Source organism: Suricata suricatta, chromosome 6, assembly GCF_006229205.1.
Source record: "Suricata suricatta isolate VVHF042 chromosome 6, meerkat_22Aug2017_6uvM2_HiC, whole genome shotgun sequence".
NCBI classification, from domain to species: domain Eukaryota; kingdom Metazoa; phylum Chordata; class Mammalia; order Carnivora; family Herpestidae; genus Suricata; species Suricata suricatta.
In genome coordinates this window covers 118,470,241-118,576,868 of record NC_043705.1, presented here as the reverse complement: position 1 = coordinate 118,576,868, position 106,628 = coordinate 118,470,241, and the positions used below count along the sequence as shown (strand labels likewise).

The 106,628-nt window shown below is 44.6% G+C and overlaps 2 protein-coding genes across 4 annotated transcripts in view; one reads left to right on the top strand and one right to left on the bottom strand.

Moving 5' to 3' along the window:
• The first annotated feature begins 28,507 nt into the window (after positions 1-28,507).
• Positions 28,508-81,738, top strand: EGFLAM (EGF like, fibronectin type III and laminin G domains). Of its 3 annotated transcripts, XM_029941502.1 has the most exons (17): positions 28,508-28,581; positions 29,162-29,480; positions 30,201-30,301; positions 31,438-31,538; positions 33,513-33,657; positions 37,169-37,358; positions 44,529-44,654; positions 46,004-46,247; positions 49,270-49,381; positions 53,782-53,898; positions 56,308-56,488; positions 62,080-62,103; positions 65,069-65,147; positions 68,775-68,918; positions 75,002-75,085; positions 79,477-79,580; positions 80,548-81,738. In XM_029941502.1, exons 1-17 carry the CDS (start codon positions 28,519-28,521, stop codon positions 80,700-80,702), a joined length of 2,289 nt encoding a protein of 762 aa, XP_029797362.1. In that variant the 5' UTR covers positions 28,508-28,518; the 3' UTR covers positions 80,703-81,738. The 3 variants fall into 3 exon arrangements, with proteins under 3 accessions (XP_029797362.1, XP_029797364.1, XP_029797363.1); XM_029941504.1 differs by lacking the exons at positions 28,508-28,581; positions 29,162-29,480; positions 30,201-30,301; ... (7 more) ...; positions 56,308-56,488; positions 62,080-62,103 and adding an exon at positions 57,342-57,365; XM_029941503.1 differs by lacking the exons at positions 28,508-28,581; positions 29,162-29,480; positions 30,201-30,301; ... (7 more) ...; positions 56,308-56,488; positions 62,080-62,103 and adding an exon at positions 64,582-64,666.
• A 15,863-nt stretch (positions 81,739-97,601) lies between these two features.
• LIFR (LIF receptor subunit alpha) overlaps positions 97,602-106,628 on the bottom strand; it is a 44,434-nt gene continuing 35,407 nt past the window's right edge. Inside the window, 5 exon segments of the mRNA XM_029940980.1 lie at positions 97,602-99,039; positions 99,423-99,501; positions 101,316-101,409; positions 102,327-102,488; positions 106,209-106,451. Coding sequence (XP_029796840.1) covers positions 98,416-99,039; positions 99,423-99,501; positions 101,316-101,409; positions 102,327-102,488; positions 106,209-106,451 — 1,202 coding nt within the window. The 3' untranslated portion in view covers positions 97,602-98,415.

Sequence of the window (106,628 nt, the reverse complement as noted above, 5' to 3'; positions counted from 1 at the left end):
TTTAAGCTGCAGCACTGATCCGGTCTTGCAGTTTCTGATAATTATTTTCCCATTTGTGAATTAAGTGAATTCACAAATTCACATGCTAAGGCATGTGAAATTGCCTCACAGACATGTGACATTTCATTACACTTGGTGTCCAATATGAAATAAGACGGCATCACGGCAAAATAATTGTGTTAGGGGAGAAGGCTGATTCAGTGAAAACTCCCAATTATGAAATATTCTTAAATGAATAAAAAGTAATTCTTTCTCACATGTATACAGTTATTCAACTCAGGAAAATAGAAATAGAATTGATTGGATGATTGGTTTCATGAATACTTGAGAATGTGCTGTGATTGGTATTTCAGTTTTTTTCTCATGATTGCTTCAAATACTTCAGGGAGCCCTGTATTCTGCCGCATTCGCACTTCTTATGTTGCTATTAGTTTAGATTATTAGTTTCCCAAGCTAATTTTTCCATATATAAAATTACCTAATTACTAAGTAGCACTTATCTGAATTATAATAAATTCTCAATCCCAGAGCGACCACTGTGAAAACCGCCTGTCCGCCAGTGCAGCTGCACTGAGCATATTACCCAGGAAACCGCCAGTTTTCAAGGAAACCCTAGGATGGAGGAACCATATCCCTTTGAATAGATTTTTCAAAATCGAGTCTTTGAAAGATTACAGGTTTTGGCCAAGAATACGAATTGTCAAGGCAGGATTTGAACTCAGGCTTAGCTGACTGCAAAGTTACTTTCCTGAGCAAGATTCAAGAGGAGGGAGGTTCTTATTCTTCGAATGCAAAGTAGCATGAGAACGGCATGGTTAGTGGTTAAATAAAATACTGGGAATAGTCCTTCTAGAATCTTTGGACTAAGGAAGTTTGCTAGCACAGAACAAACTGATAGAATTTTTTTTCTTTTTAAAACACCAAAATGGGAATAAAACGTCCATGGGGGCCTGAAATTCAACTGGTCCTCATCAGCATTTACAGCACACACGGCCCTTCTGATTGGTTGGACCCAGCCAAGCCCTGAAGACTGCCCTGAAGGGGTTGGTGAGACCAGTGTTTGTGCCCACTGGACATTCCCAGCCCTCCTTGCTCCTCCTCCTCCTCGTCACCTCAAGGTCCATCCCAGATGGATGTCCTCTTGGTGTGGTACCTTCTTTGCTTCCTGAACGGCGAACTATAGAACAGAGTGCTTGCATTGACTACCAAAGTACAGAGTGCCCAGTGGGAATCCTTAGATCCTACCCTGGACTCCACCATAGGCTGGGCCCCTCTGTTGCTTAATTTAGGCCTGTGCCCACCCCCATTCATAAGGACAGCTAACACCTCATCTCTACTGACAAAGCATTGACTTCCTCTGAACCTATTCATGCCAGACCCTAATAGCTTCATGCTTAATGGGACAGTGGGACGATCTCAGGTGCCAGTGTGTGTCCTTAATGAACACCAGGGCCCTGTATTTCCCTTCTTACACCCGAGTCAGGAAGAGCAAGGATTTGATGGCTTCACTGGAGTGTTGCCAGCTGCGCCCCACTTCCACATCTTACCTCAGCTCCAGTTACAAGTAGCACAGGAGGAAGATATTAAAGTGTTTCCATGTCCAGGTCCTCTAAGGAGAAACAATCATTTCAGTGACCTTGAATAACAAGAATACTACCCTGGATTTATCTCCATCCTCTCACTGGTGACTTTCCGTACATGTCAGTCCCTCTACTGTTCCCCTGAGGAATACAAAGACAAAGGTCACGGTCTGCCACTCCCTAAAATTTTTCTTTCTTCAGGTAATACAGCAACACTATAATTTCCCTATTGTTCCATGGCATTCTTTTTTTCCTGTGATTGATCTCATTAATTAGCCAGTCAGAACAGGGGGCTCCTTGGAACCTCAAAGACACAAGTACACATGTGTGGCTTTGTGGGACATGTGTTCACCCCACCTGGTGGCCACTTATTTCCTGAGATCCACGCTTAGCTTGGTTAACGATTGAAGGAGTAAAAGAAGGCATGAACTAGAAATAATAAATGTAGTAGAAGGAAAAAGCCAACTTTTAAAATTTTTTTCCCAAAGACAAATGAAATAAAATGAAAACTCACATGTTTGACCAACTCTAGGGTTATATAAATTTCCCTGAGAATGGAACTTGGTCCTCCCACCCTGAACCATTTAATTTCTCATGGTCTTTCTTCGCTATTTAGGCAGAGGAAGAACCAGTAAGTTCTTGACTGAAGTAGACTTGGTATAGGCAGGGCAGTCTCAACACAGGGCGCCATTTTGTTCCTCACCAAAGTCATTTTGCTCTTTCCTGCCTCAGGGCATTTGCACCTACTGTTTCCTCTGCCTAGAACTCTCTTTTCCAGGTCTTTCCATGACCACCGCCAGCACTCCCATAGCTCAGATGTCACTTCCTTAGACAGGCTTCACGGACCTTCCCTCTCAGCTACCTCAGCCCCATTCCTGCTTTGATTTCTCCAGAGCACGTTCACTGCCTGAAACTATTTTATTATCTGTATCTCTCCTCCAGAATAAGCTTTCTTGCTCAACGTTGTGTTCCCAACACCCTGTACAAAGTCAGTGGTCAATAAATATTTGTTGAGTACGTGAATGACTGAATGTGAATTAAGACAAGAGCCCGTGGGAAGACATCAGTCCATGTGGTTCACAGGAAAAGTCCAACTCCAGCACTGCAATGTGTCACAAAAACTGAAAAGTGAAGAGGGAGGGAGGGAGGAGGAGGGAAGAAAGAAAGCAAAACTTGGGGTTTAAGTTTAAGTTCAAGGCAATAAGAATGGAGAAGAGGCCTTTGAGAGAGATTCCAGTGATCCAAAGAACACAGTTTGCTAAGAAGGGGTTGAGGAACAGAGAGATATTTTCTTTTCTTTTCTTTTTCTTTGTTTTTTTTGATGTTTGTTTACTTTTTTGAGAAAGGGAGAGAGAGAGGGAGAGAATGAGCAGGGGAGGGGCAGAGAGAGAGGGAGACACAGAATCTGAAGCAGGCTCCAGGCTCTGAGCTGTCAACACAGAGCCTGCCATGAGTCTTGAACTCAGGAACTGTGAGATCATGAGCTGAAGTCAGACGCTTAACAGAATGAGCCACCCATGCACCCTAGGGAGAGACATGTTCTAACTAAGCCTGTGTTCACTCCTATGTTCTTTCTTGACCATTAGAATAAGCTTTAACATTTCTATGCTAAATTTGAGTCCTTTTTTCCTTTGGTTCTAGTAAGTCTAATTATGGTATTAGCTCTTCAGAGATTGCATAGAAAGATGTGAGATGTTCAGTCTGGGTTTGGCTTTCACTAGGTTCTTCCCCCCACAGTCCATTTTCTCCAGCAGTTGGGAAAGTACTCTCTTCTACTGAGCTGAGACAACACACCCAGGCCTAGATCAATCAAATTTCTATAGTAGATCTGATTTCATGATGTTCCCCAACCCCCAGCTCCCACCTTTCTTCTCTCCACCTTCCTGCTTACTCAGGCATTGCAGCTGCTGTTGGTTGTGTATCTGTTTATACCTTTATCATGTGAATGTCTATGAGTCAATCTGATTTGGCTCAGGTTTGCTCTGAGATTTGGGCTTATGCCTTTTTTTTTTTAATGTTTATTTTTAAGAGAGAGAGAGTGTGTGTGTGTGTGAGCAGAGTAGGGGCAGAGAGAGAGGGAGACTTAGAATCTGAAAGAGGATCCAGGCTCTGAGCTTTCAGCACAGAGCCAGACGCAGGGCTCAAACTCATGGACTGTGAGATCATGACCTGAGCTGGAGTCAGATGCTTAACCAACTGAGCCACTCAAGTGCCATGGGCCCTTGTCTTTAATTGCCCAATGGTCTCCCCAGAGACGTGCTTAGCATGCTAGGGTTCCTTGGTATATGGTCACATACCTGGGGAGTCTACAAAATAGATTTCCTTTATCCCCAGTCACTAGCAAGGGCTCCTGTTTGGTAGAAATGCCTTGAATTAGGAAAGTAAGTGGGATAGAAGGTAGTGGCAGGCACTAGGGATGGGTAAGAAACAGGCAGGGATTGGAAGCAGTTTCTCTCCAAATCTCCATCACTTACATGTACAACTCACTGCCTGTTTTGGTCAGTTCCTATGAAAAGGCCACACCAATCCTTGGAAGCTCCTCACTGCCTCCAAAAACTGTACCGTAAGATGGAGCAGAACCTGTCAGGCATGCCTGGGTCAGAGTACCAGAGAACTGTTCTCCTAGTACCTCGCTAGGAGAATTCTGGAAAGTCACTTAAACTCTCTGGGCCTCAATGTCCTCTTCTCTAAAATGGATATGATAATGTCTGTGGTAGGTAATATTTTTTACTTCTCAAGATTATTTTGAGGAAACACATGTAAAACCGAGATTATGGCATCTACCCCCTTTTCAAGACAAAGGGGATGTTGGTATGTGTTTCCGCCACGCATGATTACTGACCGGACGATTGCTAACCTGTCTATTCCTTTTCCTTTGTGACTCCATGCCCTGAGTTCTGCTCCTGGGACTTGAGGACATTAGAAGGTCAGAATTCAGAAACAAAGGGTCAGGGGCAAAAACTGTCTTGACCAAAGTAGAAGAATGGAAGAGACTCAAAGAGTCAGGTCAAGTAGATTCATTAAGATGGGTTGGGTTGGTTGATTGGTTTTAAAGGACTGCAGATTTAAAAGACATAATTAAAACTATAAGGGACAGGGCGCCTGGGTGACTCAGTCGGTTAAGCATCCAGCTTCGGCTCAGGTCATGATCTCACAGTTTGTGGGTTCGAGCCCTGCGTCGGGCTCTGTGCTGACAGCTAGCTCAGAGCCTGGAGCCTGCTTCCGGTTCTGTGTCTCCCTCTCTCTCTGACCCTCCCCTATCACACTGTCTCTCTCTGTCTCTCAAAAATAAATAAAAAGCATTAAAAATTTAAAAAAACTATAAGGGACAATGAACTTTGCTTACAAAATGTCATCTCTCCCCACTCAAACACATCCTGAATTCAGGCAAAAAGAAAGACCTTGTGGTTATAATACTGGACCTCTCCTTTTGGCCTGCTTGTTTTTAAACTCTCCAAAGTTAACCAATTACTTAGACAGGGATCAGCATATTTTTATGTAAAGGGCAAGGCAGTAAATGTTTTAGGATTTTGGGGTTCACTTCTGCTGTTGTAACATGAGAGCATTCATAGACAATAAAAAATATGTGTGATTGTGTTCCAATAAAACTTTATCAATGGGGGCGCCTGGGTAGCTCAGTGGGTTAAGTGTCCGACCCTGGCTCAGGGCATGATCTCGTAGTTTGTGAGTTCAAGCCTGACACCAGGCTCTGTGTTGACAACTCAGAGCCTGGAGCCTGTTTTGGATTCTGTGTCTCCCTCTCTCCACCCCTCCCCTACTCACGTTCTGTCTCTGTCTCTCTGTCTTCCTGTCTGTCTCTCTCTCTCTCTCAAATATAAATAAACATTAAAAAAATTTTATCCATGGACATGGGAAATTGAATTTCATATCATTTTCATGTGTTACAAAATATTTTTTAAACTTTTTTTTCAACCCTTTAACAAAGTAAAAAACACTTATGTGCTATTAAAAAGGATTAAGGAAGATAATTTATGTGATACAGGCAAGCTTTAACACTTCAAGAAGTGAGCTGTCTCCATTCTCAAGGGTCCAGAGAACTGCAAAATGGAGTAGGAGGCAGGAAGCGTTTGCAGGATAAAGAAGGAGGAGCAGGAAGAGAAAAATGGAGAATGAATAAGGAGGAAGGGGAAAAGTATAGAGTGCAGATTTGGCATGGTGTTTGGCATTGGCTGGCTGGATGTACTGCATTTCTGGTTAAGAGGAGCATTTATAAGGACATGAAAGACACCCGGGTTTCTGTTTACCGATGTGGCCGCATGGCAGAAATGACTCCATCCTGGGCTTAGACATTTATTGCCTCAGTATAAAAACAAGCAGTTCTGGGCGCCCGGGTAGCTCAGTCAGTGAAGTGTTCAACTTCGGCTCAGGTCATGATCTTACGATTGGTGAGTTCGAGCCCTGCGTGGCGCTCTGTGCTGCCAGCTCAGAGCCTGGAGCCTGCTTCAGATTCTGTCTCTATCTCTCTGCACCTCCCTGCTCACTCTCTCTCTCTCTGTCTCTCAAAAATAAGTAAACACTAAAAAAAATTAGAAGATAAAAACAGGCAGCTGAACCAAATTTGGCCAGTGGGACATAATCAGCTGACCTCTGTGGTATATTTCTGGGGTTCCCCCCCTCAGATTTTAAAGGGTCATCCTGAAAAATTTGGGCATTTTCCCTGTAGCAATTTTGTCGAACTTGGGTGGAATCATTTAGTGCTTGCTGATGACATTGTCTCCTTGAGGGAAATCCCTGCAATTTAATGTTCACATGAAAAGTCTGAAACAAATAAGGGCCCCCAAAGCCTGCAGCCTCAGTGACAGGTGTGAGCCGCTCTCCGGGGACAAAGAGAAAGCTGTTCTGCAGGGCATTACTTCCGGAGCTTGGGGTAGGCTTGTAAATTGGTGAGCTTCGTGTGGATTTGTAAATCTTTAGAATGTAAAATGGGGGGGAAAAGGGAGCAGGAGAAAGAACAAATCATTGGTTTCCCTCATAGCCTAGATAAAAATGCATTTTAAGTGTGCGGTTTGTGCATAAACATAACTTCAAACGTGATTTTACATTCAGGTGCCCTCCACGCAATCGCTCTATTGATTTGCTAATGCCTCGATGCATGTAAATCTGAGTAGCGCTCATATGCACAACTTTATTGGTTCTAAAGGGAATGATTCACTTTGCTGTTTAAATACCTGCTACCTATTAATTGTTCTTCTGAGGCCTGGGTACAGCTTACATTACCATACATTTCCTTATAATCACCACGAGACACTTTAACCCCCCTGGCTAGCTAAGGAAGAAAGACTAAAATAAAGGATAAGAAAATATATTCCCAAGAATAGGAACTCATGGTGCTCTAGTTTCTTTCTTTCTTTTTTTAACGTTTATTTATTATTGAGAGACAGAGCATGAGCAGGGGAGGGGCAGAGAGAGGGGGAGACACAGAATCCTAAGCAGGCTCCAAGCTCCAAGCAGCCAGACCCCGGCACGGGGCTTGAACTCCCAAATGGGGAGATCATGACCTGAACTGAAGTTGGACGCTTAACCGACTGAGCCACCAGGCGCCCCTCATGGTGGGTGCTCTAGTCTCAGCAGTGGCATCTGTTCAGTGGGTCAGCTGCTATGTAGCAGTCACACTGTGAGCAACCATGTGCTGTCTATGGTGCTCTGGCCCCAGTGAATTGTGAAACATTAATAGATGGAAGTCCTTTGCAAGTGTTCTTCCCTAGTTTTCCTTTTGTTTCCTTCTATTTCCTTATCACTCGCTTTGTTCTTTCTTTTATATTCATTATTTCATGGTCAGTCTTTTCTATTCTGTCCTTCGGAGCACTTCTTGCTTTGACACAATTCTCCACTGGGATGGTCTCTTAGCATCTAAGTCCCTGAATCACTTAGGTCCTTTGATGAGAGAGTTGGACCACAGTGGTGGTTTAGGACCGAGAGGGGGCACCTGAAATCAGCCTGATGCAGTGACAGACATGTGGGAGGGGACACAGTGCATGCTGGCTGCATCTGCAGGTCTCTTCTGATGATAGAACCAAATGTGAAACAAATATGTGCAAGTAAGAAACAACCACAAGAGAAAAGATGACTTTTCTAATGATCTCGGGGGTCACCAGGCCCCTAGCAGGAAACAGGGGTGCATACAGTTGGTTAATTTGAAGTGAATTTAGTGAAGGAATTTTTTGAAAAAGTTTGGGGGGCTGTAAGGAAACCTAAAGGAAGCAATTGTCAGCATCTGGAGACAGACAGGGAGAGCCATCAGAAGAGCAGTGACCTTCGGACATGTGTCCCGTGACAACCTAGTGAGATGGAAGTTGGAGAACAAAGACGCTGACTCCGTTCCTCCCTCCTTCCGCTCCCCTGCTGATGCTCCAAAGGTGAGATCCCAGCTGGAGCCTCACAGGTCAGCCTCCCCGGCCCAGGGCAGACAGGAGAGGAGCAGAGGTGCGCGCTCCTGCTCGGAGACTGGGGGACGGGGGACAGGTGAATCACCAAAAGAACTAATAGTATCGTCTCGTATAATAAGAGATTGGTGCCTTTTACATGGATTCCAAAAATATGGACTGTGCTTTGGTCTTTCTCTTATTGATTGAGAACATGAACCTTATCTCATTCATCTTTGCCTTTTTAGCATTTTGCCTGGAACAAAGGAGGTAGTCAGGTCTCACAGCCAGACTTTTGTTGACTGCAAGTTTATAAACTTGCAGAGTGGGCAAGGACAGCGTCCTCATTTTGCACAGGAGGCAACTGAAGCCCAGAATGGCTCACCAGTCTCCTCAAGGCCACTTAGCTGCAGATCCTGGATAAGAGCACACTTTGGGGACAAACTTGTTTTTACCTTGGTTCTAAACTTTCTGGGATTTCTTTTTCCTAAAGAATCAGTTCCTCCAATTTATTATACAATATACCTATTTACTCTTTCAAACAAATATTCAGTGCCCACAATGGCCAGGCACTATTTCAGAGGCTGGGGATTCAGCAGTGAACAAATCACACAAAGCTTACATTCTCGTCAAGGCAGAACGTGAACAGGTCAATTAAAAACTGTAGATAGTATGTCCGATGGGGATAAGGGCTGTGGCGAAATATAAAACAGAGAAGGGGAAGGCGGTCAGAGAAAGCCTCTTGAAAAGGTAACATTTGAGTAAGAAGGATGGAGTGAACTTTCTGGATATATGTACCTGGACCAACAAATAGATTGATCTATTATCTATCGATCGATTGTTGGATCTACTATCTAATCTATCCGTTTATCCACCTGGGGGAAGAATGCTCCAGGAAAATTCTGAAACCCCAAAGCAGGTGCATCCTGGGGTTTTCAGGGAAGAACAAGGAGGCTGTGTGGCTGGGCTGGGGGTAAGTGGGGAAGCCTGGAAGGACATGAGGTAAGAAGGGGTAGGAAGTCATGGTAAAGATTGATTAGGACCTTGGAGGTCATTGGGTTTTGCTTTTTCTGGGAGGGAGATGGGAAGACTGGGAGTCCCCCTTTAGGCAGGTTCCAGTGAGCCCACTCTTACCTGCGTGTGAAAGGACCGTAGAGGGGCCAGTCAAGACAAGCCTTGCAACGATTCTGAAGCAGAAGTAGCTTTTTGTGTTGTCGTTAAGGTCACCCACACTTATTAGACAAAAACGTTGTAACAACATTAAATATGTAAAAAAATCAAAATGAAAATTATATCTAATCTCAGTATCTAGGCATAGCAACTATTAACATATTGGTATGTAATCTTCCAGGTATTTTAAAATCCAATACTGAAATCTTCAAACATATAATTTTTATGTGTAACAAAATGCTATACACATCTTTAAATATCAACAAATGTAGATCTGTATCATTAATTTTAATAACCGTAGAGTATTCCATTGTAAGGCTCTACTACATTTATTTAATTCTTTACTGATGGAAACTTAGGTTGTTTCACGGTAATATACAAACCTGGGCTTCCTGATTGTGTTCTCACTTAGCTCTCGGCTTGTTTACGTGTCTGTTTCCCCTTTTGCCGTTGCTGTAAAGCGCAGTGGGTCGGGACTGTTATCCCTTCCTTATATTTACTGATGGATTGACTAGTGTTACAGCCAATAGGTAATATGGATGGCATTTGAAACCTAAGACTCTCGTCTGTTTTTCTGACTAACAGTGAATATTTTGATAGGTAATGTACATAGTAAAGCACATTGTTCATACACACTTTTAATACAAAACTGTTTTTCAAAAGAAAAAAATCATCTGCCTTAAAGCTGAGGTCCCATGTTGGAATTTTTGTTTCCAGCTCTTTACCCTCACTTGGATGATGAACTAGATATATAGTGTTGCCGTCTTAATGGAACCCCAGTGCCTACCATATTTAAAACTGTAAATGTATGTCTGTCCTGGCCCAGTTCACTGTTGCTCCCATCAGTAGTCCTAGTCATGTGATCATAAAGGAATTCCAAAGGCCACGCACCTAAAGGATCACAACCGCTGGGGAATGACCAACAACTGCTCCTACGGAGGTAGCACGAAGACACCCCGCAGATGGTGGTAGTTCACAAGTCATCCAGCAGATGGCGATAGTTCACAGACTTTCAGAGCTGGAAGAGCCGTTAGACAGTTTGCCGTCCCCTGAAGTGGTTGAGATGTGGGCACCACAGAAAAGTTCCCTTCTGGGGCGCACGATTGACTTCTTCCATGGTTACCTCATTCCAACCAGAATGGGAGAGGGCAACTGCTTTTAGATTCTAGTATCTGCAGTTGAAAGAGAAGTCGCAAGCAGAAACTACAATCTTCATAAAGATCTGAGTCCTTAGTAACTTCCTGCTGATAATGGATGCTGAGTCCTCAAGGTACCAAGAACTGATAGAATGAGTTTCTAAAATAAAAGGTAGTAAAGGGCCGTCAAATTCAAAAAGAATTAGAACAATGAAAATTACAAGAGTGAAAGATAAGAAAAGCTATAAACAACTTGAGGTCAGGCCTTTTTTGATTTGGGTTTTGTTTTTTGCTTCATACATCACTACGTTAATCTGGAAAATGTCTTGAGGATGCTGGAGGAAGTAAAGAATTTAGTTTCTGAATATACAGTGATCATTTCACTTGGTTAAACATTCTTTTGCCAATCCATTTTTAAAGTATACATTTAATGCCTATAGTATACCAGGCAAATTCTGGGTGCTGGGGTCTAGCAGTCAATAAAATAGGTAATACCTGCCCTCTTTGAGCTTGTATGTGGGAGAGTCAGTCTCAGAAAGTAAGTAGATAATGAATTAAGTATTTATTATATTACGTAATTAATATGTCTTAAAAATGTTATCTATTTTTGAAAGAGAGAAAGCGTGAGAGCAGGGCAGGGACAGAGAGAGAAGGAGACAGAGAATCCCCAGATGTGGGGCTCGAACTCACAAATTGTAAGATCATGGCCTGAGCTAAAATCAAGAGTCAGGTACTCAACCAACTGAGCCACCCAGGTGCCCCAGTGATATGTCTTCAATGATGAGTGTTAAGAGGAAAAGGGAAAGAGTAAGAGGACATGGAGCATACTGGGACCTGCTGTTTGGGATGAGCTATCAAAAGAGATTTGAGCAGAGTCCCTCCATAGAGAGGGAGCAGCAGGTGCCAAGCTGCTGGGGTGATGACAGGCTCAGGATACCCTAGGGATAGTAAGGAGGCTCATTTAGCAGGGACGTGGTGAGTGAGAAGAATGATAGGCAGTGAGGTCAGAAAGGTAGCCAGAGTTCAGGGGTCAAACATTGTGGGTCCTGGTGAAGACTGGGTTTTATTCTAAGCTAGATGCAAAGCCCTTAAAGTGTTTTGAGCAGCAGAATGATGTGATCTGACCTACATTTTAAACAGGATCATTGTGGCCATGGTGTGGAAATCAACAGAGAGGAAGCAAAACCAACAGAGAGGCAATTCTATAGCTTTGAGGAAAATATACATGAAAACGAAAGGTAGAGAGCCAAATCAAATAGATGGAATTTTGAACTACCAAGTAGGTTAAAGACCTAGCCAAACTTCCACAGTTTTTTGATAAGGACCTGAAAAGTCACCAGATTAAGGGACTAATTCCAGGCCCCAGTTAGTGGCCATGGGTGTTAGGTTCATGGGACTTACGGCTAGTGCTCTTTCCCTGTCCTACCCCCCTCTCTGCTGCAAAGACCCCACTTGCATCCACTGTCAGGCCCTTCCGTGTGAGAGCAGAGTCACTTCTCACCACCTACACTTAATTTCCTGTATCTCCTGCATACTTGTAGCTTTTTTTTTTTTTTCAGAGCAAGGGGACTGTTGCTTTCGTGGTCCCAGTGGAAACTTTCCACATGAGTTTCTTGAGATGCTGCTTTTGTTGCAAGGCTCTACTTCTTTCAACTAGAAGTCCTGGGATTCCTTCTCCCTTCTCAGTGCTTCCAAGAACACCTCCTGACCCTGAACACTTGCTGTGCCCTGCTGCACACTGCGCTAGCCACATTCACGCAAACCCTGTGGGTAGACTGAAGACCGTGTGTGCGGTCAGAAGGTGGCCCATAGGGACCTGGTTGTGAACCTGATAGAGGTTAAGAAGCTTTGGGGGTCGGTACCCCCAGACCTTCTATTGCAGTAGGCTCCTGCTAGATCTTTGCATCAGATCTGTCTTATGCATTTCTTAAAGGCTGCCTGAATGCTCAGCATTATGTTTGGGCACCATAGAGTAGTAGTCCTCAATGAGTGTGTGTGTGTGTGTGTGTGTGTGTGTGTGTGTGTGTGTGTGTGAGATTTTGCTCCCTGGGGGCAGGTGGCAAAGTCTGCCGACATTATTAGCTGTTACAGTGGGGGACAGTGCAACCAGAATCTTGGTAGAAACCAGGGATCCTTGTAAGAATCCTACAGTGCACAGGACAGGCCTCCACAACACAGGGTGACCCATCCCAAAATGTTGATAGTGCTAAGGTTGAGAAACCCTACTGTAAGATAAAAATAAAATTAGAAAATCTAACTCTTGCTCAAAATAAAATGGCTATCAGACTGGAAAAATTAACCAGCACTCAAAACTATCAACTAGAGTGAAGGATTTCTCAGACTCTATTGGACTATCACCCACAGTAAGAATATGCAATTTGCATGGCAGCCCAACACACACAAACATATCTAAGAGTGTGTGTGTGTGTGTGTGTGCGTGCACGTGCATGCAAATGTCTCATAGGACAATCCTCCCCCACGCTAAATGCAACACTTTATATTTTTATACCATTTGGTTCCATTTAAAAGAATGTGGTCACACCCCCACTGAATTATTTTTTCCTGTTCACTAAATGTGTTTGAAATCTGCAGTTTGATTAATAGTGAATAAAATATGTAAGAAAATTGAACACAGTTTCATGTAAATACATAATAGCACTGAAGGACATGAAGTCAGGATATATTCTATATAGAAGTCACCAAAAGGATCAGTCATTAATTTCACAATTAGTTATTTTTGCCAAACCTTTTTCAAAGAGATTTAAAACCATTATTGCCTTCCTGGGCTCCACGATCCAGTCCAGTGAGCGGACTATCCCATAATGACCTGCATAGTGATACGCAGGATACAGAACACACTTGGCAGCTCAGAGGACGAACAGTGATTGACTTTGTGGATCAAGAAATGGGGGGGGGGGGATGGTGAAGGTTCCCTAGTCAGGTGACATTAGGGATGGCTGAGTGAGATTTCTCCAAAGTGACAGGGGATGCGGAACAAGAGAATCCAGGTAGAAGGTTTTCTGGGGTGGGTGTTGAGGGAGGTCTTGGAATATGTCCATGAGGCCAAAAGATATAGGGGCACAAAGGCAGAACGTGGAAATCCACTCTGGACCCCTGCACTGGGCCAATGTAAAACCATGCCCATTAACAAGTTACTCTCTTAGTCTTCCTGTTCCCAGGATAAATGCCACACTCCTTAGCCTGACATTCACAACCTTTCATAACCTAACCCCGGCTCACTTTTCTTGCCTTGTTGCTCCTGGCAGTAATAGCGTGAGCCCTCCCCCCTTCCCCTGCTCCCGCCCCGGTGTCCCAGCTGTACCCACTCTTCCCAGAAGCCTGTGTTCTCCCACATCCTCCTCTTTTCTTGTTCAGCAAATTCCAGCTAGATGATAATTTCTCACGGTGTGGATTTCAAACATGGAAAATGGAAGTTTCTCCATAGAAAGCATTGTGATGGTTCCATTTGTTATTCAACCAGTGAATTCTCAGAATTAGCATTTCATGATTTTCTCCCTGATGGAGAATGGTTTGTGATGCTTCGGTGCTTGGCAACCCTCAGCTGAGCTGAGCTCCTGGCTTCTCCTTTCTCTGTGTCTTGGTTTAATCAATATGCCAATATCTATTTGAAAGTGAGAACAAATTACTCTTGTTTCCATTTATTTTGAAAAAAGTTTCTTGGGCACAACTGGGTCCATGACCCAGGGAGAGTTTAGCCTGCTCCTGTCACAGACTCTCTGTCTGGTTTTCAATCAACGGTTAGAGAAGATTGTGGGTCAGAATAAGGACGTAGGCCAGACCCCCTTCCCTGACTTCAGACTGGCTCCACTCCTGGGACGATAGTCACAACGTAGGAGTTGTTTTCCTCATGGCAGCATACCGTGGGGCCCTCCCTAGCTTAGGTCTTATGGCCAGTGGTCTCTTCTGTGGCTCATCTGTAAGGACTACGGTCTACTAGAACCATGCAAGCTCTTGGAATGTGAGTTCACTTAAGACATTTGAATGCGCTTTTAAACCACTCATTTTGCCAACACACAAAAATCATTTGAGGCAGTTTACATATACACCATACACACATACATTCACACACACTACAATTAGAAATAAATGTGGTAAGATGATCAGAAACCAAATCAGAAATACAAACATAAATTTATGAGATGAGACAGTCACAAAAGTCCTATGTGCCACCAAACTCTAAACCTATTAGCAAAGACAAAGCAAAGATCAAGGTTTTATAGAACTGTTGGTGCCTGACTGGAGGATGCAATTCAGTGAAAATATTTTTTTTTCTGGATGCAGCTGTAGGAAGAAATTAGCAAATGAGTCATTAAATAAAGAACATTGAGGGGTGCCTGGTGGTTCAGTGAGTTAAGTGTCTGACTATTTTGGCTCGGGTCATGATCTTATGGTGTGAGATTGAGCCCCGCATTGGGCTCTGCACTGACAGTGTGGAGCCTGCTTGGCATTCTCTCTCTCTCTCTGCCCCTCCCCTACTCATGTTCTCTCTCCCACTCTCTCTCTCTCTCTCTCTCTCTCAAAATAAATAAACTTAAAAAAATAATATTGAGCATTATAATACTGACCTGAATCATGATTCAATTGATGAAGAAAACTTTTCTTGCATAGTTAGATTCTTACTGATCCTCATTAAAATTGGGCTGTGGTTGAGTCATGGCATTTCTCTGGGGATCATCAAACTTCACAGAAGGAAAACCCTTAGAAAATTACAAGCATTGATGGTTAATATGGCTTCAGAATTATTCAGCAAATTCTCCATGTATATTTTAGAGACCAGCGCTGAATACAGACTGTTATTGAATACTGAAGATTTTCCTTTAAACTGCAGTTCAAAGGGATATTTCAAAGGTATCTTAATTCCTCTTAGTTCAGACAGTCTCTGTAGGTGGTGGAACTCCCTTTGCCTTCCTAACCTGTCTGCACGAGTCCAGTCCAGATAAGTCGCCTGTGAACTAGGGGTTTCAGCTCCAGGTTACCTCTTTACTTCCCCAATTTCTTGTCCACACAGAAATGACCACCCCGATTCCTTTCTTTCTGCCATAGAAATCTTGTCAGTTTGTGTCTAGGCGCAGGTCTTTTCATTTTAGCAGCAATATTAGCGCTTTCAAATCTTGGTGTCCTTTTTTTTTTCCAGCTCAGACAAGTTTTATTTTTATGTTTTTGATTCATGTTTCTGCTTCCATTATTCTGGTAAATACTAAAGAAATACCCATAATCCCTTGGTTTGGTGTTTGTCCTCTATATTCACATCCATATATATTATTTTCTCTCCTATTTTTTCATCCTTCTGGGAAAATTTCTCAGGTTCACCCCTCCCCCCCCCCACCTCCCACATCACTAATTCAAACTTCTACAGCATCAAGTTTGGTCTTTGCTGTCTTAGGTGTGGCTTTTCATTCTCTTAATAAAATTCTGCCTTTGTTACATTGCTTCCTTTTTCTTATGATCAATTTTAAGCATAGTGAAAAATGTAAGGAATACCTCTATATCCATGACCCAGCTCTGTCAGATCTGAATGGTTGCCATGTTTTCCTCAGTGTTACAAATATGAAACATCACAGATACAGAGGCAGTCGTACCCTGTCTCCAGTACCTTCCCAATACCATCCTCCTGTCTTCTTAGAGATATATTTGCATTGTGTTATGATTTCCCTACACGTTTAATCAGTATATTAACATGTATCCATTTATTTATAAACTATGTGGTATTGTTCTGAGTGTTTCTAACATTCCTTATAAACGCAATGACATGCAGGTACCCTGTGGTGGTGACCTTGTCTCCACAACATTATGTTTTTGACTCTCATGCAAGTTGAATTGTAAAGCTCCAGTTCATGCAACTTCACTGCTGTATAATCTCCCACCACATAAATACACTCTAGTTTATTTATCAATTATTTTTATTTTAGATATTTAAATTGTTCCCTTTTTTGCCATTAAAAACAATGTTGCACTGAGCAATTTCATATATGTTTCCTTGAGTGTGTGTAGAAGAGCTTCTCCTGAGTATGTGCTTACAAATGAAGTTGCTGAGTCGGGCATGTGTATCTCCAACTCTGTCACCTGGTAGAAAACTGGCCCTCAGGGTGTTTGCAGTTATCTCCACCCCATGGGCAGTGTGTCCAAAACCCTTCTTGCTGTAGATCCTTGCCAGTACTTGGGATTATCAGACGTTTAAATAGGGCCAATCTGATGGAGGTAAAATGATATGTTATTATTGTTTTGATTTCCACTTTCCCATTTCAAATGAAGTTAAGCATTTTATTACTTTATTAATCATCCTGTGAATTGACTGTTTATATGTTTTACCTTTCCTTATTTGTATATATGCCTACATATAATATATAGATATACATTAATTTATTTAGATACACTAATTATATACATAGTATGTGTATGTATATATATATATCTTTCCATAGTATGTATTGATAAGCATTAATATATACATTTAAATACTACCCCTTAATAATAATGTGTTGCAAATATCTTCTGCTAGTCTGTGACTTTTGACTTCACTTATAATATCAATTAATAGAATTCTTTTATTCAGTGCAGTTAAATATCTCAATTTTTCTTTTATGATTTATGCTGCCTGCAATTTTTAATTACTTCCTTTTTCCAATGTCATTAAGTAAAATTTTGTTTATCCTATAAATTTGAAAATTTTGCTTTTCATATTTAAGATCTCAATCTACCTGAAATTTACATTTAGGAACGGAGAAGGAGGAGCCTGACTTAATCCTTTTTCCATATCGATAACCAGTTGCCCCAGCACCAATTGTTGAGTCATTCATTAATCTTTTTCCCTTTTGATTTGTAATGGCATCTTTCCGATGTATCAGCTCCATACATTTGTGGATCTGTTTCTGAGTTCTGTAGTCTGTTTCTCTGTCTCTACCTCAACACCACACTGTCTTAATGTCTGCAGCCTTATAAAATTATGTTATCTGGAAGGTAATTCTATTTTACCTCATTCTTCTTCAGATTTGCTCTGTTTTTTTCTTGACTTTTACTCTTCAATATAAATTTTGGAATCAGTTTTTCAATTCCATGAAAAACTCTATTGAGATTTTAAAAATCAGAATTATGTTGTATTCTATATTGAATTCATAAATTGATTCAGGGCAAACTGTCATCTTTATGATATAGAATCATCATGTTCTATCTCATCCATTTATTTGGGTCTTTACAAAGTCTTTAAGTGAGTTTTGTCACAGTCTCCAATCTCTTCTATTTGGAAAGCTGTTTGAAATTAGTTTAATCTGTGGACCTTCCTTCCTTCCTTCCTTCCTTCATTCCTTCCTTCCTTCCTTCCTTCCCCTTCCTTCCTTCCTTTCTTGTAGTCACAGTTTTATTTCCTTGCACTTTTCCCATGTCCTTTTTAAAAAAATTTTTTTGAAAAGGTTTTATTTATTTTTGAGAGACATAGAAAGACAGGGCATGGGCAGGGGAGGTGCAGGGAGAGAGGGAGACACAGAATCCAAAGCAGGCGCCAGGCTCTGAGCTGTCAGCACAAAGTCCGATAAGGGACATGAACTCACTGAGCCACTCAGGTGCCCCGCCCATATGAATGTGTATGCTCATATTTTGATGTCTAGGGTTCTATATATGTACACTCGTTCAAGCTTTATAATATCATTGTTCAGATCATCTATATTGTCAGCTTGATCTATCAGTTACTGAGAGAGACATATTAAAATTTCCCACCGTATCTCCCTGTATCTCAATCTTTTCCTCAACGTATATGTGAGGTTGTAATATTAAGCACATAAAAGGTTAGGATCATCTTATATTCCTGGTGATTCCTTTAATCATTATTCAGCAACCATTTTTAACATTAACAATGCTGCTTCTTTTTCCCTGAAAGTTTATGTTGCCTAATAATAATGTAGTAATAATATAGATACACTAGCTTCCTTTTAGCTGTTGCTGGAAACATCTATTACCTCTTTTTTACTTTTGATCTCTCTGTGTCTTACATTGTAGGTACATTTTGGAAACAATATACAGCTTACCTTTTAAAAATCCAATCTGATAAGCTCTTCCTTTAATGGCAAGGTTTTTTTTTTTACAGTTATTATAACTGATAACATGTTTTATTTATTTCTACCATTTTATGTTGTGTTCTTTACTCTGTTTTGTTCTCTTTTGGTGATACGGGAGAATCTTCATCTTTGCTTCCTTCCTGTTTTCTATAGGATTGACTATATTTTCTTAGCCCCCCACTTTTCCCCCTTTATTGGGATGAATTATGCTTTCTTTTATTTACCATCCATAAATTGTTAACTTTCAAACTTTTATAGTCTCAAGTTAATCAGCATCTTTTACCCTCATAAACAATAAAAAGATCTTAGCAGCCTCAGTCTAAGTGAATTCTTTCTTGTTTTGCATGTTCTCTTTCAGTAGCTTTATTCTACCCCATAGCCACAGGCCTTTTCTTTTTTTTAAAGTAACACTTCTTTGGATTTATCCAAATGTTTACCAGTTTCTCTGCCCACTACTCTGCATCTTATCCTTTACTTCTTCTTCCGGAAGTATACTGTTCCATAAGTCCTTGAGGGTCTGTTAGTGACAAACTCTCTCTAACTTTCTGATTGAGTCTTTGTTTTATTGTTGGAAAACCATTTAATCCCATATAAAGTTTTGTGATGGTAATGATTCCTTTTGGCATTGTGTCTCAAATTGGAGAGGAGGGATGAGACGCTATCACCATCTCTGGTGATCTCTAAAACAGAACTGGGCCACAGTTGATGCCCAAATAGGAAGCCACTTTAAAGGACATAGGACATCCACAGGGACGGTGGTGCTCCCATGCACACGGCATCAGCCATCCTGCGCTGTGGCGGCGGGCTGTCTCCCTCCCCGCAGCACTGCAAGCCAAGATCAAGCTGCGGGTCCCGCCTTTCCCATCTCAGTCTCTGCTCAACCTCCTGGGTCCCAAGTGCACTTGTGAACGGAGCCTCGTTTTGTACTGGCCGATTGGAGATCACACTATATATATCATTTTGTGTTTGTTATCCCATCCCCTCTACAGGATCCCTCTTGCACTCTCAACTTTTCTACATCATTTTCATCAGCACACGTATGCCATACTCAGGAAAAGACTCCCTTAACCCCACAACTCTGCTTCTACCCTCTCATTTCTCTGCTTTCCTTCAAGCTAGAGTTACTGCGTTGTCTATATTCACTGTTACCCGCCCCCCCACTTTATTTTGGACCTCTATTCTCTGTTCAGCCAACTTCAACCTGCCTTTACCCACCCCCTGCTCATGCAGAGGACCAGTGACCTCCATTCTTCCAAACATAATGTTATCCCGTGAACACAGCACACACAGTGTTAAGTTGAAAGTAATTTTTAAAAATAATGAACATTTATAATACATCTGAATACTTTCTTAGGATAAACTTCTGGTAGAATTACAAAATTGAATAACTCAAATGCATGATGTATACTGCCAAATTATCCCCAAGAAAGAGAAAAGGAGAGAGGTAGAGAGGGGGAAGAAGAGGGAGATCTCACTTGGTAAGCCGTATCCTCCTGGCACTGCGGACAATAGTTTTCTGCCATCAGTAATTGACAGTTGCTACTAAAGTCCCAGTAAAAATGACTGGGTAGGCACAGAGCATTGGGATTAACCAGATTAAAATTGCAGTCTTTAAAAAAACCTTTATTTTGCATTTACCATGGGCAGAGTACACTGTAAGATTTGGTTCTTAGAGCAAACAGTCAGTCATTCACTCATTCTCTTTTCTAATGAATACATATCAAGTGCCTGCTGTATATATAACACTGAATTCTTCATGCCAGCCATTTCGGCTGGTTGGAAATGTTCTCGTTGCCCATGCTGAGTGAAATACGTCAGGCGGAGAAGGACAGATACCATATGTTTGCACTCATAGGTCTAACAGGAGAGACCTAACAGAGGACCATGGGGAGGGGAAGGGGGGAAAAAGAGGGAGAGGGAGGGAGGCAAATCATGAGAGACTCTTGAATACAGAAAACGAACTGAGAGCTGAAGGGGAAGGGGGAGGGGAGTGATGGTCATGGAGGAGGGCACTTGTGGGGAAGAGCACTGGGGGTTATATGGAAACCAACTTGACAGTAAACTATAAAAAAAAAAAAAGAAATGTTCTCATTGCCTGTCTACACAGTACACTCCCCTTTCCTCCCTGAGTACTTCGGTATCACCATAGAATGTTGTCAGTGAATTATAGTTCATTATTCTTTGAAGTTACAAAGCCTCCAAGTCTGAAACTTCTAGCGCAGCGTGATGAAAATATGGCCTTGGGTTTTCCTGCTGTGTTTGCAGCCACCTCTTACATTATGCTTTGTCTGTATCTCCTCCATCCGTGGGTAACAGAGAAGTAGGTGCCTAACATCTTGGTTTCTGGCCATTTGCTTAACTTCCCACAGCTCCATTATTTGTAGAAAGGAAGGCTCTGAAGGAGGAGGATGCAGTGGCTGGTTCTGGGCTGACTGGTTTTTGTTCTTCAAAAGACGATGCCCACAGGGGTCGTGCACAGCTGGTGCCTCCTCTGTGCGCATGTGCATAAGAATAAAGGAGTCAGGGGAGCTTTGAGGTGAGGGCTCTAGTGGTCATTCCGTGCAGGGGTATCATCCTGAGCTACAGTCAGATGGGAAATTCATGAAGCATGGGCAGAAAAGTGCAAACACATCTGCCTACGCTGGTACATAGAGCAGCCCTCTCCCAACATCCAACTCCTACCACTGTAGAAACATACCCTGGATTAATGATATCCTTTCAAATCGGAGGTAAACATTCAGGCAGATTTGGGGGGAAGAGGAAGGAGCAAGAGAAACCAGTCAGTGTCCTTGCAGACCCTCTGAGTCCTTGTGCTGCTGAGGCCGATGTTGAGCAGGCTAATTTTATACAGAACCAGAAGTCTCTCCCAGGGACCTTCAGGATCACCCGGGAGCTCTTGTGCCCCACCTCTCAGCATGCGCATGGTTGGTGGGTACATACATTTCCCAAGGAAAGAACTAATTGAGTCATTGGATCCACATCCATTTCAGTTAGGAATGCTTTGAAACTCCAGCCATCACAACCACCTTCACTGCCAAAGACAATATAGTAGACAGGGAAATTCTAACAGACTTTGATTCATACCTTACTGATCCAAACTACCTAGATGCAAAGGAGGCTCAGAAATATGACGTTTAGCTCCTATAGTATCTACAGAGAAGAGGTAAGGGAGGAAGGATTAAGGTTGAAATATCTGCCTTGCCCTCTGTTATGAAGCCCTCCTTTTGGTAGATTTTCACATGAGGCCCTCAGAGGGAGGCAGTCTGGATATGGTGGTCTTGGGCTCAGAGGTAGGTGCTGGTTCTGTCATTTCTGGCGAAGGTGGCAGGACTAACTTCATACAGCCCAGGCCAAAGTAACTTAATGCAGAAGAGCCACTTGAAAGACCAACTCCAGAAGGGAACAGGATGCGGATTATTTTCCAGGAAAGGTCTGTAGAATGATTTCTTTAAGATCCCAGAATTATCGATAGCTTTTAAACTCTTTATGTCCTCTTGTCCCTAGACTTTTGCTATTTAATAATCCAGATGAATGCTACTGTTATATATTTTTATTCTGCCTAAATTATTTCAGAAATTTACTCTTTTTGTTTCTTACACATTTTGTAAGTTTCTACAATGTGCCAGGGAGTGAGTGAGGTTTTGGAGTTATAGTAGAAACCAAAATGGACAGTATTGCCTCCTCGGTCTATTGGGAGAGTCACATTTGTGAAATCATTCTACAAATAAATATGTAATTATAAGTTAATAATGCTATAAAAGAAGACAGAACCATGGAAGTATATAGGAAGGGAACCTGACCTTATCTAGGGTACAGAGAAAACATCTCTAAGAAAGTGATTTTGAGCAGATATAAGAATTAAAAAGGCAAAAGATGGGCAGTGAGGGATGAGTTCCAAGCATAGGGAATAACCTGTCCAAAGACCCTGAGGCAGGAGAAAGCATGATGTGCCTCTGAAATGAAAGAAGAACCAATGCTCTTTCTGGGTGGAGCAGGATGAGAAGGAATAAACTGGTAAGGGATGAGGCTTCAACTAGAATAACAAAAAAGTCTGTGAAGCCACAAAGACCACAGGTCTGACCTTTCATTTTTCCATCCAACCAGCCAAATCTTAAATATTTGCACTGGAAGCGATGACCTAGTTTCTGTCCATGACACATTGCCTCATTGGGGACCCATTTCCTCCAATCATTCGTCTTTGGGTGAGTGTTAGGGTTTTGAGGTTGCCCAGTTAACAACACATTTCCCCTTTGTCCATTTTCTGAACCAACTGAGAAATAAGCAGATAAATTGCCATCCTGATTTCTGATAACGGCCAGGCAGAGAATGTAACAGGTACATTTGTCTAAGGTACGAAGTAGATTTGTGAACTCCCCTTTGACCAGAGAAGAGCCCACTTGAAGGAAAGTTTGCATTTGCAGGGAAGTCACACTTGCCTGGGTCACTTGCTTTCTGCTTTTCTAAGTTGAGGAAGAAGGTGGGAGGGACCAAATTTGCCCCCACCTCCTCCTGCCCTACCCCAAGTCCTCTGATAGATTAACTTCACTCAGTTCAGAAATGTGTACCAAATGTTTCCATCTGGCAACCAGGCTACTGTCTACTGTCGGGAGGAAAAGGGTTGGACAAGAATCTAACAGGATTTTGAGGAAATCTCTTTGCATGATTACAACTTCAGGAGTGGGGAAATAAGTATTCCTCTCTCATCCTTTGCCAAGAGCTGTTAAGAGAAGGAACTACAATAACCTGGTTCTTATGAACGAAGATGAATTCTGATAAATGATATCCTATCTTCTAGGAGGCATATAATATTGAACAGAAAGTCACAATCCCCAACGCATGTAACTTCTATGCTGAACTAACTTCTTTTTTTCCACATAAATTAAATTCCCCAGTTGTTTTTTTTTAAACCTTGCTAGGAGTAACAGATGCCAGCAATATGTCTAAATCAAAAGTGTAAACTTAAGGGTCACGGAATGTAAGTGCTAGAAAGGATTCTGTAAGTCATCAAATCTAATCCCGTTCCTTGCTTTATTAGAAATGGTGAGACCCGGAGAGATTAAGTGTCTTGTCCAAGGTCACAGAGTCATATGTGTCCCTCTCCTAATTATTTGGATTCTGTGACCAGGGGTATTTCCAACTGCACCATGTTGATACATCGGAGAAACTCACTATCAAAAGAACACTTGTGATGCTTTTATAAAAAATAAACATACATGTTTTTATTAAATAAGTCATCTCTTAACTTATTAACAGCAATTTGTATTTTGTATATTAGTTTTTCTTCCAGTGGAATAACCCTTGAACTTGTTTTATATTCAGTGAGTGGTTTGACTTTTCTGGTTCTAAATAAATTCTTCCTTTTTAATGTTCTCTTTTCCTAATTAACAACATGCCAAGTAGAAAGAAATAAGTTATGCACTTTAATTACAATAATCCCAGGCTACTGAGAGAATTCTTGTCACTATCTCGGATCGTGCATTCTGTGTTCACTTAGAAATGGCATTGGTAAAAACTTCATGTAAGCTGTGGATTTGAACTCCGAAGTGGTGAGGCCATCCATGAACAAGAGCAGAGAGCTTTACTCCAGCTTTCTTCCAGCCATGCAGTCCTCTTTTCCTTCCTATTAAAAATGGGAAATAACTATTAGCCTGGGTTATTATGAGGAACAGGGAATTCGACAAGTAGTAAAGGATAGTAGAAAGCAGCATCAGGAGCCCAGGATTCCAGATCAGCTCTGTCACCAATGTACTGTCTCTCTGGGCAAGTCATATGGACTCTATGAACCTCAGATTACTCTTCTGTAAAATGGACTTGTGCTGGCTGATCTCTAAAATCTTTCTATAAAAGTCAAAATTCCTTTGACTCTGAGACCTTGTAATTTCATATTCCTTTCCCTTTGTTTATTTCACACCCTTTATTTCCCCAAACTGCAAAGTAGCTTCTGACCTCAAAAAGGTATGTGATACCATGTCAAAACACAGTAATTTTTATAAATACCAAAGGATTTTATCCAATGAATAGTATATGCCTTATATTACTCATTAGAAAGAACAGAGGATCTGGAATGATTTCCATTCTCATTGTGGTACCATTTCAGAGCTGATGCAATACATCCATTGTCCTTTTCTCTAAGGAGTTGCCTTCAAGACAGACTTCCTACGTGGATTCAGAGGCAAGAGGAGACCTCAGCTACCTGCACCCATCCATCCTCAGTTTCTCGATGTTGTCCCAGCTGAAGTATCTTAGATACTTAGCACCAAAAAGTCTGCATGAGAGGGTGTTATAGATCTTGAACTAGGGGTTGTATGATCCAAGTCTGGCCCCAGATCATCTAATGAGATGAATGACTTTGATCCCAAGTCACTTGTCTTCTATGGCCTCAGTTTATATATTTATGAAATGGGAAGTTTGGACTGGATGGTGTCTTTCAACTTTAAACTTTTAGTCTGAATTGGGGAAAGGGCCAAAGATGGTGGCAGCTTAAGGGGAATATGTTTGGATGAGGGGCAAAGTCTCACCATGTAAGGATTCCTCTCCAGATAGTTTGTCATTTAAATAGGCATGGCCAGGCAGGCCAGGCCAGGACAGAGACAGAGTATAGAGCATTGTGGGAGTGTCTTCTGTACCTGGAGGGAGCTTTGATGAGTACGTGAAGTGGTACTTAAATGAAGAAAAGGGATAGCAAGAAGTCTAAAATTATGGTTCCTGCCTTGAGGGGTTCACAGCTGGGTTGGGGAACACAAGGGCAGCATTCCAGGGCCAGGAGTCCAGATGGTGGAAATACCATCTCAAATATATGCCTTTTATCAAGCTATGAAAGTTTATTCCAAGCTCATATTTAGGAGCACACATCCATGGGTGGAGAGCCCTGGCCAGGAGGAGATGGAGGAACATCCTAGAGGTCTTGGCAGTTCCGTCTTTTGTGGAATAACCATTTTTTCTCCAGAAGAGTCTGATGTTCTCTCTCTTTTTATTTTTTTATTTTAAAATGTTTTATTTATTTTTGATACAGAGAGAGACAGAGCATGAGAGGGGGAGGGGCAGAGAGAGAAGGAGACACAGAACTGGAATCAGGCTCCAGGCTCTGAGCTAGCTGTCAGCACAGAGCCTGACGCGGGGCTCGAACCCACGGACGTGAGATCTGACCTGAGCCGAAATCGGAGGCTTAACCAACTGAGCCACCCAGGCGCCCCTGATGTTCTCTTTTTAAAATATCACTTGATTTTAGCATTTTCATGATGTACATTCAGCTCTATCTCCACAGAATGAGTGCGGTTGGAAGGATAGGTAAGCTATGTGTAGGGAAAACGAGAGGAAAAAAAAGATGGCGATGTGGACAAAAAAAATTGCCAGTCTTGGGGTGAGACAACACAAGATATGTTAAGAAGACAATGGTAGACCAGTTTGACCATTAGGACTTTTAACAAGGGGAAAAAAAAGGCTGAAAACACAATTTGGAGTCAGATGATAAATAGTATGATGTAGTCAAAAGAGAGACCAAAGATAAATGCTAGCTCTGCCATTTATCACCAGCATGCCTTTGGGCAAGTTATTTAATCTTTCTGAGTTTATATCTCCACATGGTAAAATGGAGGTAATACTACCTCTACAGGACTTTTTGAGGATTAGTAGAAACAATGCATGAAACATTCCTGGCACAGTAAAAATGATCAAAAAATGTTGATTTTCCATTTCACAGGCTCTTTCCACCTCCACAGAGTCTTCTTCTCTTACAGGCAGCGACCAGACAGATCTGGCTTTGAGGCAGGCTCGGCCAGTTACAAGGTCTTTGACCTTCATCAAATCGTTTAACTTTTCTGAGCTTCAACTTACTTATCAACAAAGTGAAATGAACCATAATTACTTTGCAAAATTACTGTAGAGTTTAGAAATGTATTATGTTATGCACACCACAATACCTATGAATGGGGGGGGGCGGTATCTTTCAGTAAATCATGGCAATGGGGGAAAAGGAGGGAAAACAAGGAGTTATCATTGAGATCCTTGAATTCTCAACCAAGAACCTAGGACTTCTCTTATAGGTGGTGGTAGCCCTTGAAAGTTTTAATTTTTCAGATAGGGTATCACAAGATTAAATGAAGAGTATCTTGACTTTGATGAGCACAGCACAAGAATGGCAAGAATGTACACAGGGCGAGAGAACACCTTCCAGGTAGAAAAGCCAGCTTCCTGGAGATAAGACCCAGGTCTCTTTACATATATGCAGTATAGTACTTTTATTGTCAAATGGAATATTTCCTCTTTAACCTGACAGTTTTGAATATATGAGATAGATAGACATAGAAATGGAGAGTAAGGACCCAGAAATAGAGACAGAGTCACAGAGAGAGGTAGACAGATACAGAAAGACGAGAGAGGAAAGTGATGTTCAAGCTTGCTGGCTTTTTGCATGAAGACATCTGGCCCACAGCTGTGCTGGCTGGATGCAGGTGGCTTCAGAGAACTTGCATCCAGGTATAAACCCAGAATCAACAGGCTTGAATTTTCTGCTGACTTGTGGGTTATTTTAAATAAAACTGTGGAGAATTGATGTGAGGGTAGTGAGAACACCAGCTCCCCTGTGTCATCCCTCCTCCACCAAAATGTGCCCAAACCTGAGAACAGCTCCTTCCCTGCTCTCCGCTGCCCACCTGCCCACCACGCTCCCTCTCTTCCTGGTCCAGAGGAGATTTCTGGTCAGCAGTGCGCCTGACAGAGGCCTCCCACCGCCTCTTTCTGTCCTTTCTGTCATGTCCTTCTGTTTTCAATCTGCTTGCTATTTTTTGCCTAAAGGAGGGGGAGTTTGCTTTTGTGACAAAGGTGTTTGGCTTAGCTTATACTGAAAGCAGAATGGCTTTAAGTTCAGTTTATGTTTGTCCTGTCTTCTTCCCCTCCTGGTCCTCCCTTCCCTTCCCCTTCTCTTCTTTTCCTTTCCCTTCCCTTCCTAACCCAAAGGACAATGTCCTGTATTGTCTCCTAAGAGTGTTTCTCAGCCCACCTTCCAGGTCTGAAAGATCCCATTGTCCTGCCAAGATGGATGGAGATGGTGGCACTCAGGATAACCACGTGGGGCCTCTTTTTTCTGGGTGTAGCACTGTTTGCTCCAGCGCAACATCTCTTTGTTGTTTTAAAGAACTTGTAGTGAAGTATTTCATACATCAAGTTCATATAAAAGTAATAGGACTATTCACAGGTACTCAGCATCTGCCTTAAGGGAATAGACTATTAGAGAGCACGCAAAGACTTCTGTGTCTCACACCTCATTCCACATCCCTTCTCTAACTTCCCCCAGGTATTTTTGTCATCGTCTCACTTTTCTTGGAAGTTTAAACCATATATATATACACATATATATGTAAATATATACTTCTATGTAGAGAGAGAACTATATATATTTATCTTTAAATAATATATTAAATTTTGCTTGTTGAATTTTATATAAATGGCATCAAACTGAGTATGTTCTTTTGCAACTTGCATATTTTGCATGGAATAATGTGAGATTAAGCCATGTCGATACAGCAAATGCTCATTCATTTCTCCTGCTAGGTAGTATTCTATTCGATAGATACACTATAATTCACTTATTATTCTCTACTGACAGATATGTCGGATGTTACTTGCTGTTATAAATGGCAAATTTGAAGTGCTTTTTACTGTGATAAATTCTGATGCTAGGAATGTGTTTTGCACACCTCTGGTACACATGTGGGAGAGTTTCTCTGGATTTTGTAAGTTGGGGTGAGATTGCTGGGTCAAAAGGTAGAACGTTTTCTACTTATTTCCAAGTATTTTTGCAAAGTGGTTACACACATCTAACATCATGTATAAGAGTCCCTCTTGATCCCATCCTTGGTAATATTTTTTTTATTGCCCAGCTTTTACATTTTTGCCAATCTTGTCAGTATAAAATGGCAGCTCTTTTTGGTATTAATTAGCACTTCCTTAATACTGATGAGATGAAACACTTTCTATTTTTTAGTCATTGATACTTCTTCTTCCATGTTGAATTCTTTGTGTGTTTCCAGTACATCCCAATGCATTTGGTAGGGTGCTGTCTGTGGCTGAATCAGGATAGAAAGGGGAGGGAAGGCACATGTTGACAGCAGTGTGCTCCTTTCTCTGTGTAGGCCCCGAGGAAGCAGGAAGTGGCCGCTATGGACCCCGCTATACAACTGACATGGGAGTCAGTGAGGATGATGAGTTTGAAGATGACTTAGATTTGGATATTTCCTTTGAGGAGGTAACGAGAATCTCTGCTCCTAAAACCTGTGTGTTTTGGTTTGCTGCTGAGCAAGGCAATTGAGCTGTTAGAGCATGAACATTTTACTTAAAGCTTATTTAAGTGGGCCCATTTGCTCTTAATACATATTTATTTTCTTTATTAGACTCCTGGTGCTTATAAGTTAGTAGAAGTAGGTACCAAGCATACTAATGTTCTGTAGCCAGCCCCTGCCTGCTGACTGGCAAAAATGTATTTAGGTTTCCACCATGTAAAAACGTATAAAGTCAGATATTCGAAGGCTATGAAAAATTCTTTGACAAAGTGAGGCATCCTTATGATAGTATAATAATAAAAATCATGTAATACCAGCTCTACCACTGATTTTCTGCATTGTACAGAGCAAGGTACTTAAAATCCTTGAGCCTAAAGTTCTTATCCATAAACTGGGGTCAGTACTGTCTGTTGCATCTATATCCTAGAGTTTTGAGAAATAACAAAAGTGACTACGTTTTCATGTGTTAGACACCCCCGTAAATCAGGCTGTCTAAAACACTGTGCTCTGTGTTAATCCTGAATCCTTTCTCTTCTCTGGCTTTAGGTTAAACCACTTCCTGCTACCAAAGGAGGAAATAAGAAATTTTGGGGGGAATCCAAGATGGCACCCAGGTCAAACCCAAAGACCGCTTCTAGGCTTGTCCCCGCTACCCCAGCATCTCTCCCAACGACTACCGTGGCTCCCCAGCCCACCCCAGTGGAGAGAAAAGCGAAGAATGCTGTGGTTCTAATGCCGAGGCTCTTTGACATGTCTTGTGATGAAATGCTCTGCTCGGCTGACAGCTTTTGTGTCAATGACTACACGTGGGGGGGCTCCCGGTGCCACTGCAGCCTGGGCAGGGGCGGCGAGAGCTGCTCAGAAGGTAGGTGTTTGGTGGGGAGAAGAATGTGGTGGGGAGGCTGGCCCCATTGGGAGCCAGAGGGCAGTTTTGTGGTCCATGCATGGTTTCTTCTAGCCCTTTTCCTAACAGAAGCTCCCCGTTTCCATGTACTAGTGATTAAATTAGCTACACAGAAAAAAGGTAAGGAAACTTCTGTTGCTTCTGGCTGAACAGCAGCCCTGTGTCTATGTGTGCCACCCATATAGCACTTTTGAATTAATTAATTAGTTAGTTAATTAATTTAATTAGTTAGTTAGTTAATTTTGAATTATTTAATTTTTGAATTAATTAATTAGTTTGAATTCATCACCCTAAAGGCACCTTGGGAATGTGGACTTTACTTTGATCACATCTCTACTGAAAACATGCAGCTGAAGCATGTTGCATGAAGGTAATAACTGAGCCAACTGACATTTACACAAATGTACAGCTGGAAAACAGGTGTCAGTGGTCTTAAAACCATTGATTTCTTTTTAGGGTAGCAAGTTAACAATCTTCAGTTTCTCCCTAAGAATTTCAGAAGCTCTGAGTCCCCAAGAATGAGAATCATAAGTATAAAAAGTAGAGAAGGTAATAAGCTAGGTTTAATAGATTATTAGAGGTTTTCACTTAATAACATCCAGGCCATGGTGTATATTGATTTTTGCATTTGAAGAAGTGAGGAAATAACATTCCTTTATGTTGTCTTCTTTCTCTTTTTAGAGATTGTTATACAATATCCTCAGTTCTTTGGACATTCCTTTGTAACCTTTGAACCTCTGAAGAACTCCTATCAGGCATTTGAAATTACTCTTGAATTCAGGGTAAGAAAGATTAGTTGTTTGATGAATGTCTATCAGACGGACTGCTTAACACAGCATTGTGCTACATCAAATGGGATGGGGAAGGGGTGCAGGAAGCAGGGAGGTAAATAGCGAAGGTAAATATAATACAGGGCCTGTCCTTAAACCTGTTCACAGGGTAGTGAGAACAATGGGCACGTTCACACGTCCAAGGGGACTGGCTAGTGGAGGGTGGGTCCTGTATGCTACTGGACTATAGAAATGACTGGCCGGCCAGTGAGAATGTGTAGGTCCCAGCCCTGTTGCTCATAATTGTGACTCCTCACAGACCAGGATTTCAGTGGTATAATGCATTCCCCATTCCCAAACCCGTCTTAGAGCCCAAATGTCTGCCCTCAGTGCTATGGCTGTAGCCGAACGAAGAGGAGAGCTGCTATACAAAACCCTCGCACACAGTGAGGGCCCAGTGGATGCTCTCTGATCTGAATCAACTGCAAATCAGAATTCAGTCAGTGACTTCAGCTTAAATTCATCTTGTTGGGCATCTCAGACAAGGTTTGGAGATCTGGAAACAAGCCCCCTTGGAAGTCATGATTATAGGGTTGAGTGTGTTGAGTGTTGAGATCATCCAAAAGGTGATCTGTCTCAGGCTAGGGCAGCCCACATGGGTGAAAACCAAACTAGTCTATCAGTGGGGCCGATTTTATTGTCTTGTTCTCCTGACAGAAGGAAAGCAGCGAATTTGCATGCCTCTCCAGAGGGAGGGAAGTAAAAAGAGTGAAAACAAAAACAAATAGAATGCTCTTTGATGAAAATAGAATTTGATGGACACACAAACAGCCTCTCTGTGACTGTGGTCTCTGCACATATGGTTGTCCCAAGCCTCTGCTGGTGGACCCACAAAGTCAAGTGAAGAGCAGGTCAAATGCAGAGCCACCTTTCTCTAACCTCACTGCCATTTGTCACACTCTGTTTATATCCTTGCCTTTTTTTTTTTTTTTATTGGAAAGGAACTGAGAATTGGTACCTGGGAGTTAATTGGAGTCCATGCACTTGTCCCTTTGTAAATAGGACCACAGAGAATATGCTCATGTCTAATATTCATGAGTGTTTCCAGGTGGTGCTCATTGTTCGTGTGGCTTTTGTTTGAATGATAGGCAGAGGCAGAAGATGGCTTACTGCTCTACTGTGGGGAGAATGAGCACGGGAGGGGCGACTTCATGTCCCTGGCCATCATCCGACGCTCACTCCAATTCAGGTAACTCCCACCAAAACCCCACAGCTTTTTAAAGTGCCATCCTACCTTAAGGTTTTACATTTTTATAGCGTGAGTAAGAAAATACATGGAATGGATTCCTGCAGATAAAAGAACAGTATATATAAGATGAGCATGGAGCAAGTAATTAAATCGTGGCTTATCAGGATTGCCAAGTCACCCTTGGAACTTGAGTTTCAGAGCCCTGTAACCATCCATTCATTCAACAGGAAATGTTTCTTGAGCACCCACAGTGTACCAGGCACTGTTGTAGATCGTGTGAGTGCAACAGTGAGCCTAAGTGATCTAGTCCCTTTGCTCCGAGAGGTCTAGCGGATGTGATGGGAAGGAGGCTGAGATCTTCTCCCTGTCCCCTGTGGTAAGTAGGACTGACATCCATGGAGAGCAGAGCGGAGCCTACAACCTCCTGAGGGCTTTCAGAGGCTCAGAGCCCATCCCTGTCTTCCCCTCAGGCTGTGGCAGCCTGGTATTCTGCCTCTGCCCTGGTCATTTCTCTCTCAATGTACTTTGGAAGCCATCTTTGGTTTGTGTGTGGTTTTCTGGGGGCAGAGTGTTGTGAAGGTGTGAGTGTTTCAACCACCCTCATGGGGACACAGGCACCTATTTTAGAATGACCGGTGAGAATCAGCCTCATCCTTCTCTGTAGTTCACTGGTTAAGATCCTGAGGACACCATTCCTCCACTCCTTGACCCTCTGCCAAGTGACTGAACCTCTCTGAGCCTGCATTTCCTCCCAGGGCTCTTGTGAGGATTAAGTGAATTAATACATACAAGCACTTAGAGTAGTGCCTGACCTGTAGCAAGCACTCAGTAAGCATTAACCATTATTGTCTCTTGGGTATTTCAGCACAAAAATTACTTTGGGTAAAGCTGAAGAGGACCGACACATCCCACTTGGGGTAGACAGTGGTCCTCTAGCCTTTGTTAAATGCTTTGATTCACAGGAGTTTGACATTAGGACCAGGACCTGGGGCAGTGGTTCTCAATCTGGAGGATCTGATAGACTTCTAGTGGCACTGGCTGTGATTTGCTGGTGGCTGCTCTCCAACGGGGCAGCTGCTGCGGAGTGAGTCTGATATTCCAGCCCACCCCCAGAAAAACCTGCTCCTCAATGCCTCTCAACCCCAGTCCACTCCAGTGAGCATTGAGGAGACAAAGGGAAGCCATGAGAAGTGACTGCAATTAGTGCACGTCCTGAGAAGGACAATGTGGGTCATGTGTCCTTCCCCACCGGCCATCTCAGGACCCATGGGGAAGTGGCACGGTGGCTGCCTGGAAGTTGACTAGAAAGGGTCAAAACCATAGATGTAAGGCATAGTGACTAGTGGGCACTCTGAACCATGGGGAAGTTGGAAGAAAAAAAAACTAAAACAAGAATAAAGCAATCATCTGAGAACGTTCCCCATCTGCCTACGCCTCCCCCCAAAGTTGGGGTCTCCTATGGAAACTGCACCTGCGTTTGGGCACGGCTGAAAACAGATGGCGGTGCTGGCGGGCTTGCCAAAAATGAGTGTGAAGACTTGTTTTTTTGACATTTTAATAATATCGCTGAGCCTATCATTTGGGAGTTGGGGGAAGTCCCCAGAGAAATACCTGGAAGCAAAATGACTCAAATTCCAATTCTCTGCACTTTGGATCCACTTGAAGCATCTGGCAGTCACTGAGAAGGAGGGGGAGGATCATAGTTGCCCATGATCTTCGAAACTGCAGAGAAAATCAGGTTAAAGAAGGCCTCACATTTGAAAGGTCTGTGGGCAGATTAAAGATAACTAGATTGAGGCCAGCCCAGAAAGCAGGTGTCTCACTCTTTCCTGTAGAGATTTAAACAGTTCTTGATATTCACAAACATGACTGAACAGACTGACTCTCAGAGAAGCCCCAGAAGCGGTATCCAAGGGGTCTGAAAGCATAATGAGCTGGTTGATCAAAGAGCCTTTCTGTTTTTCCCTCCCACAGGTTTAATTGTGGAACTGGGGCTGCCATCATTGTAAGTGAAGCCAAAATCAAACTGGGGGGCTGGCACACGGTTACGCTCTACAGAGATGGGCTGAATGGGTTGCTGCAGCTGAACAATGGCACCCCGGTGACTGGCCAGTCCCAGGTGAGTGTGAGCCTCCCACCCGCCCACCGTGAGCCATGAGCATCCCAAGAGGGCCCTGCTGCAGAGCTCAGGCCAACTTAGCAGGATGCAAGCTCCAGGTGGGCTGGTTTTCAAGGCAAACCCATGCCACTGGGCTCTGAGATGCTCCTGCCTCTCAGTGCATCTTACCACTCGAGGTGGGCTTTCAGGACACACATCCATCCCTCATCTACTGAGGAGAAGACTTGAATTTGCAAACACCATTACTGTGGGGGCACAGACACATGCAGCTGTCACTGTGCCCAGGGACATGTTCTTCTTCCACAAGGACATCAAAGCCGGGGGTAGAAGAAGGCCTGTATTAGAAGAATAGAAGTCATTATTAGTGCCCAATGCAAAGCTTGCTTCTAAGGCAAGGGTGTTGCAATTCTGTGGCTTTAGCAAATAGTCCTGAAAGTTTCACTTGGTTCAATATGCAAGAGTGATCCTTTCATCTGCCATTTTGGGGGCTATGGTTATAGGAAGTAGTAAAACAATTTAACTATTAGGCTACTCAGTAAATCACCTACATAGTCACATATTTGCCATGCTCTGGGAAATTTCAGAACCATGTTTAGAATAAACAGTTTGGATTAGCAACCTGCCAAGGAACCGAGTCTGTAATTATAATCAGGCAGGTGTCTGTGTTTTCTCAGGGAAAATGTAGCAAGAAAGCCTTTGTGTGTAAGTGTAGAGCTTCCTCCCTGCCTGGACTTTCCACTAATTTTTACTGGCAAGATATATCATATAAAGGGCCATGCTTTGCTGATTCCTATTAACTTGGACCCCAATGGTTCCAAAGGAACAAGAATCAAAATATAGAGAATATGAATCCAGTGAGATCGCTTATGCATATATGCATGTACTTCTAAGGAAAAAAGGTAGGATAAATGAACTACAGAATCACATAAATCCCAGAACAATAGCCCTAATATGATTAAAATAAAGTTTGATAGAAATAAAGAAGCTTTGAACTTGGATCCAAAATAGTAATACTGGATATAGGATGGAGAAACTGTAATAAAAAGCAATACATGTGAAAATGTCTTATCTTTTGAAGCAAGGAATTTCAATAAAGGTTAATAAACAAAGCCATATGGTAAGAAGCTAAAGAAATTATAAGTTATATTAATAGAGGCATAGCATCTAGAAAAAGGGAGGTGATAATCATATTATATTCTAGAAGCCCTGTATATAGCTTACAATACTCTAATGGTAACTCTAATCCTCTAAGAAGATTCATTAAGCTCTGTGGTTATACTCTAAGAAGACCACATGGGTAGCTCAGTCAGCTGGGTGTCTGACTTCGGCTCAGGTCGTGATCTCGCAGTCCGTGGGTTTGAGCCCCGCATCAGGTTCTGTGCTGGCAGCTCAGAGCCTAGAGCCTGGAGCCTGTTTCGGATTCTGTGTCTCCCTCGCTCTCTCTGCCCCTCCCCCACCCATGCCTCTGTCTCTCTCTGTCTCAAAAATAAATAAACTACAAAAAATTAGAATTAAGAGGACCACAGACACATTGGAACGTATCTAAATGGTAGTCATTGAAACAGGAAACTGACCTGAAATCCCTAGAACAATTCATTGAAGGAGCAATGCTTAGTTTGGAGAAAAGAAGGTGAAAGTGTGGACGATAAAACTTATAATCAGAGAGAGAGTTTGAGGGAAGAGGACTTACTCCGTGGCCTTCCAGGGCTGCTGCTGAGTGTGAAAGCCTGAGGGAGTAACTTTACCCCACTTACACCAAAGTATACAGAAGTGCAACAGACTATCTCAGGAGATGGTTCCCTGTCCTGTCCTTGGGAGTGTTCAAAAAATAAGTTACCGGAGGTAGGGATAATACAAGGGCTCCAGAAGTCAATCTGAGCTTGGCTTATATGAGTTTTCAAATTCTTTTCCAATCCTATACTTTTAATGAATATAAGAATTGCAAGAAATGTACAGTTTTATGGTTACTCCGGGCAACGTTTGCCTCTCTACCCCCAGGACTTGCTAGCAAGCCGTATAAGCAGGACAGCAGCCGTGGAATGTTTAGTAACCTGTCTTGGGAGATAGTGACTCTGCCTTATTATATCAAGGTTTGCAAAGTTCTTCAGGATCTGTCTGGCTTCAGCCTGGTCCTAGGGAAGCTCTGTAAGTTATACCTCAGAGCGATCCCAGCCCAAAGCTAGGCAGCTGGACTTTCACGCTTTGGCACTGTGAAACACTGTTAGGTCTGTGTCGGGGGAAACATGAACTCTAGGGCACTTTGAATTCTCTGCGGAGTAGGCAAAGCAAGGCTTCAGAAACCCAAAGCAGCCCTCATCAGAGGAAGGTAAAGGTCAGCTATTAGCAGATGATTGCCTGGGATGTTGTAAGGGAGGCTCAGAGGAACTACCTGTACTTGATGTTCCAGAAAAGGAAAAAAGGACTGAATTGTCAGGCTTCTGCTACTGTCCTGAATCAGGGAACAGAGTGAATATGGATTTCAGGAGTGAATTCTGAAATAAGCCAACAGGCTTATTCAATTCATCTCACAAAAGTCGTATGCCCAGAGGCTGGCTGACAGTCCTTACAATTCACTGTAAGCACTTTAAAGCTGCCGACCTCATATTCAATACGCTGTTTATAAATGATTCTGATCTATTCATTAGAAAAGATAAAGTAATAATTAGATGTTCTATTTGTTGGCAACATTTCATTTGCCACATTTGGGGGACTTACATTCTAGACTTTATAAATCCTGGAAACATGCTTTCCCCAGCCCCCTTTAATCTGAATGAATGAGATATTTCTGCAATAATAAAAAAAGAAAGACCAAGGGAGCCTTAACTTGGTCCCACCTAATGCTCAGGTCTGTGTTTTGGAACCTCAAAACCTGCAATCCAGATTGTGGTTTTTTCTAAGATTAGAATGTCCCAACCTCACCGTAGTAACACACACACACACACACACACACACACACACACACACACACACATTGTATCCATGAGCAAATTTCAAAATATTTTGCAACCCAATCTGTGTGGCAATCCTCCCCCCCACCTCCATGCAATGTTTCTTGCAAGATATAGTACAAAGGTGTCTGGGGGAGGGAAGGTCAGCGTTAACCCATATATATACAAAATTGGCATTATCACCTTTTGAGACGCAGAATAGCCCTGTGATTCATCCAAGGTACACAGTAAGTTGGTGTCAGGACTGGAAAGACAAAGTTTTTGTTGGATGCCCGGCCCGGTACCCTCCTGTTGGGTTGCTCTTGGCTCTGACCTACCTTCCCTTCCCGTGTAGGCATTACAAAATCATCTCTTCTCGAAACACAGCCCTCTGAGGAGCTCACTGAGTTTCCTACGGTAACCAGGGGTTTAATTTTCCAGTAAGGCAGTGTTATAAACATAAACACAGATGGATGAAAGCAGTGGGGCTGTAAACTACGTCTTAACCATGTCCCTCATTAAAATCTGTTGTGTTTTGGCTCTTGATTTTGTTTAGTGAGCTACGGTTTTCTTCTTTCTTACAGGGCCAGTACAGTAAAATTACCTTCCGGACGCCCCTCTATCTGGGTGGGACTCCCAGCGCTTACTGGTTGGTCCGAGCAACAGGAACCAACAGAGGCTTTCAGGGCTGTGTGCAGTCGCTCACCGTGAATGGGAAGAGAATCGACATGAGGCCCTGGCCACTGGGGAAAGCACTCAGTGGGGCCGATGTGGGTAAGTGGTTGCCCAATGGACCAGGGTAGGGTGCTCTTGTGGGATTTCCTTTCTGGTGTGGGCCTGGAGGTGAGCAGCTTCATGGATTGCAACCCTAGGCAGCTGGCTAATGTAGAACTTTAGGAGGGAGGTGGGCCCAAGTGACAAGCTTGGTGCTTTGCAGACATAATGACCTGGGTCTGAATAGCAAGACACGGTAAACAATATGGTGCACCAAACCCTTGGCTGCCATTGGCTCTCGTCATGAAGCATGACATGGCCTCAGCCAACAAAGCAACAAACAGTTCAGCCCTTTCCCCCTCCCTCACTCACCCAGTCCAGTGGAAAAGCCAACACAATAATGTAAGAAGAGGTTTCATATGCTCTCTGCTTCCAAACAAAAAATTCTAATTCTTGACCACTATGTCCAACTTTCTCATATGCCCTCTCATTAACTTCTCACACTAGTTCTAGGAAGTAGAAATTGTTATTATACCTATTTTATACATGAAGAAACTAGGGCTTGTAAAAATCAGATCACTTCCCCAAACTAGCAGACAGAGCCAGGACTGATTTTTATTTTTCAGCAGTTTAAGGTTCACAAAAAAATTGAAGGGAAGGTACCCAGGTTCCCATATATCCCCAGCCCTCACACACACATAGCCTCTTCTATTACCAACACACCACCGAAGAGGTACCTTTGTTACATCTGACGAACTTAACTACCACTTCAGTATCACCCAAAGCCAAATGTATAACATATATCCATCATTATGGTGTTGTATGGAGTGTTTTCACTGTTCTAAAATTCCTCTGTATTCTGCTCTTTTATTCCTCTCCTCTCTCCCCACCCCCAACCTCTGGCAACCACTGATCTTTTTATATTCTGTATGATTTTGCCTTTTCCAGAATGTCATATAGTTGGAATCATATAGCATGGAGCTGTCTCAGATTGGCTTCTTTCAGTTAGTAACATGCATTCAAGTTTTATGCATGCCTTTTCACCGCTTGATGGCTCATTTCTTTTTAATGCTGGATGATATTCTGTTGTCTGTATGTCATGTACGAACGTTTATCATGCCTACTGAAGGGCACATGGTTACCTCCAAGTTTTTGACAATTGTGAATAAAGCTGCTATAAACAGTTCAGGTTTTTTGGATGGACATCAGTTTTTAACTTCTTTGGGTAAATACCAAGAAGGAGTGTGACTGTTGGATCACATAGTAAGAGTAAATTTTATGTGGTGAGAAAGTGCCAAACTGCCTTCCAGAGCAGCTTACCACTTTGCATTCCCACCTGGACTGTGTGAGAGTTCCTGTTGCTTTGTAATTTTGTCAGCGTTTGGTGTTGTCAGAGTTCAGATGCGAATAGATATGTCGTGGTATCTCCTGTTGTAAGTTGCATTTCCTTGATGACATATGACGTGGAGCGTCTTCTCATATACTTATTTGCTGTCTGGTATCTGTATGCCATCTTTGGTGAGGTGTTTGTTAAGGTCTTTAGCCCATTTTTTAATCAAGTTATTTTCTTGTGGTTGAGCTTTCGGAATTTTTTAATATTTTGGGCAACAGCCCTTTATCAGATGTGTCTCTTGCAAATATTCTCTCCTAGGTGTGGCTTGTCTTCTCTAACTAATGAAATCCAGCTTATTAGTTATTTCTTTCAAGGGTCATGCCTTTGGTATTGTCTCTAAAAAGCCATTGCCTTACCCGAGGTCATCTGGATTTTTGTCCACATTATCTTGTAGAAGTTTCATAGTTCTCCAGTTTCCATTTAGGGCTTTGATCTATTTGAGTTAATTTTTGTGAAGGGTGTAAGGTCTGTGTCTAGATTCAGCTTTTTGCCTGTGGTTGTCCAGTTGTTCCAGAACCATTTTTCTGAAAAGACTAGGATTGTCTTTAAAGCAATAAGGATGTGAATTCCATCATTGAAAGCAGATAGATAATTCCAAGGTTGGCTAATTCAGTGATCATTTTTAGCCTGGTAGGACTGCCGTACCCAATACCACAGAATAAGTGGTTTTAGTAACATTATTGTTTCATAGTTCTGGAAGTTGGAAATCCAAGCTGAAGGCACTGGGAGGTTTGGCTTCTCCTGAGGCCTCTCTCCTTGGCTTGCAGATGGCCATTCTTTCAGTGTCCTCAAAGGGCCCTGTGTCTGCGTCTATATCCCTGGTACCTCTCCCTTTTCTTATAAGGACGCTGGTCAGATTGGATTAGGTCCCACCCTTATGACTTCGCTTAACCTTAATTAGCTTCTCAAAGGCCTTATTTCCAAATGCAGTCACACTGGGAATTAGGGCTTCAACCTACAAATTTTTTAAGTAACTTCCTCCTAAGATGCTTTGTCTAGATGAGTTGGTGCTTTGCATATAGCAAACATGTAAAAATTTTCTGCTATTAATATTATTATTAATATTCTGGCTCCACCCAGTTGTTTTTTTCTCTCTTCCTTGAATGAATGGGGAAACAGCCTTGAAGGCCAGATCTGCAGTCTTGAGTTTGCATGACAACCCCTGACAGGTAGTTAAGACCTTGCAAAGTTGAGCAAGGACTGATTTCTGGCAGCATTTTAAATTCTCACGTTGTGCAAAACCAGTCTCTCCACTGAGCAGGTGGCATCAGGTGGGCCCACCTTGCTGGCTCTGCCCACCCCACCCCCCACCAGGCTGCTACTGGACTCTTGGATGTCTATGAGCCTTACGATGAACTTTAATGGCAGGCATCAGTCACATTGCCTTTTTTCATTTTTTTCCCCATTTTCCCCCCTGGGTTACTAGAACTGAGTTGGTTGTTCTTCCTCAACCTCCATACCTGCTTTACTTTGACTTAGTCCTCCAGAAATTCAAGCTCTTTCAAATTAAATACAGTGCCACCATGGGGAAGACTGAGCTCATACAAACAGCAGCGAATTTCTGGTGGAGATGCAGGCTTCCAGAAGAAGGTAATGACAGTAACAGAGTCACGGCTCCTTCATCTAGTGTCTCTAACTTGGCACTGCTATCTTCAACCACAGCTTTTTCTCTGCCCCCCTCCCCACCTCCACTAAACCTGCCTCCACTCTTTAAAGGGGCCTTTCATTACTCAAGCCTTCCTGCTTTATCACCTTCTTTAGGTAATTCCCAGCAATTGGACTCTCTCTAAACCCACATTCTGGAATGGTCAGCCATCTCAGCAGAATTTTACATTCTCTGGCCCAGGCTTTATTATTTCCACTCAGATTCTTAAACCTAAACCACCAGAACTCATTTTTTCCAATCCTGTCCTGGATCTCCACATCCCACTGGGTCGATGTGACAAGTTGGGAAACCAACTTCCCAAGTTATTTGAGACTCCAGAGGAGTGAGGTGGCTGTGGGTCTCACCGTGGCTTCTCACTGTTTCTCTCATGCTCTCCCTCAAGATACTTGTTTAAGGATCTGCTTAATGCTGGTCATGACACCAGGTTCTGGGGATAAAGTAATGACCTAGAAAGACAGGATCCTACCTCTGCCCTCATGAAGCTGCCACAGGAAAGACCAAACTAATCACACAAATCCATGGAAAATTACAATTTAGCATGTTACAAAGAAATGATGGTATAAGAATGGTGTATAATAAGGGGATTTTATGGGCTGGAGGTCCAGGAAACCATTCTGAGGATATAATGGGAAGTTGATATCTGAAGCATTTTTTTTAAGCATTTAAGAGAGGGAAGAACATCCCAGGCAGAGGAAATGGCTTGTCCCAGTGGGAGTATGAGGGGGAGGTGGGTACCATGATACAGTCTGTATTTTGAAAAGATCCTTCTGGCCATAGAAAGCTTATTGGAAGCAGTATTCAGGAGGTACATGTAAACCGCCGGGGAGGCAATGCTGACAATCCAGATCAGAGATAATGGCGGTGTGCTCTAGGCTGGCAGTGGTGGTTGGAGATGTGGACTGAGTTGACAGATCTTCAGTTGGGGAAATAGACTGGCTTCACCTACAGATTTGGGGACAAGGGGCAGGTGGTTGCTCACTGTCCATGTGCCCTTAATATATTCTACCCCATGATGTCCCTCTTTCTTTCCTCTCCTTGGAACCCTAATTTCTCTCCTGCCCTCCCCTCATTGTCTTGTATAAAGCTGGCATCCAGTAGGTTCAATGTCAATAAGAGTTATCTTATATACTGATGATGAGGTCCTGCCAGTGCTCCATGCCCATGACCTTGCAATCAACTTTCTTCCTCCCACTCTCAGAGTTGAAAGTTTTCCTCCTTTCTAAAACTAACCTATTTATCTCCACTCTGTGCCCATCCTTCCCTACATCCCTGGACTTTGCTGCCAGGATCATCATTTCAGTAGTAACCCAAAGGTTCTTAACCTTTTGGGTGTTGTGAACATCTCTGGCAGGTGGTGAAGCCTGTGGACTCTTTGAAAAATGATGTTTTTATCTTTTTTTAAGATTTTATTTTTAAGTAATCTCCCCATCCAACATGGGCCTCACATTTACAATCCCCGAGATCAAGAGTCACATGTTCCACTGACTGAGCCAACCAGATGTTTTTTAATAAATGATGTTTTTAAGTGTAGAGGATAATATCCATATTAGGAAACAATTACATTGAAATAAAGCTATACAATGTATTTTTAAATGTTTATTTATTTTGAGAGAGTGAGAGAGAGAGTGTGAACATGAATGGGGGAGGGGCAGAGAGAGAGGGAGAGAGAGAATCCAAAGCAGACTCTCACTGTCAGCTTGGAGCCTGACTCGGGGCCTGATCTCACAAACCATGAGATCATGACCTGAGCCAAAACAAAGAGTTAGACACCTAACTGACTGAGCTACCCAGAGGCCCTAAGCAATACAATATTTTTAAGTTCTTTATTATAGTAGTATCTGTGTCTCTTAGAAAGCATTAGCAAACAGGATTATTTAAGGGAGGGTGGAATAGCTTCCATGATTTCAGAATAGTAATTAGTATCAATGTATTTCAAGATATCCACAACCCCTTGCAGTGGGGCTGCTGCCTTCCGCTGCAGAGCTGCATTGCTTTCCTAACACTGCGTATGGTCGTGTCTTTACAAAACCCACAGCTTTCCTTCCCGGACTCCTCAGCAGTATGAACTCTGACTCCTCTCTGTGCTCCTGAGCTTCCCTGAACTGCCCGGAGTCCTCCGAGCCCTTTGGCCTGTTCTCCCTTTGTTTTCTCGTCTGGCCCCTCTCCTATCTGTGGTTCCTCTCTCAGGAAGCCCCTCTGTTCTTGGTGTCAGGGTCACCCCATGTTGCTGCTGCCCCCCCCACGTGCCCACCTATGCGGGGGACCCTTCCCCCCCATGGAGCTCAGCAGTGGATGTTTCCCCATCCGCTGAGCAACACCGGGTCCTCTGTGCCTCCGAAAAACCAGCTCCTGCTCACAGCCGTGCTCCTCATTCTACTCCTGCTGCTGTCCTTCCAGACCACCAGGCTAGGAACCCGGAGGCTTCTCTAGAGTCTGCCTCCACCTTCAGCCTCTAGAAGGGACTGGCTGTTTCTTCTTCCCCTGTGGCTTCACTCCCTGTCCATTTCCTCTGCTCCCACCTTGGCCAGCCCCACGTTCCCTCCCTGTGGGATGCCGTTCCTCTTTCCCACGCCACCGCTCCCGGGCCATCTTCCATACCGTTTCCCGCAGAAGCCTGCCGCAGGGCTGCTTTCATCAGTGTCCCCGCCCCACTCCTACCTCTTAAAGAATAGTCACAATGCTAATTTATGAAGTAATAAGTTTTCCATGTGTGTCTAGAATAACCCAAGAACCTTGTTTCTTCCTGTGGGAGCAGTTCTTCTCAGGGAAACAATCCCAGCCCGCCAAGACCCCTGGGGCACAGAGGCTATGAGAGTCTGGTTCTCGTGGATCCATGGCCATCTCTCCGTAGAGACTGGTGCTGGCCATGTTCTCAGGCAGTGGCTGCAGAGACCACCGGCCACTTCTGCCTGAACTTCCAGTGGCCTTGGCTGGAATTCGCTGAGGCCAGCCCACCTGGGCTGCAGCGACGAACCATCTGGAAGGACTTTAATTAAACTCTGTGCTCGGCTCCTGATGTCAGCCTGTTTGGCTGACTGCATACTATACCCAGCCCTGCTCACGCTCCCAGTGGGGCTTCATGGAAGAAAAGACTGATCAGCTCTACAAATGCAGAGGATGGATGAGAAAAGGATGGGGGAGGGGGTCAGTTTGCCTGCTGAGATGGCCAACGGAGCCTTTTCATCCCACCAGCGGTGGGCTTCCGGTTCCGGCAGGTGCATCCTTACAGCCTGCGGGGCTCAGGGCTAGGCGCCCCAAGGCTCAATCAGAGATGTGCTCTTTTGCCTCCACCTGGGAACAAGTGTTTTGCACTCACCTATGTCATTCTGGGCCAGATAATGGCCTGTCTGTCTAATTTATTTCTTATATACAAGGAGAAGAGGAGGACCAAACAAGCAGCAGAAAAGCAGAGCAGAAGTCCATTTGTTTCCATGTCATCTGATGTTCTTGACAATGACAAAATATACCCTATATGGGCCTCTCTGCTATGTGTTTGCTAAAGAGTATGGACCCATCTGGTGTTGAAGCTCTTGCCACTGTTTACTCCAGGCCACCGTCCTGTCTCCCATAAGATCTCAGTTTTGGAGGTAGAAATAGGGATTCTGGAAGGCACATGCTGAGGTATTATGGAGCACCCCCTCTCCCAACCCCTTCCTGCCCCAGACAGAGGAATGGACAGTTCAGGCCATGTAATAAGTTAGATGTAGCTTCAGTGCTTACCTTATTGCCTTTGAACTAACAAGTAGCACTTAAGGTAATTGGGGCCACACAAATTAGAATGCTTTTAACAGAAACACCATGTTGACATGGAAGGGATTGAAAAACACTCTTGTGGGAATAAGAGAGAGATGGATTAAAGCAGAAACAACTCATTCATCTTCATCAGTGGTCATAAAATTTTCCAAACAACTTATTATTTGATTTATTGTGTCCACCATGTTTTAAAGGTTCTTTGTGGCTCTTCATAAAGAACAGGCCAAAATCAAATTCAAATGAAGGGTACATTCCACTTACCCTGAAAGCTCTTTTGCAGCTGTGCGGAGGTACAAATTAACAGGAGTGGGAACTGAACGTGTATACTGAGAGCCATGCGCTGCTGGCACGGGCAGCCCCGGCACCTTGGACCAACTCATGTGACGAATCGGGTTTGTCCTTCCTGTTCTGTGTTCAGGGGAGTGCAGCAGCGGGCTCTGTGACGAAGCCGCGTGCATCAATGGCGGCACCTGCGCAGCAGTCAAAGCCGACTCCTACATTTGCCTTTGTCCCCTTGGCTTTAAAGGTCGACATTGTGAAGACGGTGAGAAAGAAGCAAGTTGACTGCACTTTGTGCTGTTTAATTCATGTTCATTTTTCATCATTGTGCTCTTTGCAAAGTTCCACAAATATTTATGGACTTAAAATTTATACATTGTTGGGGGAGATGGGAGAATCTTTTTTTAATCAAATTGGGGTATCTCTGAGTTTCAGAGTGTCAAAGCAACCAAAGATATGTTCATTTTAAGATGCCTCTGGGCCAGACTTTGGTGGGTTCCTTTTGGCCCTCAGATAACTTAGAAAAGCCTATATGTGTGTCTGGTCTGTATCAGACTGGATTCAGACCATTTGCAGCTCATGCCTCTCAGAATATCTGACAAGTTCAGAGAAAATGTTGGGAAGATATATGCAGAATCGCTAACAATGGGATGACACAAAAATAATCTGGCTTGTTTTTCTTGGTATTGTTCTAGTGAATGCTACCTCTCAATACTAAACCTGTCTCAGTACACATCTACACCAACATGGGTATATACACATGTAAACACATGTGCATATGCAAATACACATAAAATAATGGGAAATTTTAAAGATTTTAGCAAGTCATGAAGAGTTGGACATTTTTTTTTTTGAGAGACAGAGAGAGAGTGTATGTATGTGACTGTGGGAGGAGCAGAGGAAGAGAGAGAAAGAATCCCAAGCAGGTTCCATGCCCAGCACTGAGCCTGACATGAGGCTTGATCTCACCACAGTGAGATCATGACCTGAGCCAAAATCAAGAGTCAGATGCTTAACCAGTGAGCCACCCAGGTGCCCTGGGTTGAACATGTTTTAACTTTTCTACCATTGATTCAAATTTGGACCTAAGTCACCATCCCATGGGGGATTTTTTTTTTTTTAGCACTATATAATCTCAAATCTCGTATCACCTAGAAGAGGGCATCTGAGTTCTTGTAAGCCAAAGCTGTTACAGATCATCTCATATTTTGCAGCCTAACATACTAAAGATTGATCCTTGCTCACATCACATATCACTGCAGATCAGTGAGGGGCTTGTGGGGGGGGGGTGGCCTCTATGCCATGCAGTCATTCAGGGACACAGGCCCCTGCCTTCTAGTGGCTCTGCCAGGCCCTTAGAATCCTCCTCTGCTTCCTACATTCAGCTAGCAGGTGAGGGACAAGCGTGCACATGGAAGATGGTAGGAAGTTTTAGGGGTCAGATCTGGAGTGCCATTTAATACTCCCACCCACAATCCACTGACCAGAATTCAGTTACACTACCCAGTTAACTCAGGGAAGCTGGGAAATGTAGTTCAGCTCTGTACCCAGGAGGAAGGGAACATGGCTGGTTCTGCCACAGAAGGATTTCTAACAACACACTTCTTTCTTCAGCTTTCATCCTGACCATCCCTCAATTCAGAGAGTCCCTGAGATCCTATGCTGCAACACCCTGGCCTCTGGAGCCCCAGCATTACCTTTCCTTCATGGAGTTTGAGATCACATTTCGGCCAGACTCAGGTGACGGTGTCCTCCTCTACAGCTATGACACAGAGAGCAAAGACTTTTTGTCCATCAACATGGCAGGGGGCCACGTGGAGTTCCGCTTTGACTGTGGCTCTGGAACTGGTGTTCTCAGGTAAGAGCTGAGACCTTTAGGGGCCCCCTTTTCCCCAAAAAACTAAAGAGCAGTCACTTTGGAAAAAGATGGCTTTGTCCTAATAGCTTGCACTATTCCTGTCGTCCCTCCATGGCTCTCTTTTCTGAAACGTGTCCTGATATGACATTCTTCCTTATGGATCATTCTTATAACTGGCAAGTTTTCCTTTTCTCAAGTAACTGCCCAGCAGGTAGCGATTCTCTGCTTCAACCCCTGGTGGATGGGCTGCCTTCATCTTGCACAAGGCCATCAAGAAAAACTTGATAAATTGTAATTAATCAACTTATGCTCCAAGCATCATTTTGTGGGCACTCCGCAAATAGAGGATGACTGGGAAAGAAGTACTAACAGAAGTTGAATGGACAGAAATGTCCTTGGTGACCTCACTTTAATTTTTTACTGTCCTCCTGCACTGTTTCTTTGATGGTGACTAGATGTCTAGCACATCTCTTACCATTCTCCATATAAACAGTCTGACAGTGAATCTGCAAATCAGAGAGACTCATCCCTGACCAATCTGTTCAAGAAGGCTGTGCGATGAGTAGTTTCAATAGCATGACAGCGAACAAGTGCCTCTGATGTACTTGCTGGTATCTGCAGAAGTGGCCCTGGGTCATCAAACCTTTCCTCCTAGCTTGTACTATTCATTTACTTAGCAGATCACTTGTTCCCGTACAGCGTGTCTCTATTTTTACGATACCCTCGAATCCTGACAATGGTGGGTGCAGATGTTTCTTTTACTTGTTTATGTCTCCCTCTTCTCACTGTGATCCTTCCATGGTAGTTTTTACCCCCATGCCAGAGGCCTGCTAATCTAATGCAGACGTGCTCCTTGTTCTTATAGTCAGTGAATTCTCTTTTGAAACTCACTAAGATGTTTCCTTCAATGGTGCCCTGCAGCAGGAGATCTGAAGGTGGTGGTTGTTTTAAAGGAAATTTCGGGCTGCATTCAATCGTAATTTATACTGCTAGACTGTTATTTTTAGGAAGACGGTGGGAGAGTTGTTACAGCCATACACCGCCCTTAACTGCTGATCATTTTTCATGGCCAATGGGAAATGCTGGCTGCATTAGGTGTCAACAACTCTTAAAAAGGACAGTTCATTTGTGTCCTATGGCTGAATTCCTGCACGTCAGTGACACCTCCTGCCTTGGGCCATGGATAAACATTTTTGTGCCTCTGGTTATGCAAAAACATCCTACATCTTAAGACAACTTTGGTGGGTGTTTAATTGATTCAATTTACATATGATTATGCAAAACAGCCTAAGCAATTCACATAAAATTATTTGTCAAGTAGAGAAGGGAAGACACCTTGAATATCACCTTGTACTGTCAAGTGGCTTCCCCCCCCCCCGCCCCCCCATAAGGAATGACCAGAAAGGGGGAGGGGGAGGGTGGGGGCTCCTCAGCCCTCCAATTAGACAGATCGGCCCCCACAGCCCTCCTCCGTGGTGGCAGCTCCAGCTCTGGGGTCACAGACACATAGGACCTTAGTGTCCAGCATTTCTCTCTTTCATCCTTCTGTGCCTATTTTAGACAAGAGGTGTTATTAATTTTTTTAATGTAAGATATTGTTTCCCTGCCTGTCAGAAAAGTGCCTGGAAAAAGAATTCAGAGTATCAGGTGTAACGAAAAGGAGGCAAGGGCTCAGAGTGTCCCAGGGGCCGACCACCCCTGTCCTGTCCCCTCTCCAGGGTAACCTGACAACAGTGATTATTGTTGGTGTTTCAGGGGCCCTGTTGCAAGATGTTTATTCTGAAAACTATTTCCAAGACTTCCTGCTTGATTAAGAAAATTCAGTAAAAGCCAGAACCACAGGAAGTTGTGGAATTGGCCAAATCATTTTAACTTTAGGAAAAGGATAAGGTGGTCAAATTCATTATCAACTTGATTCAAAAATCGAGGCAATTGGAATGAGCTCGTGAAGGCTGTGATCGATACCACTGTGCCGGGGAAGGCAGGGTATTGACAGGGAATGACCTCCGCAGGACAAGAACACGACTCGGTGCTGTTACTTATTATGGAGATGGGGCTGCTTAAAGAGAGCCTCTGGGTTCTTTATTGCATATTGATTTAGCCAAGGTGATTAAATTCTAATTGCTAAGGACAAATCACAAAAGCATTTGCCAGAGCAAAAAATCAACTGAGGGGGTGGAGACCTTTCAATAATTGTGTCCATTGGTATTCCCGACAGTTTTCTGGTGATGATCCAGGACCAAAAAATAATTGGGAGGTTCAGTGAAGGCCAGGAACTAGACATCGTTACAAATACAAATGCAATAATTATACTCTTCGTGCATACCTCATTATCCAAAGTGATGTCCAAAATCCTTACCGAAATCATTTGAACTTCAAGCACTTTCATGTTGAATTAATTGAATTTTTACTTTGACTCCTTTTCACAATATCAGGCAACATGGGCTCTCCCCGCCCCCACACCCCGCCAGCATTTTGTTATGAGAACTTTTTAAACATGTAGAAAAGTTGAAAGAATTATACAGTTAACATCTTTATACCTCCCATCTGTCATCAATAATTAATATTTTGTTGTATTTGCTTTATCACATGTCTAACTACCCTTATGTCCATCCATCCATCCATCCATCCATCCTAATTTTTTATGCATTTCAAAGGATGCTGTAGCCAGCAGTACGCCACAGAATCTGTGTTTTACACTACAGTCCAGGTAACTTTCTCTTCTTCAAAGCTTGTGTGCAACTATGGTCACATTTCACCCTCCTGTCATCTCTCCTCCAGAACACCAGACTCATCTTACCTACATTTCAGGCTTGTAAGGAAGAAAATAAAATGATAATTGCAATGCTCCTACCATAAAGCAGTCCAATAAATGGACCGGGCGCTGCTGTGTTTACTCAGCAGGAGTGATTGTTTTCTGGTGATGGAATGAACGAGGTAGCTAAGGCGTCAGGGCAGCTCGAGGAACAGGACCCGCAGCATCACTAATGCTAACCCACGCTCAGCTTCCTTCCTTCAACAGGAGCGAAGACCCCCTCACCCTGGGCCACTGGCACGAGCTGCACGTATCACGCACAGCAAAGAACGGTATCTTACGAGTGGATAAGCAGAAGGTAGTGGAGGCAATGGCAGAGGTAAGAGGGACACATGTCAGTGTGAACCGGGTTACTGTCGTCTTCCTGTCCTGGAGAGAAAAGCAGCAGTGTAATGGTTAAGTACATGGACTCCTGGGCCAGGTTGCCTGGCTTCAAACCCAGGCTCCCCACTGAGCAAGTTACTTAACCTTTCTGTTCCTCAGCTGCAAATGGGGTAGGTAATACTAGCAGCAGTCTCACGGGCCGTTGCAAGGATTAGGTGAACGAATACAAGAACATCATTTAAGAAATCAGCGGCCACCCCCACCCCTACCGCCAATCCCTGCCTTTGTTTGAGTCACTGTATAATGTAGTAAGTCAGGACACACACTTGGAGGTCAGGCCAGTGTTGTGGGGGCCGTACATCTGACAAGAACACAGCTCTGATGCCAGGCTCCTGGATTCTAGATCTATCTCCATTACTTATCAGGAGTATGAACTCAGATGGGTCACTTGACCTTCATGTTTGTGTTTTCTCATCTATAAAGTGAGGATAATGGCAAACCTAATAGTGCCTACTTCATAGAGTTGTGCCAATTAGAATAACTCAATATGTAAAACACCACAGTACCTGGCATATGGTAAACACTGTATAGCTTTACTTATTCCTATTTGTTCATAGAGTGCTTCCTGACCTCAAGAGAATGGAATTTCTATCAAATTTATATGATTTTATTTCCAAGGTCATGTCCACAGAAAATAACATTAAAATATTTTTTAATGTTTATTTATTTTTGAGAGAGACAGAGACAGAGCATGAGCAGGAGAGGGGCAGAGAGAGAGAGAGAGAGACACAGAACCAGAAGCAGGCTCCGGACTCTGAACCATCAGCACAGAGCCCGACGTGGAGCCCGAACTCACGAACCATGAGATCGTGACCTGAGCCAAAGTCGGATGCTTAGCCGACTGAGCCACCCAGACAACCCAAGAAAATGACCATTTTAAGAAAAGAAAGGAAAGATTTGTATCAAATTATAACCTACTAGAATTCATTACACAGAAAAAATTTAGTCCCCTAAAACAGAGGGGACTTTAGCTTTTCCACTATTTTAATTCCCAACAGTCGTCATTCTGTGCATCGCCAGATTGAAAGAGGGTGTTAATGAATGTGGGTATTCTGATAAGAAAGTGGATTGGTAGAAAAAAGAAAAGAAATAAAAAGAGACTTTTGGTGAAGACAGAGGTAGTTGGTTGAAGAAGAGAGTAGAAGGAAGAACACATGTGTCCCGAGCCTCCTCGGGATGAGAAGAATCCCCAACTGGGTTCTGCTTCAAGAGGTGAGCACCCTTCAAACCAACAAAATTCTCTACATGTATTTGTGAAAAGAAGGAAGGAGAGAGAGAGGGAAGGAAGGAAAATATGAAGGCAGGAAGGAAGGCAAGAAGGCGGAAAGGAAGGAAAATAGATTAAGGGAAATGGATTTTAAAGGCAGAACAGGAGTCACTCCTGGTCTGATCCAGAAAATTCTAATGGCTGACTTTAGTTCAAGATCGAATTAGTAGCTCACAACTATAGACTTGACTATATGTTGACTTAATATACATTAAAAAAAGCATTGTATCTCTATAGGCATGTTAGAAACATTTGTAAAACAGGAGCGAAAGTTCAGAATGGATATTTGTAGATGGTAGGGTTAAGGCCTTTGATCACAAATAAGAAACTTTCAGGACACAGTATTTACTCTTGGGATCCTCCAGTGAAGAGATAACACAAAGTAAAAACCACACCTCAGAGCTTCCATTGCTATGATATCAGAGAACAAGAATTCAATCAATACGGTAGAAGCGGTGCTTCCCCATTGGCTTTTTGAATGGACCATTCCATTGAATGGGCTGGAGTCCTGCCCACCTGGAAAGCAATTTAAACATGTGGGTACAGGTGTAGCTGGTCTGTGTGTGTGAGAGGGTGTTTTGTTTTGGGTTTTTGAGTCAGCTCTGAGACCGGAGTGGGAAGGCCCCATGCTTGATCTCAGTGAGTTGAGCCTTAATCACATCTTCCCCCAGCAGGGGATTCTGCTTTCCACCCAGGCATGGGTGACTCTTTTGGCTAGAGAGCAATGGTATTACAAGGAGTGGCCTCAGAGCTTAGACACGGGTGGGATGAGAGAACACCTCTGGGGACTAACCCAGGACCTAGGCCCTCAGTGTCCACATGAAAGCCAAACCCTGAGTTGCTCAGCTGAGAAATACTAACAGCCAAGGGTTGAGTCTATGCCAGACTTAAGGATGGGATGTGCCTCTGAGGGTTCCAGAAAACCCTAGCCAGTGGCTTTGCTCAGGTTTTCCAACCACTTCCAGCTAGACAGAAGTGGCAGATCTAGACCAGGCCTCCTTTTGGTGGGGTCTGTTTGCTTTTCTCCTGCGGTTCCCTGTGGGTGCGGCAGCTGCAGCCCTGCCTCTTGTCAACAGGAGGGGGGGAGGGGGGAAGGGTGTGGGAGAGGGTTTTGGTGAGCAACCAAAAGGAACCAGCTCTGGCCCCATGAAACCAGGTCCTGTTCACTCAATACAACTGTAACTCAAAAAGGTTTTTCAAAACAGCCTGTTTCTCTGAAATCCCTCTGACCCTGCAACCTCGCTCCTTTCTACTTACTATCTTATATTAACTTTTAGAGAAGAGCTAAGACAGTGCTGGGGGCCTGGGGGCGTGTGGTGACAGCTCCCTCGGGGATCAGCATTCCATCCAGCCACTAGAATTCCTGAAAGTCCTCCTGCTTCTTTAATGAACACCGCCTCCCCCCCACCCCTGCCTAGTTAAATAAGAACACTGGAAGCTGCCCGAAGGTTACAGATGGAGGGCAACCTGTCTATATTCCACTCTAGACCTCCATGCGATTACCTGGCCGGACCTGGCCACTGTGAGCGCCTCCTGAGATCCTGCACCTTCCTCTCTGTTCTCGGTCTCTCCTCTATTCTGACCTGACCCCGAGTGCATTCTTCTCCCTCTGGCCAGTGATCTGCTTAAAACACAGACATAACTATTTTCTTTCTGCTTAAAACTCAATGCAAATGTCTATACATTCAGTATCTGGCCCCTCCTTGTCTCTGCCCTTATACCTATTATGTTCCCCTCAAGCCCTGACTTTGGCCAATTTCTACAATTCTGACTCTTCCTTGGCCACCTCCCCAACTATCTGTGTCTAGGGTAGGATACAGGCACCTCCACCTCCCCACCTCAAGTGCATCCAGGGTCCCCTGAGTAGTCCTTGCTGAGCTAATCCCACCTGCTCATTTACATGTCTGGATTCTGCCTCTGGAGGGAAGAAACCAGGTCTTCCTTCCTTCCTGTTGTTTGTCCAGCATTCAGTGCCTGGGACGCAGTAAATGCCCAGTAATATTCGTTAAATTAATGACTAAATGCTGCCACTATTTATATTTCTTTTTACTATAAATCAAAGGAAATGATGATTTATGTTAGAGTATTCATCAAAGAGATCTCAAATTTCAATTTATCTCTATTTGTTGTCTTAGGACATTTTAACATTTTGCTTACAGCTCATGCCTGAAGGAGTTTAGTTAATAATATGACACATACCTTGTTGTCTAGCCCACCTGTTAGAGTTTAAGCTGTTGAAATGGCTGGTAACAGGTCAAGGCTTTGGGGGTTGACCTGGGTAGTTTTCTGAGAATTCGGAAAACAGAAGAATTCCTCTACCCTTTGTAGTTGATAGCAAGGAAGGCCTCCCACCCACCATGCCTTCCTTTCCTCTTGGCCTAACGCGGTTTTATCTTTACCACTGCCTAGTATAACAATAGCTTTTAATCATCCAACTCTGGGCAAAGTGCTACATCAGTGGAATCTCCGCCTCCAAGAGAGGCTAGGCTGGTCCAAAGCAGGTCACAAACAGCTCCAAAAGGTCCACAGCTACAATAATGGCTTATTTCTCACTTCTATTACACGTCCATCAACGGGCAGTAGCAACTTGCATCTGACACCCAGGCTGCAGGGACAGGGAGAGATGGAGAGGGCACTGTGAGGCACCTTCTGGCTCTGAACGGCTCTGCCCAGAAGAGCTTCATTTCCCTTCTGTTCAGGTTTTATTGACTGAAGCAGGTTACCTGGCCCCACTGAAGGTCAGCAGGTTGAAGGGAATCTTCCTGCAGGGCGAAGGGGTCCTTCTGGAGAAGCGCTGAATACTGGTGGACAGTAATGCCATCCACCACATTCACCACGACACATCTGTGAGGTAGATATTATGGCCCCCCATTTACAGGTGATGAAAATGAGGCTCAGAGAGGTTAATTCATTTCCAAACATAAAAACAGGAGGTAAGGTAACAATGCAAAACAATGGGAAAGTGCAACCAACTTGTCGTGGTGGGTCCTAAGGGTATTGCTACCGCTTGGTAGTCTTTACTACCTCTTCTGAAGCTAGACCGTGTTTTGTGTTTAATCTGTTGGCAGGGAGGTTTTACACAGATTAAGTGCAACACAGACATCTTTATTGGCGGAGTCCCCAATTACGATGATGTGAAGAAGAACTCGGGCATCCTCAAGCCCTTTAGTGGGAGCATCCAGAAGGTACAGGCTTCCCTTTTGCATGTTTATTGTGTGACCTTGACTACAGCCGGTGGAATTGAGAACTGTGATCAGCAGAATCTGCTGCATCCAAAAAAGAAGCTTGGAGGAAGTTTTAACATTTTAAGGTTTTCTTTTTTAATGCTAACAGCATAGCTTTCCAACCCCATTTTCTTATAACGTCTGCTCCTGGGCCTACATCCAGCAGACATTCCACGAAAGCAACTCAATGAAGATGAATCTTTATAATAAGTCCGCCGAAGGTTCCAGGCATTGCTGGGGGAGGCAACGGGCCTCAGGTGGCTGCAGTTGCTTCTACCAAAGAGAAAGAGGCGAATAGAGTCTCAGAGCAACGCTTGGCTCTGTGCTTCTCTGAGGTTCCTTTGAAGTCTGCTCAAGTCAAGAGCCAACCCTCATTCCCACCTCTGCCCCCATTCCTACCCCTGCAATTCAGCAGGTGTTGTTCATCAGTCATGTAAAACAGAGATAAAGGAGTCCTTCCATAGAAGGTTCAGGAAAAAAAAAAAAGCTAGTAAAAGAGACAGGACATTGACCCCACACATATTTGTCTGTTAGTCCTTCTCTTGGGGCTGCCCATGACCTCTCCAGTTTCGATAATATGTTTTGTCTGTAAGAGAAATGTAGGCTGCCTCACCAAACCAGATTTCCAGGACCATCAAACATTGGGGAAAAAAAGCATTTGAAGAAAAGCATATTTGATTCCTGGGTATTAGCTTCCTCCTGTTTTCCTTTAGCAACCAGGGTGGGGTGTGGGCCATTGATCCTTTCTAGACATGGAGCAAGAAGCTAAAATGAAGGCAGGACAGTGAAAGAAAGCCCTATCATGATTTGCACATCTGGGCACTAAGAAGGGCCACTTGGGGCTGTGGGGCTGCGTCCTCCACCTCTTATATCCCAGTGTGGAGCACAGACAAGGGGTCCAGTCAATATTTGCCTACTCTCCCTTTGTTACTAAACTGTGACGTCAGCGACACCTCAGCTCAGCCCTTTGTCCCCCACCAGTGGGGTTGGCCATGTTTAATGTCTTTGAAATTCTTACTTAGAAAGCAATCTGAGATGCTATGAGGCCTCATCCCCCTCCAGACCCTTGTCAGGCTTTGCCCCTGCCCCCCATGGCACACACAACCCTTCCCTCCCCACTTCCCGGAAAGGCCACTGCCCCTCCCAGTGGCTGAGTCACTGGCTGTGCCATGTCCTGTAATGGACAGTAGCATCTTGGCTTGTCTCAAGAACGTATGACTGAGTTTCCACAGTCTTTCCCTTGAAGCATAGAAACAGGAATATTGTAGAAGGATTTTGGCTACTCTCTTGCAGCTTGTAAGAGTCAAGGCTGGGAAAAAGTGTTCTCCTAACTCTCCTGATACCCTCCAAAGACTAGACAGGCCTGGGGAATTATAGATTAGTGGCAGAAAGCACCATGGCTACCCTCTTAGGACCCCCTGGAGGGTGGGGGGTCTTTCAGAGAGGTGTTCTGTCTCCAGGTTCTGCAAAGCCTGCCTGACACCAAAACACCAGCACTCTCCCAGTTGAGGGCTGAAAACGTTGGGTCCATTTATTGGGGGCTGGGAAACTCACTAAGCTCTCCCTATAATTCATCATTTTCATTAGAACCCCACTGCAGGGAGGAAGGAGTGATGGCAAAGTGGCTGTCTTGTCCCAGTGAAGCTGTACAACAGTGCTAAGAAGGTGATCTCTGAGTTTCACTTTTTTATTTTAATAGTGGGCAAGGGGATATGGAGAAGGGAATTCAAGAGTGTCAGGGAGAGAAGATGGCAGGAGGGGATGGGACAATCTGGGAGACCCCACTGATGGAGCCGCAGACGACACGAGACCATTAGCCAGAAGAACACAGCAGTGCGGGGAGAAGGTTCCCTCAAGACCCACTGCCACCAGAAGGCGTCAGTCCCCCTCTGATTCCTGCCTGCATGACACTTTGTTCTGTATTCTTCCCTACTTGGCTTTATCACAGCACCTCTCCACCATGGCTCCATTTTAGAATCACCTGGAAAGCTTTTAAAAGTTACTGCTGACTGGATCTCGCCCTGGGAGACTCTGATTCCACTGATCTGGGTGAGACCTGTATTTCTTAAAGTTCCCCAGGCGATTCTAACAGGCAGCCAGAGAGAGCACCCTAATTTTGTATTTATTGGGACTTCTTTACGACCTCCTGGAATCTTCCAGGACCAGAGATGCTTTACTCTCTGCAGATTCTCCCAAGGGCCACAGAGCATCACTTCAGTTCCTGCATCACTTACCAGGAGATAAAAAACAAGAACTGGACATGGTCTCTTTTATGAGAGCTCCCTCACCACATGTGGTTGAAGTTAATGTGCTGAGGGCAGCTTTAGCTGAGTGCAGAGATGTTTTCTGTCTTTACCTTTTCTCCCGAAGATCATCCTGAATGACCGAACCATCCACGTGAAGCATGACTTTACGCAGGGCGTGAACGTGGAGAACACAGCCCACCCCTGCGTGGGGGCCCCCTGCGCGCACGGGGGCAGTTGCCGGCCCAGGAAAGACAGCTATGAGTGCGACTGTCCCCTGGGCTTCGAGGGGATCCACTGCCAGAAAGGTACATGGGGGGCGAGGGGGGGGGCCCAGCACTGCATGGAGGGGGGGCGGGCAGAGGGCTCCGACTTTCCCAGGAGGATCTGGCAACCCCAGGATGGCCATGCCCATGGTTTTTGTCGATGATTTCAGTAACGTATTTGATAGCATATGAGATGGTTAATTGTTCTATTAAACAAGAATTAAAATGCTGATTTTAAATGCCTGTGTAACAGTAGGTAAATTGTTTCTTCCCTGAGAATCCCCTCAGGGTCTAGCAACCAAAAGATTATGTCACAGTGTAGGGGGGTTTCCAGGACCCCTCCCCTCCCGAGCCACGCCAGAGCCTATCCTGATAGGTGAAGGCTTTTTAGGCTGGTAACTATTTTGACCCCTACCTGTGAATGCTCTAAAGCCTTCTCCATTTGGCTGAGAAATCACGCCAAATACAGAAAAATATAAATTCTAAATCACTTGTTCCAAACTAAAGTACAAATAACCTCTAAAGTGCTGTTTTTCATGCTATTTCCTTGGGGCCTCTGTTTCCTCATCTGTAAAATGGGAATAGCCATACAACAGTGTCTAACACAGGGGATTGTAATGTAGACTAAAGGAGGTGACGCACATTGCTGAGATGAACGCCTGGGCTGAGATTGTCACATCTGCCCTAGGGAGGCAGGGGCCAGGGACCTGGTGTCTGGAAGTTGGGCCACATGGATCTTCTTGTTTCCAACATCAGTGTGGCCTCACCTTCTGGGAACTAATGAAAAAAGGTAGACAGGCTGCAGGAACTAAGGCATGGAGCAGTCTAAGTGAAGGGATGTGCTCTTCCTCTTTCTATTTGTTTCCAGGTTCCTGATCTTTATCAGAATTACGGTGTAGGGGAAGACTGTAAGTTACAGGTAGATATTGCCGTATATGAAATGGTGGGAGTTGTTTTGCAACAGTCTTGGGAAATATGAATGCTAATTTTCTGGCCGGACGCCCAAGTAGTATTATATTTAAATGAATTCTGAAAACTGCATGGCAAATTATATGAAATATATTTATTAACATAGCTCACCCTAGTGATGAACCTCCAAGGAAAAGTAATTGATCCATTTCTGAAAGATACTGATTATAATTCTAACAAGCAAATCGTTGTGTAGCTAATAGCATGTACTTGCAGAGATTTAGTTCAAGCGTAGCCCATTCATTCGGAAAATTGAGTTTGGATTTTACACATTAGTATTTGAATTTCCTGGGTCTCCAATTTTACCACAGGCAATTCAAGTTTGCTCCTGCCTTCTGTGCTAACAGTAATGGTCAATATATAAAGTCCAGGCTTAAATAAACGTGCAGCTTTGAGAACGAAAGGGAGAAGGACGGGATAATTCGTGAACTTGTTAACCCTCCTTTCCTGCTGCAGAATATTACCCATCACAGACACAAAGTGCTCAAATTTATAACTTCACAACTATAGGTTCTGGTTCAGTGAGAAACAGATCTCACCAGAGTGAGGAGTCAGATCTCCGTGGAGGGCCTGGGCCCTCCAGGATCCATCCAAAGGAAGGGACCGCAGCTGGGGGGGACCCCTGGAGGCATTTAGGCCTCTTTTTCTGCAACATACTAGGCCAGAGTCAAGAGTAAAACCCAGGCAGACTTTGAGCTGCCCTTGTGTTGTCTCAATATTTCCTTATGCTCTGAAATAAAGATAGTGCCTCTGGCAGAATGGCAGCTGTTTCCAGCCCTAGGAAGGTTTATGTATGGAGAGCATGGCCTGGATCATGTCGTTTCTTCTCCCATTATATGACTTGAGAGGATTAATGGGGGTCCGGGCACAGGTTAGGGCTGTTGAAGACAATTTTCTCCAGGCCCCAGCCGGTCCACGGTGCTGTGTGGTTGCCATACAGACTCGTTGGGGTGAGTATCTAGTCCTGAGTAAGGACTGGAAAGAGAGGGGAGAGGGACGGGCAGCTACACTCTTCCCCAGAGACGTACAAGAACATTCTAAAAGTTTGGGTAGATTCTTAGTGGGGGAGACCAAGAGTCCTTAGAAGCCATCCTTGGCTGTCAGGATGAATCCTGATGGGTAGACAGGAGACAGTCTTGTCAAATCCAGCAGGGTGATCCATAACTTCATATACTAAAAATTTGGATTTTTCCCCCTCCCTGATAATGTTTCAAAAGCAAGAACCTATTCATAGTATCTCCTCCGGAAGTTAAGCCTGTCATTTTACATTGAGCGACATATTGCAGAATTCACCGGTGTCCGACCTCATTCAGTCCATACCACCTCCCTCAGGGATTTAGTTTTGGGGACCCTTGTGAGTCTAGTTTCCTCCAACCTGGCCAGGGCCTTTGTGGCAGGCAGGCGGTTCCCACAAGGACACTCTTTCGCACCACTTAGTGGCAAGGAGGGCTGGAGGCAGAAACTCACACAAATCCTGGAGTGGTTCTAGACACTCAGGCTGTCGTGGCGGTTTGGGAACCTCTCCCGATGCTCCTGCAGGGCTGAGCCCGGAGAGAAGTGGGCATCAGACTCCCGCTGAGCCCCTCACTGCTCCCAGGGCCCTGCATCCCATCCCACGAGCCTCTCCATCCCAACGCAGGGAACCCGCCAGGACAGGAGAAGCCAGAAGTTCTTTTCTTTTTTCCCAAATCATTTGTGTTTTATTTTATCAAACATTTTAAAATATATAATTTATTGTCAAGTTAGCTAACATACAGTGTATACAGTGTATTCTTGGCTTCGGGAGTAGATTCCCATGATTCATCACTTGCATACAATACCTAGTGCTTATGCCAACAAGTGCCTTCCTCAATGTCCCTCCCCCACTTCCCCCTCCCCCCATCAACCATCAGTTTGCTCTCTGTATTTAAGAGTCTCTTATGGTTTGCCTCCCTTTCCATTTATAACTTATTTTCTTCCCTTCCCCCATGGTCTTCTGTTAAGTTTCTCAAATTCCACCTGTGAGTGAGAACATGTGGTATCTGTCTTTCTCAAACTGACTTACTTCACTGAGCATAATACCCTCATCCAGTTCTCTCCAAGTAGCAAGATTTCATTCTTTTTCATTGCTGAGTAGTATTCCATTGTATATATGCCCCAGGAGTTCTAACTCCCAGCCTGCTTCTCACTTCAGGTGCCTATAAAAATCATAAGACCTGACTTCGGTGGTTCTCTCACCTTCCATCTGGGGGCTCTCGCTCTTAGGTGCCTCCTCCCACCTCAAATCTATACTTCCCATATAACACCCCAATACTGAGACCCCCCCTTCTCATTTCCCTAGAGGGGCGTCGCCAAGTCCTCCTTCCTCATATAACACACTCCCCATCCTTAGGGATTTCTTTTCTCTCTACTCATCCAAATGTACCCATCTTGTATCGAGTCCCTCAGAGTTCCTGTACCTAAGTAAGTGACCAGCAAGTCAAAGCAGAGGTTTACAAAGCTCATGTAAAAAATTCAGCCCTAAGAAATATTAATGCCTCTTTTAGCACACACACAGATAGGCAGACACACAGTCACACACACACACAGTGCGAGTGGGGTCCTGTGGTCAAACAGGCTTGGGTAGTCCCGAGCCACCACAGTTAAACAGCTCTCTCTTCTGTGGGACTTCTCGGCGCCTTGGCGATGATCTGAGTGTCCCAGACAAGGATACAGGATACAGCCTCTTCCTCCTGGGCTTCCCCCAGCCAAGGGCACACAGGCCACTTGGGAAAGGACTCAGCCCTGGTCCTCCCTTCCCGTCCCCGCGCCTTGGGCTCAGACCGTGCGGGACCCTGCAGGCCGCTAGATGGGGCTGTTTCTCTAGCAGGAGAGCTGCTCACACAGCTGACAGGGGAACCGGTTCGGTCACATATTTGTCAGGGAAGCACAGTCCCAAAAGATCAGATCTTGCCTCCTCATTACAAATCTACTACAAATGCAACATTTTGAACATTTTGTATTTAGCAACTTCACAGCATATTGCCAGGTCTGATTTAGATGATTTTGTTTTATTTTTGGTCCCAGTGTATGAAAAAATGGTAAATTTTTCAGTATATGTACTGAGTTCAGAAAACTCAGTATATAAAAACACAGATTAAGAAAACATATTAGGGGCACCTGGGTGGCTCAGTCGGTTAAGCGTCCAGCTTCGGCTCAGGTCATGGTCTCACGGTTTGTGGGTTCGAGCCTGCGTTGGGCTCTGTGCTGCCAGCTAGCTCAGAGCCTGGAGCCTGCTTCAGATTCTGTGTCTCCCTCTCTCTCTGACCCTCCCCTGCTCTTACTGTCTCTCTCTGTCTCTCAAAAATAAATAAAAAACATAAAAAAATCAAAGAAAAGAAAGAGAAAACGTATTAATTACACATACTACAGGGAATTTTTTTCCTTGGGATGTTGTATCATTTAAACAAGGGAAACATGGGGTGTGCAGCCTAGATGTTGATCTTGAGATAGTTGACGGCTGGTCATAAAGGAAAAGGTATTTCATTGTTGTTTATTCTGGCTACAGATTCTGCATCATGTAACCATGAATTCTGTACCAAGTAGAACCGTCCGGCAAAGGACGGTGCTGCCCTGTGGATGTGGGAGGTGCCATCCATCAGGAAGGTGTTGAGAAAGTCAGATTATCCCCCCCCACCCCCCTGCCCAGGTCCTTCCTCTGCTGTGGTCCTGAGAGAGCCAGCACTCCCGTCAAACTCTTTATAGTCTTTAGGGAATTTCAAGTCCCTCAAGTGGAAAATTCGCTTTGCCTGGCTTGGAGGCTGCTATTCACGGGGGCATTTGTGTGTGTGTGTGTGTGTGTCAGCAGATGGCACAAGCTTCTGGGTATAAATGTGAAGATGTGACAAAAATACTTTTCAACTAGTGCAGTTGCCGCAGGAAAAAAAAAGGCAATGTAGAAAAAATCAAATTAGGATACAATATCATCATGTTTACAATAAACCGCAAAGGGCCAGAAGGGGCCTAGATGGTCACTTTCAACTCTGATGTTTTAGTACGGAGTTAGTATTTATCCATATATCCTGCCTACAGTGAGTGTACCTTCACTGTTTTGTATTCAGCCCTGTCTTTTCTGGAGCGTCCCCTATCATTTATTTATCACAAAATAGGCAGGGCTCTGGGATCTCCCAAAGCAGGGGAGGGCTGGGGGGTGGGAATTGGGGTGAGACTCTTCCATTACAGAGAAAAGAGGCAGCTGGCTGGCTTACCATTCCTCTTTCACATGTAGCCTAGAGGCAAGAAAAGTAATAATCCTTGACAAGGTGAGTAACTCTTTAGCAAAGAGCATTTCTGCAGGTTTAGAATAAATGGGGATTGTTAGTGCAAGGTCAGAGGGGCCTCAGAAGTGTCCGACAACTTATTATACATCTCTTCTTTGTCGGCTGCCACCCCCACCCCCAGTGTTAAGTGGAGACTTTGGTAGGGAGGTGAGTGGGGTGACTTGGTGTCATCCTGCTGAAGAAGATCCCAGTGGTCCCTTTGGGATTCTTAGTCATGCTCCCCTAGGAGGGTGAGCTGGGCCCTCTGCAGGGCTTTCTGAGGGAAACAAGGCAGGTTTTCAGGGATCTGCAACCAAGAGACTTGGGATTTTTACAATGCCTGGAATTCTGACTTTCCCTGTTCTGTTCCATGCTGGCACCTGGCAGAGTGTGGGAACTACTGTCTCAATAGTAAGTACAGCACGTTCCACGAGACACCGGGAAGGCACTCTGGGTTCGTGCCAGGGAGGGTTCTGACGGCCACGGGCACAGTGCAGGCCAGCTACATGCAGAGGGTAACCGGGGTAAGTGGTGTGGGCCTCGGACACTCTACCAGGGTGGCGGGAATCCCCCCTCCAAAACCACCAGCCCTGAGAATGCACTTGTCTCCCGGCTGGATCTCAGGAGGACCCTGAGCGCCAGAGCTGGGGGCTTAGCAGGCAGCTGGATGGGGCTCACACAGACCCCTTTGAGGCTCTCCGTGTGCAGAGCTGAGGACACGTGACCGGCACATCCTGACCATTTCAAGGAGTCCAGGGAACGCTGGCTCTTGGCCACAGGCCCATGTCTGTGGCCAATAAACAGAGGGAAGGGCCCTGCCTGCCTCTCTCCCTGCGGGTGAGCCAAGCCCAGTGGGGGAGCCTTGGCTATGTTTAGCTCTGGGAACGACTCCTCCGTCAGCTTGGATATCCTCTCCTTCTGGGCACTTGTATCCGGAAAGCAGGGGCCTGCACCCCAGCTGTGAGCCGCCTTTTACCTCATCCACACTTGCCCACTCCTCTCCACTTTATTCTTCTGGGTCCTCCTCTCTCTGCCTGGCTCCCCCACCCCGATTTCTTTCCCACCCCCAGGCTACCATCCACCTGGCTCTCCTTTCTTTTCGCGCCTTCTCCCTTCCTGCCTTGTCTTCCTTTCTTCTTTCCCTTCTCTCTCCTTCTCCCCGTTCGTTTTACTATTCAACTCTTGCTATTTTGCACCCTACTCTCTTTCCCTCTAGTTCTCCTCCTTTTTTGCCCTCTCTTTCTCTTACCCACTTTAACCAGAAAGGAGACGGCCTGGTGGTGCGGCCAGAATTTTAAGGTACGGTAGCCCCCCACTTATCTGTGGGGGAACCGTTCCGAGACCCCCAGTGGAGGCCTGAAACCACACAGTACAGAATCCTATATACTGTATGGTTTTTTCCTGTACATACTTACCTACGGTAAAGTGTAGAGTCTGAATTAGGCACAGTAAGAGGTTAGCAATAAATAGTAAAGTACAACACGTACAACAACATACCTAATGAAAGTTAGGTGACTGTGGTCTCTCTCTAAATATCGTATTGGATTGTACTCACCCTTTTGATGCTGTGAAATGATAAAATGCCTCTGTGAGGAGAGTAAGGTGGATGACATACGCATGGTGGCCCAGCCTTCGGCTCCTACTGACTTCCTGGGAGTAGTCAGGAGGATCACGTCCCTCTGCACCACGGCCGACCACAAGTCACTCAGAGCATGGATGGCAGACCTATGAATACGTGGGGGCTACTGTACAAGAGCCTTTCTGGGTTCTAGTACGCCCTCTCGGCGGGCAGCTCCCCGTCCAGGGCTGTGCTGCGTCAGACGGCAATAGACCAATTTCTTCATAGTTCAGAAGTGATCTTTCGTTTCTCTTCCTTTGCTTTTCTTGGTTCCTTCCTTCCATCTGTTCTTCCTTTCTTCCCTCCATTCATCCTTCCTCCCCTCCTTCCTTCCTTTTTTTATTTGTATTTTTTATGAAAAGATATTGGGAACCTGCCAACAGTGGACCTTATATTGGGGCTTAGTGTCATTGAGTTTGAGGGTTTGCTGTTGTCTCTGTCTCCTTTCTCTCTCTCTCTCTCTGACTTTTCATGTTTAAGCAGTTATGCTTCAACTCTCCTACTCTTCATAGTATCAAATAATTACACCCTTTCTCTCCTGAGCGTAGAGTCAGCTCAGTGTCTTCTTTGTGTCAACCATATTATTTTTGTGAAACTATAACTCGTTTTATAAGCTGCCTTAGGGGCAGTTGAACATCTGGCTTCAGCTCAGGTCACGATCTTGTGGTTCGCAGGCTTGAGCCCCGTGTTGAGCTCTGTGCTGACAGGTCAGAGCCTAGAGCCTGCTTCAGATTCTGTGTCTCCCTCTCTCTCTCTCTGCCCTCCCCCACTCATGCTCTGTCTGTCTATCTCTCCCTCAAAAATAAACATTACAAAAATTAAAATAAAAGAATAAGCTGGCTTTTACTCTCTCATTTCACTCACATTTCTTTGAAAATGAGATTCATTCCATGTTAATTTCCTTAAACTGTCATTTCTTTCTTTCTAAAGAGGAAAAAGCTATTGCTAACTGTGTGGAAAAAGGAAAACAAAGTGGTAAGAAATTAGAAAGAAAGAAATGTACTTCTAAAATACTGGAAAGTTTTTGCTAAGTGGGCCAAGGGCCAGAATGAGAGAGAACCCATGGGCTTATGGTCTTTTGCGGTCTTAGCTGTGTGATCTTGGGCACATCCTTGATGATTCCTGTGCGTCATTTTCCTCTTCTGTAAAATGGGAACAACCAACCCTCCTTCATACTCCCTGCTACTTCATGGGATTGTGATGAAATCCTATGAAATATGACACTGGGAGGTGAGTTGCAAAACAAACAAACAAACAAACCAGGAGTCAAAGCCTTCTCCTGCCCACTTCACCAATCTCTTGAGGTCATGGCTGAAGGAGTCCTGGGGCAGATTGGCTTCCCATAATGAACTCCTGGTGGGCTTTGTTTGGAGAAGGTTTTCACTGCCTCCCTTGGAGAACAGCGAGGGTTGTCCCCAGCTGTTCCCCACATGGCCCCGGACCTGCTCTTTAGCTTCCAAGAATAATTGGGCACAGTTCAAGTTTCAACATCTTGCAGGGACTTCTCAGTAGAACTGAGGCCAATAGCAGTGACAGCCAGCCCCAGGGAGGCAACCACAGGGAGACACCAACTCCCAGCCACGGCAGGCAGTCCTGAACCTGGCCAAGTGCATGTGCAGCCAAGAGGAAGGGGCTGACAAGTTGTTAAATGTCCCATTTCCAGGAGCTGGCTTCCTTTGTATTTTCCTGCCATGTGGTTGAGGGCTGGGGTCAGGAGAGCCGTATACCATGTAACCTCCATTTTCTGTTCTGTCTCAGCGATCACAGAAGCCATCGAGATCCCACAGTTCATCGGCCGCAGTTACCTGACCTATGACAATCCAGACATTCTCAAGAGGTAAGATGTCACTGCAGGCACCATCCTTATCTCTGTGGGGGTAGATTTCTGAGAGTCTTTCCCAGGACTTGGCTTATCTTACTTTCCGGAAGATAACTCTCAAAGAAGGCCATTTTGCCATGGCCTTGGAGTGGGGGGGTGGGAGATCACACATGCAATAAACTTAGAGACCAGAACAAAACAAACAAAAAACAAACTCAACTTGAAAAACACTGCCCTTCAACAACTCCCTCACAAACAGCCCAAACCCTTTCTGGTCAAAGGGCCTAGAGAGAGGAACGTGCCCAGGTCCAGGATTTCCGAGACTCGGGTTTTGAGAAGCAGTGAGAACTGGACACTCTCAAAGCCAGGGTTATGAGTGTGATTCCCCAGGAGGGACAGTTAGCTGCACGCTGTCATGCGGCCACAGTCTGCAGCTCTGCCTGAACCAGCAGCAGAAGCGCCCGGGGTTCCCACGGCCAGTCTTCAAAGGCAGATGCTACTATTCTGTATCTTCCTCAGCAAAGTCCACTGACCTCTTCAGGCTCCAGCCCGTTCATGGAGGGGCTTCTCAGCTCTCATGTGGGGACAAGGAGAAGCCCACATCCTCGCCATGGCTTTAGTGTTGGTGGCGAAAACTGCAGCAGCGCTCTGCCGGCTACTTCTCCTGGTTTGGAGCATATGTGCGAGACAAGGGAGAGGCTGGCCAAGTCCTCGCCCTAGGGAGGCCCATCTTTGGTCCTTTCCGTTTGCCCTGCTCTCCTTCTTCTTTTTCCTCCTCTGGTTCTTTGTAGTTTATAGGGTGCCCCTCCCACCCTGCCACCAACACCATCATTCTAGAATGTTCCTTCATCTTCAGGTTGACTGCATCTTAACAGACTAATGCAAAGCTTTAAGCCACAGGCACCAGGTTTTTAGGCTGGAGTTTGGGGGCTTTTAAGAGACAGAAGTAGTAGAGTCCTTTTCTTGCGGCATTGGGTGTCCCCGGTAACTCAGAACACACACCAGACAGACATTTGCTTCCTTAGCTTTAATTCCAGGTTGTATTTCTCTGAGTTGTCTTTGCATGGGACCTTAGGAAAAATGGGTTCCCAGCCAAGAGAGAGCTTCTCCCTTCACAGCACTTTCTCCCCCCAAAACAGAAGGGCATTCAGTCCCAGAAAACAAGGCAGTGCGAAAGGGCCCAAGTCTTCAGCACCCTGGTGCTTAGTAAGAGGCACCAGGTGGCTTGGGGGAGTGGAGGGGTTTGGTGAGAGTAGGACGTGCAGAGCCCAAAAGCATGTGTGCGTGTGTGTGCATGCATGTACATACGATGTGTGAAGCTGCAAGTAGAAGTCAGGATCAGGGGCTGTTTCAAGTGGATGCCTTTGTCTGCAAGTAACAGAAAACAACTCAAAATGTCTTAAAAATGAAGGGCATTTATTGTGTCACATCATAAGCAGCCCAGACATAGACTGATTCCTGGGTTGGTTAATTCATAGATTCAACTGCATCCTCGAAGGCTAGTCTCTTCCATCTTTCTGCTCTGTTATACTAAGCAAATTCTGCAGAGGCCACTCCCTTCATGGTTATAAGACAGCTGTTCGTAAGATGCTCAGAAGATGGCTATAAATCAGGGCAGTATCCAGTGGAAGGAAAATGTTTTTCATGTGGCTTTTTAATTTTATTTTTTAATGTTTATTATTGAGAGAGAGAGAGAGCACACAAGTAGGGGATGGGGAGAGAGAGAGGGAGACACAGAATCCAAAGCAGGCTCCAGGCTCTGAGATGGCAGGACAGAGCCCGACATGGGGCTCAAACTCATGAACCGTGAGATCATGTCCTGAGCCAAAGTTGGATGCTTAACCAACTGAGCCACCCAGGCGCCCCAACATGTGACTCTTTTTTAAAGGAAAAGAATCTTTCCTAGAATCCTCCTGATAAATGTCCTCTATCTGATTGGACAATATTGGTCACGTGGCTACCCCTAAACCAATCACTCAAGAGAAATGGAACCATTATGATCAGCTCATACTAATCAGTGTATCCAAAGCAAGTGAGAGAAGGGAGGAACCTGTAATAAAAGATGAAAAAGAACATCTCTAGCAAGTAGGCTAGGGCTGGATTCTCTGTACCTGGCCTGGTGGCAAAGTCATCATTGTGGACCCTGCTTCTCACTGCTCCACTCTGAGAGGCTGCTTGGGGACAGTAAACTTGATCTCTTCCTGTGTAGGTCAGGCTCTTGGGAGACCTAGACGAAAGTTCCCTCCCCTGTTCATTACAGATAATCCCCCAGTGATGTTGGTTTGACTGATTTTTCAGCTTTTCAGTGGTGAAAAGTAATGCACACTCAGGAGAAATTATACTTTGAATTTTGAATTTCCATCTTCTCCCAGGCTAGCGATGTGTGATACAGTTCTCTCTCCCAGTGCGAGGCAGTGGACACAGCTCCCATTCATCCGCACCATCATGAGAGAGAACCACTAAAGCACTTACAACCATTCTGTTCCTATACAACTATTCTGTTTTTTCACTTTCAGTATAAATTACATGAGACAGTCAACACTTGACTATAAAATAAGCTTTGTTTTGGATGATTCTGTTCTCCTGTGGGCTAATGTAAGTGCTCAGTGACCCCGCTTAAGGTAGGCTATGATGTTTGCTAGGTTAGGTATATTAAATGCATTTTTCACTTAGGGTATTTTCAATTTGTGATGGGTCTATCAGGGCGTAACCCCATAGTGAGTTCAGGAAGGTCTGCACTGAATACTCTCTACAGCTCCTGACCAGGTATGTAAGACAGAGGAATGGCATGAGGGATAGGAAAATAGAAAAAAAAGACTTTCCCACTGGTGCCATATTAGGAGCAATACTAAATTATGTTTACTTTTACCTCAACTTTTATTTAAGGACCTCTTGCTTGCTCCTCTTCTTTTATTAGATAAAACCCTGGTCACTTTAGTTAGACTTGATTTCTGAACTGGTCTATTCCCAAGGATTGAGAAGAACACATAAGCATGTGATCATATTCCCAGCCATGGCTGTAGGGGCAGGGAGCTGACCTGCCTGAGCGCCCCTCCATTCCTCTCAGCTTCCTGTTCCACCCTGCTGCTGCCCCGACCACCCTCAAGATCATTATCCTATCAAGCCACCTTCCTTGACTGGCACTCAGCCTCTTCTGCTCCCAAGGACAGTCACTGCCAGAGCAGGCCATCCATGCCCATGATCATAGCCCAGAGGGCTGCCAACTTCAACCCCTTGGCAGTTAAGAAACTCACGTTCTGTTGGGGAATAAGGAACACGTTTCCAAGGCCCCATGAGTGTGGGACAGGAAAGAGGGAAGACTGTATAGGGGGTGATACATCTTTGATGCTGGCATTGGCCAGACTCTGGCTAATCTGTGACTCATCAAGTGCTCCCTCATGGGGTTTCACCACATGTAGGGAGGGGGACACTGCTGCAGAATGAATGAGAAGTCCAGAATTTTAGACCCATACTGTGACTTGTGGTGGTGATACCATTTTTAATTGCCTGGTAATAAGCATCAGAAATGCCAAATTACCCTTATACCTGCCTTCTCAGGGCTGGTGGAAAAAAACTGGGATTATTCAGAAAGGATGTTGGTGGAGACTGGTTGGTTTATTGCAATTATTTGTGTATTTTCCCCAGGGTATCAGGATCAAGAACAAATGCATTCATGAGGTTTAAGACAACTGTCAAAGATGGCCTGTTCTTGTGGAGGGGAGACAGCCCCATGAGACCCAACAGTGACTTCATTTCCTTGGGCCTTCGAGACGGAGCCCTGGTGTTCAGGTAACCCCTCACCACCTGTCTGCGGCATCATCTTGCAATTTGTCTCAGACCGTGCTGACCATGCCAAACAGAGTCATGCCAAAGTAAGCCAGCACACAGCCTGCTGGAACCGACTGTTGCCTTAAGGTCCAGGCTTATTTGAGGCTCCGGCGTTTCGATGTTTCCTCCATCTTCCAGAGCAGTAGTTGGCAAATTATATCCTGAGGGCCAAATGGGTTGCCCACTACCCATTTTCGTAAATGATGTTTTGCTTCAATTCTACCATACTCATTCATTTATGTATCATCTGACTGCCTTCATGCTACAGTGGCACACTTGAGTAGTTTCAAAGGGGACTGGATGGCAAAGCCTAAAATATTGACTATCTGGCCCTTTACAGAAATGTTTTTGACCCCTATTCTAGTACGTTGCAGCCATATGCTCTCCACTTGCATATCAGAAAGTCATAGAGAGAGGACTTTGATAGCGCCAAGCATGGACATGAGTATTCAGCTCAAGCTAGCTCAGACCAATGCAGCCATCTACGATGGAGAGTCCTGGCTGTAAATTCTCTGTTCCCTGTTTGCTGTGTAGCCTTTGGAAAGAGAATGCCTGCGTTGTGATCTCCCCCTGCAAAGAAGAGCAAAGCACAGATTCATACCTCAGTAGGTCACCCCAACATTTGGATGTTTGTAAATGCTTCTTGTGTGATATTGATAAGGCAGTCCCAGAAGTTCTTACCTCTTTCGAGTGACTTTAGACTGTTCTTAAATGTGTCAAATGGATAGCTGTGAAGTGGCAAAAGGATTCTCTAGACCATTGCTCCCTACCCCACTGGGTGGGAGCTGGGGTTTTCCAGGACAGGCACTGGCTCATGTGATATGAAAAAGCTTCTGTAGAGATTGTGATGATGCATCCTAATTGAGGTTAGAAATAACTTGTCGAGGTGCACCTGGGGGGCTCTGTGGGTTGAGTGTCCAACTCTTGATTTCACCTCAGGCTGTGATCCCAGGGCCGGGGATCAAGCCCCATGTTGGCTTTTTACTGACCATGGAACCTGCTGAAAATTCTCTGTCTCTCTTTGCACCCCTTCCCCAAGCGTGGTCTCTGGACTAGGAGCATTAGTGTCACCTGGGAACTTGTTAGAAATGCAGATTCTCAGCCCCCTGCTGCCGTCTCCCTCCCCCCCCCAACCAACTTACAGAACCAGAAAAACTCTAGGGGCTGCCTAGCAGTCTGTTTTAACAGTTTCCCCAAGAGATTCTGTGTTTGCTAAGGTTTGAAACCTCTGCATGGTCTCTAGATCATCTATCTACTTTATGGGGGTGGGAATTTCTCTGGCTTTCTCTTTTTTTAATTCCTCCTTTGGTGAGTAGCACAAATTTACTACATGATAGGACATCAGTTGGCATTAAAACAAAGATGACTGACCTGTGGAGAAGAGGACGATTTAATCCTGGGGCTTCTGGGGCTCAGGCACTGGGATTACCGACAGCCAGAGTAGAATAACCATTAAGTCTTTTTTCGATTTAAATAAAAGGCCTTCTGAGAGGAGATGTCACTTGCCCCCAGACAACAGAGCACACAGGATTGCCGGGCTCCTGTGAGGGCGCATGTGGTTGGAGGCCAGAGACTGGCAGTTCTCACCGTCTGGGCCCCCTCCCCCCCAGCTTGGCCCCGAGGTCAAAGGCAGAGCTCTTCACACCCCACTTTCAGGCTGGCTGCTGCGAAGCCATTTTCTTGTGGTTTTCCTGTGGTTAACCTCACCAAGGCCTCAAGTACTTGATTGTGCCCAGAAAAGGGAACTGAAACAGTAGCTGGGCCGTGGGTGGGAGGCCCCACTTCCCCCTAAGCCGCCAGCTAAAATCTATCCACTCCGCCGGGTCAGGGGAGCTCGGCCCAGGGCCCACCCGGCACAGCGCTCCCTCTGGCTCCCGAAGCTGGCCAGCCTCCCACTCCCCACACCCCCAGGGCACCCTTCTGACAACTCCCCAATCCCAGTCATTTTTCTTAGGCTACCAGTTCTTCCTTGGGATTCTGAAAATGGGCCCAGTGTTTTTCATTTAAGCCTGGAGTTCTGGCATGTTCTGTGTAAGGGATCCCTCGCTTCGCCCCCACCAAGGCACACATCTGCGCTGGCCCTTGGGCCTGGGGCCACCACCTTGCTGTCTGTGCTGTGTTTCCTTTGTCTGGACAGTTACTTCCCACATCCATTCACCCAGCACCAACATAGGACGGGTGGCTGAAGGAGGCTGGGCAGAGAAAGGAATTAGAGTTCAGGCCAGTGGTTTGAAAATGTCTGTGCACAGAGTCAGGGGACCACCCTCTGAGATTCTGATGGACCAGGTCCTAGTGGGTGCCAGCATCCGATTGAAAACCATCAGGAACCATGCCCTAAGAAACAGGGTCTGAAATGATCAAAAGCGTGGGCTTCTGGGTCAGATCTGCACCATTCCCTTGGCCGAGTGACTTCTCGCAGGTCACCTGACCTCTGTGAAAGGAAACAGTTGTGAGGATGGAATGAGTTAATTCACATAAGGCAGGGTGGCATATCTAGTAGTTAGCAGTAATGATTATTCAAATCGTGATCTTTGAGCAAATGTTCTCTGTGTTTCTGTGTGCAAGATTAAGTAGCAGAAAGGGAATCAGAGTGTGTGGATACTGGCTGTTTTGTTTCATTATGCTTTATGACTGGAGATGGGGCAGAAAACCCTGGGAGCAGGTTTGTGACAGTCACTTGACTGTCTTTCCCACTATGTCCATGTGACTTGATAACATTTTCAGGCAAGAGAGAAAAAGGCAGAAATGTGCCATTAGCCAAGTGCCCTGTGCTGCAGTGCAAAGAGGGCATGACTAAGCAGGGGGTCACCGCGGGGAGGCGCCCAGTGGTTCCCAAAAGCCTCTTCCAGGCGGCCACCTTGGTGCTCAGCTCCATAGCTCCTCGTGCACAGCAAGGTAGGTAAATTTGGATCAGAATAATCGATTCAGGCTAACCAGATTCACAAGGCATTGATAGAGAAGTCGGACATACATTCATTTGTTCATTTATTCGTGCATTCCTATGTTTCCACCTTAAAAAAAACACCTGAGGTATAATTTGCATCAAGTACACAAATGTTAGGTGTACAGCTTGATGAATTTGGTAAATTTTATCATTTTTTTTAATGTCTACTTTTGAGAGAATGAGAAGGAGGGAGGGGCAGACAGGGTGGGAGACACAGAATCTGAAGCAGGCTCCAGGTTCTGAGCTGTCAGCACAGAGCCCGATCCAGGGGCGCAAACTCACCGACTGTGAGATCATGACCTGAGCCACCCAGACTCCCCTGACTTTGGTAAATTTTTACACATGTAGACACCTGTGTCATCCCCCCCCCCCGCCCCCGCCAGAACAAGATAGAGAACATTTCCCTTTCCCAGGAAAGCTCCCTCACGTCCTCGCTCGATGCAGGGAACCACTGTTCTTGGTCTTCTATCATGGCGAAAAGCAAAGAGATATTTCAGGGTGACAGAGTGTCTGGAGAAGCATGGAGGCTATTTGGAGGGTCAGATAGAGTGCTGGTGGGTATTGGAGAGTCAGGTCATGGAGATGCCAACCAAGTGGCCCCTCCAACCGCCACCCCACCATGAGGGCTGGATTCCTGTCTGCCAAGTTCAGTGTTGACTCCTTTGAGCACTTTCTGGCTCTTTGCACGAACAGGAGCATTATCAGCTAAAGGTTTCCATTTACTGAATTACAATCACGTTCCAGTCTGGTGTCCCTGAGATTATATTCAAGTCACCCTGATTCAGAAACTGGGTGTTCCTGGCCTGTTTAGTTACATATTTACAGCCTGTTGGTTTACTCTCACACATGACTACTCTTCCAGGAGAGGCCTGGTTAGTTTAACTCTTGGTGGCAACTTTCTCCTTATTGCTGGTTCCTGCAGATGTGTTGTCAACCCTGGACATGAGCTGCCTTAAAGACCACATACATTTGGGGTAGTGGGCTCATGGATCCTACTGTGTGCTGTGCTCTTTATATATAATATTCCCTACAATCCTTCAGGGAAGGTATTATTACCCCTATTTCACAGATGAGGAAACAGGCTCAGAGAGGTCAGGCAAATGGCCAAGGTCACAGAGCTAGTAATTGGCAGTGCTGGGGATCAAGGCTGGCTAGTCCGATGATCCAGGAGCTGATACTCTTTCTGTTACCCTGTGCTACCTTTCAAAAAAGGCCGCCTAGTCAAAGTTTCTGCCAAGCAGCTCTTGGCCCTGCTGCATACTCATTCATTTCTTCCAGAAGTATTTGGCCACTAAATAATGAAATCTGACAATTCCACCTGCAGGCTGCTTCATAAAAGGGGACACTGGATGTGGGAAAATTCATTAGAAAGCAGTAAACTTTTCAGGATCAGAGTGACCCCTGTGTCTCCTAGTTTGTCAAGTCACCCAGGTTCTATGCTTGGTTCAGTGTCTATGGGCCTGTGACTCCATTGAGCTCCATTATTACAGAAAGGACCAATAGTGCTTTCCCTGTGGGAAAGTGCATTCTGTCCTTGCTCTCTTCTCAGAGTGAGTGCATGCAAGAGCTCAGCAACTAATCCAGGTTTCCTTTCAACATTCCTAATTCTTGGCCAGTGAAGTAATGGAGAGATACGTCCTCTTCTAAGATGAAGAGAGAGGTGCCCTAGTGGAACACATTGTCTTTGAAGAGCATGATTACATAGGCTTTATTACATTATCAAGGGGAGGTCTGTGCAGTCAGCCCAGTGCCCAGCTTGGAGTAGTTTAGTTACTCACCAAATGTTTGTTGAATTGAATTAAATTAGAATTATTGAATGAGCAATGGACTAAGAGAAATATTTTTCTCTCGTAAACAACATGTGCCTGTCTTCTGATACCCCAAGAGTTTGAGGGTATCTGGAAACTGTACTAGGAGATACAATACTACCGAGTTGACCTGATATCAGAGAAAAATGGGGAGGGAGGGGCAGATAAGACACCAAGTTAAGTCCTATACATTAGCTTTGGGATTTTCAGGTGAATTCCCCTGATCCCTTTGGGGTTCAGCCTCTTCCGCAACACTGTTTTATTTTTGGTTTTCAAAAAGTGAAAACACATGAATTAGTTTCTGAGCGCTGCCATAACAGATTACCACAAGTTGGATGACGTAAAAAAAAAAAAACAAACAGAAATATATTCTCTCTTTGTTCTGAAGGACAGAAGTCCGACACACAGGTGTTGGTAGGGTCGGTTCCTTCTGGGGCCTCTGAGGGAGAATGTTCTATCCCTTTCTCTCAGGTAGCACTGGTAGCTGGCAGTTCTTGGTGTTTCTTGGTTTATAGATGCATCATTTCAATCTCTGCCTCCATTTTCATGTGGAATTTTCCCTGCATGCTCTCTTTGTCCAAAATTATAAGAACACACTGGATTTAGAGCTGCCCTAACCTGGTCTGACTTCATCATAAACTAATTACATCTGCAAAGACCCTATATCCAAGTAGGGTCACATTTTGAGGTTCTGGGTGAACGTTAATTTTTGGGAGACATTATTTCACCTAGCCCCACACATTACAAATGATAAAGCCCTTCTTGTTCCTGGTACTGATGCTTCTGTACATGGTGCCCAAAAAAACAAACACCTTGAGGATGATATGCTAAATGAAATCAGCTATTCACAAAGTGACAAGCACTGTATGATTCTATGTGACCTAGAGTTGTCAGAGTCACAGAAAGTAGAATGTTGTTCGTGTGTTGTAGCTTATGGGGTGCAGAGTTTCAGTTTTGCAAGATAAAAAGATTTTTGGTTATTGCTTGCACAATGTGAACATATTTAACACTACTAAACTCTACCCCTAAAAACAGTTAAAATGGTAAATTTTATGTTATGTATATTTTATTACAATTAAAATTTAAAGAAAAATTTTTTTGCGGGGGAAGGGGATCATTCATGACCCAGGCTGGAAACCTAATGCTTTTTTATAACGTTGTTTTGTTTTGTGTTAAGGAAACTGTATTCTGAGTTCCAAAGAATTTTTGCAATGAGAAACATTTGTGGGTGGCTGGCTGCCTGTACTTCAGTACTTTATTCTGTCTGTCTTGTTCTTCCCTCACGCTGTTAGCTATAACCTGGGCAGTGGTGTGGCATCCATCATGGTTAATGGCTCCTTCAATGACGGTCGATGGCACCGAGTCAAGGCTGTTAGGTAAGTACCTACCAAAGGGTGACACAGAGGTGGATGTGCTATCCATGTCCCTTTGCCCCAGGGTCCTGTTCCCAACGTTGCCTGGCATCCTACTACATCTTTCAGGACCCTTTGTTACTAATTTCCACCTTACTTTTCCCAAATACTGGCAGGCTAGAGAGGCTGAACTCCCAAATCTTTACTTGACAGTGACCTTCTGAAGAAAAAACGCTTTGATGGCTAAAGCGGAAGGGGGCCTTGCTGTCTAGTGAGATCTAGATATCCCTACTGGGATAGGATTTCAGGGCATGTGGACTTTGAGAAATGCTTCAAATCCCATTGTGTAGGCAATTGCCTATTTTTTTTTTCTTTTTGACATTACAGAGCCTTAAAATCTGTGTGTAACCTGACCTGATTACATATTTTCCTTCTCACAGAGGTCACTACCTTGACTAACTTTGAGTGAATAATTCCTTTAAAATTAGTTTTATGACCTGTGTCCAATATTCTTAACAGTATATTCTGAGAAACCAGATAGCACCAGGGTTAAATTTAGCTCTATAAAAAAATGTCACTCTTACTCTTAAATAAGAGAACAAACAGACGGTTGCTGAAGGGTTGTGGGAGGGGGAATGGGCTAAGTGGGTAAGGGGCATTAAGGAATCTACTCCTGAAATCATTGTTGTACTATATGCTAATTTGGATTTAAATTTAAAAAAATAAACTAATTAATTTTTTTTGAAAAGAAGAAATGCAAAAAAAAAAAAATTCATCCTTGTTCTGTCAGATGAAGGTTCTAGGAGATGAACTGAACAGAGTCTTTGGTTCAGGTTTTCTGTGTATTTGCCATAGCCCTTCCTGGGGAGGTTGGCGGGTGAGGTCATGAGTAAGGCTCAGGGAACATAGGGTCACCATGATCAGTTTCCTGGTCAACTCACAGATAGGCTGTGGTGGGAGTAGCCTTGCTGGACCCCACTCTCCTGCCCACTTGGCCTCCCTCGGATGCCTGCAAGGATGTGTAAAGATAAAGAGGCAGAGCCATGGCAACTGCCCAGGTGGTTCAGAGAGCCCTTGAAAAGATATAGTGATTTTTATGAAGCCCTAACTCTGGTTGGAAAAAGGAAATGTCTTTCCCCATAGTGAGTATTTATAGTGTTTATCTCAAATATATTCTAGAATTTAAATTTAAATGCTCATAGTTCAACTCAACTTCAAGATACTACAATGTGGCTTCGAAGTTCTTCATATTTCTGTCTTTACTCATCTGTAAAAGGCCTCACTCAGAATCATCCAAAGGAATATGAAATACTTACCACATATGATCCCTTTAACTCCCATCCTGGGAACATCAAAGAACACCTGTTGTCAATTTCCTTGAATAGAGAAGGTTGGTAGAATAGACATTGTAGAAGGATTGTTAAATCCTCAAAATTGTTGTGGTTTGATTACACTCATCAAGGTACACACTGGTGGGAATTCTAGGCACCTCCTAGGCATCTAAGAAAACAGAGGTCAGTGGCATTCCCAAGACTATACAACTCTCTGTGAGCAGAACCAAGATTAGAATCTTAAATCAAAGCTCTTTCCATCCCACCCCATGGTGTGGCAGCCCACCCCAGCTAGGATTTCAGATGTTTTAAAGGGATAACACAAGGCATATTCCAACAGAAGGACTTCCAATGTCAAAGCATTGAGCTTGGCACCACGAAAATGAGTTAGCAGACATGACTGTTATTACTGTCATCATTGATATCTCTGCTTGTGGGTCTTAGATTGCAGTGAGGGCTGAACAGAAGGAACTAACGAGGAACTGGAGAGATGGGAGGACTCAAGGAGATATTATAAATTGTGTTCCAGAGGAGCAGATAGGCCTAGAAGGGATGGTACAACGGATCCAAGCAGGATCTGGGCTAAGGCCATGGGATTCAACTATAACTAGAAGGGCTGGATGAATACCTTAATTCTCTAAAGTGGGCTTCAGGGTCAGAAGTAGAAGAATTAATGAAGATGAGATCTCCAAGAAGAGCTCTGCTTTCTATATTGCCTTGCTCTGAGTAACCCTGGTCTTGTAGGAATTCATCCTAGCAGAAAAGAGAAAGTGAATCTTCATTTATTAAGGCTCTTTAAGATGCCAGATGTCTTACAGACTTTATCTTGGTTAATATTCACAGCAAGTTGGGTTTTATGATCTTTATTTTATGGATGAGAATGATGATGGTGTTGATAACAATGGCAACATCTTCCTCTACCACTCTGCATAGAGCAGTTACATTTCAGGTACCATGCTCCATGTTTTGCATGTATAATTCCCATTTCTGCAGCAGCCTTGTAGGATAGACTTAGTTACTCCCATTTCAGATGAGGATGTTGAAGCTTCACACATTCACTTGTTCATTCATCTGCTGTAGTGAGCCATATACTATTCCAGACACATGAGACACATCATTGAATAATACCATCACCCTTGCCTTGATGGTCTTGCATTCTAAGGGAGGCCATAGGCAATAAGTAATGAATGTAGTAATGAAGTACATTACTTATTATATTAGAAGTTGATATCATATTTTTTCAAATCTAAGAAGCTACTGGTTATAAAATGTATCCTCATTTCAGAGATGTAAAAAAATGAAAAATTCTTAGAATTGATGAAATGAAATAGGAGAAAAATGGAATTTTTTAGAGTAATAGAGGGGAGAAAATGGCAGGTTAGGCAAGACAAACTTGCCCTTCACAGCATTGCCCATCACAGCATTCAGGTAGGAGATTCTAAAAAAGCATATCCCAAATGGGGAGGCAGTATGTAGTCTCGAGGTGAGGACAGAACAGAATTACCTCTAGAGCTGGTTGCTGGAAGAGTTGCTACCAAGATGTAAGACTGAGGCAACAGATTTATATTATTGTGCCCCCCAAAAAGGAGGTAGGGCCAGGAACCTCTGGAAGGTGAAGGAGGGGCTCAAAGCAGGAAGATTGATTTTAAAAAATGTCCTTGAATTTACTTGAAAAGTTAGAACTCAAACTCCTTTTCTACTTCACATATTTGGCACCCCGCCCTTTCCCTAATCATGGGGAAATAATGAAAGGCAGTTCTCTGGAGAAAGTAAAATAAGGGTCTGGATTGGGAGGCACTAGGCATAGCTAAGTACCAGACTAGTGTATACCAGGCTGGGGGCTGTGTGCAAGCTCATATATTGGACAGTAAGAACCCTAGAATTCTTCGCCCGTGAGATTATAGAACCCTGGCAGCCATGCGTATACACTCCACAGTAAAGAAAGTAGAAAATTCAGGTGTCCCCCAAGAGAATGATTGAGCCAGACCGTAGCACAATGAAGCCACAGCCACCAGAACCCATCCTGCACACAGAGCTTCCAGTCTGCTTTTTAGTGCTTTTGTTTTCTTCACTTACCTATGAAGTGGCCGTCAGGAATCACTGGGCATTTGAAAAAAGCCTCCAATGTAGAAGATGGATATCACAACAACTTAACATAACCAAGCAAGTTGAGGGAAACAGATTTGAATAAAAAATGATAAAATGCATTACAATTGTCAGAGAGGAAAGAGGCTATTAACCTAAGAAATAACAGTTTGCTATTAAAAAAAAAAAAGGGAACATTAGAAGATCAATAATGAACTCCTTAAAAAAAAAAGTGCAACTTGGGTTGATCCACCTCCTCCAAGAGCTGTACAAACAGAGGCAGTTTTTTGAGGAAGGTCATAGGGCTGGGAAGTCTTGGAAACCAGCTTAGAAAACGGTTAAAGTCCTTGTCACAGATGAACACCTCCACTCCAATGTGCCCAGAGTCCTTTTTGGGTGACTCCTGGAATCCTTTAGAAACTTCTAAGCTGTTCTTTGTCCTCCCCTTGAGTAAGCCTCCCTCCACAATACCTGCTTCATTGGCTTCCTGTTTTGCTTACAATAGCATTCAAACACACCACGTGCCATCACGACCTCTGGTTCCCTTTAGCAGAAATGCCTTTCCCCGTCTGCTTCTGGCTGCTCTACTCCCACTTCCAGAATTCTCTCTGCTCAACCTGTACCAACCACTCCCCTGTCTTTTCTCCCTTTGACATTGCCACTTCCTGCTTGCGTTACCCTCCTCCTTCACCTGACCTACCCAGCCTTTGAAACTCAGACATGATCTCCTCTGAGGTTTCCCCTGACCTTCCCTTCTCCCGTGTAATTCCACAGCATCCTGGCATTTCTCTACCGTAGAGTGTGGACATGATATTGTTTACAATTTGATTTTTTGGTTTGCCTCGGTAGACCATAAACTCCTGAGGGCCAGACATTTTTTGTCCGTTTTTGCATCTCTATCATTTAGCATGGTGCCTGGCATCGAGTAGGTACTTGAATGCAGTTTTGTTAAAATGGATGGTAATTGAATGAAGCTCCAAAAAATCACGGTTTCTACAGGGATGGCCAGTCTGGAAAGATAACGGTGGATGACTACGGGGCCAGAACCGGCAAATCACCTGGCATGATGAGGCAGCTCAACATCAACGGAGCTCTGTATGTGGGTAAGTGACCCGTGACTAAGTCTAAATTATGCCAGTGCCGCCGCATTAGTCTTCCATTTGTCATGGAGGGGCTGCCCAATGTGGCGCATTTCACTGGATCAAATACTTGGGAATTGGGAAGCCTGCCAGATATTCTGTTCTTCCATTTTTTGAACTTCTGACTCATTGCTGAGGGGGCAGGAAGTACTTAGATGCTTTTGTGCTTTGGGCTGAGCCACCAGGAAAACCATGCTTTTCTTGTTTATAGAACAGGAATCTGCTTAATATAGCTCTGAACATTCCCCCTGAGGAAGGAGGGTCTTTCTGGGCCCTCTCAGAATTAGAATGAGTGGTGTTTCTCTGAATGGCTACTGCAGACACATCTCTTTCCATATGCTCTTTCTTTTTTTAAAAAATTTTTTAAATTTCATTTTTGAGAGACAGAGACAGAGTATGAGCAGGGGCGGAGCAGAGAGAGAGAGACACAGAATCCGAAGCAGGCTCAGAGCTGTTAACACAGAGCCTGATGCGGGGCTCAAACCCATGAACCATGAAATCATGACCTGAGCTGAAGTCAGCTGCTTAACCAACTGAGCCACCCAGGCGCCCCCATATGATATTTCCTAAAAGTGCACTGAATTGAAAGCATTCAATGTCAGTGTATTTCTTTCTGTTTAAGATGACATCACATTTAACTATGTGCTACATCTTGTTGACATTATACAACATTTCAAAATTTACCAGATACTCTTTGACTGTCAGTAGTCAGTTGGGTCAGAAATCACATGCGAGGTGGGTGTAAATAAATAGCGTCAGATTGGGTAGAAGTCAATGTGTTCCCTCAAGGGTAATCATTAATTGGACAGATGCTGTGCACTGTTCAAGGGGCTCACAACCCTCACTCATCACTAGGTCAGTAGACACTCAAGTGTCCTAAAGAGACGTCCTCCCCTTTGGCTCACCTCATCTCCCTCTTGCTTTCTGGCAGGTGGAATGAAGGAAATTGCTCTGCACACTAACAGGCAATACATGCGAGGCCTTGTGGGCTGTATTTCTCATTTTACCCTGTCCACTGATTACCACATCTCCCTCGTGGAAGACGCCGTGGATGGGAAAAACATCAACACTTGTGGAGCCAAGTAACACCAGCTGGCCTTGCCCAAGGGACATGGCCTTCTATCCTGAGAGTCCCAGGGGCCCCGAGGCCCTGCCTGATGCCACACACAGAGGCACGGGGACCAGGTGTGTTTCCTCTCATCAAGGAGAAAGTACACCCTGATGAGAAACGAGGACCAAGACAGGAGTCCCCGCGTGGCCTTTCCTGCTGACACTCTGTGGCCCAAACCCAGAGGAATACTCTGTGTAGGAAGCATCGAATTTTGTCCACTGAATGTGTAGGGGCTGCCAGAGATCACACATCAATGCAAATTCCAGAGCCTGTCTGCTGTAGCTCAATGACTGTGTTGTGATTCATAGTGCATAAAAAAAGAAAGAAAAAAAAAATAGAGACCCAAAAGGGCAGTATTTAAATACTTCCCTCCTTCCCTGACTCATGACACTCTTACTGACAGCAGAATGACCATTTGACCTTGAACCTCGAATTTCTCACCTTGGTCCATGAATTTTTAGGATTAATCCCTTCCACTCCTCACTGGCTAGTTCAGTCTGCTTTGAGGATTCCATGAAAATAAGGATGAGGGGAGACTAGGCATGGGATCACAATTATAATGCTGCCCCCCAAAGTTTACCTTGAATGAAAAATCCCTACTTTTTATAATGCAAATCTAAGATGGGCACCATGATTTTGTAGCTGTCTTTTTGTATGTGTATATTTTTATAGCTGCAGATTATCCACACAGTATACTTTTGCCAGTTGGCATGGACAACCCTGAATTCTTTGCACACTTCCAAAAAATTTTCTCCCAAAAGAGACTTGTTTGGGCCCTTTTGGCAGCATCTGGAGTGGGATAGGTAACTTGGGGTGAACACCTTGGGGAGCTGACCATTCTCTTTAGGTAAATGTTGATGGCTCAAGGAGATGAATGTGGAGCTTCCAAAATAAGCAGATTAAAAGGCACCTGTGTTACTGAGGTGGGTCACTGTCATTTTTGTTTCAAGCGAGGGGGGATGTCTGTAGTTAATTTGAATAAAAGAGATGAAGAAGGCTAGAACTCTTTCATTCGGTCTGGTATTCATTTGGGGGTGGGGTTATGGATCCTGGCAGAGGCGGTGCCACAAAGGGACACTAACACAATTAGTAAGGAGCGGTGGAAAGGATCCCTGCAAGTCTTACAGTGGGGATCCTAAGGCTGTTCTGGGGCACGGCGAGCCCTCAGCGTGGTCCAAGGGTCTGGGCAAGAACCAGACACGACTTGGGGCTGCTTCCTATCAGCCATTGGCCGTGTCCCTGTGCTTGTGACCCTGCAGGCAGCTGGCTCACTGGCAGGTCTCCAGGACGGGACTTGCTAAGGGAAAGGTGAGATGAACACTGTCCCCAGAGAGAAGGGAAATGTGATCCAATTCGTGTAAGAGCCTATAATTAGTCCATCATGACTTGCCTCTTCTGTATGCACCACTTGTGCAGCAAAGATCCAAGCTTTAGGAGAAGCGCAGTGTGGGCACTTTAAGAATTCTGAAAAATGGGGCACCGGTCTGGCTCAGGCGATTGAGCGTCTGACTCTTGATTTGGCTCAGGTAGCAATCCCAGGGTTGTGGGACCGATCCCCAAGTTGGGCTCTGCACTGAGTGTGGAGCCTGTGAGAAGAGATTCTCTCTCTTCCTCTCTCCTTCCCTCCCCCCCTGCTGTCTCTCTCTTTCTAAAATAAGAAAAATATATATTTTTTGAAAAATAAATATATTTATTTTGTGTGTCAGCCTTCTGCCTCCTGCCTTTGGGACCTTTGATGACCAGGACCCTCCCTCCTAGAGAAATAGCAATGGAGGTAATAATGACAAGAGTAGTAACAGCAACAGCCGCGGTAATTTCTTCTCTCGGGGTGGAGGTCACCTTGGGAGTTCAGGTTGCAGGAAAGCCAGGTGGTGGAAAGCTGGACCAGTTTGTTTGTTTTGTGCCCTATTTTAGTTAATTTCAAAATCTTCCTGGTAGCGATCAGCTTAGAAAATTCAGAAGCAACATACTGTTATCTTCTTACATCCTTCAGTCTGCATCCTACACAATTTCCCGAACTCTTTGTAGATTTTCCTGAACTCTTTGTAGATTTTCATGTCTTTGCACAATTTTTTGTGCCATTTTCTGAGCCCAGAAGTTTACCTTTCTTAAGCCAACATATCTGTAGTTTCTGCCCCTTCAGGAAATTGATCAGACAATGTAGTCACCTCAACACCGTTTCCTTGGAGACTTCTAGGACCATTGAGGCTGCTTTCCTAGCACAGTTTGAATCCATGGCCTCCAGCCAAACAAAACAAACAAACAAACAAACAAACAAAAACCATTGTTATTTTAGCGGAATATCCAGCTGAGCTGAAGCCACAGGAGTTGTGTTGGAGATGAGCTTTCCCCTGCAGGTGTCATCCAGAGAAAAATGCCATGGGGCAGGGGGAGGTCGTGGGAACAAAAAACAAAAGAGTAGACACTGATAAGAATTGTGAGCTACCTTCCCCCACCCCCTGGCGGGTCCAGAAGGATGAGCAAGGGTGACACCATGGGGGACTGGGGGCCGCAGGGATCCTGCTGACAAGAGGGCACCAGAATAGAGTGACCCACAAGGAACTACCCATCGGGGAACTCAGGATCAGAGAACATGGTAAGAGACAGTATACCCTAAGCCAAGAGCAAGGCTTTTTTTCACCCTTTCAGTGAACAAAACCCAGGAGATATGGGATGGGTTTATAGTGGAGGTGGTTGTGGGGATAAAAACTTCGTTCTGAAGCTAAGGAATCGGGCTTGGGGTCAATGGCCAGAGAGCTGAGACGATCTCCAGCTGGGTCTGGGGGTGCCCAATTTCCTCCGTCTGTTATCTATTGCTACAAAACCTGCATGCCAAGCAGCCACAAAACCTCAGGGGCATACCACAGTAAGGACTGATGGCTCTCATGCCCTAAGCAGTCAGTCTGGCAGCTCTCAGCCAGGCTTGGACAGGTGGTTCCAGTCCCGGCTGGACCTGTTCACATGGTGGCAGTTGGCTGATTTAGGAATGGCCTCAGCTCAGATGATGAGGTGACTTGAGTCTGCTCCGTGTGGCTCTCACCTCCCTGTGGGACCAGTGGCTAGGCTGACATGCCTTTCTTACTGGAGAAGTGGGCAAAGAATGGACTGAAGGTGGAAGGCCTTTGACAGCCTAGGTTTGGAACTGCCACATACTGTTGGTCAAAGTCCATACATGTAGGAGATGAAGAACTAGACCACACCTCTGTAGGAGAGAGACTAAGTCACTGACAGAGGGCAAGATACAGTGAGCGTGAAAAATCCAAATCCGGGCCATGGATGCAGTCAGTCTGCCACAGCAAGACATGCAGTCAGGGTGAGGTGGCCCCTGGCCATTCTCCCTAGGAGAACCTGGAGGAGGTCTGTGAAGATGTCGGTGGCCGGCCCATGGGGCCATATCTGCCCCTCCTCCAGCCCCATTTGCTGGGCCCTGTTCTCCCTCCTCCTTCAACTTGTTGCCTGGTACTTGGCAGCCATGCTGTTATTCTGAGGAGGGGGAACCAGCCGTGGGACAGGAACTGCTCTTGGGCAGTGGCTCCCAGGAGAGAATGTTGAAGAAGCTTCCTGGGCTCTTGGCTCCCTGAGGAGCCAGGGCGCTGAGTGGGAGGTGAACGCAGTGCCCGTCCTGTCCGGGAAGGATATCATGAACCATGAGCACTTAAAGAGCTTCTGTCCCACGGTCAGGACCTGAGAAAATTCCTCAGGCTTTCATGTGTTCTAAGCAAGGATGGCTGAAGATGGGGTGAGGACAGGGGATGTTCTTGCCTGTTTCCTCTAAGTCTAGTTGCGGGATTTCTTTCTGGAAGGCCTGGGGGCGGGGTCTTGTTCATCCCCACACTGTCCCAGAAGCCCGTGAGTGGCAGCCTGATGACCCCGGCCTGGCGGCACCACTCCGAATGGCCGCCCGCTCGCCCACCCTCTTATTTGCTTTTCATTTCCGGACCGGGTCCTGTCCCAGCCTCCCGGCCCGCGCCAACACAAACAGGCCTCAGGTTTCCATACACTCCCTGCCCTGGTTTCAGAGTAACTGGTGCTTTCCTTCCGACTCCCCTCCTCGCCTTCCTTCACCACCCACCTCATCCCTCCGCCCCAGCCAGCAGGCCGCCTCCTCCCTGAGTGGGAGGAAGGCTCTCGGAAATGTGCCCGGAGCTGGCAGCCCCAGAGCTTTCCACTTGGAGGAAATGCTGCATTTTTCACCTTTAACCCAGAAAAATATGGTTCTCAGAATGCTTGTTTTTAGCACTGAGAGTTCCCAAAGGAAGAAAAATAGGGAGTAGGAGCGGCTCCCAACCCCGCTCAGCCCCGACAACCAACCCCCTGCCCCAGAAGGTCATTCCTCCTCAGGAGGGGAGCACCCTGGGCAGCCTGCGGAGGCCCAGCTGCTGGGGAAAATAAAGGCAAAGAATTCCAGCTCCAAAGACAATTAATCTTTTAGGAGAGAGGTCTGGACAAAGCATTAGCGGCTCTGCACTCCCTTTATGGCCTCTTCTAGCTCTGGCCCAGACCGGCTGCACCCGGTAGCTGCCCTTGAAGATGGAGGTGGGGTGCAGGTGTGCCCTGCACCAGCTCAGACCCTTAGCTGATAAGGGTGTGCGATCAGCTTCTCAAAAGGTCTTTGTGGCAGTGACAGGCTGTCCTTCGGATGTTCCAGCTTCCAGGAGGCTACATCCGGGCAACCACATGGCCTGGCTTCCGGGGTAGCCCCCGTGAGTAATTACACTCCAGTCTCACGTTCCCCTGCTCCATCTTAATGACAGCCCTCCTTTGAGCTGGCAAGACAAGCTGGCCAGAAAGACGGGGCGCCTTGCCCCTGGTCCTTTCATGAAGATACAAGCATGATGCTTCATTGTAGAACTTCCCTCCCCCTTACTTAACCTGCAGTCAGACAGGACTGACTCAAGGAGCCCAGGATTATTCAGTGGCACTCTGGTGCATCCTCAGGTTAGCTGTCACAGGCAGCACAGTCCTGTGGGTGAGGGGCCACTGCTGAGTGTCTGCTCCCCGGATTCTCATCTGAGCTCCGAGTCCGCCTTCTTCCAAAGTTCTCTTCTCTCAAGGACTCTGGTTCGAACATATCTGAAAGCAGAAACCAAAGCCATTCCATGGGGGGGGGGGGAATTCAGGGCTCCCCAGGATGCAAAATGGTCTGGGTTTGGTTTTTTTTCCCCTTCTCGCCCTCGCCTCCCCCTCTGCAAATACCTTCAGAACTCGGGGAGTTGCTGCAAACTATTTCCAAGCAGCAGCGTGCTCCCCGGGGCGGCGGCCAAGCCAAGCACTGAAAGCACAGGGCAGGCAGCAGAGACAACTCGCCGTCTCCCCTCCACCTCTCCGTGTCTGCCTTTGCAGAGACATCTTTGGTCCTCGAAAGGCTCCCGGGAGCACTTGTCTTTTCCTGGAAGGATGTGAGAGGAACATTATGTCTCAGTATTTGGGATGAAGCCGCTGCTTTCTATTTATCTATCTTTATCTGGCTGACCTGCTCATGCTCCAAGTGGTTTACAAAGGCACAGAAATCTCCAAACACGTGGGGTGACCTCCCGCAGTGTCCCAGCTGCCCACCTCCAAGCAAGGGCCCAGCCTGGGGCTACGGCGTCCTTGGACAGCCTGCTTATGGGGCTGCAGCTCTGACTTGGCTAGAAGAGGACTTGGATCGGAATGTCTCTGAGAAGGAAGGCCAGGGGAGCTCAAGAAATCTGCTCAAGAAATTAGCAACAAAAGGAACAGGCACCGGGCCAGCGGCTCAGCTGCAGCGAGCCCTGTTAGGAAACAGGCTACAGGAAAGCAGAGGCCAGATGAAGAGACTATCAGAGCAAGATAGTGTGGAGGAGAGTGGTCTGAGTTCAAAACCACCCCTGCTGCAGTCCTGTGTTGTCACGAACTTCAGCTCCAAAGCGCACCTGGAGACACAAGGGTGTGAAACGGGGGCACTGTCAGAGCAGAAATGATATGCCTGCTGAATGTCCGAGTCAACGTTTCTACAGCCTCACGAGTCAAGGAAGCTGGGTGGCAGCCTGATCCAGCCCCTCCAACAGGCCAGGGGAGGTGAAATGATGTGCCAAGGGTGGGGGTCTTTTTTTACTGTGACACGACTGCCTCTGGCTTGAAGCCCTGGGAGTCTGTTCAGAGGCTTGGGGGCTGTTAGGAGGGAGGGATGCCAGAATGATCTCCCGGGGCCTTCCAAGCGTTGCTTTAGGGCTCCCCTTCATAGAACATGCCAACAAGTGCTTGCTTCATGAACATTTGCTAAGGATTCCCTCTGTGGGAGCCAACCCCTGGAGGAGACTCGGGTGAGCATATGAAGGAGAGAAAAGCCTCAGCTCCTCAAATCAAAGTGTCCACCTGGCCTGGGGTCTCCTCTGACATGCTCACTGGCCACCTGCTCCTTCAAAGCTGTCAGAAGACTCTCTTTCTTCAAGGCTCTCTTTCTTCAATTAGGCTCCCCACCCCGGATAACCTTCCTTTTTATTAACACACGTCAACTGATGGGCAACCTAGTCCTGGGAGTGCCATCCTGTCACAGTCACAGGTCGGGCGCACACTCCAGAGAATGGGACTGTAGCAGGGCCAGGGCCAAGAATCTTGGGGACTGTTTTGGAATTCTACTTGCTGGACCCGTCAACCCTGACTGCCGGGCTGTGCTACCTCCACACAGGACTTCACCGGAGACCAGATTTTTTTCCTAAGTCACACTTGATGTCATGTGCTCTCTCAGTAAGGAATGTGCCACGGGCTGCTACTTCCGGAACTTCACAATGAGTCAAAGAAAGACTCCTAGGATAAAGGGATTTCTCTTCCCAGAAGGCAGCAAAAGATTTCAAAATCCTTATTTATAGTTCCTGAAAGTCCTGTTTCCCTGGGGCCCAGGGGCCCTTCCCAATAACGAAGGGCCCAGAACGGCGTTCAGCTGCTGGGGTGGGCGCCCTGAGGACTGGCTGAAATGGAGCCAGGGGCAGCGACGGCCGCCCAGCCCGAACCCGGAGCGGCCCCCACTCTGAACTCTTGCGGGCCCCATCATCTCAGAGGAAGTAGCCTGTAAGCAGATTTCTGCATTAGGTCGGAATCTTCATTAGTCAGTGGGTCTAGAAGACCACCTCTTACGGCATAGGAAAGTTGATTGGGGAGCACTTGAGAATAGTGTGCCAAAGGTTCCTACTGCGCAATCTGAGTGTTGTTTTTTAGTCCCAGCCAAATCAATGCCAAACATCTTTGCCTTGCTTTCAAAGTCATCCATTATTCAATGAAAATATGAATAACATAAATAAATTACGGACTAAAGGAATTCAATAAGGAATAAGGAATAAGAAATTTAAATAATATTTTCATACATTAGAGTGTTACACATCCCTGAAAGGACAATGCATATAAATATTCTATTGATACAAAAAGATTTTCAAAATATGCTAAATAAAAGAATCAGGTTTGAAAATGGGATATACGCATAACCTTTTTATATAGGCACAAATATACATGTATGTTAAAGTGTGTAAATATTTACATAGACACATTCACATAGGAAAAATGTTTGAAAGGATAAAAGGCAAAGTGTTAAAAATAGCTAATGCTGTATAAGAAGATACTGAGTTTTTTCCCCTTTTCTTTCATTTATTTTCTATTTTTTCTTCACTGAGCCTATAGTAAATATTTATTGTTTTGTCCACTCAGAATTCTACCTCTCTTCTTTTTGGAGAACTGGTCCTCCTCTGACTCGGAATGTGTGGTTTCTGTAAAAGTGGCCTTTGAACAGACCTTCTCTGGCCACACGACTGACCCACGGATAGACACGTGACACAGCTCAGGCCCACCAGAGTCCTCACCCATTGTGCTGGGAGACCATTGGAAATGGCAGCTACCTGCAAGCTTGGAGGAGCTAGGACTCCGGGCCCAGCTCTTTGGGGTGATCTGACCTGAGAGAAGAAAGTTCTGGATGTAGAGAAGAGCTGTGATTGCCCAGGTAATTGTCCCGTGTGGTCTGCAGAACTTACTGGGACTCACCTACCCATCAGGTACGTGTCTGAGAGATACCATAAGGGTTGTCTTCTGGACAAGTAGGTACGAAACTCCGGGAAGAAGGTGGGGACAGAAATGGATCACTTGGTTATGCAAATTGTCACTTGGAAGAATACAGACAACCTAACCCAGAGAGAAGGAAATAAATTTCCAGGCAGGGAGGGGGTGGGGCGGTGGTGGATGGTGGGCAGGAGGAGGGCTCAAACCTGTTGTCATTTCAGTCAAGCCTATTTATCCTTTATCCTCTGCCATCAAAGAGATGTGAGGATGAAAGCAAATTTCCTTGAGGAGGAACAAAGGGTCACCGTGCTCCACAAATACTGGAGGACCTCTGCTGAACAAACTCCCCTCGCTCACCTGGGGAAGAAGCGCCGTAGGCCACCACTGGGAGCCCCCATGCCTTGTCTGAGGCATGAGAATTCCATGAGGACCCTGTCTTTCCCTGGTCGGAGACTATGCCGTGGGCGGATCACCTCTCTGTAAAATAACGTACTTCTTATATCCAGGAAACATATTAGGGCAAGTATTGGCTTTTTCAGGTTCAGTTATTTCAGGAATACTTACGAGGCTCTTGTCATGTGTCTGATGGATACTATGCCAAGTTCTGTGGATGTAGCACCAACTGAGATGCTCCTCAATTCCTGTGTCAAAGAAAGCGTGAGAACCCTGCTCAGTGTGCAGAGAGGTACAGATGCTGTGCAGAGGTGGAGTGCGGGGAGAGATGGTGGGCTATGCAGAGGTGGGGTGCCCAGAGAGGTGGAGGTGCTGCACAGATGTGAAGTTCAGGGAGAGGTTGGGTGCTGCACAGAGGTGGGGTGTGCAGACAGGTGGGGGTGCTGCACAGTGGTGGGGTGCATGGAGGGGTGGGGTGCTATGCAGAGGTGAGGTGCAGAGAGAGGTGGGGTGCCCTGAGAGGTGGGGGTGCTGCACAGATGTGGGGTGTGCAGACAGGTGGGGTGCTGCACAGAGATGGGATGCATTAACAGGTGGGGCTGTGTGGAGAGGTAGGGTGCAGGGAGAGGTGGGGACCTGTGCAGAGGGGGGTGCGCGGACAGGTGGGGCTGTGTGGAGAGGTGGGGTGCGGGGAAAGGTGGAGGTCCCGGGACACTGGAAGAGATTTCTCTGAGCCAGCAATGCCTTAACTGAGATGTGAGAATGGAGACAGTTACCCAAGTGAAGAAAGGTAGAGTCCAGCATCAGAGCGGGCGGGAACAAGCCCCGTGGTTCATCTTCGCAGGCCTCTTGCCGTGTAACAAACACTCCTCTGGGTGGTTCATCTTATCCGTGTTTAAGGCATTTACACCTTTGAGGCGCTGGTCACAAAGTCAGAGGCCTTCCTGAGGTTTCTGGAGGGACAGAGGCACATGTGACAATCCCACATCTACGCTGTTGGCAGCATCATGTGCACTACAGGAATCCTCCCAACAGCTTTCCAAAAAGGTTATCAAGACCCACCGTTTAGAGCAGAGGAGAATGGGAGGTCGGGTAATTCCCCCAAGGTGGCCCAGCTAGGAGGTGGTGAAACCAGCTGGGAGCCAGATCTGCACACTCAGGCACGGCAGCCACCACCTGGCCTCATGGAAATCCCCCATCCACCGCCACAGGAGAGGAAAGGGGCCACCTATGGCAACAGAAAATTAGACCCGAGGTCCATTTGTGAAGGGTGTGTGCCATTGGCTGTTGGTAATTGGGCCATTTGGGATTAGGGGGGTGCACGTGTCTTGAACTCTGCTTCTTCAGGGCCTCCTGCCTCTTGAATCAGAATCCGTCCTGAGGACAAGGTGAGTGGGGGGGGGGGGTGTGTGCAAGCGCCTGCAGGGACAGGCAGACAGACAACCGGGCTGGGGCCTCGGAAGGCTGTCTGCAAGGAAGACGTGATCACGTGGGTCCACGGCAGTGACAAAGCTGGCTGGGGTCACAGGGGAAACAGATTTGCATCTGAGCTGGGACCTCAGACTTGGTCTCACCTTTCGAAGGTTCAGGGAGAATTTTGAGCAGCCAGTACCCTTCAGTTGCACTCATTTTAACACGATTTCTGCTTCCCAGTTTTTACCAAAATCATTCTCAAAAGCTCTTCTGGTCTCTTTAGTCTGAGACTGATCACTCGGGATATAATCATCTCCAATTTAATGCCAAATTAGTTCAGGACATCTCTAGTTACATCAACTTTGCTGGTTCTGAGACTGAATAAACACCTTTAATTCAATTTTTCTGTTAGTCACTCCAGGGGAAGGGTATTGGATCAACTTTACAGGCCATTCAAAACTAAGTCTTACACAGCTCTTTTATAAAGAACTGGAGTTTGTTAACGAATATATTTAGTGATGTTGAATACATTAAAAACAAGTTCATACATCTCTGTTTTTCTGTCCCCAATACTTAATTGTACCTCTCTTTTTGACATTTTCAAAGTCCCTAGGGTTGACGGTGCCATACATTTTGGCTCAAGAATTCACCATCTGGGAATCAAGTTATGCATGGACATCTCCCTGAAGGACAGAGCACATGTACCTGCTCTTCTAAAACTTAAATACTAACATGTGTTTCACACCTAATTCAAAATCGGTCAATAATTTCTTCAGGTTATAATGTGGCCCATTCATATTGTTACTCTGGGTAAAGCACAGGCTACACAAGACCAAAGACTTAATTTCTGCCCTTATGAAATTCTACTTAAGATCACTTCATACTTGAAAATTACCAAGGTTTTGCAGAACCAATGACTGGATTTCCAAATTGGGTAACTTGAAATAAAACTAATTTTCATATATTCCTAGAAGCTCCAGAAACGTTTGTCTTCAGAGGCAAGAAATTAGAAACCATACTTTACGGACCAGTATTACTTGTTCTATAATGTTGGATTCCCACTTTTCGATTATTTTTATGCCAACATTTCCAGTACACAATATAGATTTAGTGGAAGATGTGGACGATATGTCAATGGCATAGCAATGTATTAAAACTATGAAAACTATATGGCCCTGTGGCTGCTTCATAAACCAGTGTAATTCTTGTAAGAATTAAGAAGTATGAGAGCAGAAGCTACTTTTTCCTGAGTGCTTAAAATAGGAAGAAAAAAAACAACAGTAATGCCCAAATCCATCCATGTAAGTTGTAAGAAAATATATTTATTTTTTTCCATGACAATACTATGATAAAATTGTTAAATACATGCATGTTTTAAAAACAAACATAAGTAACATCTTTGGAGTTAACAGCCAAGCATACTAGTTTTACATTTAAGGTGTCTTAGTAATAGGTTACTTATATTCTATGTCCTTGATATAACCATGTTCTCCAAAAGATATGGAAACTAAATTCTGAAATTATACGATGATATAAAATGTTCAAATTTTCCATTCTAACAGCAACATAATCTCCACATTTTTTCAAGAGGCAGAAAATACTTCAGTTGTCATCTCTGTTAAGTGGAGTTGTTTTATTCCATATTGAACTCGGAATTCTGGGAATCAGACTGATTCACACAAATATACTGCAATGTGTAGTCTGCTTCCTTTACATGAGCATTTAAACGTTTCCTTATAGCATTAGGCATGATTTTAGGTGCAGATCACAAACGATAGCTCGGGGGTTTTGTTGTAAGTCTGTAGTGGTGACATTTTAAGAAATGGAAACGGGAACAGTGTTGGATTTGGTTTCTCCCTATCTTTCAAGCTACATCTGCACACACCTGACCAAACAAAAATTAGTAAACAGTTACTAGTACTTATTTTAAAAAACTGAAAATACTTAACACAGAACCCTTAAAAAAAAACATTCATTCTACAAAAAAACCTTATTAAAAAACTAAAAGTTATATCTGTTCACAGTATGTGTATTTTGTAAACAGTAATTCACTCTAATGCAGTTTTGAAAGTAAAAAATGGCAATTTCCTAACATAAAGAGGATCTCTGACTTCTGGCCAACTAATGAAAGAGAAGAAAAGGCAACACTTGCATTCCTTTAGGATAGTTAAGTGTTTTTAAATGATTTTTTACCATTGGATATGTTTTTAAGGGTTAGGTACTATCTCAGATTTTGGATGTCTTTCTATCCAGGCCAATCTTTTTCAAGCAACTCTGAATTGAAATGTATTTCATAAAAAGCCAGGCTCCTTTTTGAGAAAATAGTAGGATAAAACAAATCACAGGGTACCCCCAATTTTCACCCTTCCACAACAATGAACTGAATGGGGTTTCTTCTTGGGTGGTCTTCAATTATTAGTAACATATTTACATATCCCCAAAACGTTATGTTGGAAGGGAAGATTAAATAGATGAGTATACCATAAATATCCAAAAAGTTTTGGAATTGAATTGGGGACAGAATATTTGAAAAGTGTTTTATGAAAATCATTATTTACTATTGTTTTCCATGCTCAATGACAAAAAGACTGTTAAACCTAACAGTTAACTTGTCCATGTTTCAATGAAAATTGTATTATCACCTAGAAATCTTTTTGATCTCTTTTAATGGAATGCTTATGAAAAATAGTAAGTTCAGAAATTAAAAGTTACCCCTTTTTAAAATGGAATAATTATGAAGGGAAGTACATTTTAAATGTGTAAGGAACTTCAAAACTTTTAAATAAGCCATTCAACCAAAGTATTTTTGGCTTAGGGACAGTATAACGTCTATGTTGTTAGTTATTTGGGCATTTTAAAATTCTGATTGGCTACTGCAAAGGCAATCTCAGAAGCTATATGTAATACAAATTAATTTCCTTATCAACTGAATATTCCTTTTTCCCCCTTCACGTCTCTTAGTTATAGTAATCAAAAAGTACTGTTATTACTGTTTTGGGTTTGGTTAATAGTCAATCAGTTATACCTTCTTTAAGAGATTCTGAATTTATTGTTTCTATGGTTCTTCAGCTAGGCACTTGCACATAAAAACATTCAGAAGTTTTCCCTCTTAAAACACTTTTAATTTCATTAAAATGTTTCAGTTATGTCTTGCATAGGTAAATTCTGTGTATAACTTAGACACTTACAATCCAAAATATTAACATTCTTAATATAGGGAGAAACAAGCACTACTTATGGTTAACAAACCAGAAACCTACCAGAACTCAGTATCATAATTGTAAGAATTTGGATAAATTCTAGATCAAATCACATCCTCTGGAATTTTACCACATACAATGAATAAAGCCTGACATATCTTCAACTGAATGTTCTTCTTAATCCTCCATATAGATAGAAAAAATAGCTCATTGTATTATAACTGGCATGACCGATCGTGTAATAGTTAAGACAAAAGCTCAAATTGAAAAGAAATAAAAATCTCACAACCCTATTGATGGGTAAGATGTTTAAGTATCAGTAGCCCTGGGGTGTAACCCATGAAGACAAAAACAGAGCAAATTTAAAGCAAGTGCTTCCAATGCTATTCTGAGGTCATAGCTACAAGATGCATTTACAGTACGTTTAGAGAATCATTGTCTTCTGTGGAAAAACTTTCTTCTGGTTATAAAACAATGGATGGGCATGGTACCGGGGAATTTTGTTTCAGCGGGAAATACCAGTTTAAAGTAAACGCTCCGAAGAAATAGCTTATCCAGAGAATGAGTGCTTATGTTAATCAGTTAAGCTCACACTCAGTGTAGTGCTGGTTTGCTAGAACACAGGCTGGTTGGTATAAATGGCAGCCATCAAATAAAAAAAGCTATGAATACTCACAATGAGGGAGGAGTAAGATATCTAGTGGCACTTTTGCAGGGTGTTTTCCAAGTTTTCCATGACTCTGAAGCTACTTCTTGAGTAGCTTTGAATTTTTCAGCCAATAGCCGTAAATCAACCCAAGCTAGATCTTGATATATACCACCCTTCAGGAAAACGGTTTGATTTGCATGTTCTGGAATGGGACTCAATAAACAATTACTCATTGAACTCCCTGTATGTACCTAAGTCTTTGTAATGAGCTAATGATTTCACATTTGACTTCTGAGATGCTTAATTTTAGATAAGAAATTTAAAAAGCATTTTATAAAAGAGATGAAAATTTTTAAATGGTTCAAAACAGAAAACAATAAAAATTACTTTAGCATAAACAGAAAAAAAAAGTCTTATCAGATTATGTGCTTGAGCAGAAAAATTTGAGTTAACATTTTGAGCAGAAAAATTTGAGGTAACATTTTTCTGCATTTCAAATGTTAGGGAGTACTTTAATTTCAAAATACCATAAAACTGATTTCAAATTCTTTTTGGAAGGAAACAGTCCCTAGCTTCCTTTACTAATCCACATCTAATTATTCAAACACAGAAAGGACTGTAATGTTCTTTACACATGGACAATACAAAGACAGTTAAGAATTACAGGACTAAAAATTTCCAGCAAGAATACAAGTTGCATAAAGTTTTAACAGACTTCTGAGACATTTACCAGAGTTTCTGAGAGTGCAAGAGTACTAGGTGTCTAAATACAGATCTTCAGATGCTGGTATGGAAAATGAGGCTGAAACTTTCACCCTTAACTTTTTCCACGAATGGCTGCTTCTGAATCTCAGCTGCAGGAACAGAGCACCTCTACCACCTAAGCACATACGCACACAACTACCCCGATAGCCGGGGCCACAATCTCAAATCCAGGCTTCTACAGGTTCAACATATTGATGACTTCAACTGAATATGGAGATTAATCCATGCAGTACATAACGTACAAGCTCTATCTAACATCAAAATGCTAGCTAAATCTTCTAAGAATAATTTTGTACTAAGTATCGTTTATCTAGGAGGGCACTCACAAGAGAAAGGCAGTCATAATGACCACCAGAATCTCCATTTCTCACAAAGGGAAACTTGATCTAAGATTGGCTTACAAGTGAACTGACTTACAAGAGATGTGAAAATGTGTCTGAATATTAGATAGACATGGCGGGGCATAATCGTGGTTCAGATGTTTAGAATGCTTTAAGCAATGACTAGGCCTTAGTTGAGGAAAGAGGAATTTCCCAATTATTTCCCCAGTCAGGAAGGGCTCGAGGAACACCTCTAGTCTCCCCTCCCCCAGGGAGATGAGCTACCATGACCGGACAGAGCAGGACCCCTACGAGACTGCTCTTCCTATGAGACTGCTCTTCACACTTGAGCATGGCCCTGGCATTGACAGACAGGGCACATTTGCCAAGGTCTCCAGTGCCACAAACAAGCGGAAATGTGACAAAGGGCATCTTCTCTCCTCACCCCTCCTTCTCCTTTTCCCCATGTCGAGGCCACCCCCATATGCCCAGGCTGCAGGTGTGGGGGTGGGGGACAGACAATAAGTTTGGATTTGCACAGTGGGTCTGGTTGTCTTCAATTCAGTGGGGAAGGGCAAGGAAGCTGCTTTCGCCTGAGCCCTGAATCACACACTTCTAAGTACACAGCAGGTTATCAGGAGCCTGCCCAGACTAACAGTGTTACTCTGTTTCTCATTAACCCAGCGGCCACTGTGCAGGGCACTTCGGAGGCTGGGGCAAGCTGAGCAGCTCTCTGAACCTTTTTCATGCAGGAAAAGCACTGCTGTCTTGGACAGGGTGCAAGGAATCAAGAACCTAGTGATATTCACTGTTAGCTGAACAAATGAGTTGGGATACAGGCTGGAAAGGGCACCGGCTCCACCTGGCCACAGCTGCTCTGCATAATGCATATATGCTGACGACTGAGATCGAACTATTTCTGCTGGCCTTTCTTCTCCCATTCTCAGGGTGGTGTAGTTCAGACCAAAACACGTCGACCATGGTCAACACTTGTGCTGTCATAAGGAGATAGGAGTACAGGATCCATTGGTTTCAGTGGGGAACGGGGCAGGAGGCATTCGGTCATGACCAGCTCCAGCAGGGAGTGAAGGCAGCCCCAGGTCTGAGGGTTCGGGGTGCAGGCTAAGGAAAGGAGCCCAAAAGGATAAAGAAGAGCCCAGTGTTAGGGATGGCTCTGCTTTGGTATATTTTTCATTGTTAAAAATCCCAAGGAGCTATTACATCGTTTTAATATACTGTGTGTACATCATTAGTTCTAGTTCATTCCACGTGTCCATATAACACGAAGCTCAAGAATTTAGCTGAATTCTAGCAATTAAAACCAGGATTCATAGAGTACCCAAATGGATTTTGCTCCTTGTCACCCTGTGGCTTTTCTCCATGACATGATTTTTATAAAAGAAACATTAGGAGCTAGAAAAAAAGATAACTGAGCCATTATATGCAAATACATCACAGAACCTCAGATGATAACAAAGAAAAAAACAGGCACATTTTGATATAGTCAGATATTTCCATTTTTCAGGTACTTTGCTGTAACTATCAAAAGACAAAATATACAGAGGACGTGGGGGTAGAGGAAAAAGAAGATACACTTTGGAGTTTTTCATTCTGACCACATTCGTCCTAGACATCACTTATGAAGACCAGAGCAGGGCAGAGGATACTGTGGAGACACGGATCACAGGTAGCTCACAAAGAAAACGCTATGCCCTTAACACAGGCGTGTCCGTGGACTCCTAGACTTTGTGAGAGTAAGCAGAAAATAGCCCTTGAGTAATTCCTATGGGAAGCATTAGCTTTTAAGTTTTACATTTAAAATTTTGAGGACTGCATCGAACAGTCTGGACTCATGATCATTTCAGAGGGAGAACTTGCCAAAATGCCTGATCAGTAGGAACAGGTGTCGAAGCTGGGGGGAGGCGCTCCCTGGCACAGTCTCCTCAGGGGGCACTGAAGCCAATCAGGGCTGTGCACACAGCTGATGCAGCGAGACCACTCGGTCGTCACCTCGAATAGGAACTCACTGGAATTCTGTTTATCCATAATATTGAATTTGCTCACATGATTATAAAACTGACACTGTGTCACATGAAAAAAAAAAAAAACCCAAAAAACAGAAACACCAGATGTTTAAAGAAACTTAGATCTTCAGTCTTAGAAATTTCAGTTTTAAATAGTAGGGCAACCGACTGCAGTAAGGGAAGTGAGCATGCAAGCTACAAAGTCAGGGCCAGGTTTGTAAAACCTCCCAAAGCAAGAGAACACGATTCTAATTTGGGCTGGTCAGTGTCACGCTCATTTTCAACGTTTGTACCCCTGAGAAAACTGTTTGACGACCATTATACAGTAGGCACGGAAATCAGTATGCGTTATCAAATAAAACACTAAGTAGCTGCTGCTACATTAAAAATTATATTAATATTTTGTAAATGCTGTGGCTAGAGGAGAATAATGTTAAAAGTTTAGAAATCTGTGCTTGGTTTTCATCTAGAATGGAGCAAGGGTCAGGCAAATCAGTATCATCTGTTACTCTGACATTTCTCTCCGATGCCTGTAGATCTGCTTGCAATTCCATAAAGTATCCATAGGAGAAAACCATGAACAGAACAGGACGCGCTGCTGTGGGATCTGTTTTGCATGAATGGGACTAGACAGGATTGGCCGTGGAGCGCTTCTCGAAGGTGGAGCCCGGGAGAACCCTTTGGCTCTAATCACAGACAGCTCCAAACCTTGAGGTGCATGGTCTGAATTTCTGAGTCACTCTACTTGGGCGGTGAGACTATGTTAAAAGCACATTAGCACTTTGAGTGTAACTTGCTCCGTGAGGTCCACCTTGCTAACAATCCTTCACAGGATCCCTCCGAGATGCCCAGCGCTGGCAGGGCAGCGCCGGCAGGGAGAGCGTACTGAGATGGCAGACTGAAGTGACAGAGCGACCCCATTAGTCGTTCGGTTTGTTCTGGAAGAAGTTTGTAAAGGACCACCCTCCTCCATTCGATTTCGGAGAGTCTTCATCTTTAGGAGGAATCAAAAACTGTCGGGAGTTAATGGAGCAGGGGCTTCCAAAAGAGACAATTTCACTGTTGCTGTCTGTGGATCTGGGAGAGTCTGGAGACACTACGGTCCAAGTACTGACACTTGCCTGAGGCCTGTAACCCGCAGTTTTGTCTAAGCCGGCGGCGGCGGCGGGGTCTTCTATAGCAGGGGTGAAGGGGAGGTGCATTTGTGGCTTATAGCCCGCCCCCCCCACGGGGTCGTTTTCTGGTTCTTCCTCTGGTTTCGCCTGAGGCTGATACATAGACTGGACATCGATGTAAATGACTTGTGAGGTCCCCCCGGCGTCATCCACTCCCGGCGTCGGGATTTCTTCCTCGATGACTGGCGGACAATAGGACACAACCACGTGGTTCTCAGGTTCGGCATCAGAGCTCTCTTCCGGACGCTCGGCTATGGGAGAAATTATTTCTGTATCTTCTATTTTAGGAACTGCGGATCGAGTTTCCAGAACCTCAACATTATTAGGGGTGCAAGGATTCATTTCCAATGTTTTGAGAGTGCTGTTTCCCTAGAAATACATCATGAAACGATGATTAAGAATAGCACTTTTAAAAGCTGCCACAATGCCCTTCCTACAAGAAGGGGCGTTATTGTATATACTTTGTTCGCAGCTCTTTATAAAAATCTGTCTCTACTATTTTGTAGTGCCTGCGAGAACAAAGTTACTGTTTTACGTATCAATATGTTTCTTGCTATTAAAAGCAATGGAAAAAGAGCATGGTAAAAATAAGTTAAAATTGATAATTTTAGAAGTTCAGCAGATGTTAAAGGACTGCTCTTTGCTCGATATATTTTACTTTGGATGATATTTGCATATTAAAAGCTTTTCACAAAAGACTGGAAAAAGGAGGCCAGCACGTCAAAGAGAAATGTAAGAAAATGAAGGATTACCTCACACACGCTCTTCTGAAACTGTAAAGCTTTACAATTTTCTGGATTTGGAATGTCAGGATAGAAGGTTTCTTTAATCCTTTAAATGAAGATGATTAAATACATTTAATAATTGAGATGAATCAATTAGACAACAAATAAGCTAGTAAATTGCTGGGTTTTCTTGGACATTTCATGTGGTGCTTTAATGAACGTCTGAGATAAAAACGCAAGACCGTCTTTAGTGTCATCGGTCAAGAAGCTTTCTGGACGGTGCACTGAGGGCTCCTGTTTGAAAACGACAAGCAGTATTTCTATTTCTAGGACGACAGTATATTATGAAAATGGAAAGCAATGAACTGAAACGGTGACTGTGCTCTCGAGGTGAAAGTAAAACAGAGGAACTGCTCATCTAGTCAGACGCCCACCGGGCAAAGTGGATTACGCATGGTACGTTACTGTGGGGACATGTTTGCATTATGCAGTTCTCTGCTGCCCGTGACAGGTTCTGGTCTGTAGGGGAGAAGGCTATCCATGTTGAGCAAAAACTAAATGCAAACAAAAAGGGTTATTTGCGCAGTGCCATGTCATATTTACAGATGTTAAAAGTAAGTTTACTCTTTGAAATTCCTGAGGAAAAAACAATACTTTGTTAATTTAAGTCTAAAGTGCTCTAGATTCTAAACTTTCTCATATTATTTTTTGTATTAAAATTATTTTTAAGAGGCGTCTGGGTGGCTCCGTCAGCTGGGCGTCTGACTTTGGCTCAGGTCACGATCTTGCAGGTTGTGGGTGTGAGTCCAGCACTGGGCTCTGTGCTGACAGCTCGGAGCCTGGAGCCTGCTTCGGATTCTGTGTCTCCCTCTCTCTCTACACCTCGCCGACTCACACTCTGTCTCTCTCTCAAAAATAAACGAACATTTAAAAAAATTTTAATCATTTTTAAAATGTGATTTTTGGTAATGAAAATATGGTTACCAAAACAGGGTATTCTATAGTTCTGAACTATTACTATGTTAATTTACAGCCAGGATTATTAGAATACATTCTCTTCTTTGTCATGAATGATGGCATTTCTAACGCCAGTGAGGGCTGTCTACACATGAACACAGCCACCTGTCCCAAATCCAGCCAGGACAGCGCCTGGTAGTTCTCCTCTCACGCTGAGCCCCGGCTCAACACCGCTCCGCCTGCCTCACCAGCCTCGCTCACACACACAGCTGCTCTCACTTTCTCCAAAGGACCAAGCTCTCTCTCCACAGGACCTATTCTCTCTCCCTGGACCACTCTCCCCTCTCCTGACGCGCTGGGACTCCACTCAAATGGAAGTCCCACAGGGAAGCTCTGTCGGCCGTCTCCAGTGGTGCGGTTCTCCTGTTAGTCCCCTCACGGCCCCCAGGGACTTCCGAGTCCCCACTCACATGTTACAAGCATGCATTTGCTGGATGATTGTGGGTTTAATGTCCACCTTTCCCCACTATGCTAGAAGTCTGTAAGGACCACGCTTATTTAGTTCACCACTAGATCACAATTCCCATGGCAGACGTCATTCATACATGTTGAATAAGCAAATAAATGACAGTATTTTCTACATAGGTCATCAGGACAAATGTGATCCTAATCATTAATCTTGCATATAGCTATCGCCCTACTTATGCCTGTAACTATTTTTTAGTATATCTTCTACTGCTTTAAATTATTAGTAAATAAAGTAAAAAATATCTACCCTTTACTTAGTTTAAAAACCTTTAAGTAACATGCCATGTTCTTGCTTACTATTAAATCCAACATTAATTCTGACTAAACCAACATGTTTTACTGACTAGTTCCAGCCAAGCGCTTCTCTGTTAGCACGGAAACTAAGAGTCGCGCTCGTGAGAACACAGCAGCCCGAGCACACGCAGGCGCCATTACCATTCTCGCTTCCGATAGCAAAGAACACTGGTCACCACTCCCACAATGACGGCCACCGCCACTGGGATGAGGATGGCAATAATTAATCCCACAGCTGAAAGAGAAGAGTGGATATTTTTAAATCACTATATTTAGCATGAAGTACAGAATCAATTCCTATCAGAAGATATTTAAGTTGGAAGATTATTTAAAGGGGAAAAAAATTCCACTGCTTTAGGGACACTGGAGCTAAAACTCCCAAAATATGACCCTCAGGCATTTTAGTAATTTTTATACTAATACTTAAAATTCTCTAGAGCAGAGCTGAGTGCTACTGACACGTTTGGCCAGATTCTTCTTCCCTGTGTGTGGAGCGAGGAGGCTGTCGTGCATGCTCTAGAAAGTCCCACAGAATCCCTGGGCTTTCTTTCACGCACAAGATCCCAGCAGCACCCACAGTTCCGCGATCTGAAAATGTCACCAGACATTACCAAGCGTCACCTAGGAGGCAAAATCACCCCCGGCTGGGAACTATATCCTCCTGGTGCTTTAGTAAGAGTGTGTGTGAAGTCTGCCTCGGGGCCAGAGAACACGCCATGCCCCAACTCGAGTTCCTCACGTATCTTCCCTACTCTCCATCTCAAATCTGTGACGGCTGGGCTTCCCTTTTTTTTTTTTTTTTTTAAAGGATATTTCTTTCACCCTTCTCTGGATATGTTAAATACCGCATTTAGAATAGGGCAAAAAATGATCAAGTGGGTCACCATTATCTGAATTCAACATGCATTCAGAACTCCTGACTTCAGATGTGTCCTTCATTTCTTAGGAGCACACCAGGAAATAGCTCCAGACAACTGACAAGAATAAATATGAAGCCATCCCCGTGGCCTTTAACACTGCTGGCTGCCCACAATAAATGTGCAACAACACGTGACATTTTTTAAAAAAGGGTTCCTAGATCAACAAAACTTGCTAGAAACATTATGCGCTTAAGTATTATGGAAAGCATCGCAACAGCAGTCATCAACTTACAGTTCTCCTTTGTCACCACAAACATGCTCTTCTCTGGGCCCATCCCACCATCCGTGTAGGCTCGCAGGACCAGATGGTAACTCGTTTTACCCTGAAGATCAGCAATTCTCAGCGTCTTCTGGGAGAGGTCGGTAATATTCTTAACCTTTATGTCCGAACGACCTAGTTGTGAAGCGAAGCGTGTTATTACTGATCTCTACACCATTTTAAACAGCTGGTTATTCATCAGATCGGTTGCTGGTCACCTGCAGGGCCAAGGCTGGTGGAGTCAGCTAAGTCCTACCGGTCAGTAGCCACGTGATCAGGATGTACTGCGTAAACCACTCTGAGCCTGACCATGGAAGTGAAGTTTCCATACATCCTCTGGGATGATCTCAGCCTGTAGCAGACACACAAGGAAAGCCCCTTCCCTTCCTAAGGGCATGAAAACACACCACAACCACAACCCGCTGGGGAGGCGGACGCTGCCTGGGTCTGGTCCCGCCCGAGCTGAGAGCGGAGGGGGGCTCCAGGGAGACGAGCCCGCCTTGCTAGCGCACCTGCTCCAGACCACCGGGAGAAGTGGCAGCGCACCAGGTTCCCAGATGAGTCCCTAGTGAGGAAACCTTGAGTCGTTTCAAAGGAAGTATGAAGAATTGTTTAAATCATCATTATGAAGTTTTAATCAAACTACTGGAAGACAACCGTTTGAAAAACTGACCTGTACTAAGGACAAGTACAGCTCTCTGCCGGAACTTCCCCTGCCAGTGAGGGTCACCACACAATCCGCTCCCTCGGGGATTTACCTCCATATTCTGAAAACAACTCAGACTGGTAGTGCTTTGATTTACAAATACAATTTGGTTTGGATTTATAAATTGACGTAAACATTCCGTATGGATGTGCTACAAAGAAGGCGAATCTCTGGTGTTCCCCGCACCCCTTCCTCCTCTCATCCCAGGTCATCCACACAGACACACCGGAAGGTCCGGGAAATCCACTGTTTACATCACTGTGATCACAGAAACATGAATTCCTGTTAAGAAAGATTGGGCTGCTCGCGTTCCCTTTCTTGTCTTACTGTTGCTATCACTGTGTTTTTTCCTCATTTGCTTAGTGTAGCTATTCCTAATTCTTCCCACATCCTCCTGTGGATATTCAACACAATTTTTCACATAGCCCAACACAACAAAAGCCCAATGCCACGACCAGCCTCCCAAACCCCTGCTTGCATCCCCCTGGGCCCCTGCTCCAGACCGGAGGCCTTCCTAGCTTCAACCCTCCCAGAGGGACCTCAGGATGACGGGCTCTTCTAGAGCCCCTGGAAAGGCGGGGTGGGGAAGGACAGATCCGCAGCCCTCCAGGCCTGCAAATGCCTTCACTCTCCTCTCACCCTGCCTGAAGGACTGACAGGGTATAAACCTCTAGGTTGAAAATTTCTCACTCAGTATATTGAAGACGTAGCTGTGCAACCTTCTGGCGTGTGGTATACTGTTGAGAAGTCCAGTGCCACTCTCATTTATGGATGCCTCACACGCAAGCTACTTTTCTGTTTCTATCAGGTGCTCTGGAAACTCATGACTTACCTCGGTGTATTTTTTTTTTTTTCTATTTATCTGTGTACTTAAGTGGTGCTTTTACTCTATGTATCCTGGTCTTTCAGTTCTGGGAAATGAATGGTCTTACACTCTTTCTTTGGTAATTTCCTTCTATTTCCTTCTTCTCTCTTGACAGAACACCATCCTAGAAAGCATGACAGTGCAGGTCTCTGAAGCTCCAACTTCCTAATCTTTTTACTCCAAGTTTTGTCTTCTGCATTCATCTAATTTAGGGAAGAATTTCTGTATTTTCCATTTAATTTCTCTATCTTCTAATTCTTTTTTTTAAAATGTTCATTTATTTTTGAGAAACTGAGAGACAGAGAATGAGCAGGGGAAGGGCAGACAGAGAAGGAGACAAAGAATCTGAAGCAGGCTCCAGACTCCGAGCTGTCAGCACAGAGCCTGATGTGAGGCTGGAACCCACAAACAGCGAGATCATAACCTGAGCTTAAGTCGGCTGCCCCTCTGCTATTTAATTCTTTAAAATTTTCTTTGATCACATTTTTAATTTTGATGAACCCTTTCCTACCTTCTGATTGTTCCTTTATAGGACATCATGTCCTTTCAGTAGTACAGCATATATCGACTACGTGAGGACAGTTTTAAATTTGTTTCCCTACACTGAATGTTTCCTCTCATTGCTTCTGGTTTCTGTCCTCATGTTAGACTCTTTCTCAACAGTCTGGTGATCCCTGGCTGCTAATCATGGTGCAGAAGGTCACTGTGAACTGGTGGCACTTATTGGCTGCTGGGCATCGCCTATCACTGGTGGGGAACGACCAGGTCAAGTTCCAGCTTTTCACTGGGACGGCCCCCCAGTATCAGCACCTTGTGTGTCTTTCATCAGGAACCATTTACTTTGTCCAAAGAAAGATCCTCTAATCTCGTCCAAGGAAACAGGCCTTGCTGAAGATGTCCCATTAGCTTCCTATCAGAGGCAGGAGGAGAAGGGAGGGTCACATGCTTATTGCCATGTCCCCCTCTCTGGAGGCTCGCTGGCTCAGTTTCTCCCAAGAATCAACCCCTGGTCTTCGTGCAAGGAGAGAGAACTCACGTTCGCCACTTGAAGTCAGTGTAGGACTTGGGGGTTCTGACGGCTTCTCGCAGACTTCAGTCACCCTCACTGCTCAGCCCATTCCATCCTAACCATCTGCCTTCAGTCCTGGCCCATACAATGAGTCAAATTATTTCTCACTGAAGCCTGAATGTCCACCTGGGTTTCACGGAGCTCCACTGCTCTAGGCCACATGCCCCACGCCCATCAGCTCCAAACCGTCCATATTTGGTGTACTCTCGCCTGTCCCATTCTCCCTGGTTTTGTGGCTTTATGCTTTTTTTTTTCTTCTTTTAGTGACTATCCACCATCTTTAAATGGATGTACATATGCTAGAATTTTAAATGACCCAAGTGTAACATTTCTGAGCATTTGAGAAAAATGTCATGAGACCCTGGATGTTTGTAGAACTTTGTATTTGGGATTTTTCTCATTCACAGGCAATGGAAGGGTCAGGAAATGCAGACCTCAGTAATGTGGGGGAGGTGCTCCGGGAAGTGACTTAGCTAGTGCCTGGTCAGCATCTCCATGCAGCACTGTGGTCCTCTACTTGCTGGACAGGCATTAAATAATTAAAATGGTTTCTTTCTGAGGAGAGGTCATTAAGGGAAATGAAAGCTCTCCAACTGAAAAGATGACATGCTTGTGTTACGTGGCTATGAATAGGAATCATCCGACTCCCAGCAGAAATATAATTTAGGGAGAAGCCTGAGGTCTGGATAAACATCTCTGTATTTGTAAATGTGAAAGTTCTCTAAGGCCTTTGATACGTTTACTGACTGTCGAGGGCTGACTGTAGTTTCTAGGATCTAATGCACACACACGTCCCGAGTCAGGTCAGCCTAAGCGGGCCGGCTCTGTGAGGCCCGGCGAACTGCGCAGATGGCTGCTCGTCAGAGTAGAACAGAGGCTACAGGGCCCTTCTCTGGGTTTCCTCCTCCAACATCACAATCGCAGGGGCTCTGTAAGATGCTGTTACGCATCATACAAGTCTAGTGAGAGATGGTCTCCTGTCCTACGGGGCTTATTATCAAGGGCTGCAGAATAAATTGTTTAAATGAAAAAGGGTATGTGTCTTTTATCACATCCTAAAATCCTACAATTCTCATATTCATACATTTTCATTTACCTATTTTTCGGGTAGTTTTGGAAACCAGTATTAAACTGCTCAACAGGACTTCTTTTTCTTTTTTCTTTGTGGTTAATGAGAACTTCTAGGAAATACTATTCTTGCTGTAATTTACTTACCCGATTCCAAACCCCTTATCTTAGATGTGTCTCTCTCTCCTTTTTCAAAGTAAAATAAATATCCTCTTAAAAAGCCTCTAAGCTCTTCCACAGGAATGTCTTCCCATCTTACTAATATTGAATCTGCAGACGTGTCCTCAACAGTAAAATTTGGTGCAACAATTGGAGCTGGAAAAGGGGAAAAGCGGATGCTTAATGGGAGTTTATTCGTACAGGGCAAGCCACCAACATTTAATGAGATTTCTAGCCTCAAAAATAACTGATTTGAAATTAGAACTTTATTCTCTATTGAGTCTTCAACGTTCAGAAGTTCCATCACAAGCGCTTTTCCTGTGAAGTTTGTACACTAATAACTAGACACACAAAGGTGGGGCCCAGGACCCACACACCCCAGAAGGCGCCCTGGGCCCAGTCTGTGCG

Excerpts from the sequence above, each read along its gene's own strand:
- EGFLAM (XM_029941502.1), top strand. The coding sequence starts at position 28,519 with ATGGGAGTCAGTGAGGATGATGAGTTTGAAGATGACTTAGATTTGGAT. Across the intron at positions 62,104-65,068 it reads TGGGAACTACTGTCTCAATA|CGATCACAGAAGCCATCGAG; the intron begins GTAAGTACAGCA and ends GTTCTGTCTCAG. Across the intron at positions 75,086-79,476 it reads CACCGAGTCAAGGCTGTTAG|GGATGGCCAGTCTGGAAAGA; the intron begins GTAAGTACCTAC and ends CGGTTTCTACAG.